At 47.1% G+C, this 111,711-nt stretch overlaps 5 protein-coding genes across 10 annotated transcripts; 2 read left to right on the top strand and 3 right to left on the bottom strand.

Moving 5' to 3' along the window:
• Nucleotides 1-21,010: 21,010 nt before the first annotated feature.
• On the bottom strand, nucleotides 21,011-23,400 carry Eif3f1 (eukaryotic translation initiation factor 3 subunit f1). The gene is made up of 2 exons (XM_077700283.1): nucleotides 22,861-23,400; nucleotides 21,011-21,486 (listed from the first exon to the last, which is right to left on the bottom strand). The coding sequence occupies exons 1-2, from the start codon at nucleotides 23,276-23,278 to the stop codon at nucleotides 21,086-21,088; spliced, it is 819 nt and encodes a 272-aa protein (XP_077556409.1). The 5' UTR covers nucleotides 23,279-23,400; the 3' UTR covers nucleotides 21,011-21,085.
• Nucleotides 23,401-23,535: 135 nt separating this feature from the next.
• Nucleotides 23,536-33,477, top strand: Galt (Galactose-1-phosphate uridylyltransferase). Of its 2 annotated transcripts, XM_077700278.1 has the most exons (10): nucleotides 23,536-23,895; nucleotides 23,998-24,170; nucleotides 24,494-24,569; nucleotides 26,176-26,369; nucleotides 27,500-27,556; nucleotides 28,437-28,559; nucleotides 28,623-28,755; nucleotides 29,229-29,312; nucleotides 29,652-29,806; nucleotides 30,902-33,477. In XM_077700278.1, exons 1-10 carry the CDS (start codon nucleotides 23,877-23,879, stop codon nucleotides 30,974-30,976), a joined length of 1,089 nt encoding a protein of 362 aa, XP_077556404.1. In that variant the 5' UTR covers nucleotides 23,536-23,876; the 3' UTR covers nucleotides 30,977-33,477. The 2 variants fall into 2 exon arrangements, with proteins under 2 accessions (XP_077556404.1, XP_077556403.1); XM_077700277.1 differs by lacking the exon at nucleotides 23,536-23,895 and having other exon boundaries at nucleotides 23,976-24,170.
• LOC144170456 (uncharacterized) lies at nucleotides 33,280-55,176 on the bottom strand. 2 transcript variants are annotated; one of them, XM_077700276.1, is made up of 13 exons: nucleotides 55,043-55,176; nucleotides 53,973-54,124; nucleotides 48,110-48,361; nucleotides 43,106-43,238; nucleotides 40,762-40,826; nucleotides 40,494-40,616; nucleotides 40,253-40,345; nucleotides 40,113-40,160; nucleotides 39,013-39,071; nucleotides 38,777-38,845; nucleotides 36,618-36,702; nucleotides 36,155-36,266; nucleotides 33,280-34,868 (listed from the first exon to the last, which is right to left on the bottom strand). In XM_077700276.1, the coding sequence occupies exons 2-13, from the start codon at nucleotides 54,081-54,083 to the stop codon at nucleotides 34,477-34,479; spliced, it is 1,542 nt and encodes a 513-aa protein (XP_077556402.1). In that variant the 5' UTR covers nucleotides 54,084-54,124; nucleotides 55,043-55,176; the 3' UTR covers nucleotides 33,280-34,476. The 2 variants fall into 2 exon arrangements, with proteins under 2 accessions (XP_077556402.1, XP_077556401.1); XM_077700275.1 differs by lacking the exon at nucleotides 55,043-55,176 and adding an exon at nucleotides 54,738-54,951.
• Nucleotides 55,115-67,003, top strand: LOC144170458 (uncharacterized). Of its 4 annotated transcripts, none has more exons than XM_077700280.1 (10): nucleotides 55,115-55,133; nucleotides 59,251-59,363; nucleotides 59,467-59,635; nucleotides 61,748-61,880; nucleotides 62,315-62,434; nucleotides 62,514-62,625; nucleotides 62,765-62,824; nucleotides 62,930-63,025; nucleotides 63,567-63,662; nucleotides 66,709-67,003. In XM_077700280.1, exons 2-10 carry the CDS (start codon nucleotides 59,301-59,303, stop codon nucleotides 66,889-66,891), a joined length of 1,032 nt encoding a protein of 343 aa, XP_077556406.1. In that variant the 5' UTR covers nucleotides 55,115-55,133; nucleotides 59,251-59,300; the 3' UTR covers nucleotides 66,892-67,003. The 4 variants fall into 4 exon arrangements, with proteins under 4 accessions (XP_077556406.1, XP_077556405.1, XP_077556407.1 ...); XM_077700279.1 differs by lacking the exon at nucleotides 55,115-55,133 and adding an exon at nucleotides 58,942-59,022; XM_077700281.1 differs by lacking the exon at nucleotides 55,115-55,133 and having other exon boundaries at nucleotides 59,035-59,363; nucleotides 62,954-63,025; nucleotides 66,709-66,977.
• On the bottom strand, nucleotides 64,270-89,420 carry LOC144170455 (uncharacterized). The gene is made up of 12 exons (XM_077700274.1): nucleotides 89,121-89,420; nucleotides 88,982-89,021; nucleotides 86,566-86,715; nucleotides 77,215-79,788; nucleotides 76,560-76,684; nucleotides 73,251-73,427; nucleotides 71,883-71,948; nucleotides 71,613-71,704; nucleotides 71,069-71,142; nucleotides 67,565-67,796; nucleotides 65,294-65,396; nucleotides 64,270-64,974 (listed from the first exon to the last, which is right to left on the bottom strand). Exons 1-12 carry the CDS (start codon nucleotides 89,261-89,263, stop codon nucleotides 64,761-64,763), a joined length of 3,990 nt encoding a protein of 1,329 aa, XP_077556400.1. The 5' UTR covers nucleotides 89,264-89,420; the 3' UTR covers nucleotides 64,270-64,760.
• Nucleotides 89,421-111,711: the final 22,291 nt, after the last annotated feature.

Genomic DNA, 111,711 nt, shown 5'->3' with positions numbered 1-111,711 from the left:
AAATGAACGCTGTCTTTCCGCTTTTTCTCTTGTTTCTTTCGCCAAAACTAAACCTGAAGCCTCCCATACAACGGCAAACACGCTCAATTTTGTGCATATATAAACGTGGTCATCTTTTGATACGTTCCAGCGAACATAATTTCTTGTGGCAAACCGTATTTCGTTGAGCTTGATTCTGAACATGTATACTTCCCGCTTAGTACTTTCTATCCCATGATCGTGTCAAGCTATCGAAAGCAGTAAACTACGTGCAAAGCAAGAGTCAAGGAAAACAAACTTGTCAAACCAGGAGTCGGTAACACGCAAAATCCCTTTAGTCAGCTTCTCTGCAGAAAATATATGCCCGTGCAACGGCGGCGTACGTAGAACGTCAGCTTCGCCGCAAAGCTCCGGAGCACTGCAGACAGATTAAACAGCCAAAGCTGGGAAACTCGCGTTCCACTTCCTGCACACAGTGAATAATTTAAAAGCCACGTTCTCGTCGCAATCATTACACTTCGTGGAGAGAAACAGGCTTACTAGACTGAAGCAACGCCAACTTCCGATTCGGCATGAGGTCTGCAGAACGTGAATTACACATTCAAAAGTAACGAAAAGTCGGCTTGAGCGTGTTCTTTCGTTGGAAATTAGAGCTAGACCGAAGGAGAAACGAAATCAGAAGAGGCGCTTCGCAAATGCCATGTGCTGAAGAACACTGCGTGGCCCGACTCAAATAGGAGAGGGTATCTCGGTGCCCGTGCGCGGTTACCGTTGGCGAGCAGCCGCATTCCGCTGGTCGCCTCACTAGTCGCGTAGGGAGGACCCCCCACCACCACCGGAGGGCAACGCAGCTGCTGTTAGGCTGCAAATCACACCCGCCACCTAGAACTTAGCAGCTGAACGCCTTGTTCCCAGCAACGATCCGAAGAGCGTATACCTACCGCTTCAAAGTTGTTCATCCTTGTACGCCGCCGAAGCAAGCAGGCCAGAAGGACTTGAATTTTGCTTCTACTTCGTCTTCTTCTTCGTTAATGTTTACACATGGTATCCCATCCAACACGCACCACGGAGGAAAAGAAGGCGAGTCAAACAAGACCAAGTTGACGTGATCTAGGTCGGCTCAGAAGGCTGACTCACCACAAACAAGGATTGCGCCGAGATACATTGTTGATCCTGCAAAAGGCGTGTGTTCACCCCTTCCTTGATTTGGGCTGTATATTTTTCTCCGGCGTCACAGCTTATAAAGTGCGGCCCCTTTTAAACATAAAACAACGTGTCCTTCGTTTACTTTTTTGGGTCTTGCTGACAATGCACTATAGGGGCATACGTACGATTCAAGTTTCGCCGCGCATATGCAGCGCCGTTTCCTCCCCTGGCGGGCTTTGCTCACATTTCATCGGCGTACACGGGGTACGCTCTTCCGGAGATTCACTTGTCGTACGCATCTTGCTGCTTCGCCGTGATGAAAACTAGCGCGCCTAAGACAAAAAGACAGTTGGGAGCCACAACAGCGTCTTATACACGAATGGAAAGGAGCCCCTCGTGGAGTCCTATGCGTTTCCCGGCAAGTGGTTCGAGACAGACCACGGAGAAGCCTGGGTTAGGGCTGTGCGGCGGACAAAGTGAGTGACCGTTTCTCTGCCTTTCTCCTATGATTCAGTAGCTCAACTGCATTAAATTAACTTGTTTTCTAATAGCTCTGATGGGGCCGTGGCTGCCAAAAAAAGACACACGAATATGCAGCAGGCACTTTGTAAACAACGCAAAGAGCGAGAGCCAGGCCAATCCAGCCTACCTGCCGACTTTGTTTCCCGATGTTTACAAAAGGCGGCGGGTATGCGGTGATAGACACGAGAGCTAAGATGAAGCAGAGAATAGACCACATTTCGCACTGACCTATACGCGCTCAGTCGACGCTCGCGGCCGCGAGCGTCGACGGCCGCGATCGTCGAGCGTCGACGGCCGCGATTGTCGAGTGTCGACGCCGCGGCCGTCGAGAAGCGAATACTGCGGCGCCTGCAGACGAGCACATTTGTGTGCCCTGCAGTAGCAAAGCATTTCGACCCTAAAACAGATGGGCGGTGTCTGCACTGTGGGGAGGTGTCCGACACCTTCCACATGGTGTGGGCATGCCAGAGCGACCCTGCGTTATCCCCCAACCCTTCCCCTACCAGAGAGGCATGGGAGGCAGCCCTGCTCAATTGTTCGGGACTGGAGTCTCAAAGGGCTCTATATAGTTATAGTTATCGTTCGACGGGCGAGAGCAGCGGCCTTGACCAATGGGGTCCCGGAACAGGGACTGCACCTGTGCGAAGGGCCGCAGGCCCTAACTCTTTTTTATTCTTATCAAAAATAAAGTTTCACTCCTCCTCCTCCTCCGTCGAGCGTCGACGCCGCGGCCGCAAGCGTCCCGGCTGCGGCGGCCGCTTTTCTGATGCAGGCGAAAAGCAAAAACACCCGTGTGTTCCATTTTTCGGAGCACGTTAAAGTTCCTCAGGTGGTCAAAATTAATCCTGAACCCTCCACTACGGCGCACCTCGTCGCCTGTGTAGCGTCGGCACGTTAAACCTCATAATCAATCAATCACGAAACCACGGTGAAAAGGGGAGTCGAGCGAATGCATTCCCAATCAAAATACCTGGGAACAGGTCCGCGATGCTCTTGTTCACGTCCCGCTTCGGTTTTTCCGATGGTTTTCTCCACTGCTTGGATCTGGTTGTGCAGGTCTCATCAGTTGCCTCATTCACGTAGGCGCACACAGCCGCGGCATGCTTACAGCTGCCGGTAATTCCCGCCTTGCAAGAGCACGGACCGGAGGATACGGATAGTTTAGTGGGAACCGGCCCACTCGTCGCAGCCAACTCGTCCTAGGAAAACTGGTCATAGGGAAACTGGTCAAAAGGGGCATGTCGTTCTAGGTGATCTCGTACTAGGACAAGTTGCAGCACTGATCTTCTCGCTCTTGGAAATGTCATCTCGCAGTTCCATTTTTGGCACACGTCGAGGAGAAGCGGGGAGGGAGTTAGTGGCTTCTACCCTGATAATTAAACACAGGTTGACCTCGTCAGTGTTCGTGGGGTCCTCTCCTTATGTTTGTTTGTAGGCGGTGGTTGAAATGGTTTCCCAAGTTTTAACACGAGTTAAAATGTCCCTCTGTCCCATTCTCTTTTCCCTTCTTGTTGCAAAAAAAAATGCTCACATTTTTTTACGGGGTAGGAGGCCACCCTTCTTGTCCTGTCTTCAGTTTTGCCGCTTTTGTTATTTTAGTTTTTTTGACCCAGAGATCATATTTTCTTACTTTACTTTATATCTTCGACGGTTCCTTTTTGATGGATATCGCGGAGGGTGCGGGTAGGGGCACCTTACTGGCTTCAACCTGACAGTTTGACCCACGTTGAGCTCTCGTAGTTCCTGTGTTGGCCTCTTGATTGTTCCGGTTTCCGAAATTTGTTCCATAAATTCTGGTTTCTTTTTCTTGCTTTTCTTCCCCTTCCAAGAAATATTTGTGTGTGTGTGGGGGGGGGGGGGGGGGGGGGGGTAGGGGGGCTGTCAACTTTTAAGTCCACTAAAAAAAATAGTGGGACGAGTGAGTGAGTGAGTGCGTAACTTTATTGAGCTCGAGACGGGGGTAAGGGAAGAAGTGAGATGGGAGTCCCCTTCATTCTTCCCCCCTCAGACGGCGGCCAGGAGTCCTTGCTCCCTGGCGGCGTCTTCGGCCATCTGGACGGCCCGGAGTTCAACGCCCGGGTCTGAACTGGGCAGCACGGTCTCCCACTGCTCTGAGGAAGTGATGTCTAGTGCTTGAGGTGTGGTGTTCACTTAAAGGGGGCAGGCCCATAAAATGTGTTCAAGGTCGGCCCTTGCTGAACATAATTTACACTTATTTTCGTATAGACCGGGGTAACAATGACTACGTCACCGGGTTCGGAAAAGTGTAGGACTGAAGTAGACGCCATGCTACTGACTGCCACTTTCCCAAGGTGCGATGAGCTGCGGGATATCTGGCCCTCCCTAATCTGTAATAGTCGATTATCTCCCTATAGGTCACCATGCGGTCCCTACCCCCCGTGCGAAACGATGCCTCAGGTGTTTCTGGGCAGTCTCGGAAGCTCAGACCTCGAGCTGCCTCGTGAGCGTTTTCGTTCCCCGGAAGTGCAGAGTGCGCCGGTGCCCATATAATTTGGACCCCTCGGAGTCTTAATTCTTTGAATCCTCTAAGGATTCCTTGGGCCTCGGGTGAGATCCTTCCCTTTGCGAAGTTTACGATTGCAGATTTGGAATCGCTTATTATGTATTTCGCTCTTGTAGAAGAAAGCGCCAGTGCAATGGCTGCCTCTTCTCCTACCTCCGGAGTGTCCGTGCGGATCGTTGCGGAGGCAATGCAATGGCCCTGCCGATCGACTACTGCCACGGCCATGGCGTTGTGTTCACAGTACTCGGCCGCGTCCACGTAGACCACGTCATCAGATCGTTCGAATCGCTTTTGGAGGGCTTTGGCTCTTTCATTCCTGCGTTGTAGGTTATGCACGGGATGCATATTTCTGGGCAGAGGGGTTGTGTATATACGTGCCCTCTGCTCGCTAAGGATATCCACCTTTTTTCCTTGTTGAGCCGCATAGGTGATTTGAAGCTCTTGTAGAATGTGTCTGCCTGTTGCGGTTTTGGAGAGTCTTTCTAGCTGTGCTATTTTTTGGGCTTCTACAAGCTCGTCTATGGTATTGTGCAGCCCCATCGCTCCAAAGCGTTCATTTGGTGCCGTAATGGGTATACCTAGTGCCTGCTTGTAGGCTCGCTTAATGATGTTATTGATTTTTTTTCTTTCATCGGCCTTTAGTGCCAAGAAGGGCGTCGCGTAGACTATGCGGCTAAGAACAAAAGCCTGCACTAATCTGACGAGGTTACCTTCTTTCATACCATGATGCCGGTTGGCAATTCTGGAGATGAGGCGGACTGTCTGGTGTCCACTCGTTTCGAGAGCCTTTATGGTCTCTGTATAGCAACCATTGGCCTGTATGCGAAGACCAAGGACTCTGGTGCTCTGTACCATGGGAATGGGTCTGCCGTCCGCATATAGCTGGATATTGGCAACATCGCGGTCTCGTTTGCAGCCTCTCCTGGTTGGTCTGCAAATAAGCAATTCAGATTTTTGTGGCGAGCAGCTAAGGCCCTTGGGGGTCACATAAGCCACTACCACGTCTATCGCCTGTTGCAGTTTTTCTTGAATTTCTCCGTCACTGCCACCGGCAACCCATAGTGTGACGTCATCAGCATTTATGCTGTGGTGCAGTCCTTCTATTTTGTTTAGCTGCTGTGGCAGATTAATCATGGCGACATTAAAGAGAAAGGGAGAGAGAACAGACCCTTGCGGCGTCCCTCTGCTACCAATTTTGATCTCGCCAGATTTCAATCCTCCAATAAGTAGTTGTGCAGTCCGCCCCGAGAGGAAATCTTTGACATAGTCATAGACCTTTTTTCCTACCTCAAGCTGGGCGAGGTTGGAGAGCACTGCATCATGTCGCACATTGTCGAAGGCTTTTGTTAGGTCGACGCCTAGTACTGCTCTGGTATCTAGTCGTGAGCACCCGTCTGCATCAATAATTTGGTGCTTAAGTCGGAGCATAATGTCCTGAGTTGATAGCTTTTGTCGGAACCCTATCATGGTGTGGGGATACAGCTCTTTCTCCTCCATGAATTTGTTGAGCCTATTGAGAATGACGTGTTCCAATAGTTTGCCTACACACGAGGTAAGCGATATAGGTCTTAAGTTTTCGAGGTGGAGTTTCTTGCCTGTTTTAGGAATAAAAACAATCCTAGCTGATTTCCATTGGGGTGGTAAGGTTCCCCTTTCCCAGCAGTGGTCCATGTACTTGGAGAGTGCGTCTATTGAGTCGTCGTCCAGATTTCTAAGCATTTTGTTAGTTATTCCATCAGGACCCGGGGCAGACTTGGTACGTAGACAGTGTATGGCATATCGCACTTCTGCTGCAGTGATGGGACGCTCTAGTTCTGGATTTGGTGGTCATTTGTAGGGTGGGAGAGTCTCTGTAGGGTTAGTACCAAGGTAACGGTTTCTGATTTCTTGAATAAACTCGTCGTCTGTGCCCTTGTATTCATGCAGTATTTTATTGAGATTGTGTCTCTGAGTAAGTTTGCTCTTTTCTGGATCTAGCAGGCATCTCAGGATGTTCCACGTTTTCGCGAGTCCCATCTGGAGCTCCATCCCATCGCAAGTAGAGTCCCAGTTCTGACGCGTGAGTTGGTTGGCGTAATCCTCAATATCTCTATTTAGTAAGGCGAGCCACCTGCGAATGCTGCGGTTAAGTTTATGCTTATTAAGGCGTTTTTCAATGCCCGCCTTGGCTTCCCACATGTGTAGTAGCCTAGAGTCTGCTTGATGTATGTTGGCCTCCTCGGGTATAATTTTGGTTGCTGCCTGGACATGTGCATGAATATCTGATGTCCATGCTGCGATGTCCTCTATCACTGCACAAGTCGAATTTTGTTCAGCAGCTCTAATTTGCCGGAAAGTGTCCCAGTCTGTGATTTTGAGACCTGTGGCCCTAGTTGGCGAGGATTGGATGGTAGTTCTTAAAATGCAGTGATCACTCCCTAGGTTTTCTTGAGTGTTCAGCCATGTGACGTTCCGTGTGTTCCTTGTGAATGTAAGATCTGGTGTGGTGTCCACGCTAATACTGTTGCCTTTCCTTGTCGGGTAAGTAGAATCAGTGACAAGGGTGAGGCCCATCTGTTGGGCATCTTGCCAAAGCTGCCGGCCCTTGCTGAGCTCCTTCTTATACCCCCAAGCAGAGTGCGGTGCATTAAAGTCACCCACAATAATAAGTGCCTGTTTTCGGGCTATGTCTAATGTTTTGCGAAAAAGATTTGCAAATCTGTGCTTTTGACGGGGGCTGCTGTACAAGTTAAGCACAAAAAGGCTGCCCTCTGCGCGTTTTTTACCCGATAAAATTTCGACGAGGACGTGGCCTACGGTCGCAATGCCAGTATCGTGTTGAATGGCCGGGATGTTACGTTTCACTAGGGTAGTAACGGTTTTTTTGTATTCACCCGAGTTCAAGTCGTAGTACGATTTATAGCCTGATAATTTAGCCTCGCCTCCCGTTTCCTGGAGAGCGATTAAGTCTGGCGTCTCCGGTTGCTGCTGATTACTTAAAAACTGCTATAAATTTCCCCGTTTTCGTTTGAACCCGCGGCAGTTCCATTGCCAAATGACGTACATATTTGCATTGTTACTCCGGGCCATAGTGTCCGCTGGTGTTATCGTATGTTCTGGCACCTTCCCCCATGTTGGGCCTCGAATAGGGCTTGGATTTGTATGCGCCTACGCCTGGTGTCTGTTGTGCTATTGTTTGGGCGTTTTCAATAGCGAGTACCCTAGTGTTCAAGTTTGCTAATTGCTTGTTCACCGACTCCGCAAATTTGGAGAACATGTCTTGCAGTTTTTCGAGACGAGCATCTATTTTTGTTTCTAGCTCCTCAATAAACTTTTGCGCTGTCGGGTCACCGGGTTCAGTTTCCGCTTTTCGCTTAAGGGGCGGTGCATACGCCCAGGACTCGCACATAACTTCTGCTGCTGCATTAACGGAAACTGGGATTGGCGTTACGGGTTCAGCAATGGGGCGGTTAGGTCGCGCTGCCGGTGGTGGGAGGTTTTTGGCCTTGAGTTGGGCATTCTCTGCTTTAAGCTGTTGGTTTTCTCTGACAACTAACTCAAGCATTTGCTTGATATGCGTTAGCTCTGCTTCAACTGCAGAAGGTAGCCCTGACTTATATTGTGTGTTGTATGGAGCAGTTCGGGAGACCGTGCTGGCCCAGCTCACCTTGCTGTGATCCACCATAGACTTGTCGTTGAGTCTGGAGCGTGAGGCTGAGCACGACTCTCTGCGCTTCGCCTCCCGGTGACGAGACTTGGAACGGGATCTGTGCCGGCCTCCAGTGCTCTCCTTCTCTGCGGCTGGGGGAGGGAGTCGAGGAAACGAACCAGAGCGGCTCCTCTTCTCCGCGATTCTTGCTTCTCGGTGGTGCCCTTCCGGGCCGGCACTGTTGTCGGTGTTGCTCGTGTCCGTGGAGCTGTCCTTGGGTCTCGAACCACGATGCTGTTTCTCCCACTGACGTTGTTTGAGGAGAAAAGGAGTCTTAAACCTTTTACGGCACTTCTTGTCACCAGTCGTGTGGCCTTCACCACAGATTGCGACCGAAGTTAGCCAGCTTGACAGTCATCGTTGGTCAGCAGAGATGAAAACAAAAGATCAAAAACGAAAACCCAAAATGCAGAACCAAATCCCAAAGGTATGCCCAATACGGTGAGCTCACCCAACAACCTAAAAAGAAAAAAAAAATTGTATTAAAAAGACAGAACTGAATGGATTTGATGTCGGCGTAGCGTTGAGCTCGTTCTTCTAAGGGTGTACTGACGACTACTTAGTTTGGTGTCGGTCGAATGCGTAGCTGATCTTGAGGGTTTTGGGCTATTTGGGCTGCTTGAAGAACCGTATCCGCTTGTGCTGCTGGCGTAACTTTGCGAAGATCCAGTTCTCCCGTGGTCGGAGCACTATCTTGATGTCGTCGGGCGGCAGCGGCGTGGCCGGAGGACCACGGCGTGGCGGTTTCTGCAAGCGGCGATTTTACACGGTTGAATTCTTTGCAGGTTCTTGAAGACTTCGGTGTCTGCTGCACAGTCTTCCAATGCTCGTGAAGGAGTTCTTCCGGATTGATGGGCTCACCATCAACGGCGATTGCCTCCATGTTGGTAGCGCTGAGGTGAGGCTCGGCGAGGCAAGGTCGGGCGAGGCCTAGGCGTTAAGCCTAACCCCGGCGTGATCTTCGGTCGATCGGCAATTTCGGCGCGAGAGGTGTAGGGAACCACCAAAGAGGATACTTGGGGTGGTCCTGACGCCTTCCGACGTCTCTGGATGCTGAAGTCAAATGGATGGGCCTGGAGCTCGGTGGAGCTATGGTCCCACCCTAGTGGAGCCCATACGAGGCACGTCCGAACAAATCGAGCGATCGGAGCGCCCCCCTTCTGCTCGCGAAAACGCGCCGCGCGTGAAACCACCCCCACGCTGCACGGGGCGCGGCCGGCCACGGCAGCACGGCGGCGGCTTCGGTCGCGAAGTGGAGCGGGGCGCTCGAGCGACCGCTTCTAACCGCTCTTTAAAATGCCGCTCAAAGAACACACGAAGTTACTTGTGCGGTAAATGGGCTAATAATGTGTGCGAAAACGGTGTTATAAAAAATCATCTGCGCCGCTAGTGAAAGCGCCCATGAAATATCTGCCAGGGTGCTAAGCCTAAACAACTCCGGTGGAGCCAGCCGGCTGTCTCGAGCGCTTCGAAATTGCCGCCATGAGGCGCACGCCTCCGCACTGGCGCAAGTCGTCAGGCTAGGGTGACTAGAATGGGAAGGTGTGATCATGTGTGATGACCGGCCAGGAAAAGATGGCCCCCGTTCGCGTGAATGCCGCGCGGCGGCGCTTTCGTCAGGGGCGCCGTCACCTCGCGCGGCCGTTCTGGCCGTTCTCCGTGCTACACGTCTCTGCCACGACCCGGCGGGGACGCGTTACTGAGCTCTGTAAATTGTAGCTAATACCGCAGTTCCTTAGACAAGGCAAGGCTTGTGTTGCGCTACCGCTAACATGGGGGTTTACGACACGGCTAAATACATCCGAGTTTTAAAGGAGCCATGAAGAGAAAATACAACTTTGTTTAATTTGAAAGAACTAGAATTCAGCATCTCACTCAGCTCCATTACAGCAACAAAGGTGTTTTTTAACGAAACAAAAACAGAAAGTATTTAAAAACTTCAAAATTTTGCGCCACAGTGACGTGTTATGAGCAAGAATGACGTCATACGGGCCAACAATAAAACATAATTTTCAGTGCGTTAACTGCACGTTAGCATTCAAGTGATGCGGTCAAATGGAACTAAAGGCCCCATTATACATGTCCAGTCATGTGTCGTCGCGACAGGTCAGTTAGGCGGCCGCCAATCGCACAAACATGGTTCCGTGACGTCATAGAAAAGTTGCGGGAAATTGGCTAGGGGGTCGCGACTGCTTCACACGTTTTCTTCAATATCTCCGTTATTTTTTCGAAGATTGCGATGATATTGGTATCATTGTTATCGGGGCTAAGCAGTCTTTCTAATAAACCCAACTTGTATTTTGTCTTCATGGCTCCTTTAAGCTGCCAGAAAGCAAGCAGGCGTTTGAGAAATGCCACATTAAAGCCGCTGAGCGGGAGCTTATGTGGGGTACAGGGCTTTTTGCACGGTTTATGTGAAATATTGCTTTTTTTTCCTTCGAGGTGAGCGCTATATTAATTGCTAGGATCACGCGGCATGTTTATTCTTGCCACTCGTATTTTTTTGTTGCTGTTGGTGGTGGTGGTGGGCGTAATTACGTACGGAAGTAGATAACTTCGTTTACACCAGCCAAATCAACATGAAATTGTGGCATACGTTCTAATGCAACGTCCTGGAGTCATTTCATTCCCAATGTAGTTCGAAACCAAACAAAAAGATGCATCATGTTCCTAGCCGAGCAAACTTTATTGCGTGGAGCAGAATGCAGTTCAGTTCTGCTGCTTCTTTCACGTTACGCAAGCCTTTTTTTTTTTTTGTCGTTGATCTCGTTCGTTTTGTCATCAAAATGCAAATAAAAATGAACGATGTGTAACACATAAGCGCTGCTGCTTCAGCTGTGAAGCAGCATTATTTGTAGTAGTTGTACCACGTGCTAGATTTAGTCGTGGTAAAATAGTACATTCAAAACTCGATCTAACGAACAAATTCTGATTACTGCTTTTATGAACCCGAACTAACGAAATAGATTCCCCGCCACCTCCCGATTTAACGAAGAATTTCGAGCAACAGACATAGATCTAATAATGAGAAATTTCGAATGTGTTCGGACAGCACATCACGAAGATGATTGTGCCACGTCAGAAAAGAGAGGCATTTGTATTCACGGAACTTTACGCGATAAATTACTCAACAATCCCGTGGTGCATGGCGTCCTGGCCAGGACGCTTCCCACAATCTTGAAGGGAAATGACGCCATCATCTATGCCAATTCTTCTGGAATTGCGTCGAAGAAAAATAACCTTAAGGACACATATATCCTGCACGAGAAACTGGAGGAAGCCCTGTTTCCGTGGTTCCAGGATATGAAAGCCAAGAACGGTCCGCTCAGCGGGGAGGTGGTACAACATAAAGCGCTGTGTTTCGCGTGACTGCTGGGGTGCGATGACTTCAAGGCAAGCCCCAGCTTGGTTATTATTTTCACCGTGCACTTTTAGTGCGTCGCTTAATTATCGTCAAGCCAGCGCCGCAGCCGCCACAATTACAGTGTCATGGTAGCTGCTGGGATGCGACTCCCTTTAGACATAGAATTTATGAAATCAACTGCTTGTACAATGGCAGTCCTGATTTTACGAAGTTCCCGATTTAACGAAATACCCGGTTTTCGGTGACTGCGTTAGATCGGGTTTTAACTGTATGACATGCTAGAACTACTCATGTCGCGTCAAAGTGCTTTGCGCAAACAGCCCTGAAGCGTCTTGTCGACCTTCGTAATAGCACGCGACCACTTCAAAATCAGGTCTTGACACGCGGGTGCACGAAAGAGGGACACTTTTTCGGAACAAGGTTTGTATCCGAAATCGCACCCTAGCACGAAGCACCATCTCTGAGTTTTTTTTCTTTGAAGTAGAAGGCATATTCGCCACCGCACAGCAGTGCAGTCATACACGAAACATGCAATAATCTGCAGCAAAACACGCAGCGACTAGTCCTACCCGCCGCGGTGGCTCAGTGGCTAAGGCTGAACACAAGGTCGCGGGTTCGATTCCCGGCCGCCGCGGCCGCTTTTCTGATGGCAGCGAAAAGCAAAAACGCCCGTGTGTACGAGATTTCGGCGCACGTTAAAGATCCCCAGGTCGTCAAAATTAATCCGGAGCCCTCCACTACGGCGCGCCTCATCGCCTCCGTTGCGTCGGCGCGTTAAACGCAACAATCAATCAGCGACTAGTCCGCGCCCAGGCGTCACTAAATAACTCCGGCGCGCCACCTGGCCCATCCGTATGCCCCTAAATACCTCGCCCTACAACGTGAGGTTTCAACGGCTGTCAGTGCAAACTTACCTCAGGATGATAGAATCCCCGAGTGGGAGAGCGCAGCCCATTGTTTTGCAACAATCCCTCGAATTCTTGACGCCCTTATAACCTCGGTTCCGCCGCCCTGGTCTTCTGTTTGTTAATTCCATACTACCACAAAATGGCGTTGATTTCTTCTCTATAGAACAGTAGACTGCATACTTTCGAGGAATGCCAAGCTCTTGCATGGCCACGTGTTACAGAGTACCTTACAAAAAAAACCATTGGTTGCCATCCCACCCTGAGAAAGTGAATGTCCAGCAAAGCTGTTGTAAACCGGTATACAAATGGGGATGGAGTCGGATGGTATGAAATGTTTCTCGTCGTCTCGGCGCGCTTGTCGCTTGCGCTCGGCTAGTGTCACTGAATAAGGGTACAGCGTACCGGTACTCTTTTCTCCCATCGTTCCGTGCTGCCGCCATGATCATTGGTGAGTTCGCATTACGCGATATCTGTTCACATTGCCGCGCGCGGTTCATGGGCGCCGCTATTTTGCTGTGCGTTTTAGTCTGGTCAACACTGGTGGGCTTAGCTAGGGATTTATACACTCCCCCAACACCCCCAAACACGCCTCCCCAGGAGGATTTCGACACACCCCAAAAATATTCCACAACCACCCCCCCCCCCCCCCCCCCCCAAAAAAAAAAAAAAATCAAAATTCTGAATAAACCCCTAACTATATAGCTTGTCCTCCCGCTATGCACGCGACGGCGTTGTCCCGAATGCTTCATCAGCAGAAGTGCGTCCAAGGTTGCCGTTTTGCTGCATCTTCGGTAGTGTTGTTAACAAACGACCCGGTCGAAGTTAACGGCGCGGCCATAGATGCGGCAATCTCGCAACCAGGGCCGGATTAACGGGGGGGCTACGGGGGCTGCAGCCCCGGGCCCCCAGCTGTCAGGGGCCCCGATCGATCATATGAAAAAAAAAATATCTTGAGTGTGCTCGCTGCCTGCATTGAAAGTTGAATGTACGAGCTTCGACCCTACCTTCCCACCGAAGCTGACTAACTCTTGACAGGTGGGGAGGAGTGGGGGCCCCTCACGTTATTGTTGACAACCTTCGAGTCCATTTCAATTTAATTTAGTTATTCTACTCCTCTTCGTTGTTTTCCCGAGGTTTATGAGAAGACGTCTTCGACTAAAAGTCGTGGGTACAAGCTTGACCGGGCCTAAGAAGCCACTTAAAAAAGGCCCCGAGCTCGGCTCCAGTCTTTTTCGGCACAGGTCATTTCGGTAGTCTTTTCGGTACACGGACGTCTATAGTACGCGGACGTTTCGGCTCGCGCACGTTTCGGTATAAAAAATGGTCAGACATGCGAATGATGAAGTAATGTCCGAAGAACATTGTAAATTGTGTAAGTCTGAGGGACGCTATATGTAATTATTGACAACTCGAGCACCGCCCTACGGGCTCATACGCAGTTTCTGCCACAAATTTCAATGTATAGCGCAGCGCTTAACAAGGAAGTTCATTGCGATGACGACCCGTTCAATAAAGCTATAGTGGATTAGTTGAATCGCATCAACGTCATTGATATCGATTAGATATTTCTCGCTGAATGGTCAGCGTATATATGGTTATTTAAATGTTCAAAGGTTGTGTAGGCCACTCGCGGGGTCGTTCGGCTTCAGCCCGCGCCTATGTGCTGTAGCCTCTGCAGGCTGTCCGCGCGACTCCAGTCGTAGCGTGAGTCTCTAAGTGCCAATCCGTGTGGACGCAGACGCCGCCGGGCCAGCCCGACCCTAGCGGCTCCCTTCGAGCTGGGGAATCAGCAGGCCTAGGCGGTGTGAAGAGCTCAGGCGTGGAGGCCAAACAAAGCAACAACAACGTCTGTTTCCTTTCGGGATGACGAAAGCTGTGTCCAGTTAAAAACGCATCGTGCATGCGGCCCCTTCAATGCCGTCTTGAAAACGCACCTTCGCCGCGACTCGGGGACGGTAAGCTGTTTGTTCCCGTGGGTGCTTTTCGCTTTGGAATGAGCCGGCGGAAGGCGAGGACCAAAGGGCGGCCCGCACATCTGGTCCCGCTTGAGTGCGGCGGCAGGAGGAGAGGAACCCGCGAAGGAGCGCGGGAAAACAGTGGATGCGGCAGACGTGTGGAGGACTCGAAAACGAGAGGTTCATTCATATTCGCTTCCATCGTAGACCCCGAATCTAGACGAGAAGCTTCAGCGTGTTTCCACTGCCAGTTACGACCCAACAACGACCCGACCGATCGACAGCTAACTACTGACTGCTGGAACTGTTGCGCGGCACCGACGGGAGCAGCAGCGCGGGAGTGAGCAGAGACATTTTATCCCTAATAAACTGTTGTCTGGTGCCATCTCTCGTGCTCACCTCTCACCCTCCAACCCAAAGGGGACCCGTTAATGTGTAACGGCTTGCCGACTGACCATCACAGCTGCGCAACAGGAGTTCATCGCCGCTGAAAGTTCGACGGCCATGCGCAAACCCACGCACGAAGCGAACCACTCCCCAGCCCAAAAAGCGACATTTTTCTGCTTATCGTCTTTGTGCTAATCGTGCTGCGATAGGAAGGTTGCGTTGAGCGACACGTCCGAGCCCCCCCCCCCCCCCCCCCCCCCCCCCCCCCCCCTCCCTCCTCAACCAACGTAAACGTTGCCCCCAACCTCCTTCAAAGGCGGCGCGCGTTCTAACCGCCGCGTGCTTTCTCGTCTGCGCGGGTAACCTACAGGATTTTGGCCGATACGCCGTGGCGGCTAACTGTTTGGCAGATGTCTGTGAGTGACAGCTGCCTGCGCGGACGTTGAGCCCTCCCATATATGCAGGTGGAGAACTTTACAATAGAACTAAAACCTTACAGGCTTAACAAAATATGCTTTTAAGAAAATACTCTTCTGTACCATGGCGTGTGCAGGCCGACACGGCGCTTCCATTAAATGTGAATCGGTGATGCACCGGCAATCAAACCATACTAACGTTTACGCCTTATAAAATCGGTTCTGTAATACTACGTCAAGCCAAGAAATTAGTTTCCGGAAAGCGTAAAATTATGTATAATTTACCACTGGTCAGAGAGCATAACATTGGCTTCGAAAATTTTCGCATATTAAAGCGGAATCATCATCATCATCATCATCATCATCACTGGGGCCCCCAAGGATGCAGTAGCCCCGGGCCCCAAAGTTTCCTAATCCGGCACTGCTCGCAACGCTGATGAACAACAAAAAGGGCCGCCATTGCTGATTTGCGTGCCTCAGTGGTGGTCATACCTTTTGTACTGGCACTACGTTCGGCTTCTCTGGCGGCAAATGTTCTCCCTAGCCTGACGCATGCGCTCGGCGGCCTTGGCGCTTTTGCCCGTGGAGATGAAACCGTTGGGGGGTAGAGGTATATACAGCTTTGCTGTAAAACACCTCCAAGTTTTTCCTGGTGGCGTTGTGACTTCCGCTGATAGTTCCCAATACAAAACTACAGCTGCTGAGGGCATTTGCTCTCGTGACCTAGATTGGAGCTTTTGGTGTGTATTCGCAGAATACACTCCCATCCTTGCGGCAGACCTTCTGGCCATGGCTCTCACCGTAAGGAAAATTCCTAGCTATAGGTTGAATATAATATTTAGAACTGGCTTCGTTTGATGCATATGAAAAATCGACTCATCTAAGTACTTTCCGGCACTTTTTTTCTCATCCCACATCACATGGGCGAGTTGCGTGACGCCTGGGGAAAAAGTGAGGAGGGCGCGTGCGCCTGATATGATGTGCGTTCCTTTAAGACGCACTTCGCGGTCCCTTCCTGAGACGCACTTCGTGCCGCCGACGCAGATGCTCATCATCGCTGCCGTCGAGAGAACCCACGAGCGAGTGCTGCTTCAGCGCATGCTAGCTGCTGCACCCAAATATCGCATTAGGGAGATCCTAATCGCCAGCCAATTTTTCTTCTCACCTCCGAACGTCCGTCCTTCCCAAGCAACCACGGACGTCCGTGGGACGTCCGAAATACAGCCGAACATCCAATGCCCAGTTTGGACGGCCACTGTACGTCCATGTTCGGACGTACAGTGGACATCCAGAAACGGATGTACAAGTCCGAATGACATCCGCCAACGGACGTAAAAGGTTACTATGAAGCATCAAATAATGGCGTAAAGTGAATATAAATGCAAAAACAGAAAAGCTACTGTATACCCTGGCTTGTAGGTGTCAAGTTTCATCTGCATATTTCTAATATTAAGCCTAATTTTTAATTTTTTTTGAAGCCCTTCACCAACTCCAACGACGATTTTTTTGAGGAAGGATATATAATTGAGAACCGCTAATGAAACATGTGAAGCAATTTCACTGTGTCTGTGTATGCCGTCTGCCCGGCAGTGCGTTAGCCTTGCGCGGTGTGTTCGTTGTAAGGCTATTAGCTTCTCGTTATGTGATTCTGAAAATTTTTACTGAACATCCAAAATAGCCAATTTCGGACGTTCGACTGGATGCACGGAAGTGTTAAAACCGGACGTCCCACGGACGTACATGGTACGTCCATCGGCCCTGAAACGGACGTCATACGGACTATAAGAATAGGGTTGCAACTTGCACTCTCCCTACAATTCAGGGCCATCTGTAAGAGGCATGGTGCGAGCGCCCGCATTTTTTCACCTTCCTCTACCGCCCGTCTTCCCCTCAATCCCTTCCCAAGTCCCATTTCGTCTGATCCCGTGACCACCACACATTCTCCCTCTACCCTTCCTCTCATGTTCCTTTGCTGCAATTGCATTCCTCCCTTTTCACTTCATTCCCTTTCGAGTATTTCCCTCTCCGCCCTCTTCCTGCATAATCCTCCGACTCTATTACCTTCACCCTAGATCTATATGTTTCCTACCTCCCATTCTCCGCTTTTTTCACCCATCGCTTACCTAAAAATTCCCAGTTGGTCAGTAACCAACCAGCGAGCAGGCTCGCCAGTCATATTAGTCAGAAGACTGATTCAAGCGACAGGAATGGAAGTCAGAGATTCTTGCGTTAGGAAGCCCAAGAAAAACTGTTATCTTCAAAAAGCCCACTTTATTCACCTTACAATAATGGCTGTGAAATAAAATTTTTGCAACAAATCTTGGTGTGCTGTTCATAAAACACAATACAAAGCTTGCGGTATTGTGAAGAGGGGGTTGCTATGCAATATATTGTACTTCTAATGGCCTGCATATAATTGCTTCTTGGGGAGCATTAGGTTAACGAACACTGAGGTAACAAAAGTTACATGTAGGCAAGTTTCTTCAATAGTATGCCCATTGTCCCATCAGTGAGGCTCCTTTTTTTTGTTCATTCATAGTGTCAGCATACAGCCAAGACAGGACAAGGGATCAGAGTTAGTTGCCATCACGCATTCCTAACCAAGTTTTTTTTTTCGAAAATGAAGTTACGTTGGAAGTGGTGCCTTGTCTGTCATGCTTATTTCTCTGTACGTTTTTTTAATGCTTTTAGCTTCTTTAAGCAACACAGAGGCCCAACCATACTTTCCGAAGAACTGTTTATAGTGAGCATGTAAGCAACTTTTTCAGTATAATTTATTCTACAAACCAACCAAACTTTAAGCTGCTATTCCTTGCAATGTACCCTAAAGGGACACTAGGGGCTTAATGACTTTGTCTTAACTGCAAGATCACACTACTCGAACCTCTCCTGGCTTTTTTTAAATGGCAAACAAGCCATTTTATTTTGAAATAAATGATTTCACCAGACATTTTTCACTTGTTCACTTACTGCTTCCCTCGAAGTTTTACACCACGCAAAAGACCCTGTCACGCAGTATGGACAGAAAACCACCTACAAAGTCATTCAATGCATGGATGGATGTAAAAATGGTGCATTTCTACGAAGGAGGTGCTGCCGTCTAGGAGAAGCAGAAGAAAGTACTAGTGCAATTTCCCAGCAAGGCGGCTGACGGCAAGGATTGTCCTTTAGCTCACTGCGCTAGCAATCTCAAGAGTTTGTCCCTAGTTGTCACTTACAAACAGGTACACTGAAAAAAACAATAGCCCACGCATCCGCGCACATGTGCAGCATTGTACTGAAATCAAAATTGAAACCCACCTCACCAGCAGTAGAAGAAGAACCTGCTTAAAAGAGCCAATGCTGCAACACACATGCTCAGCAGATGTTCTTGCATACATTTTATATTTACATGTACTTACCTTCAAGTTTATTTCAGGATCTTGACGAATTCATAGCGCAAAAAGAACGAGGACAGAGAGAGAACACACAACACAGCGCTAACTTCCAACTAATTTTATTTCACACAAACGTACATGTATGTATCCCCAGCCTACCCGCAATCACTTCCCACTGTCACCGCCAATGCTGACGTGTTGCAGTCATGCGCAGAAACGTTGCCTCCTTATCTGACAAATTCAGTGACGGCACGCTCACACAGGACAACCCCGCTTTACTATTAAAATCTGCCTCTACTATTTCTCTTACTTTTTGTTCCTTGTGTCTCGACCGTATCACACATTGCTCAAACCGTGGCACGCAGCCGCAGTCGTGGCAGTGAACAGACAAATGGCCATCCCTGTATTTGCTGACATTCCGTCTGTGCTCGCCTAACCTGTCGTTAAGACATCGGCCGGTCTGGCCGATATAACGCTTCCCACATGAAAGGGGAACATCATACACCACACCAACTGCGCACTTAACACATGGTTTCCTATGTCCTTTTACACACCCAACCGGTGCTTTACGGAAGGGGTTTGTCAACTTGCAAATTTTGTTCAAATTGTTAGGTGCAGAGAAAACAACCTTTACGTTCATCCGATTGGGAATCTTTTGATACGGTGAGACGTATTGTGCAGATATGGAATTACTGCTACTTTTTTCTTTTCACCCTCCTGTGACCTGCCCTTCCCCTGTTCTAAATTCTTGAGGTTACTCTCAGCTACAGATACGAGAATGGCCGCCGGATACCCAGAAGCGAGCAAGCGCTCCGTTTGCTCTTTGATGCTACTCCCCATGGAATGGTGGCACGATTTTTCAAGAGAATTCTTAAAACACAGGTTAATTATTCCTCTTTTTGTGAGCTTGGAGTGAGCCGAATGAAAAGGTAACAGGCCCTTGTCTGCCCTCGGGTGATATGCCCAACATACATGTCGCTCAGAGAGCGTCAGTTTAATAACAAGGAACTGTAGCACATTGTTGTCCGGAACCTCATGAGTTAACACCAAAGGACTAAAACACTCTCTAAATAGGGCTAAAAGCTTACAAACAGCCGTCGGACAATTGGAAACACTGTTGTTAAAGATTACTAAAAAATCATCAACGTATCTACAAATTTTCACAACATGAACATCATCTAAGCGGTCTGCAAGACACCTGTCCAACTGGGCTAAAAACAGGTTGCTTAAAACGGGAGTCAAACAGGAACCAATACACACTCCCTGCTTTTGAATATAGTATTTCCCATCCCATTCAGCAACAGTTGACTTCAAATAAAACTTTAGTAACTCAAGGAACCCGTCAACTGCGACCAAAGCCGCATTTTGGAAGCGCACCGAGCCAAACCGATCAATGCTTTCTTCAACGCTTTTAAGTAGCTCATTATGTGGCAGCGAATAATATAAATCCTTTATGTCTACTGAGCAGGCCAGAAAACCCTTGTCACTATTTAGCTTCAAAAAATCAACAATTTCTTCAGAATTCCTCACCATGAACGGGTCGTCAATAGCTAAAAGGTTCAGTTTTTCTTGCAGGAACAGTGCCACTGTTTTTTGCCATGTGCCGTTTTCCGAAATTATAACTCTGAACGGGCAATCCACTTTGTGGCTTTTAGCAGTAAACATAACTTCCAGGGAGCCCGACCTCACCTTTTCTATGCTTTTTGCTACACGACTCAGACTTAATCTGTTGCATAATTTGAGACCCTCTAATCTGAGTTTACTAATGGAAACCTTCTTGCGCCGCCACAAAACTGAATTGATAGCATCGAGGGCTTTTTCACAAAAGCACCGGTTGGGTGTGTAAAAGGACATAGGAAACCATGTGTTAAGTGCGCAGTTGGTGTGGTGTATGATGTTCCCCTTTCGTGTGGGAAGCGTTATATCGGCCAGACCGGCCGATGTCTTAACGACAGGTTAGGCGAGCACAGACGGAATGTCAGCAAATACAGGGATGGCCATTTGTCTGTTCACTGCCACGACTGCGGCTGCGTGCCACGGTTTGAGCAATGTGTGATACGGTCGAGACACAAGGAACAAAAAGTAAGAGAAATAGTAGAGGCAGATTTTAATAGTAAAGCGGGGTTGTCCTGTGTGAGCGTGCCGTCACTGAATTTGTCAGATAAGGACGCAACGTTTCTGCGCATGACTGCAACACGTCAGCATTGGCGGTGACAGTGGGAAGTGATTGCGGGTAGGCTGGGGATACATACATGTACGTTTGTGTGAAATAAAATTAGTTGGAAGTTAGCGCTGTGTTGTGTGTTCTCTCTCTGTCCTCGTTCTTTTTGCGCTATGAATTCGTCAAGATCGCCACACCAACTTGCCCAAGAATCCGTACTAGTTAACTTTATTTCAGGGAACTGCTAGACAAGCTCCACCAGTCTCACTTCCCCATTTACAATGAGCGACATCACAGATCGTATGCAGAAAAGCATTTGGGGCAAGAATAACCTGTTTCCAGGCTTTTGGCATCTTCGCATTAACAAGCAACTGCTGTTGCCACGAGTGGTATATTTCATTTCATGTCCCTGTAATCTACCGATAGAGACCAACTTTTTCTGCATTTCAGTAGCCCTTTAATAGCAAGCTATAAGAAAAAAAACTTTCACAAGTACAATGACACCAGTGTGCTATGGTAAGCCCAGCCACAGATTGCCCACAGTGATAGAACGTAAAAAGACAGAACAAACCCAAAGGGCATGGGCCTCATGAAAGAGCAGCTCTGTGCTCATTTGCTTTATTGATTTCGAGAGAGTAAGCGTGGCAGCGTGAGGGACTTAGAGCAGGCTGAGCTTTTCATTGAGTGCCAGCTGGGTCTTGGTGAGCTGCGAGAGGTAGACGACCATGAGCAGGTCCTTCATGTTGCTGTTGAGCATGTTCTGGAACTTGTCGTTCTCCATCTGGGGCACGCTCTGGATGATGTCGAGCAGCATGCGCCCCACCTGGTTGTCCGGCGGCGTCTTCCCCGCCAGCACGTCGTTCACGTAGCCGAGCACCACCTCGAGCATCTCCCGCATCTCGCGGCACGCCCGGCCCACGGCGTCAAAGTCGGCCGTGCACTCGACGCTGCGCTGCTTGCTCTGCTTGGTGCCCTGCGCCAGCTTCAGGCCGATCATCTCCGCGTCGTAGCCGACCACCTCCACCTTGCACGGGGTGAACATGGTGCCCACGTTCTTTCCTGCAGCACGGACAGAGCATGGTTGGACGACAAGCACCGGCTACGCACAACCAGTCCCCTCTTAGTGCACGGTGGCATCCTCACGGCAACTGGGAATCGGTGTCTCAAGCCCCGACGCTCGGTTTTATTCATGGGAAATAGGAAGGTCTGCGCACAGCCAACAAATAGTAAAAGTGGGAAAAACAATTCAGAAGTTTTCATACACGTATTCTCTAGTAAAATGATTTGCTTAATTGCTTGTAGGGTTTAACGCGCCAACACAATGCAGGCAATGAGACGCACCATAGTGGAAGGCTCTGGATTAATTTTGACCACGTGGAGATCTTTAATGTGCGCGAGATCTCGTACACACAGGCGTTATTGTTTTTCGCCTCTCAGAAAAGTGGTTGCCACAACCGGGAATCGAACCCATGTCCTCGTGCTCAGCAGCACAATGCCTTAGCCACTGAGCCACCACGGCAGGTCTCTAGTGAAATGGTGTTTGAGAAGAGATTGTTGCAAGCACTAAAACAATGAAGACAATTAATTCGCCTAGAAACTACAATGAACCATGGCCACCAGTCCTCCAGGCAAAGAAGCAACTCAATAACAGGAAGTATAGAAAATTTCACTCACAGTGGTGCTACTGGAGTTGGAATTCCACATGCCCCTCCGAAATTGTGGTCATCATAAAAGATATGTGTGCGGAATATACTATATGGCCTGAATAAGCTATTAATAAGATGGAAGATCCCACAGATCTACTACATGATTTACCCAACGTCGTTACTCCACTACAAAACCTTGTATAATGCTTCCAGCCTTGCATTGCAGTACTGTTCAGAAGGATATTGAGACCCAACAGCCTTCTTTTTACATGCTACATACGTAGACAAGGGAGGGAAACAACTGCAGTTAGCTAGGGGTTAAATATGAGTATTTAATGTTCTTGAAGCATGGGAAAGAGTAAAGTTACACCCAAAAATAATGTTCGTTTTAGCTCTCCATACCAATATGCTATCATGCGACATTAACAACCTGGAAACATTTACGCATTCGGTCCCTAAAGATGACACAGGACTTTTCGCTATCCACGACGGCAATTGAATAGGCAAAGGGCTCGTACGGTACTAAGCTACAAGAACCAATGGCCATATATGAACCTGTCACTGGAGATGGTTCATCCCAAAGCCCAACAAATGTGCACCCATTAGACTGCTTGTAAACAGCACATAAAACAGGAGGAAAGGCACGCTTGAGTCCCATATTCAATTTAGTGCCTCCTTGATCTGTAGTTGAGTGTAATAAGCTGCCCCTGCCACAGAAACGGTCTGTGTCAACCAGAGAGATAGTGCCAGTATTTGAGGAGTCGACGACCGCAACTTATAACCATACCTGGTACACCGAAAGGCGTGCTCGTGTATGCCTTGATATTGATCTTGCCATCAGCCATCAGAGTGTCCAACGTCAGATGCACGGGGTTCGAGGCCTCCCGGCTGTAGTAGTCGTGAATGAGAACGGAGTGGCTGGTTACGTCAGGCCCGGTCGCATACCAGCCGACGATGACTTCGGATGGGTTCACTTTCTTGTGCAGTTCGAACATGTTCTTGGCGAACTCGAGGTCGACAGCAACTTCGTCCTGGGACTCGTTGTGGGGAACGCAAAAGCAGTTGGTCACTTCTACACCTCCTTTCTCGTACGAGCCGAGCAGAGTGCCGATTACGCGCTCGGCGCCGTCATTTCTCCGCTCGTAGGAGTCGACTATCGAAAACAGGACCACAGGATGCACCTTCACTGTTATGTTTGGAGCCATGATGAACGAATTCACGCCCCGCAACTAGCGAAATGTACTACAAGCTGTCAGAGAAAGCGTTTAACGCTCGCCCGGTTTACCATGCGCCAGCGATGAAAGAATCGTCCAAGATGGCCGACATACAGCGTTGCAAGACTACCCAACTAGAACTGCTAGAACGGCCAAATAATGTGCTGTTTCATTTAGGTTTTATCCTCCCAAAATAGATTTATACAAATTCTGTACGTTTATTTATATACACAATTTAGAGTGGTTTATAATTAAAACATTTTTAAAACTTAATTTACTGGCTTACTGCAGAAAATTGAGTGGACTTTGAGCAGACGACGGGAACAACGCCCTTGACTGCTGAGCGTAGTCTGGTAGCGTGTACAAAAGAGGCGGAAACACCTGTTTCCGGATGAATAACAGCCATCTAATTCGCTCGCAGAGAGTAGACCACCGTGCCTTTTATATACGAGGCATCGCGATAGCGCTTGGAATCAATATATCGTTCTCGACTCGTGCTGATAAGCATTTCCCGCCGCGTCTCCTTAGGGTGCTCCGACCATCAAAATCGCCTTTCCTTTGAGGGCCGTCGCAAACACTTCAACCATAAATGTCGTTCGTGGCCAAACGTAAGGAAATTTACAATAACCCCTTCTTTGGGTCGGCTATTCCTTACAGCGTGTGTGATCGTAGTGATGACAAACCGTTCATGCATCACACTTTCGCCACAGAGCACCCTCACATTCGCTACAACCCCCTCAAGGGCGAGTGGGTTCTGGTGTCTCCACAGAGAACGCTTCGTCCCTGGCAGGGAAAGACTGAAAGCGTGGCCGATACGCCGACGGCTCGCAAGTTGGACCCAAGCAACCCGCTCTGCCCAGGAGCTCGCAGAGCAAATGGCGAGGTGAAGATCCCGTTTTTCACCGAGTGATGCGACTGATGGTATCGATGCGGAAAACTCAGATGGGGAACCAGGCCGGGGGAGAGGAAGATATCAAAGAGGGGAAAGTTGCTGAGCAGTTCCCTTTCCTCCACCCCCCCCCCCTCCCCCGCTGTCCAGGATATAATTAAAAGGAAAGGAAAATGACAATTTTAACCCAGTGGATTCGACCTACACTCTGCGCTATGTATACTGGTGATACTTGTGACGTTTGCGTTTGTAGCCTAATTATTTGTGGTGTAGCGCCTCAAGGACCCTGATTTTCTTTCCGTCTTGTCTAATTCTAGGTCAACCCGATGTACGAGTCTACTTATACGTTCAGAAATGATTTTCCCGCTCTATTAGAAGATGCCCCGAGTCCAGGTAACGAACAATTTTTCTCGCTGCGTTACCCTATCTTGCCATAACATTTAAAGCTTTTGCAGCATGTCCCTGGAAGCACTTTGATTTTTTCGTATCTCCAAGGAGCTTATGCAGTTAAACCTAGATATGACGAATTTGACAAAAATTCGCAATTTTTCGTTACATCCAGGTTTTCGTTACATGCAGGTTTCGAGTTAAGGCTCGCGTAAATGAAACCGGAACGGTACCAAAGTGCTAGACATTGGTGATGGTGAACTCACTTTTAAGGATTTATTTCACAGTGAAAAACTGCGTGATTTGCGCCACCTGCTTTCCTACAGAATTAGTCACTGCATGGCACACCAAAGAAGCAAGTTTACTTACCCCCGTATTCAAAAACGTAACCCAAGTATCATTATCCCTTTTGAGATTCTTAGGTGCCTTAACCCGTTTCAACGTCCAAAATGAAAGGGCGTCTTTTCAGTGGCTATGCTGAAAGGGCGCCTTTTCGCGAACGTGACGCTTTTTCCCCGCGCTCAAAATTGTTGCGAGGGTGCTAGCTGGTACACTGTATACCGGGCGGTGACGTTCTTCTTTCTCGCCGGCAGAGACAGCATTTAAAATTGCGAGCTTGTCTTGAAAAAAGACAAAGCTTTTCGTTTCGTGGCAGCAAAACTCATCACCGACGGACCGACACCAGAGATAGCAGTGGAGACTTGCGACTAGACGCTGACAGGCAGGCCTAATCAACACTGCTCTGTCACTGGAAACGCACGGTAGTTTCCGGTGCGGGTTCAGTTCGCTAAATTAGTTAATTTCTCTAGCTGATTTTTTCAGAAAACGTGCAAGAACAATGCCGCATCAGCGTAGCGAATTCGTTACATCAGGGTTAACCGTCGCACTGCTTTCGTTACATAGAGGTCGCCAGCACATGGGATTCAATGAGGCTGGCAATGGGGAACTGAAAAACTTCGCTAAATCCAGGAATTCGTTACATAGAGGTTTGTTATATCCACGTTTAAATGTATATGTATTGGCCCTTCACAACTATCCGACAGGGCATTATTACACTGTTTCCCTTTGAAAAAGGTGTGCACACTTTCACTACGTATGCCTGTTCCTGACTTGGCAATGCATTTTGCAAAACTGAAGGCAATACAGCAAAGGGAAGTTGACATTCGCCTGTAATACAACCAACAGCCATACGATCGAGCTATCTGCTGATGGCTTTGCAGCATTGGCGCGAAAAAGGGATGTGATTAAGTGGAGTTCTCAGGATGCCAGGTTATACCTTACAGGCTACAGTTTCAGGCGGCTCACACTATGCGTTACTGCAATTGACAACACAAAACGCTGCACTGCTGTGCTGTCGCTTCCACCCCACTGTTAGTGATCATCACAGGACCAGAAAATGGTTCCTGGCTTCATACTCACGCACTTCGTAGCTTCCTCACAAAAAGTTTGGTATTTCATTGTACACGTTAAAATCAGATCTACACAAAAAAAAATGTGTGCTGGTTATGGATGACTGCAGAAATTTGTACATTGACAGCATTCATTTCACTGCATAGTAAGCAAGAAAAGTAACTGACTCCTCCTCCTTTTTCTACCTCTGCGTGTGTGCCAGAACCCCAAGAAGATGAAGGAGAATTTCCCAGTCTCTTCCGTATGGCTGAGGCCAAGGGGACCTGCCGCGTCATGTGCTTCCATCCATGCTCTAACGTGACTCTGCCTCTGATGAGTCAGCCAGAAGTGGAAAAGGTCATCGACGAATGGGCACTGCAGACAGAGCAACTCGGCCAAACTTATGCTTGGGTGCAGGTTGGTGCGCACCATGTGTAGCTGCCATGCATGCATGTATCATAGCAATTTTCTAGCGGAGTTTCTAAATAAGCTAACACAATATCGAATGCAGCTGAGCAGCCATTTGGGCATTCGATTTGAGCAGATTGGTCCAGGCAGATTCGGCTGTTAGTTCCAACAATGCATACAAATGGGGCTGGCTTCCAGTTTGTTGAAATCCAAATGGCTGAGATGTCAAATCTACATTTTTTGCCGGGAATAGCCATATCGTGTAAGCAACAGTAATCATGCAGTCAAAGTATGCTGAATTCAGTGAAAAAAATTCCCCGCATTTCCCCCAGGGGAAGAATGTAAAAGTGCGAATGCACGAGTTGAATTTGCGCGGTTCGGTAATGTTCGCGAAAGAGAGATCACACACACACACACAACTACAAAGAAAGAAAGATGCATTTATTCACAGACACCTATTTGTGTTGTCGTTGTACTTGATTGCTAGAGCGGATCTCAGCTTTGAAATTTCGTGTCAGTACTCCTTTAAGCGGGTGCATTAGCCCTTCTCACGCCCGATTCTTGGCCAATCCCCTACGTGGGTATGTGCCATGTCAGCGGCCAGGCAGCGCGCGCCCATCTCCCCCCGTTGCCAAGGAAGACGAGGAGATTCCTGGCCAATCCCCCACGTGGGTATGTGCCATGTCAGCGGCCAGGCTGCGCGCGCCCATCTCCACGTGCGCGGACATCGCCGGTGGACGCAGGTTCAGGGTCGCTTAAGAAGTGCATTCGCACTTAAAACACAGGCAGCACTGGTTGGGCTAAGCTGACCACCAGTGTTGCTATTTTTTGAGCAACATTCCCGTAAACATATTGCAATAATTTCCTTGTCTGCTGAACAGCTGTCATTGGAGGGAGAAAACCTCATAAATGGTGCAGATTGAAATTCTTGAAAGAAGTCATTGCTTTTATTGTACTACTTGGTCAGTCCACATTGCTCTTGTTAATTCTGAATGCAGCTTATCTGCCCCAATTTTTTTCTATCATAGTGGTGCATGTTCGATTTTATAGCTTTCACAGTTTTCTCAACGCCTGCAGCAACTTTCTCACTGGTGCTCCACTTTGCACAGACGCATTAAATAATTTTGTCTTACTTTTAGGTTTTCGAAAACAAGGGCGACATTATGGGCTGCTCCAATCCCCATCCCCACTGCCAGGTAACATTTTAATTATTAAACATCAGAATTAAGCAACAATCTCTGTATAACTACAACTATAGTCCCAAATCAGAAGATTGCCATAGCAGGCTAACAAATATTCCACGTTTAATGCAAACTGCACTTAACTAGGCTACATAATTAGGGAAAATGAAGATAAAAATGTGACGCCTGGAGGCATTTCTCAAACTTGCCAAATGCCATCAACCAACCTGCCTGCATGGATTGGCTGATATTGTTGAAACAACACCTGCCTTCTTAAATGCAAATATCTGTACAATGAATTCCCTCGAACTAAATTGTTGCGAGGAATACGGCCTGTCTATTTTTTGGAATGAAGCAAAGTTTTCTTCGCAGCCCCTTTAATGCACTCGACTGTGTCTTTGCAACATTGCACAAGCTTTGGCGCTTAAAATCTGGTGGTGTTATAATGTTGTACACATCAGCAGTGATCCTTCAAAACAAATGAAGACAGCAGGGACTAAGCATCGAGATAGTCCACTGATGCAATAACAGCAGCCGTATGCTTAGTGCTTGTAAGTTTGTGCATTGGTTCATGTTTTCAAGAGCAGCAACAACTATTCACACTAGTACTGCCATTTCAATTACATTTTGTTTGAACTTGTGCAGTACATACGGTTATTCAAAGTTGTATACTCGCTGCTCCCAACTACAACAGACTACGGTCTGCTGAAGTTGGCATGTAATGGTGGTCTGAAGATTTGTATCTGTATACAGTACTGCATGAACTGTTATCTCACTCTGTAAATTCCGACTTTGCTGAATTTTCGATGGGTGGTCACATAGTATAAGCAGGCTGCTATTTTATTTCTGCTCATGAAACTGAAACTGTTTAAATGGCTTGCCCTCCTCCACACAGATCTGGGCAAGTTCATTTGTGCCAAATGAACCACAGCTGAAGGACAGGCACCAGAAGGACTACTACAAAAAGACCGGGCGGCCGCTTCTAGTGGACTATGTGGCCCAGGAGCTAGAAAAAAGGGTGAGTGGCCAGGGTGTTATAAATGGATGGCAGGTGCACACTACTCGTCTAATTGTCCCCTAGGAGCGCATTGTGTTGGAGTCGGACCACTGGGTTGCACTGGTGCCTTTCTGGGCAGTCTGGCCGTACGAGACCATGCTCGCACCGAAACGCCACGTCACCAGGCTGTACGAGCTGAATGCGGCTGAGAAGACAGGTGGGTGACAATAGAAAAGTTCACCTGTTTTGTAATGATTCACACTAACAAAAGCAGATGATCGAAATGAGTGTCAGGTTTTTCCACACTAATTAGTTGTGCATTCTGTGATGAGACTAGCTGCTCCAGATAACGAAAGGAAAAGCAAGGCGCCTACAGAGGCACTTCAATGCATTGGAGTGGTTTGCGAGTATTATTAAGACTCAGTCCAGCGACGTTGCATGTGAATGTGGGTTGGGTTCAGGAACCTGAGGACAGACAACAAAACAGTGCCCTATCTAAAGATTTTAAAAATAAAATTAAAAAAAGAAAAGAAAAAGCAGCGCAAGAATGTTTCATCAAGTAATGCAGCTTTAGCTTCTCCTTAATGTCACTTTAAAGTGGTATCTAACAGTGCACTCAACAGTGCTAGGAGAACTATCAACGCAAGGAACTACGTGTACCTTTAATAAGTCTACAATTGAAATTTCCAGATTTGGCAGCTGTCATGAAGAGACTGCTGACGAAATACGACAACCTGTTTGAGACCTCCTTTCCATACTCCATGGGTTGGCATGGTGAGATCTGGTTTACGCAACTTGAGCAGTTTTTGGATCATCCGAATGAGCAGCCTCCCGGGGCTGTCTAGTGCATGAAAAGTATGCCATTTAATGATTGCAAGTACTCTGTGTTAATGAAAGCCAAGTTACGTAGTGGGCCCATCAACGTTGAAAGAGAATGATTTATCCATTGGATAATTCCAGCTACCAGTTGGCAGCCAAAGCGGCATGTTTTGCCTGATACAGCAGTTGACACAAATTTTTCAATGAACTGTATTCCAATCTTCCCTCTATGATACTTGGTATACTTATTTGCTTCTTCTTCTCGAGCACTGTCCCCATGTTCTTTTGTGCCAGGTGCCCCCACTGGCAACCATTTGAAGGAAGACTGTTCACACTGGCAGCTACATGCTGCATATCTGCCGCCCCTGCTTCGATCAGCCACCGTAAAGAAATTTATGGTTGGCTACGAGATGTTGGCTCTGCCACAGAGAGACCTGACACCGGAGCAGGTGAGTGTTTGCAGTTTACATGCTGTACACCCACCCTAAATATTTCTCAAGGGCAAACCACTTAAAATACAGCAGAACAGTTAAAACGTGTGATCCAGGAAAACATATTATATTGTCCAAACACGTGAATACCACAAAGGTTGCAGTCGGACCGAGCTTTTACAACTCAACTTCCACAAAGACGCAATTACTAGGAGCATACCAGCAGGGGTTTGATGTGTATTTCCATGCTTGTTCATGCTTTGTAAATGACAGATTTACCGTACTTGTCTTTAAGGGACACAAATTTTAATGTTTATGACATTGAACAAGGTTAAGCTTTTAGTGCTTAGTGAAAGTTGAAATTGGCAGCTAACACATTTTTATACAGGTTAACGTAGTGCTTCATTTTAAGTGCTGCATAATAAGCCGTTACATGGCACCTAATTGTTTTGTGGAAATGAGAGTATTACTCGTCGCCGAGTTCGTTTCCCAGTTCACTGTGTCGCAATGTTCTTGTACTTTGTTGATAATGAACTGGCACACTGGAACAGCTGCCACTGCCACTCAACTCTCTGCATTTCCACGTGGCCCTGCACATGCCCAGGCTTTGCCTAACAGGGTGCCCTCCTTTAATTTGCGTTGTTTACGAGGCACGCGCTACCGAACAGTAAGAAAAATTTGTGTGCTGCTTTTTTTTTGCCATAGGCATGGCTTTCTAATGATGGTGAGAACACGTGAAAACCACAAAAGTTGCGTCGGACCGAGCTTTTACGACTCAACTTCCACAAAGACGCATTTACTAGGAGCGTTCTCGCTCCCAAATTTTGTCACTGCTAAAGAAAGAACGGATAATGAGCCAAGTATAACAATTTCCTGTGAATGGTTCCTTAATAAAAACAGTATGATGATACACACTTATTTTTGGTTTGTCAGGCATAAAAAATTTGCAAGAGTTGTGGCTGTAACTATTGGCACACAATGTCACAAAGTCGTTTGCGAAGTCTTAACTCAAGGGACATGTAAATGCCAAATGAACCCATGGTGGTGCGGGGGCTATAGTAAGGAGTAAAAAATGTGCAAGTGTGCTGTATGCGCATTATTCTTTCCTTCCAGGCTGCCGAGACCTTGCGGCTTCAACCCGAGGTTCACTACACTACAAAACTCTCCCACTCCAAAGAGTGCAGCTGACGAAGTGTGGCAGCTGTGGAGCTTTTTACGCTAGTCCAGTCTACTGCATCCTACCTTGCTTTATCCACTATTTTTGCAAGATGAACTATTTTGTATTTTTACACTTGTATTTTTACAGACATATACCTATATAATGTCCCCTAAATAAATAAGAGCAAAGCTACAACACAATGCTTCATACTGTGCTAGAGCTTAGCTTTCTCCTACAATTTTCAGCAGGGCACAGAAACAGCTGCACATGGTACTCTGTGCTGGTGCCATTGGCTAGGCAATCTTTATCTGCATGAGTGCCACGCTGCCATTATTCCTCTAAAAGACGAAGAGCGTCACAGTGTGCACTATTCTTTTTGAAGCTTCAAATAAGCTTGCTTTCATTTTAAAGTAATGATTAGATGCTCATTACATAATAGCACACAGGCCTATCCGTACATAAAAGAGAGTTCATGGCCCACAATTACAACAATCGTAGGAGGAGGCCCAAGATGAAGTAAAAATGCAGCAGCATAGATCTGGAACAAGCAGAACATGCATGAATAGCCTTGCCAATCACCTGGGTACAGGTCTTCGATAAGCCGATAGAGCTTGAAAAAAGGGGCTGCACCGAGCTTTGATTAAGCTAAAGCTCAACATTGATGCAACTGCTGGGCAGTTAATAAGGTTTTCAGGAGATTGCACCGAAGCTACGCATAAAATTAAACCAACAAAAATGCTTTAGCGAGCTACATCTCAAGTCTTTTCAGCCCTCAGCTGGCTATACTTATACTCTTCAGCTTGCTTGTGTTACTATCTTGTATAAATTGCCAAGGCAAGATTCCTCACACCATGGCCTAGCAGCACAGCAAAGCCCAACAAACTAAGTAAAGTCAAAGAGCCTTATCATAGTGACTACTTCTCCCAATTCAAAGAATGTTTTGAATTTTAAAGACAACCGTTGGAGATGAATTCAGCCTGTAATTTTTTTATGCCAGGTGGACACCCTTTAAAAACAGTTATTTGGACATTGGTAAAATATCTCTAGGAAGCTACGCTGTACTTCCCTTTACAATTTTTCATTGATGTAATAATTCCACACAGGTTATCCTCAACCTCCTTCATTTCAGTTTTTGCTTGTTCAGAAATATTGTAACCCTTTTCTGGTCTATTGTCAACATGGCCATAGCGGTCCGTTGTCAGGTTCCACCCTTAGGTGTTCAAAGTTAAATTTCATGGTTTTTCTCACTGGGATCTGCTTGCATTCTTTTACCACGAGGTGCTATCTGTTGAGGGATAAATGAACCTTGTTTGTTGAAGTTTACTTCTTTTTGCGCAAGGGTACAGCACAATGTTTGGCACGGGCCTTCTGGATCCCAGAGTTTTCTGCAGCCCCAAAAAACTTACACTCTGCTGTGCTATTGATTCAGATCTACTTGACACAATGGCTTTCTGAGACAATCGGCCTTGTATGAAGCAAATAAAACTGTTTTTCTACCGCAGTGTAGATTATAACCTGCTCTTGTATTTGCTACCTTACTAAATAATGCTTTAAGAAGCTGCTCTAGGCTTTTTTTGACAGACATTATGACAGACATTTTCAGCCTTGTTGTTACTAGGTTTCACTGTACTTGCCATCTTGTACTCAGATCGGAGCTTAGAGACTTAAATTTACCATATTACGTAGAAAACATTTTAGGATACACAGCACAAGAGACTAAGTTGTGCCTCTACTGGTGCAAGCACAAGGACTGATTGGGGGAAAAAAAAAGGGCAAACCTGCCGCAGTGACTAAAGCGGACATTGCGCTATTGGGCCCAAGGACATGGGTTCAATTGCAGCCACAGCAGCAGTTCGCCTGATGGGAGTGAAGAACAAAGACACCTATGTATTGAGATTTCGGCGCCAGGTAAATTAGTTGGCAGTTTTCCACTATGGTCTGCCTCACAGCCCAGGTGTAGCTCCAGCATGTAAAACCCCAGAATTTGAAAATAACAGGCTAGACTTCCCCCGCCAATTCAGAGAAGGCTGACATGGCAACACTGCACCACTATATGCCTAGGTCATAGATCAACGTGCCTAAGCCCGTGGTTTGAAAGTCATTAAGCTACATTCTATTCATGTAGTCATGTTAGATAAAGCATGCTCACATGTAGAGGAGCCATCGGCGACTGTATTTTTCATTGCACCTAAACAACTAGTGAAACTAGCTGCTCAAATGATACTAGCAGTACTGGTGTAATTGATTGGTAACATTATTACACACCTTTAAACAAACACTCACGGGCAATCCTGCTGCCCAACCACCACAGTATAGAAACACAAGGGCACGATTTCTTTCCCAGCAGCTTTTATTTTGAACACCTATATGAAGCCAATGTTCGGTGCCTACGCATGTTCTTCAATCATTCAAGCCAATAAAGTAATTATATAATAGGGCAGCACCCACTCAGAGGAATTGATGAGGAGGGAACAGCGGAGTCCACCACAGAGCAGCAGGGAGTGAAAGAGGGTGTAGAAATGCCAGGCACTCATAAGTGACACACATTCAGCACTACAGCATGTGACGAAAAATACATGTTCCTTGTAAACATATTGCAGGTGTTGTAAAAACACAGTACTCTGCACAGCACAGCTTATTAAAAAGAATGGTACATGCACGAGCTCAACGACAGAGCAACAAACGCGCCACTTGTGAAAACGGCATGGTCCGCAATAGGGAGGGAAGAGGAGAAAGAGCACAAGAGAAAGAATTCTTACAAATTACGAAAAAAAAAGAGCTCTTTGGATCTTAGCAGGCAGACAAAAAAAGAAAAATAGACAAGTCTGTGTTGCTTGACCAAGCAAACAATAGAAGTAATGATACTGCTCTCCCGTACACCTTAAATGAAAAAGAAAAAAAAATGTTTACTAGCAAATCAACTCCATGCTACATGCAACGATAGTTGACCTAGATCACCTTCAAGTTGACTTCTGGAGTCTGTAAAACATGTCGCCCACACAACAAGTTCATCCATTGATATGTGGGCCGAGGGTACATTGAATCATTTGATGTCGCGAGTACACCAAGAGGAAGCATACAAACACACTGAACACAATACAATAATGTCTTCAATCAAACCCGGGCGGGGGGAAAAAAAGAGAGAGAAAGGAATAAAGAATCTTTCGCTGCTGTCAGTCACTCGAGTTCAATGCAAAGCGATGAACCATTGAAGATGTTCGGCCTATCACCCCCGAGAAAATCTCTGCACACCACCGCAGCAGCTATCTTACAGCAAGCTCTCTAAACTGTCAAGTCTGTCCTCCCACTGCTTGAGAGGCAAGATGAAACAGCTCAAACAATATTCGAGGGAAGTAACAAAACAAAAAGCAGTAAAGAGGGACCGGGTAAATGTGGCAGGAATTTCATCCCCATGCCAGTTCTAAATGAGCAGGAGGAAGAGGAGGAGAAAGAGAGTGGACAATGAGAGAATGGAGAGAGAGAGAGAGAGGGAGACGTCGCCAAGGCTCGGACGCCGTCAGTGCCCCAGTCAGGCCTGCCGCTGCATCTGCACCACCACAGGGCTCAGGCCGTGCCGGCTGTTGTTGTGCGAGGACATGGCGCTGTAGTTCCCGAACCGGGCCTTTTTGTCTGGCGGGACGGCGGCAATGGTGGCGGCTGCTGACCGGAGTGCCTCCTCGGCGGGCGAGGCCGCCCAGCGGCGCTTGCCGAGGCCGAAGCCGAAGTCTAAGCCCCAGTTGAGGGCGGGGCCCTTGGCCGTGGACGGGGGCGCCCACTTGGACGCCTGCGAGGACGGCGTGTCCTCACTGTCCGAGGCATCGATGTCCTCCTCGATGTACTGGGCGGCCTTGGCGGCATCAGTGTACTCCTGGTGGAAGCTGGGCGTGGGCTCGGAGGCATACAGCAGCGACCGCGAGCGCCCTGCAAGCCGTTCGGCCAGACCGGTCATTTTGAGGCCTTCACAGCCAACCAGCGACAAGCACTTTGAGGACTTCAAAGAGCACTCGACTGTTCAATTACACCACTCTAACTTTTTTATGAACGATCTACATGCATTCATTTAAACGAGGAAAGCACATGCAAGAGCACTGTTCCCTTTGCACTGCTACTGGTAAGTTTTCACAGTGGAATAGAGAAGATTGTCACTGTACTTAATCGGGCCTTCAAAACCAAATACATGTTTCTGTGTTCTGTCCGTAACAGTCGTACCAGTTTTACTGCAAAGGTCAAGCCAATAATCTAGATGTTAACTTTCTTGCTGGGTCTTTATGACGTCGCATGACACCAACCAAAGCCATCAGTAAGAAACACGACTGTGATTGTAGCAAGGCCTTTAGTTCCATTTGATCATATTGAATGTTAGCGGGTAGTTGGAACAGTTAACTATGTTTTTAAGGTTCCCTCAATAGTCACTACTGACATCAACTGCGTAGAGTAAAATTTCACGTTTTTCCATTGTCCTTGCGCTTTTCAGAACAAAAAGAAAAGAGATGGTACATTGGTGAAAATGGTGCTGAGCGGTTTGCCAAAGGCTGGTGTCTTTTGAAAATAAACAAGTTATCTGGTTGGCAAGGAGTGCTGCCATGAACCTCTGGTTGGTCCCGAGGGGCTTTGAAGGCGTCAAGTATATGGATAGCAGGGTCAATGGGCTACAGTCACTACAGGGACCACTATTTTGAAAATCTTAGTAACCAAGCCTCGGAAGTAAGTTTAAACAGCACAAGTTTCAAGCTGGGCAGCAGAACAACCTCAGTGGCAGGAGGGATAATTACTTGAGTAGAACATTGCCTGTTTGTGCCATCACTGTGAAGACTTATCAGTGGACTAAGCCACCCGCCATCTAAAAGACGCGCCCCAGGATGTCATTACAAAATCAGTTACCATTTGTAGAAGCAGTGGAAACATCAACAACATTTCTTGGGGGAAAAAAATATGTGCAACAAGGATGGTATTCTGCCGGTCCATGGCATCCTTTTCCAGTTCCTCAGAATCGATGCAGTATAGTTTGTTTGTCGGCTACTGATTGGCATACCACTCCAAGCACGGGATATTCGCCAGTCAAGCGGTCAAGCCAGCCACACACCATCATACCTACTCAACAGTGACACTGCAAACCCTCCCTGCTTTAGCCAGCAGAATCATATGCCCAAGAGCTGCACTGAGCAGTCCAAATAAAGAAAGAAGAGTGAGAAAAGTCCAAGGCATGCCTGAAATGGGGGCCAGTTTTTCTGAAGCAGACTTCAATATGAGATCAATGTTGTCCCCAGAGTTTGTGCGCAGGTTGGGGAACAGCAGCAGGGCGAAGGAGAGGAGCAGCACCTGCAAAGGAACAGAAAAAGCAGCACTGAGACAAGCAGCACTTTTCATTCAGCATGACATCTGCACCGACAGCCCTCCCTGCCTCAACACACGTTTGGGGTGCTTCTTGTTGACAACACTGTACTACATTTCTTCTGGTTAGGATAACAAGGCTTCTTCTGACACTGGCCTAGTTTTACATTTATAAACTCAAAACAGGCCACCACACTGCACCTCAACAAGGAGGAAATTGGTAGCACTGTGTTATGTGCAATTTGGTACCCCTAGCAAATGGAAGTGAGACATGATCTGTTCTGCACCGCTGGGGCTTGGACATCCGATACGAAGAGACAATGTGGAGCTCTCGCTTACCATGACACAGGTGCTTGTCTGTGCATTTCGGCCAGAGGAGTTTGCTACCAATGTTTGCAGTCGCTTGAGCTGAAGGAGCAGGGAGCTGAAAAGTGTGGGAACAGTCATAAACAATCAGCACACAAAAGCTAAGGCACTTCGGCAACGCAAATGCTGCACTGCCAATGGCACCAATCAGCACACAAGGTCCAAAGGACATCCAATGCGTTCCGATCCTGTTCTTATTATCTCTCCTCAACTCTTAACCAGCATTAAGACATACAGAGTGAAACTGAGTAACATACACTGCTGTGGATATATTTCTCTGTACTTTTCCATCTTCTGTTTAGCCATCACTTTTCGTCAGCTGCCACATTTGTTAATAACAGCACTGCAACAGCCTTAGGCTACCAACTGCTGTAGTTTACTCCTTGAGAGGCCATAAAGATTGCCCAATACTGTCAAACCCCGCCACAACCAGGTCTTACGGGTTCCCCGCCAGCCGTGCCCAAAAATTAACGAATGAAAATTTTCCACCTTCTCAACAATCATACATTCATTAACATCACTGATGTGCACTGCACTCTGGCATGATTTTACGGTCACAGAAGTTCTTACATACATGATGACAAAAAGTGCAAAGTACAGCGACACTTCAGAACAAAACGGCACCTGCTACTTGCCAGTTCTAGCAGCCAAATCATGTGTATTCGGTGCGCTCAATGCAAGAATCTTCTATGCACGTGGACAAGTAAGGAAACACAACTACTACGCAACTGATCACTGAGTGCCGATTACTTAGCACTGCTGTGCAATAGACCAGCGAGCTCGAACACTTGGCTGTGCTACAGCCAAATAAAAGGAAGAAGCCCGCATATCATGCATGCATTAACAAACTGATTTGCTATTTACCGAACTCAGAACTACTAATTTTCCACAATAAATGTTTTTCGCACCCCACGAATTCTACTGCAGCAGTGCTTGACAGTGTGCCCAGTTTTCTTCCCCAATCACCTTTGCTGCAGTCGGACCTGGACATTCCAATGAGACCACTTCTACGAAATTCTTTTTTAAGTGTGAATGCACTTCTTAAGCGACCCTGAATCACGCGTCCACCGCCGTCCGTCCGTCCGCACCACATACCCACTTAGGGCGATTGGCCAAGAAGAATTCTTTCGCATCACCCGTGCATTCCCACTTCCCCATCGACGACTGCTGCTTCGCCAGGAGCGGAAGTCGGGGCGAGTACTGCGGCGTCTACCTCGTCGGTCACGTCTACGCGAACCTCGTGTCGCACGCCGTGTCCACCTTGCCGGTCAGGGACGAGTCGCCGTACAGTGCCGTCTACACCGACGCGTACTCTGGCGACGGAATCGTGGTCGTCACCCTCTACCTTGTGCCAAACATCTCGCGCGACGACGTCGTCGAATACGTGGACGCGGCGATGGAGAGTGTGGCCAGGCGCGTAAAGCCCTCGGACCCGGTCGTGGTTGTTGGGGACTTTAACGTGGACGTGCGAAAGGGCGGCGAGTGGTTGATGGAATACATGCTCGCCCACCACTCCATGACGTGCCTACCGCTAGAGGCTCCCACCACCATCAACGGCAGCTACATCGACCTGGCCTTTGCGAGGAACTGTCTGATACGCGCGGTCTTGCAACAACTCCTGACCGTACATTTCAGTGACCACAAGGCGGTCATAATGACCGTCAACTACAACGACAACACCAACAAGTGCTGAATAAAGAATACTGTCGTTTCACTTTACTTGCGTGTGTGTGTGATCTCCTCGAACATACACTTTAATTCACCAAGATTTCCAGAGAATGACTAACGGGGTGTGTGAATCCCCACTTGATCACGCGGGGGTGTTAAATGCAACTAACGGGCGAATGCCAACACAGTTCAACATAACTCCCCCTCATAGCATCACCCGTGCATTCGCACTTCCCCATGCTCCCCTTCGGGGAAATGCGGGTGTTTTTGTACACATTGTGCATTATACATATTGAATTATTGATTGCCTAAAACTTTTTCTGCCCCCTTTGATCCCATTACACCTGGGCTGGATTGCACAAGGGGCTTTGCTTTGGATCTACTTTAGATCTAGGAACCACTCTTGGTGCTTTGCAACATTCGTTTAAACAAAAACTACATCAAACAAAAATTTCTGTACTCACCCATTCTGTTTCTCAAGAAGCTCCACTTTCTTTTGGAGTTGCACATTTTGTGCGGTGCAGAGTTTTACTCTGAAATTAAACAAAACAACACTCTGACAATGAATAAACCGCACCCCCAGACACCCCCAATGCGGTCCATTCCTGTCATTACTCGGGCCTTGAGAGCAAAATTTTAGGAACGAGAAGGAAAACCTGAGCTCCTGTTTCAAGCTGCAACCAAATAGCTCACTGCTCACCTGCTTTCTAATCCATCCACATACTCTTTTTTTCTTTTTCTGCTGTCCTGTGCCGATTGCTGTAACAGATGCGAAAGGAAGCACAATCAGCTTTGGACGTGAAGGAGGTTACAAAAACACTACTCATTAAAAGGTGCCCTGGGCATGCATTGTGTTAAAATGTAACCCTTTCGTGACGAGGCTTGGAGTGGTGTATATTAAAGTGAACTCTAAAATGAGCCCCCCCCCCCCCCCCCCCCCTTCTTCCAAACACACACACGCATGTTTTACTTTTAAATGAAACAGGAGCACAATAAGGAAGGAAAATTGCACAGAAAAGATGTAGAAAATTTCTGCTCTCACTATCAACTGAACTGAACCCATTTTTCCCTGAATTATTTAAGGCAAGGGTTTGCAACCTGCGGCCCATGGGGCAGTACAACGCGGCCCCCAGCACCACGTTAGAACACCCTCCCCCTCCCCTAGTCACTTCCTATCTGAAGGCTGACATGGCAGTTTTGACCTCAAATCGGGTTAGACAGGAAACAAAAAAAAAGATCGCCTCCAGTTCGCATTGTGACCAATCTTCACTTGTAAGCTTGCATTTTTTTTTTTTTCGTGTGACCTCTGTGAATAGCTACCTTGTGACGTGTGATGAAAATAATCATGATCTCTATTCCACTTTTGTACATTATTGTCAGTTCGCTGAATTTTTCTCCGCCTACAAAGCCCCACCCCAATCTCCGTGTGGGCGTCATGCAACTCGGCCTCCACATCAAGAGGTTGCCAAACCCTGATTTTATTTAACTATGAATCTGCATGGGCCCCTCTTGCAATTTAAGAGGAAATGACACCAAAATACGACAAATGCAAAGTTGTTTACCATAGTTCACATACAAGGAAATTCATGGTAGTTACAGTTTCGGAAATCCACATATAAAGAGGGGAGGTAAGAAGTGTGTGGAAGTCTTTACAATAGAGCAGCCTGCTCTATTAATAAGTGCCACGACTCGAATATCTTTTATCTCACGTACTAGCTCCCTTCACAATGTTCAGCTGTGGCAGCTACCTGTGGGATAGCCTGCAGTTCACTCCTGTGGGCAAGTGCCCAGACACCTTACCTTGTTCCGAATCTTTCTTCGTATCTTTTTGAGCTCCCTCTCCTCGGCCTGCAATGCACAGACAAACAGGCACACAGCGCTCGCCCGCCGTTCCCCACACCGTAGTGCCCTCGAGGCATCCCTAACTGTTCGCGGCTCACCTTTGTCAGAGGCATCGTTGTGGGAAGAACAATGCCCTCCTTGTGCATGAGCCGCTTCTCTTCCTCGGTCAGGTGTAGCACCTCTTCGGTTTTCTGCAACACACCACACCTGCCCTTCAGGACTTGCGCGCAAACCCCACTCCTAGGTCTCAATGTGCATTACAGAGGGCAGGCTCTCCACACGGGCAACGTCTCTCGTTTTAGTGATGGGGAGGAGCACTCGACAAAGCATTCAAATCACCTTGCTTGACCGGCTCCCAGCGCTGGGGGAACTGTGTGTTGAACTGCACGACGACATTGCAGACGGGCTTCGTGGTGCTTCGGGGCTCACAGGGACTTCCATGATCTCGGGCAAAACAATGTCCTGCAGAGAAGGGGATCTTTAACCACAGTGAACTTATCAAGGCACTAGTTCCGATTCAGTGCCTTGTATTCCTTAGCTCTCTAAAAGGACAACAGCAGCCAAGACGAGAACACTCATGCAAGCGTTGCGGGAAGCCACTACTCACGTCAACAATCACTACAGGCTCGCACTCCTCTTTCACATCAGTCGTAGCAACAATCACATCGGCGGCTGCAAAGAGACAAGGGGGCGCATGGAGTAAAGTTAGTCTTGCGCCAGTGGTAGGCACAGGCTAGCATACCAAGTCGTTTAACTCGGCTGTCAAACATAAGCAAGGCTGCTGTGGTTTTTATAGCTGTACTAGTAGCAAAGAAACAGATGTAACTATTATGAGAAATGGAAAATCGATTGTTGCACTAGGGACATGAAACACCATCCTACATCATCCTGCTGACTGAACTGTACAGGCTGGCTGTCACTTTCTGCTTCTGCCAGTATTTACCGCTGTGTATAAACCATGGTGCAAGAATAGCTTATAGACACCCGCCACCCACTATAACAATGAAGTTCTTGTGGTCTTGACAGTCAAGCGAGAGACACAGGATAGGGACAATTTCGGGGAAAATATCTTCGCTTTTGCCACTGTTTGGAGCTGTTTTTATCTCTGTTCTGTGCTGTAGGAGTGTTTGTCAGAGGGCAAATGTTAACTTTAGGCCTGGCCATCATTGATGAGGTGGGCATGTGTGTGAAACAAATTTTTCCTTGTAAAAAAACATCCATATAAGCTTCTGCTATGAGGACAGCTCACTGAGCAGCTCTCGTGAAAACAGCAGTCGCCAAGTTAATTGCTTTGGAAGGTGGTACCAGCCAACGAACTTGGTGTCCGTGATAGGTTGTTCATTACCACAGCAGATCAGCAAAGACCAGCAGAGTTCAATGCTAAGCCTTTTTGCGCAAATAAGAAGCATTTTCAAAGCAATACTATAGTTCATTCTGCTGCTCCCCATCCACACTGTTTAAATTTTTTTTTACTTCAACTGTGCATGTCTTCTGAATGAGGCTTACAAATTAACGAAATGAAATTGCTATCACCCCCTTTTTTTTTATGACCAAGCCACATCTTTCATGCCCCGGAAAACACACTTTAAGTCTCGTTACACTACTTCCTACCATTCAGTTAATCTTTACAGATGCACAAAACAAAGAGATTAAGTGTGTACAAGTACGCCTGATATTGTCACTGAGTAAGCAAAGCCTAGACATGCCGAACAGACACCCCCTTAACCAGGTATGTTGCAGCACTCATTCCGACCAGCAAGGCTCCACCACAGGTTAAACTTACGATGATATCATTCAGTCCACCAGTCATTATGCGCATTACATTCGGGTACTTACTGAAAGGCAACCAGTGAACTACGCACACCCATAACCTCCCTGCGGAAAAACTTATGGCTAAATGCTCCACATTAGAAAAAGTAGCAGAGCCAGAAGCATATGCGAAAAAGCTTAGACGACGAGCAAACATCCCCGTAAATTATCTAAACCCCTCGGGACAACCTATTACTACAGTCAAACCCGTTTATAGCGAACTGCAATATGCACCGCGATTAGTTCGATATATCCAATAGTTCGATATAGCCGAACCCGCGGGAGTCCACCCACAGCCCCCCCCCCCCCCTTCCCCCCCACCCCCCTCACCAACTCCGCCATCCGCGTATGCAGAAACGAACAGTACGGTAGCCATTACCATACCAAAATAATCCATTTATTTCAAGTAATAAAGCTACTTTCCGCGCTAACTGCCCACGTTACAAAAAAAAAAAAAAAAGCGGCGATTTTTGTTTTCACTTTCGTTTTGGCGGCTTCAACTAGCATAGCATTCTCTACACGAAAAATTGTTCGCACCAGTTCGAGTCCATGTCCTCAAAAATCTAAGAAGCATTGGCGGAGCACATCGACTGCCGAAAGCGCTTTATTATAAGCGTTTGACGGATTGCACTCGCGACATCATCGGGAACGTTGGCGAGCTCTTCCCACAGTTCACCGATGCTGCTGTCTTGGTCCAGACTCGCTGACAGGGCGGGTTCCGTCGCGAGTCCCGCGCGTCAGAAACAGTTACGGAAAGTATTGGGCATCACGTCGCTCCGTGCGAGGCGCAATGTCTCAGTCGCGGCTCTTGCTCCGTGGTTGCGGCCAATCCGCTCAGAGATCATGGATTTCGGCGGCCATTCAGGCGCCCAGAGTTCGATATATCGGATGTGAACTTCGTTATAAGGAATATGCTTCCCATGTATTTCCGTAACTGAATTATTTTTGTTCGATATATAGCATAATTCGCTCTATCTGGGTTCGTTATAGCCGGGTTTGACTGTATTCCCCTTGAGCTTATTAACTGACATTTCCTGCCCCTTTTTTCTAAGAGCGAGTGTGAAGAAGATAAAAGCTGCAGTGTTTCCCCAGCAGCGTATTGGGCACGCACACCTCCTGGGCAGTGTGGCAAAAGTGCTCACCAATGTCGTCCAGGGGCTGTGACGTCGACACACACTCCTCCACCACCGAGACTGGAGACATGCTGCTGTTGTCATACTCTTCCAAACCAACAACATCCACATACAGAGGATCCTCAAAATCCATCGTCTCTTCCTGAAATGCAAACAATATAATGGCTAATTATGACAACTGCTAAAATCGGCAAAAGTTGGGTTGTACAGCTGGCAGCACGCAGTGACTGCCAATGATTTAGCACTAAAAGCAGCACTTTGTCTCTAGGCAGAAGCTTTTCTACCTTAAGTGTGAGTGCAGAGTGCTACTGAAAGCAAATAACAAAGCCTCATTAACACTCAGTTAATAAGGGACAATTTTTCTAATTAAAAGCTTTTTATGCCACAAAAGTGCCTCATTCATACAGGAATTCTCCCAAAATGGTTCAGACGAGTGACAGCCATTTCAGTGCATGCAACTATTACTCCTATTACAGCACTACACCTATGAAAACTGGATTCACACTAAAACCTTTAACTCTTTCGTTACCACGCCTATTCAAATCGATCACCAGTGATCGATGATTTATATTGCCTATTTCGACATGTTGTAGTCGTTTCTCGTACACCTAATGCGGCCAGTAGTTAGTCTAGGCACTGCCCTTTTAGAATCAGTTTAAATTTTCCCGCTCCGGCGACATTGAGATTTTTGGCGGCGTTTTTTGCGAGCTGAGGTGCGCGTGTTTTTGACGAAGGGGGCGTGGCTGCTGCACTTGAGAAAAAAGGATGCCGGTCGTGGTTAGGCTGCATTACCATAATATTTTTTTTGTCAAAAGGCTCCTGGCAAGTCAAATACCAAATAATAAGGTCAGCTTTGTAACCTGACAGCGTTGAGAGGTGATAATTACTTGAAAAATGGCCCCAGCTATTCACTAATGATCTTTGGTTCGGACAAAGGGCAGCTTTATTCTCCCAAAGCTTATTTCTGATGGTCCCCCGCATGTCTAGCAAGTGTGCCTGACATTTTCAACCAGTTTGCAGCAGTTTCGGTTTCGTTTTCGCATTGTAAAATTCATATTTGGCGCTACTACGCAGTTACCCAACTACAAGCTCATTTGCCATGGCGCCTCCGTTGCCCGCTACTGCTCCTCAAAACAAGCGTGCCGCTCGCGCTTGCACTTTATCTACGCCTTGCTTCTGCGATAAGAGCTTCTGCTGAAAGTCAAACGATAACACCAAGTCGTCGGGTATCAGTTCAGACGAGGAGAACGCTTCCAATTGGCCTTGAACACCGCCAGCTGTTCACCGGCCAGTTTCGGTTCCATACGAGGGTATTTCCGGAGGTCTAGTGTCGCTTCTTAGTAGTACTGTTTATTCTGACAAAGTCTCTAACAGCCTTGTATTTGTTTCTTTTCAAAATTGCTAGGTGGCGCTGCAATGTAGTAGGCTCGTAGTGCTGAACTCGCTTCACAGCCCGACGGCGGCTTGGTGAAAGCTTGCTGGGCATGATTCTAGCGCATCGTACCTTATTCCTGCAAGCAGGGCTACCATAGTGAGTCAGAACATGATAATAAACCGCAAATGAAAGTTCTGACTGATGAGCGATCATCAGAACGTCAACAAGCATCCACCAAAGAGTTTGGTTCTCAACTCCAAGCGGATTTTTTCACATCGCTTGCTTGCCTTCAATATTGTGCCAGTCATAATCATTGACAAGGTGTTTTTACATCACGTGGAGGCTAATTTGGGCCTTTAATAATGTCAAACAACCAGATTTCGTCTAGAGAACTACCCAAAATAGCAAAACTTGAAATAGAGGTTGGGCTTCACCACATGGCACGGGCACCACGTGGGCTAACATTTTCTTTTATATCTGACAAATTGTACTGCGCAACTCATTTTTTTTTCTAGGACGGGTTTTTGAAATATCTACCTACAAAATGTATATTCTAAATTTTTTCTACTACAGGTGGTTTATTATACACAACTTACTTTTTTCTTTTTTCTTCGACGCGTGGCCAAAAATTTCGAATTCGATAATTTTTTTCGGAATCATTATTTAGGAAAACATTATTAAAACTGGTGTCGTTGGAAAGCGCGTGGAATAATCTGCATTGTATGTCACTGCAATGTGTGCCTAACCAATATGTATAGCACAAAAAAATGTTTTGTTAGACCCTTCAAAATTGGTCAATTTCCCACGGTAACGAAAGAGTTAAACAGCATAAAGTAATGGAACTTGCAGGAACGCAAGTGTGTGTTTTACTTTTTAAACAGAAAATTCCCACTTCCATCAAATTTTCCCCAAAAAAATTATACAGAAAAAAGCTTAGAGCGAAAATCAAACAGTCTGAAACAAGTAATAGCCATGGCAAATTGAAAGCCACGAAAATTTTACGAAGTGAAATTTTGAACTAACTGATTTCAATTATGTCACTAGCATTTTTAGCAGCTTAGGCTTTTGTAAGAAACAATGTGATAGCTAAGCTTCGTGAAAAATCAGTCAACACCACCAAACTCCCCTGAAAATGCAGCAGTGACCCCCAATCCTCCTGCCGTCACTACACCATGGGTCATATCACCCACCTCTCCCTTTGCATCCTCACCCAATGACCCACACTTCCGGAAACCCACATCGTATGGATCCCGGGGCCTCCATCTCTTTCTGGGAAGGAGGTGGCTCACACCACTGCCTGCGCCTTAAAGGAGTACTGACACGAAATTTTTATGTTACGTTTTTTTCGCTGCTATGCGTGCCTACCAGCCCACTAATCATAGAATTACAGATTAGACGGTCGAGCGCAGCAAAAACATTCATTTACGGCGTCGTTTATTCGTGACAGTTTCGGTTTCGACAAAAAAACGCCGAGCGGCCGCCATGACAGCATGTATGACATGGCGTCACCATTCTTGCCGTATCGCTGCCTCTCTGGACGCGCGCGCGCGCGAGCGCACGCGCGCGCCCAGACCGGCAGAGGTCTTCGCCGTCCCCACAGGCCCGGGCAGCATGACGTCAGTCCCAAAACCATGACGTGTGCACACGCCCGAGCAGCGCGCGCCAACCACAGCCAGCGCGTCGGCTTCGTCACGGGAGCCCCGACGTCGGCAGTTTGGGGCATGTAGCAGATGATGTCACGTCGGCCCGCTCTGGGCTTTCTCGTGCGGGCGAAGATTAAAATGGATTTTAAATATGTTTCGCTGAACGGTTGCTGTTGAAACTTGCTGGGAGATATCTCCTGATGAAAAGGAAGCGTTTTACATAGTTATCTCAGCTTTGAAATTTCGTGTCAGTACTCCTTTAAGCTACCAGGCATTCCCAGAGGGGATGAACCACCCACCACCCTCCTCCCTTTACCCACTTAGGCAATATACTCTGCCACTACCGTCAGTCCCAATGCCTCTAACAACCACCTCATCCCTCCCTTCCCACTGCAGATAAACAGATCTGATGATTGTGTTGTATGTCCAAAGACTGCCAAGCATAAACAGAACATGAACGGATCTGGCATCACCTACAAACACTTTCTATAACCACCGACATCTACACCACATATCTATGACCACCTACTCCCTAAAACTGCACACACTGCAACTCCCCATTAATAACACTCCTATGGTAGTGCCCCCCCCCCATTCAAGGTACGAGCAGTGGTAGCGCGTGCTGCGCAGCGGTCAGCTCAACAAGCAGGCTGCACTGATCAAACGGGCTAGGTCAGCGGTCGTGGCATGTTACCTACCGGAATAGGATGGCCACCCTTGCCCGTTTTCTTTCACCCCCTGCTGTACCCTCCCCCAATATTCAGAGGTAAATATCTACTCTCTCTTCCTCTATCGACAAACAGCAGCCAGAACTCGTGCTTGCTACAGCAGCAACTCCCTACCAAGAGAAACTTTTCAGCTGCATTAGGTGCCTGTATGGTACGCAGCAATACACTAACAGCAGCGGCTGTTATGCAGCATAAAAAGCTGAACGTCACGCCCTGCTTGAGACCAGTTTCTGTCCCTGCCGGCCCCCTCCTGCTATATTACACACTTGATATCAGGCTTGCAGGAGCTAATAAACAATTAAGTTTGGCCCTTTAACATGTTACAATTGTAGTGCGAGGCTGTTGAAGGGAACCTGCAGCACGCTTTGAGCAGTGCAAATAAGCCTCTGCGATGTTTAGATTATACTGCTAGGAATACCTGAGCCAAATATTACATGTACACGTGAAGCGATATGCTCGCAAAACTCTGTGAAAGATGCGGGAAAACCAACTATGCTTTCTTCAATTTTCCTCATTATGTGCCACTTTAATTACACCATTACAGCGGCGGCTGTCCTTCTGCCTTTTGATGGTCAAAGTCGCACTTTATTTCTCACATATCCTGTGATGATCCGCCGGTGTCAGCACTGCACACCAACCCCTTTTATGCCTGAACCAGTACGTACGGCTTTGGCAATCTTTTGTGGTTCGAGTGCACGTGGTGTTGGAGTGACAAACTCAATGCTTCACTTTTAACCAGACCACTTGGCAATAAGTGTTTATTGCTTCAAAAATGCCCTACCAGCCAGAGCGCGTGCTTGGAAGCACGCACCAATACCTGCTTTGTTTCATAACACCCCGGAAATAGATTACTCCACATTGCCGAAAAAAAGAGAAAACTCCCCAGCCAGTGATACCATATCAAGGGCTGCCAAAGAGAATGTCACAAGCCGGAGATTGCCGAGACAATGCACTTTACCCCCAAATGCATTCTAAATAGTCGGTGGTAAGTGCTGCAGGTTCCCTTTAAGTTGGGGTAGGTTTCTTGAAACAGAAAATGACCCTGCCTGCTACACCCTCATCTTTCGCATAGAGTGCTTGCTTGTGTGGAACACTGCGTGGTAGACAAACATCTACTGAACTCGACTCACGACCTTACGTAAACCAACATGCTTTGCTTTGTATTAGGGAGAGGATATAGAACTGGCAATTCCGCAAGAGAACTTGAGGAAAGAAGAAGAACTGTAGCCCCCAACCCCTTCCCCTGTTAACACGGACTCCTCCTCACCTGGTGTCCGTCCAGCGTGGAGAACTCCGAGCTGTCAGAGCCCGGGCGGGTGGGCGACAGCAGGCTGTCCACACTGCCATCGGGAGAGAGGCTGTAGCTGTGCTCCTGCGACGGGGATGGGGGCTGCAGGGAAGAGACCAGGTCTGGCACGGGCTCGGCGGCTGCCGGCTCCTCGTCCTGGAGCGAGGGCAGCGCCGAGTCCCCGATCAGGTACTTGGTCCAAAAGTCAATGCTCTCCGTCTCCAGGTCCGGCTGCGTGCATGGGGAAGGGCAGCAGACTGCTGCACGAAAAGCTCTCCAAAACGTGCGCATTTTACAGCATTCATGACCATTAAAGGGCGCGGACGGGTCTTTGGGGCCCAAAAATGGTCAAAAAATTGTTTCCTGGGAAATGGCATTTGCGGTACCCACGGCCATTTTCCTATCAATCTGCGAATTTCTTCATCATAAAGCACTATATTTTATTGTAAGTAGCATTTTAAAGTGCACTCTACAGCTCAGTTCACGCAGAATTCGATGGTGAAACAGCACTTTTCCAGCAACGCTAAGCTAGCATTTCGCCCTTGGATATCTCGGCACCCAGTGCAGGTACAACTGTTTTTTTTTTGCTTTTGATACCTAAATGTGTGGAGAATACAATGTTGGAAACAAATTTTCAAATGGAGGCTTTGGAAAATTGTTATTGTGCTCAACTAACACCACCTCTGAGCCATTTCTGGCAGAGCGCAGGAGTGCAGTTCAGTGTGTTGTAAAATAACCAAAAATAGCTAAATCAAAACAATTTTTCCCTCGTTGTATTCTGTAGTCATTTGTCTGCCAAGCCATGGGGTAATCACCATTCGGTATGGAGTGGTTATTTTGTAATTGAGACCCAAAAGAATTGCAATTAATCATGCATTATCTCAAGAAATATACGAATTGCAAAAAATATAATTGCAGATTTAAAATAAGCACAATAAACTCCATAATGCTGCACAGTTTCATTAAAATTGGTTAGTAAATAATAAAAAAAAAAGCTCTAAGACCAGTCTGCCCCCTCAAAGGTCAACTGCATTTAAATTTCACCTTGGCCAAATTTACTTTGAACGTACAGTGCGTACCACCAAACCAACTGGTAGCATGACTGGCAGCGCCGTGAAATGCGTGCATAATTAGAAGCGTTTGAAAAAGCACCGTCGCAGGCGAAGCTGCACCTGCCGGTGGATCACGCAAACAGCCTTGAAGTGAAAATGACACTGCGGCCAGCCATGCACTTTTTCCTACGGCAGGAACTACACTTCACTTCCTAGCACCAATGCACTCATCCATTCAAGCTAAATTTAATTTAAGGCAAGTAACTCTGCTTGCTTGAACTGTTCAGCAAGAGGACACCTATCCAGGCAAGCTATCTATGTCTTGCCAGGCAGTTTCCTCGTTTTGCATATCAAGTAAACATGACGTGTACAGTGGACCTACAGTAGACTTAGCAAAGATAAAGATACGCTGCATTAAGCGCAAACCACAAGTTCACGGCTAAAAACAACTTGTGTTACTGTCGAGTTAGTGCAATTCGAACCGTAATGTTTGCCTGTTTGCTGACACTGAACAGTTGTCACATATAAAACAGACTCGTCGATGCAACAAAGCAGCAACCACAAACTTTACCCAAGAACGCTAATTTCCGGCACTGCTCTGAGCCTAGGAAAGCAGAATTACTCACGACCGCATTCAGTCCTCATTCACTCAGCACACATGTGAGCAATACCCCTTAGATAGATGAATTACGTGAACTTCATTAACCATAGAAGTACATTACTGATTCGCATGCATAGAGGCACGCTTGATTTTGGGTGCATATTTTACTGTCATACTCGGGCAAGTGATAAGACTTATTTGTTATACTTTTGTGTCCGAAGAAGCACAGGCTGTGTGCTCCGATCTACGATAGTTTCGCTTCCTAAAGCAACCTATGCTTGCCTCGCACATCTGTACACAACATTTTTTGACCAGCAATGGTATTTACATGCCAGTGTGACTGCATCCGCACTTTAGAAATTGTTCTACGGTTTCGCACTTGTCGTGCTTCAGCAAGGTGCTTACATATTTCTCGCTTGGTTGTGTCATTGATTCAGTGGTCTAGATGAGAGTTCTGAAGCTATTTGCACTGCTTTGCCAATGCGCCTTGGTCACTTGCTCCGTAATTAGAGTTTTGCAGGTTTGTGCACACCCTTCGAAGGCTTCACCAGCTCACTAGCTTCACACAGCAGTGCGACTGTCACGGCATCCTACACTTATTTCCGCAACACTTCGCATTGCTTCTGCATGTGCATTCGGCGCTGTCTTTACCTAAACAGAGCTAATTCTGCAGCATAGATAATGGCTTTGTAGCTACATATAGTGCTTCGGAAAGCACACACCCGGCTCCCTTTGTGTACTGACACCGTTCCTTTAGCGGTGCGGGCTGTTACACTTCTATGTTGAGATGCTTCTATGATACAAGCACCGCTTGGACTTCTGCCTCCCTATGCTGCCTCGGCAGCCTAGATCTCGTTCTGTAGCCCCATGCACCAATTTCGCGTGCTCACCGCTTGCTTGCTTCACGTGCTAGTGTCCTTGTTTCAATGGCCTAGAGTTTTGTACCGCTACCATGTACACTACTTTAGAAAATGCATTTCTTGCTTGCTTTGCATACCTGTTTCAGTGGCCTAGGCTATCCCTTCGCAGCTCTCTGCATGGCTTGGGCGAGGCACTTAATCACTTGCTTTGTAATATGTGCCGGGCCCCTTTTTGGGGCATTCTGATGCTCCATTAATCACTGGCATTGTGTACAGGTGTAGTACTTTTGTTTACGCAGATAATTGCACCCCTGCTTCTGCGATGCTTTGAAAGGCACTCCACTCATTTGATTCATGTACTGGTGTAGTCTCGGCAGTAAAATGTGTTTCAGGGTCTTTGAGCCGCATTACAGCGGGTGCATAGTTTGCATGCTTTGAATATTGGTGGTGGGGTTTCTGCAGCTTAGATTATCATCATATACTATCGGCAGCACCCCGGAAGGCACCTTGCTCATTTGGGTAATGCCCTGGTTCGGTGACCCAGATGATCATATGGGGTTTTCTACCACAGGCTTTGTGTTACACAAACCTTCTAGTTCTGCACTCAGCAAGCGGAGAAGATTTATACGAAAATGTCATGGCGTCACTTCAGCAATGCAGCAGCGTACGTTGACTGCACAGCAAAAGGATGTGGGAGCGTATTGCGCCTTACACTCCCACATATGCTGTTTGTTTGTTTGCTGTGTTGAGATTGCTCGGGAGCCCATGGGCACAATTTTTTTCTTTAATGTTCTACTGACGCACCCCTTTTTCTGCGGATATGATAGGAAGTTGTAATGTGAAATACAAAGTCTGGAAACCTGCATGCCAAAGAAGACTGGTAGTGTTTCAATCGCAAGCAGATAAAACAATGGTTACAGAACAACTAGGTGACAGAAAGGAAGCTCAGAGAATGGTCCCTTTGTTTCAATCATGTGCGGGTAAAACAATGGTTACAAAACAACCGGGTGATGGGAAAAAAGTTCCGTGAGAGGCACCTCACCAGAAGTTTGAGCGCCACTCGCTGAGTGGCCACTTAGAGCATGTGTGTACACCACTCCCGGGTGGTACTCGTCAATTTCCCTAGAGTAGTTCTAGTGTGAATTAGAGTGGTGAGCAAGTTGCTTACACTTTGGCCAAGGCACAGCACTGAGTGTGCAACACATGGGCATCATACGGTGCAAATGTGTACCATGGAAGCAAACATGCCATCACTGGTCATACAAGGTCTTGACATTGGTCAGAAAACCAGTGCCAAGCTTTGTCACTGATTTTAAAATACACTCAAGTGAATTTGTCGAAATCTTATTCACAGTTGCACTGTGCAGGTCGACGTATGCAATGCGTCATTTGAATATTAAGCAGAAGCCTGGAGCCTAAGTTTAATTGTAATTGACAACAGAAGCAAAAAAGCTTCCCTATATAAACGTTTCGTGCAAGCATCATTTCACTTACTGCTTGTGTGCTCTGCACTTGCTGTACTCCTCGCTAGCATCGCTAGGCTATGCCCACTCCAGATCTCCCGACCATGTTGCCAGATTTTATCCTATGAAAGCCTCGACCAACAGCAGCTTCGCTCTATATCGCGAAGTTGCACATCTAGTGTAAAAACGAATTTTTATTTTTAAAAACAGATGTTTAGTTATAATGAAAATCCTGGGCAATCTCCACTATTGTGAAACCTGGTGAGGGGGCGAAGCATGCAGTGTATAAGTGTATTCTTGACGCCTTGGCGTTTTAGCCAACGGAGATGAAACCGTTGTGGGGTATAGGTAAACAGCTTTGCTGTAAAAGTCTCTTGTCTTTGAAGAACGAAGCTCACTAGCGCGAGGCGTAAACAAGTGTCCTGGTGTCTCTTTAGTATGCGCTACAATCTAGCGCAAAACGTAAACGAGTGTCCCGGTGTTTTAGTACTGTGACCACATGAGGCGAACGACGATTACGACGACGGCAGGAGACGCCAACAGCCTCAGCTCCTAACGGGCTTCGCCCCTAAAACATTTTGTGCTGTTCACTATTACCACGCCCATTACCGTAATGACATCGCACCTGTTTGTGATGGGTTTTCACAATATCTAAGCCACCAAAATATTGATTTCCATCCATTGCATGGTTAATATTGACATTTTTGTTCACACACAAATTTTGCCAGTCACACATGCTAAGAATGAGCTAAATTGGACCAGCAAACTTGCTAGCATGTTGTACTAGCTGATGCCACCAACTGGTGGCGAGGATGGTGCGAGGGAAAAGATTATTTTGGAAGTGATTTGGTTATTTAAAGGTGCACATAAATTAGCCGAAAAGACTCAATGTGGCCTGCACAACAGACTTCAATCAAGCAAGGTCATAAGATAATGTTTACAATGCGCGTATCCCTTCAAACGATCCTCCTGCCAAAGTAGCTTGCATTTGAGGGCCTTGTTTATATAATTGGATTGGCTATAGCACTTGGTCGATTTGCAACCAACTAAAAACCAGTTTTCACATGGGGTGCAGCCACCGCTAGTTTGGTATTGTTTTGTTGATGCGCAAAAGGGGAAAAAAGAAGTGTGTGGTGTTCGCTGCTCTTATAGGCAAGAACTGTTTTACATCAAAGTGCAAACCAACCAAGTAAGTGATGTAGCTAATTAACTTCATTACATATCAAACTGTAAAATGTGGTCTCCCTGCAAAATTTGAACATAACTAACAACCCGTTTTACCAGAAGAATTTGTTGAAACGTCCATAAAAACTTAGTAGAGCCAGCGCCACAATGAACGACACTTATGAGAGATGCATACATGACACCGATGCGCATCCCTCCCATCTGCGTCATTCGTCTTCACAGTGGCTCTACGGAAATGTCACACACTTATCCAAGCCTCTGCCCTAGCGATCCTCATAAAGGTGTCCTAATACTAGACACAATGCTTTGTTGGGGTATTAAATAAACAATGCAAGCTAATCCATCTCTGACTGCAAACAGTGCATAGAAGCCTTGAAGTGATATACATGCTGTTTCATCCCTTTCATATTTAGCACTCGAAAATGTTACACGCATTGCCTTATAAACAAGAATAATCGTGGCTTGAGCCACGCATGATGCGCCCTAATGAGAATATATGCAAACAATTGCCCCGGGCTCGCCACGTCAAAAAAATCTCCCGACGCCGGGAAAGACGCAACATTGCATGAAGCCACGTGCACTGAAGGTAAACAGCCGGTAGGGCTTTTCAGCGGCGTTTACAATGGGACACCTGCAAAAACTGTCCACGTTGAAACCAAGTCGAGAATAGAAACTGCTTACCAACAATCCGGAGTCAGGAAGGTCGCTGGTGAAGAGGCCGCCGGCATCCTTGAGGAAGGGGTCCTCCTTCTCAAAGAGGTCAAGAATTCCAAGCGTACTGCCAAACGACATGTCGGCGGCGCTTGTCAACCACGGCTGCGCGAAATCACCACCTAAGCGAAACCAGACGTAACCGAAAGTCACGTTGGTCCCACGAGCAGCGAAACATCGTAAACGCGGAAGCCAAGATTAACACCGGCCCACGTGTTCAGAGCACGGCCATATGGCCTGCAGCACTAATCGCACTACGTACTGAAGTCGACGTCGTAACGCCTGATCGCCGTCCTAGATTAGTTATTCCCTTGCTTCACTAGGTTAACAGATTACAGTGCGAAACCTCGATAACGCAGCGGCCTGGGAACTATCGCTTCGACCCAGGCAGCCGCGTTCGGTAGAGGAAAAAAAAAACAATTGCGAAGAGCGAATCAGCAAAACGGATGCAAACTGGTTGTGACGACAGCCGCATACTACGTCGACCACTACGCGCAAAGCCGGCCCACGCTTGCGGCATATCCGACTAGGACTCCGTGCATCGAATGAGCAACAATCTACTGGCACCGTCATGCATAACACTCGATGGGCGACGCCAGTTTCATGCTACCCAACCTAGTTTGATGCACCGACTACGTTCACTCAAGCGCCCCGTGATCATCGCGACCTTGCAGGAACTACCCTATTCGCAGGGCTAGAAGGGCTGTTTCAGATGTGACGAAGACCAGGGCTTACCGAATCTTGTTCCGCGATTTACAGGCGAGCGGAACGGGCAGCCCGGTCGCGTTTACGTACGATTGTTGAATTCCACACCCGTGCACAATATAACATTTTTGTGTTTACACCAACCGAAGCACCAGTTGGATGAGTCAAGACCCCGAGAAGACGCTCCAGGCAAAATGTGATACCGAATCCAGCGCGTGCAACCGTTAGCGCGTGCAGGACGTGGAGCAGAAGGCACGCGACGACTTCGATAGTTAACAGAACACACAGGCAGCACTTTCTTTTCAAAATGCAAGGAACGTAAATTTTGAAATCACCTGTCAATATACCATTTTTACACCTTTTAGGAGACCTTGCCAACTCAACAAAACGACGTCACGAGCCAACTGCGCCTGCGCAGTGCACTTGGTGCGCTTTTTTTTAATGCAAAAGTTTTACTTTTTCTGAGAGCGGCCATTATAAGATGGCGCCAGAAAGACCCTTGGACACACGGGCTTATCGCGGCCGAGTGGCCTGACTCGCGCGCCGTCCGGCAGTCGGCGCAAGTGGTAAAAAACTATATTTTTAAAATTAAGCTAACACACAATATTATATTTTTAAAATTTTGTTACTTATTAGACTACACATTTTTATTTGTGTAATAAGTTTAATGGCTGTGAATGTAAATTTTTGTGGCTTCCTTGCGCCAAGCCCAAGGTCCAAGCCTGGCCAAGCCGCAAGCGCAAGCCGCCATTTGGCTCTTTCGGCAGTGTTTGTTGGCGTTTCCACGTGCGTTTCTGCAGCCTCGTGCTAACCTCTGTTGTTGAGAAGGAAATGCTTGCGCTTTCTTTGCGACATCGGTTTTGCATCCTGAACGAAAGGTGAGACTTTCTTTTTTAAAGTGCTGGTGTGGCCTATCATATTTACGTTTCTTTGTACTGCAAACGCTGCGAGCACTGCGTAACCTCAGGGAATCGGGCATAGCTAGTGCTGCGTTTTTAGGATAAGCGCTTTGGAAACGCCCCGGAAAGGCTTAATACACCATTTTTTAGCCGGACGTAATGGTACTTTAGGCTGGTTGTGCCGTCTTATCTAGCGCTGAGGGATGCCAGCGGTACGCGCCCGTCGTCGCACCAGAGTCCTTCAGTAAAGCATTGAAGGACTCTGGTCGCACGTAGCGTTTACGTGCCGCAAACGACGGCGGTGTGTTGCGGAAGTGGCCGGCCGGCCAGCGGTCCGTAGGCGAAGCAGGCGTTGTGCGCTGTCGCTGCACTGAATTACGTGAGCCGCAGGCTGCGTTGTATTATACTAGCTAGCCATTGCTAGCTTGGCCAACTGTTACTGCTATTATGTATTATGGCCGTGATGCACTGCAAAGCCGTCCGGGCTAATGTACACGGCAAAGTAGCCGTATCTGCATTAATTTGGCTTATCTGGGCATAACCAGCAGCCGTACACTCATCGTAAGTTTTACACATGGGTGCATACCAAGCTGCCTGCGTACAAAGCGAACCCGCTCGCCGACGCCGATAACGCGCGCTCGTCGCTTCGCTTTGGCGCGTCAGGTACGGTAAAAACGCGTCTTTTGTCGGCAGATAACAGCTGCTCGAGGCGGGGTGAGTGCGCAGTGCATTGAAACCTTCAAATTTGGTCTTCGTTCTACATCGTATATCAATTCCGGTATCGCAGGCATTGCGTAGAACTGTTCCACACTTGCCGTTTTTTCAAGCGTTTGCTCTCTTTTCTCTGGTCATATTTTGACTAGTTTTAATCAACACGTATTGCGAATATTGCACCTATTCAGTCGGAACTGTGTGTTTTCTTGTCATGGCCTTCGGCGGCGGTCAGTAGTACTCAGTACGACGCTCACTGCTGCTTGCCATGGTGCCCACACAGCGCCCAAATATACTTTCGCCGGGTGCCCGTTCTCGGGATGCGTTTCTTTCGCGAGCCCGTGGGGCAACAGGTTTGTTTAACGTTCAGCTCGCTATCGCTCTTCGTCCTGATTTTACAAAAAAAGACAAAGGGATTCAGGCTATGTGAGCAGCGTTATCATTTTTGTTAACCCAAACAATAGCTGAATTGCATTAAGAATGTGCCTAACCAGTGTTGCGAAATTACAACGACCCATATTTTCAGTGTTGCTAATAGCTTGACTGCATGAATGCTGAATAAAATAAGAGAACTTGTGTTTTAAATAGGTGGCATGCACTGGAGGCAATACTTGAATACTAGTTGCAGTGAAATTTACAGACTATTCGCAGATCATCTGTCATTGCAAGCAGTATGTGTACTACATCACCTATCACCTGTGCAGGTCTACAGGTGCCCTCAAGACAGAGCCAACCAGCCAGCTGCATTCGTCATACCAAACATGGTGCACGAACTTCATGGATCCTGCCCTCACAAGACTCACAAAAGTGGCCGTGCCAACTGTTCTCCCAGAGTTATTCAGTTTTACATATTGATGACTGCCTGCAATGCTTCTTGCTGCCTTATTGATGCTTCTGATGGATACCGCAACTGTATCCAAGCTAATGAACCTTGCCATTAGCACCTAAAATCTAACGCAAGTATCGGCACTCAATAACGCGTGACCACTGAATAGACTATCGTTGACTCAAGGAACAAACTGTTTTTTATCGCTGACATGCCTCATCTCATTAAAACCACACAAACAGCGTATACAGTCTCTAAACTCCACTCGCAAATTATTGTTGCTGCTAGTTGTAATATTGTGAAAATAGTACATCCACAAAAAACCCTTTTACATTATGAAGACTGCCAGGGTAAGAGGTCATGCTAAATGTCGTTTGTCACCGTACGTGCTGCCTGTTGTCGGACTGGCCTAGATGAAGAGAACCATGTTGGGACCTACGTTGTCAAATGCTTATGGGATTCTGTAATGTGCCCCCATTGCGTCATACACGAGAAGCATATACTGCTTCCCTGTTTCTTATATTATACTGTTCGTATTGACAGCGGAAGGCATGAATTTGTGTGCCTTAATCGAGCCTGGAACCTGTCGGTTGACTACGTGCACGTACCTAAAATATCCCCGCCTGGACCTTTGCCTTTACTGGGAAGGCGACGCTTTCGGAAGGTAACCAGGCTTCTTGGGAAAATGCACCCTTGCAAGGAACCAATAGGAAGTTGATTTTTTTCCTCTGAACCTTTTGCGCGTGCATCTCCACACAAATGTGATTTCTGTTCAATTACTGCTACTGATTTGAAGTTGCCCCGCGGCAATAGATCTCATTGAGAGTTCATCAAATAAGCGAGGCCATCCAAGCCCAAGTTTTTCCCTTCTTTCACATCCTAACTGGAGAAATTGCCAGACTAAAAAAATTATCTGCGGAGATAGTGGTTGTAAACAGTTGCAAGTATCCCAGTGTCTAGAATATGTTATGGTTGATATTTTTGTATGACTGCAACAGCGCAGACTCTGAGGGTGTCGTAGATACAAGTAAATCTGTGGGGGCTGAGTTTCTGGGTTTTCTGCATTTTCAATTACCGTGGAGAAAAAATCCTTTGTGTGGTTGTGATACCTTTACTTGTGCATTTTTTTTCATCCCTGGAAATGTATTTTCCTCTCACTACTGTGTATTGTCTCTGTTGTGTATTACTCACTGTTTATTATTATATGTGGTTGCAAAGAATGATAATTTGAACTTGTTCCGTTTAGTGCCATGCAATAAATATTTCTTCATTTATGATGTGTCTCTTTTATGTGGCTCGGCAACATGTGTTCACACGACAGAATTCTTAACCAAGTGTGAGTGGTACTGTAAATTGCAATTTCACATTTTCAGAAAAAGTTTTTTTTTTGTAAAAGTGTACGGGCACTGAGCCTGAGAATGATATATTCAAATAAACACTAATTATTGCATGAAAGCGTCAAATACCGTACCGACGCCCGTCGCCGTGAGCAGCGCTTTCCAGTCCTTCAAACTACCCGCCAAAATCGGTGTCCGCGAAACCGAAACCGAAAGTGAACGAAAGTATGGTTAGTAGTTTGGCTCTCCGTCCGCTCGGTGCGCTACACTACAGTACAGTCATTCGGCCGCAGGGCTCTATGGGAGTGTCCACTCTTACCAGTATTTCTTTCTCTATGCCCTTTCTTATTGGCTCTTAGCTATCATGACGACACTAAAAGCCAATCAGAACAGACGTATAAGAAGATGGCAACGAACACGTAGAGCCGAGAATCTTGCTAGCCTCAAAACACGACCGGCTTTATAAAGCCGGTCGTGCCTCAAAATAAACCCGATGAAACATACAAGACACAATATGTATAAATTTTTTGTGTAAACACTTAGTGAGTAAACACATAAAATTTCAACCCGCTAGCTGCCATTTTTTTTTTGTAACTCTGACCTCTTTTTTTCTTTTTGCCCGCGGAATTTGCCGCGGTTTTCGGTTGCACTTCCCTGACTTCCCTTGGTCGACAGCCTCTGTGTGAATAGCTCTGCATTGTGCAAGACCTTTGTGGGGTGTAGTGGATTTTCGGCATAGAAAGCAGGTAGTTGAAGAGTTATTACTGCAGGGAGCCACCTTCGTGGGACCGAAAAACCGAGTCAGCGAGAAGTGGTTACGATGGAGTCCTGTACCGACAAAACCAGCCGTGGCTCGAACGTGACGGACGCCGACGTGCACCAGGTTTGTTCCACGTGAGAAGTGGTATTTACAGAACAGCAGGAAAGCTGAGAACAAGAATGCACCTACAATTGCAGGACTTACACTATGTATGCCTCTGTTTCAGATTAAGAACTGGCTTCACGAAGTGCTCGGCCGGAACGTTACGTTCGAAACGGACGACAAAACAGTTGCCGCCTTGAAAGTGCTAATGCGGATACAGGAAGTGGCAAAAAAGGAGGCGCTCGCAGAGTACCCAGACTCGGAGGAAATGTCGAGGACATCTGTCGCCAAAGGTAATAGAAACGGCTACCTACTGCGGTCGCGCAGCAGTGGCCAAGGCGTTGCGCTGCCGAGCCCAAGAACGCGGGTTCGGTCCCGGCAGCGGTGGCTGCCTTTTAGGTGGAGGCTAAAACGTCTGCGTACAGATTTCGGTGCGCAATAAAGAGCCCCAGGTTGTCAAAATTAATCCGGGGCCCTTCCACTACGGCGCAACTCAGCTTCGGCTCGTTAAACCCCCCAAAATATGACAATAGCAATAATAACCTTTATTTGCGGAAAGGTTGCCCTGGATGGCACGCACGGCTAGACAGAAATGCTGTGGCCTTTCCTTTGGCGCACCTGCTAGCCTGCCACCCTGGGCGGGTGTTGCCAGAACAAATGTCCACGAACATGCACACACTCACCCCGTTCACGCTATGCCACTACGGCTGACGGGCGACACATGCTAGGAGTGCCAACTCAGCCCGGTATTGGGGAAGTGGAGTCCGGAGGGTCGGGGGGGGGGGGGCAGAAAGGAAACTAGATTGCAGATATCTGTCTTGTGTCGGTGACGGAAGTGTGGGCATGTAGGAGCCCTACCTGTCTTGTCTGCTTGCTCAGTTGTGGAAGGGCGCCACAGCTGCAACCCAGACGAGCGCTCGAGTGGCTCAGTGTTGGCGGGTGACCAGCGGCCTCGAGTACGTCGCTAAACAGCCGTTGTGCTGTTGATTATTGCGCAGACCAGTTACGACCAGTAAGATTTCTCTGGCAAGGATTCCGTAAAACGAGTCTACAGGGTAATGAGTTGTAGTAGTTTTTGTGGTTTGATCTGACAGTGATGATTTGTGTTCAAATGTATGACACGCAAGACAACACTGCATGAAAAAGCATAGCTCACAAGCGCAAGAAAAGTGGGTTTTTTTTTTCTTTGCAACGTACAGTTCATTAACCCAAACTTCCACCTGCAGCGCTTTGTACTGCAGAAAAAAGGGGCCACCAAAACGAGTTTGCTTCATGGAAGCGAAAACACCCGTGTATTTGAGATTTCAGCACACGTTAAAGATTCCCGGGTGGTCGAAATTAATTCGGAGCCCTCCACTATGGCGCGCTTCACCGCCTGTGTAACGTTGGTACGTTAAACCCCCATGAGCAATCGAGTTTGCTTGATGCTGCAAAGCAAAGTGCAAGCTGCAAAAAAAATCACACCAAAAAGGAGTTTATTCTATCCAAAATTACACAACAAATATACAGCTATACAACTCTGGTACTTTATTTGGCGCTATAGTATTTGCCATTGAACATCACCTGTGTTACTTGGTGTGAACTGACATTGGATCACACGTGTGTGAAGATGAGGTAGGTAGTGTAGCACAGTACACTGGTCTCAAGCTTAGGTTTGCAACACACCTGGGTCCAAGAGTACACAGACTGTAGGAAATGTGTTCTCGCATTTATTTCCAATGATTTGCAGTCTGTGACTGGAAAGGGCTTTATCCTGTTTCATGTCAATGATAGTGATGCACAAATCGTGATTTTTCATTTCCGGATGAATAAATTGTTCGTTTGGTTAACTTATAATTAGCAAGGTTACATCAGAATTTAACCCGATTGTTTATTCGTGGCAAGGAAGTGTCAGTGACCTGGTTGCAACATTTGTCATTGCTGGGGAAAAGCCTTCTGCTCGCAACTGCAGTTACTGGCTCTGACAGGTACAACTGAGCACCCTTTCCCAACAATCAAACCTTTACTGCCCAAACAAACAACTGTATTGTACAACTGCTCCTGTCATTTTTTTTTTTTTGGTTTCCATTCCCCCCCCTTTCCCAAGTAAACATACACAGTTGTCTCAGTATAAAACAAACCTTACCATGGAGTGCTGCCTTGCAAAACTTGAGTTCAAAGATGCTTGTTTTAACCGCCACTCCCAGCAGAAAAAAAAAAAAAAAGTTTTTCTGAGGAGAACAGTGTGAAGAAGGTGTTTTAAAAAAATGCTTATCTTCAGTTATAACCGTTGACCTAGGGCAGTACACTTTCGTAGCTGCCCTTCTCTTATTAGTATCCACATGAGCATGGATTTAAAAAGTTCCTGATGAATACTTGCTGGCCCCCATGCTTCTTGTGATGTTCTGCATCTCAATTACGAACAGCTGAGAAGCTGGAATCTGGGCTGGAAGCTGGGAACATTCCTCCGGGGAAGCTTCCAAAGGATACCTTTACAGCACTCGAGGCCTTGGCGAAGGCAGGGGCAGCTCTGGGCTGCCAAGACGGCTGTCCCAAGCGGTAAGGAATTTGACGCTAATGTTTCCGCCGAGTAATTGTAGCTGGAACAGCATGCGGTTACGCCTGGCAGGCAGTCGAGTTTTATAAACTGTGGTCGGGAAAGTCAGAAATTGCCCGCCAAAAAAAAAAAAAACCCGAACGTTAAGATCTGAATTTATAGAACTTGGTTTAAGCTGTCTTCCAGGGCCAGGCAAAAGAGAACTTCGGTGGCCTGGATGATGATTTAAGGTGAAGGTTGCCCGTGCCATAAAACAAGACATCTAGTCACCTTCCAGCCAGTGGCAGTGAACGAGATGTGAAGCCTGCACTAGTCTAAATAAAACACTTTAGTGCAAAAATATAAGGGGCATTTTTAATACCCCAACAAAGTGTACCCTGTTGTATTCTCCCCCTTTGGTCAGTTCACATGCTCATTTTGTGCCGCTAATCCACAGAATGGAAGAGAGTGCCGTTTGTCTTGAAAAGAAGCACAAGTCGCTCCTACAGGACAAGCGCCAGCTGAAAAAAGACGTTGCTGCGTTTGAGCAATTCATCGATATGACGACACAGCAGTTGTAAGTGGCTACAGCCTTGCTGCACTGTCTTGATCTAGCGCACCACTAGAGCGCTCTTGACCCTGTCACCTTTTCAAAGGCTACGCGCAAGCGTGCAAGACAAGTGGACAACTCCGGAGGTGGAGAGGAAGGAACTTGATACCATCAAGAAGATGAAGCAGCGGAATAGGGAAAAGCTTGAGAAGATGCAGGTAAAGTACATTGCCGCAGGACTGGGACGAATGGTAGCCAAGTCTAGACTTGTCCGCCTGGTGTGTAGCGGCAGTCCTTGTTGCACGCATTGTGCAAGTGTGATAGCAGGATGCCTCCCGAGATTTGTTCTTCTTCCAGGTGCGGGATAGCATTGTTCCAGACTCACTGGACCCTGCCAGTCTGGTTGCTAAATCTCAGGTACATATTTGGGCAGCAGAACGACCAAATATAGTTTATGGCTACATTGTGGTAATCGCTAGCCCATAGGCAAGGCAGCCAGTGCCACCTCTAAACAGGTTGCAGTGTGTTGCTCATTTCTTACCACAGGAACTGGAAAGGCTGGTGGTAGAGAAGAAGAAGCTTGAAGACAAGCTGGAGCCAATGCAAGACCTCCCGCCGGCAAGTGCCCATGGAATATTTGAGAGAATCTGATATAACTTGGGTTTGGATATACAAAATAACGGGTGCAAAATTCTGCAGGCTCTACTATTACTTGAAGCAAAATATTAATATCGGCGCACCTTGAGCAGTAATGAAATGGTGCCTAGGAGAATGCAGAGGCACATATGCAGGACGACAATAGATTAGCTCCTGCCACTGTAGTGGGGAGACATGCATAGGCTGCCTATTTTCACATTTCTTTGTATTCCAGTGAAGTCAGCTTTCAACAGTGTCTTCAAGTATGGTGCCAAGACACGTGGCTTACATAGCTCAAGTACTTGGCGTTGTAGGATTGTAGGCAGCAGAAATTGAAGGCTGGCATAGGAAGCTGTATTCGAAATTGAGTGGTTTTGCCATAAATGCAGTTTTGGCATGATGCTTGGCCACTTTAAACTGATGGTTTTGTTTTCTGTGCCGGCCAAAAGGTGGCGACTATTCGGATGCAGCATTGCGCTCCATCGTCACGTTTTTTTCTCTGCATTCCCTTTGTTGCTGTCAGGATGTGGAGGTCATGAGGGCCAGGGTTGCCACCGTGAAGAAGGCTATCGCAACACTGAACGACACGCTGGATAAGAAACTGCAAAAGGATCAAGCAGTAAGTGGCAAATGCGACTATGTTCTTAGCAGTGTGCGAGCTCCGTAGAGCGAGGCAAATGCAAACATGGCAGGGCCCCACCGCCTGACAATACCTAGATGCCCTAGGAACTGGGTCATCAGACAAGGCCCTAAATTAATCTGTGCATGTTGGGATCCCCTCAAAAACATCCCACCAGCCAAGGTCACAAAAGCATGAACAGGAAATAGAATATAAACATCCCTGTGCGAAACTAGCCAAGTAATTGCAGCCTTTTGAAAAGATGAAGCAAATAAACTCAACTGCCACTGCCCATACATGAAACCTGTCAGTTAAGATTGTGCAGCATGTGACCTTGTTTTGAAAAATGCAAGCTTTTAAATGTTCTATTGCAACTTATCTTGAGCATCTAATTACCATTATGAACCATGATGCAATGGAGTACGCGTCTGAAAGATAAAACAGCTACAGTATTTCCAGCCCTATTTAGTAATGAGTGCCACGACGGCTTTCTAGAGGTCTGTATGAGCATGCATGTAATATCAAAAGCACAAGTTTTAGTAAGTCAGATGAAGTTCCATTTAATGACATTTCACTGCAATAAATAGACAAAAGAAAGCCATGGAGTTTGGCAGTGTATTCATGGAATTTATTATGTCTTGAAAAGTGGGGATGCAGGCCTCACAAACCAAAAAGATGCGTACTTGCAACACAAAATGTTCCCATATTTTGAAAAATGGGGATGCTGGAGCGAAGGCCCACATAATGGGGAAACAGCTAAATGTGAACTGGCAAATGAATGATTCTGTTACAACATTGAAGCAAATGCAATTTTACACTAACTGCAGGCAGCGAGGTATGTAGTGTGAAAACTCGCTGATTGATGTTGATGTGTAATGGAACATACAGGAAATGAGGAATTTTATATGACAAAGCTATACACAATGAAATTTGTTATGATGATGCTACATAGAGGCAGCATGCAGTGAAAACAAACAGATGGGCGATGGTGTATACAGATGAAAGACACTGACAGATGAGTTCAAGAGTTCGCACCGCTTTGTGTCATAGCGACGTTATGCCTTTGCAGGGTCGAAGCTTGTGGCTTAGGCCCCATGGTTAGTGGTTGGGTTTGTAACCGGTGCACTTAAAAAAAAGCTCTACGGATGAGCGGCACTCGAGGATTACAGCGTCGCTCCACTGTCGGAGTTGTGCAAGGGCTGAGCATTGCTCCTGGCTGATGGCGGTGTAGCGCCTCTTTTCGAGCAGCTTGCGAGATAGGTAGTGCAGCCAGAGGACGTTCGTGTACGGCCTGAAGCTCTTCCAGTCATTCCTGTAACAATCACAGAGAGAATAATCAATTCCTCCGAGTAAGAACATTGGACAATACGTTGCTAAGGAAAGACAGTGGGGCATCATTCCACTGCCCCCAAGTCATGATGTGCCGTGAAGTACGGACAAATTTTGCGTCAAAGCTTAGCATACGTGTACTTTTTATTTTTTAAAAAGACACAATTCCACTTGCCACTTGTGTATCTTCAGTGCTATAATCTCCTGATCAAGAATGTATTAAGGTGAGTAGTGATGGTGCTAACAATATTAGGACATTGCCCCGACAAGAACCCTTGAAAAAGAAGCAAGGTTGAACGTACTGATTATGCTCCCTCATAAGCCTGTAGATATCAAACTGATAGTCGCCGGATCCTTCGAAGAGGTCATCTTCACTTGACACGTCGGTGAACATGACTGCTCCACCTTGAAGGAACAGCGGGCAAAGAACAAAGCAGGCAGTGTTGCGTGTCTTTGCAATCATAAACAGCAAAGATGACCAAGTTGCAGGCAGGCAAGGACAATCGGTGACGCAGAAGTTAGGTACATTTTCACTGATAGGCTTCCACAAAATGTCCGATAACAGCCACGTAATGAAGATGTTTTTCGAAATGCACATACAGTGCAGCTTTGCAGGGGAACTTGGAAACAACGTCAACTGAACCTTGACAGACTAGTTTTACATAGCAGAAGGCACAGCAGCTTGTTTTCAGCGCATATTTATTCTTTCTTTCCTTCCTACTTTGCAGCAGAACAGAGGTGCTGGGGAGGTGTAACACAACTCTGAAGACCACAGAACAACTCTGTCCATTTTACCACTCCTTCCGTCTTCCCATTTACTTTGCAGTAGTACTGTGACTTCCCATATAATCTGCAAGTTTTTTTAAAAAGTGTACATATGGGATGGAGAACTTGGCAGTGGCAATGTTTATTTGAACATGGTTGTGTCAAGCCAGCAGTGACCAAATCCTACACTGGAGCAGTGTTTTGCAGAATAAACATCTTTCGGTGTCTCATTCTTTGCAGTGCTGTGGTCCAAGGTTACATCTGAACAAACAAGTGTACACACTGCTTCTCACTTGACGTGTGCGGCTGGCTACCTTCACAGCAACCTTCTCAATGGGCACACCTTAAAGGAGCACTGACACCAATTTTCGGCGTTAATATTATTGCACAGTTCGCTTCCTTCATTCAACAGAATACCCTGGCTGAAATATGAGCGGCCTGCGACGCGAAGAACATAGTTCCATTGGATCTCAGTTATCGCACCGACGGAGCAGCGCGCGGAGCAGCACTCAGCAAATGGACATCAGTGTGACATCACCCCGTGAAGCCAAAAGAAGTGACGCAACGGCGCTCGTCAAAAACTCGTGACTTCACGCGCGCGGCCCCACGAGCGGCGAGCGGGTGCAACACCCTCTCAAGCGGGCGCCGGTGACGTCCGCACAAAGCGGTGAGGTCAGGCCGGGATTCTGTCATATGCGCCTTCCGGGATGAAAGCGCGGAAATTTGAAACAAACGATTTTCAGGCCGTTCAATGTAATTAACTATCGTGCGCTGAAGTATTTGAAGTGCTGTTTCAGGTTCGCCAGACCATTAGGCATCGATAAAAGCAATAAAAGTGTAACAAAATTTTCGTGTCAGTACTCCTTTAACTACTGTGCACTGTACTTAATTAAGCCAGCTGGCTGTTGCACACATTGCTGCTGCAACTAGCACCTTGCTTTGGTTGTTACAGCTCCCAAGAAGCACCACTATTAGGCGTCCTTCAAGGGCAAGGTCATTTTACTTGCCAAAAGTGAGAGGAACCGAGCGGCATCGGGCATCCTGGAGACACGAGTGTGCGATTGACGTGAACAAAACAAAGTCAAGACACAATTTAATGCAAGGCTTCACCAACCCGGGGTACAAATGTTTTTGAAAACTTGAAGACACCCTGGTGGAATTCATAAAGGGAAAGTGGAACAACCAACGCCCCATTACATCTGAAGTTATGAAGGTCAAGGCATTTTAAATAGCAAATGCGTTCAGCGTTCCGGACTCCCCAGCAGGAGCTGGATAAGCAAGTTTATGAAGCACAAGAGATTTTCGCCACCACAGTTGCATGTCTCAAATAAAACGTTTTCTGCCTGGTAAGTGGTGCTATGTTTTTTTACATCTGCGTCATTATTTTTTTCAAGTTTTCCTCCCTAAACTTGCCTGCACATTACAATTGGGGGAGCATTAGAATAATGCAAGCATGGCAAACTCGAAGCAAACATCGATTTTAGTTGAACATATTTTCAAATCACAATACTATTTGTCTCTCAGCAAACACTGAATAGAGGAGTACTCCACTGAGCCCTTAGAATGACCGACCATTCGCCCACCTGTGATTGAAACCCAGTCATAATTTTTGCCTGGTGAATGAAGTGCTCTGGCAGGCGAAACTGGAAATGAAAGTTCGCCGGCAAACGCTCTGCCTGCGCCATGCACCACTTGGTTGCGGTAATTAAAGGTGTCACGAGAGCAACGTGGAAGCTTCTAGTCAAAGTATTTCACAGGCGCGCCGCATCGAGTTGTTACTATGACCCCGCAGGTTAAGATCAGCTCACCCTTGTGGATCCTGGAAAGCGTGTAGTCGATGAGGGAGACAAAGACCCCAGCGCAGTCCAGCTCAAAGTCCCTTCCGGCCAGCCGGCATGAGACGGAACGCTGGCGGGTGGGTGCCACAAGGATGTTGCCCCAGTGGAGGTCACGGTGCTCAAATTCGAGCGCAGTCTCGGCCACTGCCAGGGCGCAGGCAGCCTGGAGGAAGATGCTCCGAGCCTCAGTGGCAGACTTCACCTGGTGGAGAAAGGGACCAAAGTCGCACGACGCGGCATCACTGATAACTCGTGATGAACAACGAGGAGCTGACACAAATGCCAAACGCTTTCACAACATCCTCCTAGTAAAACTTGCCGCTGGGCTAGTTGGTATATAATATTCGCAATAAAAGCTAGTGCCGGACAGACAACACAAGAGAGACCACTGGGACTGGCGCTACTGCAACTGATTTTATTTTGGAAGCCGTATCTTCGAACATACACAGAGAGCCAAGCATTCGCAGCACGTTTTATTTCATGTACAAAAAAAAAAGTACCACACACAAAATGCCTGTTATCCTTAACTAAAATTCAAACAGCTGAACGGTCCCACTGACGTATCGCTGATACAAAACTTTTGCCTCCAACTTTTTCTCTAAATTGTCTCTGCGCTAAATTCTCTTGTGTTATCTGTCTGCACTAACATTTATTGCAAACACAGCATGTTCACCTGCAGAATGCATTAAACTTGACGGCAAAGTTAGCAAGAAAAACCTACTATGGCACATGAATAGTTCCAAGTATAACAAGATTTGCACACCTCCCTTTAAAGGGGCACTGACACAAAAATTTTGCATGTTGTTTTTTTTTGTTGCGATAAGTAGCTAGTGACCTACTTATAACCTGTAGAAACCTCATTTGCTTCAATGTGCGACGGTTGTTTAATTAGAGGCATTTTCATGCGGCCAGTCGCAGTTTCGGTTTCAGCGAGTGCCGCGAAACGATGGATTTTGTGGATTTTGTGTGAACAAAGCTGAGCACGTGACCGTCGGAGGGATACCACAGAGCAGAGCCGCCGTAGCACTGTCGAATCCGCATCGACGGCAGTTTCTGCGAATGTCCCCACGTACTGATCTCGTGAGGCCCTTAATTAAAAAGCGACCGTGGATGTGACGCAGGCGCTGCGAGTGCAAATGCTACCGCGGCTAAAGAACGACGCGCGACGCTCCAGACGGTGGGTGGCAAGACGCGCTGGGAGCAGCCGGCCGATCTGCCTACAGGTCCGCCTACAGATGTGCTCGGCTTAGCACTGCGGCGGATATTCGAGTGCCGCTCTCGTAAGCGGTGCAGATGACAATTTTTAATGCAACCCGCCATCGCATCATTAACTCCTTTCTCATGTAAGCCACCATGGTCGGGACTTCATGTAAGCCACCATGGTCGGGACTTGGGGACAATTTCGTGCAGCGGTAACAAGCTATCACTCGAGCTACCTGCGCCGGCCTGGGCCTCTTCGCGGCCGTGGCCGCCGCCTGCACAGCGACCGTGCGGCTAGCTCAGTGGGCTTTTCGTGCCTCCAGTGCGTTTTCGCATCCAATGGTAATAAGCAGTAATAGAAACAGAGTGCCTGGAATCGCTGTAGAACTTTGGTCGCGGCCAGCTGCAGCCGACGAGCTGACGAAATCACGGCGCCTCCGCCGCCAACGATCGGGTCGTTCGTTCTCGAGAGCAGAAGCTCCATCCTCCGGCCCTCCGATTGGAGCGGCGAGCCGGCGAAAAACGTCGGCAGTGCGGAAGCGGCAAACACAAACTCGTGACGTGTTGGATGTTGTTTATTTACACAATAACCTCGGGATGTCGATTGCGCGTGGCCCTCTGCTGGCTGCTCGGTTGCGTTTCGCACACTTTAAAATTGATTTTAAATATGTTCTAGGCTGTATTCGCCGCTGATATTTTGCAGATTATGTATATGTGTTCCCACCAATCTATCTCCGAAGTTACCTCGCCTTCAAAATTTTGTGTCAGTGCCCCTTTAACAGACTGATAAAAAAAACAGAGCCAACATTCTTTGTGAACCCCATGCATCCACAGGAGGGCATTGGTTACGGGTGGGCCTTCCCAGGCCAAAACGAGTGGGGCCAGCCAGGTCAGTTTAAGTGCAGAGGACTTTAGGGTGCCACCTTGTCGTCGTAGCTCATTAGCTGTCACGCTGTCTAGCCACTGCCACAATCTGGCTGCGTAGCTAGGTAACGGACCCAAGTAGTGCCCCATGGCGTAGCGGCGTAATGAACCCAAACAGAGGCTTCAAAAAACAAGCGGTTCATATAGTCGTAACAGTTCGAAACTCCGGAACCGCTGGCGCTTGTCATACATCTTCCCTTTGTTTAGCGCAAAGAAAACTGCAGGTACATTTGAGTCAAAATCTGTGTAAATAACCAGCAGCCCCCGCGTCCATTTAATTAAGAATGCCCGTTGTGTTGGTTTCTACAAAAAAAAGTGAAAGAAAAGCGGCCGCCAAAAATGACGCGTTCCAAACTGTGCACTAAGGCTCTGGCATGTGCAAGATGAAAGCAGGCACAAAAAGAACACAACTCTTACTCGTACTGCTCCAAGCAGGGGGCGTGTGAGCACTGTGAAAGCGGGAAATTTGAATTGCATTGGACAAACCTCCGTTCAATTCATCATCAGAGAGTGAGATAGGGAGGTGACCAGCATAAGGGGTGGTAGCAGTGAGCGGATAGCGGCGCCACAGCCCATTATTGCGAATCACTGATCTGCACTTCCGACAGCTTTCACTTTGAGTGGAACGGCTTTTTATTGTTAGACTTTCTTGGCCCCTTCTTCACTTGCTATTACACCTCAAAACTTGCCCCCCGTAGCTCAGACCACTCGCTACTCATCAATTCCCATTCGCCTCATTTGAATTAATTTTTTGCTTCTAATGACCTGTTCTGGATTTCCCTTTTTTTCCCACAATACACTTGATAAATGTCTCAATTTTCTTGTCTAAATAGAAGCAAGTGCTTAGTTGTGCCCAGTGATATTTTTTTAGCCTTTTGTTTTTCATTCCTGAACTGCTTTGTACCGTTTTTTATACTACATGATTTGGGCTCCTGGCCTGCAGTATGTACTTGAAAAATAAAAGCAATAAATTTCACTGCTGAAGTATTAGTTCATACAGCGCACGAAGAATTAGGCTACCTGCTCCTGTCTTAACATCAAACACTGCAAAGGTGCACATCTCAATCAGCCTTTTTGTTATCTCCTTGCGATGCTGTGAAATCGCTTTTTTTTTTTCACTGAATCTCTTCTCTGATTTGGCCCACACATCCTGAACCAGTTTACAGCAACTGCCTGAACTGGATCACGTGTTGAAAAATCTATCAGACCGAAATAGCAAGGCCAAAACATGCCCGTGGCGCCACCAAACAAGAACCTGCCCAGGTTAGTTTTGTTTCCACCACAGACCAAGTGCACCAGAAATGAAGTGAAACACAAGTGCGGGGAAAAAAAAAAAAAAAAAAAACTTGCCCTATAATCTTCAAGGGAAGATCCACCATCAGCAAACTCTAGCATTAGGAACCTTTGGTCCGGCCCAAAGCAATCTGCAAAAGGAGCACAAACAAAGCGTTGTTGAAAACATTTTGGCGAAGGAAATTGAAGGGTGCTTTATTTCAGAAACTACCATGCTGAAACAGCAAACATGCTACCAATTAAGCTAGATCATCACAAGGAAGGAAGGGGACACTACGGAGACTCTCCCAATCTTGCTCAATTGGGCTCACGTGGCACTCGGTGAGAGTGGATGTTCAAGGATGCAGCTTGGGCCTCTCGCAATGGTTTTCTTTGAAGAACCAGCAATAGCTCTGCGACAATATCTATTCAATTTCATTTGTGTTACGCCCATGTGGTCACTTGGAGTGAAACCAGTGGCTCGCGAGCAATTTTGCAGGCACATTTAGTTGCTTCATTTAACACCCGTGATCAACAAATCGATTTAAGCGATAAAACGTGCTCGGGTTACAGGGTGCATCAGTGCAACCACTGTCCGCACACGATTATCTGAGAGCTTTACCTGGCCTGTCATTTTCGCTGCTCTTTTTGGCATCAAATGCGTCCCACTGCTTCATGAGATGTGGGTGATAGCAATCTTGAATGTAGTACAACCTGCAATTGATTGGAAGTAGGTAAGTGCTGAAAGATTCAATGTTTTCAAGCAACTTGCCGGGCGAAAATTGCTGAAACTGCATGCTGCTGTTACTACCTTTCGTGCTTATAATGTTTTGAGCGCATGATACTAAGAGCTGTGCAAAAGGCTGCAATTACAAGTAGTTGAGCCTCGTACCTTTTCACTTCGATGAAGTTCAGGCAGCGGTCAGCTCTCTCCTGCCCGGACAGTGCGCTCAATTCTCTGTGTAGAAAAGAAGGAAGTGACACGAAAGGCTTAGCCGAAGACAGGGAAATGGAAAGGCATCTCTCAGCATTGATGGCGACCGCTCGTTGCAGAAGGAATACTGTAAAAATCTCAAAAATAAACCTTTGGCAGTTTTCAATTTCTCACAGCATGCAAACAATGCTACAGGCAGCATGCATGGCGAAGAGCACAAGTAAATTTTCTTCAATGCTGATCTCCAGTAAGTCCTTGAACATCTTGGATGGTGAGTTTCAATGCACTTCACAAAACAAATGGAAGTGTCCGAAGACATTGTCCACAAACTATCATAACCACTGTTTGTGATGTTTATTTACAGGTGCCCTGTTTCATAGGTTGCCACCTACGAAACCAATAAGTACCACCAACAAGTGCCACAGGCTGAAATTGCAACTGGGTTTCCTTAGTTTCAAAACATTAGTTAATAACGTTTCGTGACAGAACAGCATGAAAGTGGCTCTTCCGTTTGCAACAAATGGGACCCAGCAAAGACTGATTGATTGACTGTAGGGTTTAACGTGCCGGCGCAACGCACGTGAGGCGCGCTGTAGCAGAGGGCTCCGGATTAATTTTGACCACCTGGGGATCTTTAACGTGCGCAGAAATCTCGTACACACGGGCGTTTGTGCTTTTTGCCTCCATCAGAAAAGCGGGTGCCGTGGCCAGGAATCGAACCCGCGTCCTTGTGATCAGCAGCACAATGCCTTAGCCACTGAGCCACCGCGGCGGGTGGCCGAGCAAAAGCGTTTCCCCAGAGAAAATAATTCTGAGAACAATCACAATCACTTGCAGTGCAATAATTTTCAGCATAGGCAGCTGCTGTATACGCCGCAGTTCAATTGCTGAGGGCACACCATTCTCTAAGACTGGCAGCTTTGCCATAAAACCACTTCCAATGTGCTGCTGCTTCCCCAGCAATCAGGTGACTGCAACACACAGTGATGGACGGGTGGTAACTCAAAGCAGCCACAGCACTATTGTCTCAGTGCTTGCACTTTCTTCTCACAGCTTTTTTTTGCCCTTTCTCCCCTTGAACCTCGCATTTCCCCTTTTTGGTCAAATGACAATAATGATTTAGCTTCTACACCATCAACAGTGATTACAACTGATGATGGGGATTCACCGATTAGAGACGACGGGAAGACCCACAGCTCACCATTAATCTTGCAAAAATCTGCTGATCCCACAAAAAGAAAAGAGAGAAAGTATCAACACAGGGAACAAGCTGGGCGTGAACACATGCAGGGAATGCGTGGCGAGGCACGGCGTTCAGGTACATACACAGAAATGATGGCCTCTGGAAGAATCTGCGCTGCCGTCTTCTGCCTCTCTTTATTCACTGTGAGGGAGCCTTCAATGGGCACAATCTTGATGGCGGAGGTTCTTCTCGCCCTGAGGCGTATTCTGTACACTTCCCCGAATGTACCTTCCCCAATCTTCCGGCACGACTTGAGAGCCCTGTTAGAGAAAGAAGACCCACTTAACTCTTGCTTCTTTTATAGTTGCTCTGATCTTAAGGCCACGCGAAAGAATACAAATTAACTCTTCCTCAGCAGTTGCTTACTAGGAACGAAGCTGGCACTGGGAGGTCGCTGTTTGGCCAGTTGACTCGTTAATTTGGCCTTATCAATTCATCCCATTAAGCAAAGCTACGCACTGTGGCAAAGCTGCAAGTGCCACTTTTCTCGAAAAATTTTGTCTCTCTCGTCGTCAGCAGCAGCAAGAGTTGCAGTGCACTCTTTCAATTACATAGATGATGAGCAGGATGACCACCACTGTGATTTGCTGATGCAACTGTTGAGACTGTGCTAAATGATGTCCAGCTTGGCTTTACCATCATCTGATCAGAAATTAATGTGCAGTTTTAGATGCGAAGCAGCTTATGGTCGAGCCTGTTCCCTCCGCCGTTGTGCGGCGTCCACACCCCACTGCGCATGCCTGGCCAGGCACCGCTGACGATGATTGTGGCAGGATGCCCCTAGGGATTGGCCAACCAAAGAATCCATCACGAGATAGCTTCGCGTTCAACCACCATCGTCATCTTCCCGTAGGGGAACCCTGAGTACCACACCCCCACTGCGCTGCCTGGCCAGGCACCACTGATGATGATTGTGGCAGGATGCCGCTAGGGATTGGCCAACTAAAGAATCCATCACAAGATAGCCTCGCGTTGAACCACCGTCGTCATCTTCCCGTAGGGGAACCCTGAGTACCACAACCCCACTGCGCATGCCGGGCCAGGCACCACTGATGATGATTGTGGCAGGATGCCCCTAGGGATTGGCCAACCAAAGAATCCACCACGAGATAGCTTCGCGTTCAACCACCGTCGTCATCTTCCTGTAGGGGAACCCTGAGTACCACACCCCCACTGCGCTGTCTGGACAGGCACCACTGATGATGATTGTGGCAGGATGCCCCTAGGGATTGGCCAACTAAAGAATCCATCACAAGATAGCTTCGCGTTGAACCACCGTCGTCATCTTCCCGTAGGGGAACCCTGAGTACCACACCCCCACTGCGCATGCCTGGCCAGGCACCACTGATGATTATTGTGGCAGGATGCCCCTAGGGATTGGCCAACCAAAGAATCCATCATGAGATAGCTTCACGTTCAACCACCGTCGTCATCTTCCCGTAGGGGAACCCTGAGTACCACACCCCCACTGCGCATGCCTGGCCAGGCACCGCTGACGATGATTGTAGCAGGATGCCCCTAGGGATTGGCCAACCAAAGAATCCATCACGAGATAGCTTCGCGTTCAACCACCGTCGTCATCTTCCCGTAGGGGAACCCTGAGTACGACACCCCCACTGCGCTGCCTGGCCAGGCACCACTGATGATGATTGTGGCAGGATGCCCCTAGGGATTGGCCAACCAAAGAATCCATCACAAGATAGCTTCGCGTTCAACCACCGTCGTCATCTTCCCGTAGGGGAACCCTGAGTACCACACCCCCACTGCGCATGTCTGGCCAGGCACCGCTGATGATGATTGTGGCAGGATGCCCCTAGGGATTGGCCAACCAAAGAATCCATCACAAGATAGCTTCGCGTTCAACCACTGTCGTCATCTTCCCGTAGGGGAACCCTGAGTACCACACCCCCACTGCGTTGCCTGGCCAGGCACCACTGATGATGACTGTGGCAGGATGCCCCTAGGGATTGGCCAACCAAAGAATCCATCACGAGATAGCTTTGCGTTCAACCACCGTCTTCATCTTCCCGTAGGGGAACCCTGAGTACCACACCCCCACTGCGCATGTCTGGCCAGGCACCGCTGACGATGATTGTGGCAGGATACCCCTAGGGATTGGCCAACTAAAGAACCCATCACGAGATAGCTTCGCGTTCAACCATCGTCGTCACCTTCCCGTAGGGGAACCCTGAGTACCACACCCCCACTGCGCATGCCTGGCCAGGCACCGCTGACGATGATTGTGGCAGGATGCCCCTAGGGATTGGCCAACCAAAGAATCCATCACGAGATAGCGTCGTGTTCAACCACCGTCGTCATCTTCCCGTAGGGGAACCCTGAGTAGTATGCGAGGCATTCCTCCTCTCCTCTCTGGGATTGTGCAACGAATGGCAACACCTGCGGCTCCGTGCACGATAATGCGAAGCAGCTTAGGGTTAGAGATGCAACGGTAGCCGCTGCATACTCCGCTGCGGGCGCCACTGTAGCTCCGCAGTATAAATGACGCGCGCGCTCTGCTCCCCTCATTCTCCTCCCACAACGCCGCGATCGAACGGAAAACTAATGGGAACTTGAGTCGACCCCATGGCTGCTTCGCGTACTACTCAGGGTTCCCGTACGGGAAGATGGTGAAATTTTTTTTAAAATTTTTTTCCAGCTGCACAGAACGCGAAAAATACACAGAAAGCACTAGGCTTTATTTAAGCAGGCCAATATGCATTGGCATGCCACCACTCCTACCGAGAGTGTTAAACATGAAGCAGATAATTTTTTTTTTTCATTTTTGGAAGACACTTTTCTCTCTTTCACAAATTGCCACACCTTTTTTGCTAGTACAACATGCCTTTAAATCTTCTAAACACAATGCATGCGGACCACATTGAAGCACAGAATACAGGTGTACATTCATAAATTAAAGAAACGACCGCACCTCCATTTCCACCCTAGTCAAATTCCACCTGAATTTGATTTTCCACTTAATTCAACCAAATTTTAGCAGTTCCACTCGAATCAAATTAACAAGTGCAAACTGGGATATGCACTCCAGATATAAAAAAACAAAAGATGTATAGCCATCACGCTCATTCACATCGGTATTGGATTACCTATACTGCACTCTTGCTCAGTTAAGAAATGAACGCTTTTGATAAGGACAATTTTTCACATATATTCCAAATCATTAACAGTTTGTAGTAATGATTCAAGCAATTTATTTTTTCTCTCTTTTAGACTTCAAAATTGTGAACCTGACCATTTCAAATTTTCTAACTTTTTTGTAAGATGTCTCAAAGTTACAAAGAGAGCACATGCTTTTCAGCAAATACATGATATAGAGAATTAGTAAAGAAATACAACAAGGCATAAAAAATAAAATGTCTGTAAACTCTACATACTTGGAGCCGAGAGCCTGCTCAAACGTCAAGGGTTCTTTCTGATTGCACATTCCCAAGAGGCCTAAGTTGGCATCGAGCAACACTGCTGACGGAATCAAACTTTTTCGGGCCATGGTGAACTGTCCCTGCAAGAAAAACAATGTTCGGCAGCCATGTTGCATCAAGGAGTAAGCACACTTTCACAGCAGTACTGGTGCATATGCTGCAAGCTTCCATCAATTCAGCCAAAAATTAGAACTGATGAGCTTCTTAACCAGACAGACCAGTTCAGTTATGCATGCTCTGCAAAGCAATTTGCAGATTCTGCATGCACTATATGAGGGAGTTGGTTTTTAAACATAATCTCTATTCCCACATATCGGCCACTTCTCGAGTCACAATAAGCGATTAGCAAGCTTTTCCTGCAGAATCCATTTTCAACTTTTTACCCGGCATAGCAGGAGTCTCAAAGATGCGCACTTAACTAAAACTTTTCACGTTTTTTTTTTTTTTTTCCCTCATTCTCACACCTCATGTAAAGCCACGAAAGCTGGCAGTCTGATTTAAAACAGGATGTATATACTATACGGGTCCTGCAGCTTGCAGTAGTTGCAGCTCTCACAAGTACCAGCCCTAACTTTTCCACTAGCACAACATGCATTTGCTTGCCACTCACCTGCTGTTTCATGGTGGCGGTGGTCTGAGGGTCAACTCGAGAAAAGCTGCAGCTAGTGGCTCTTGCGGGCTGTTCAAGTTCCGGGCTCAACTGGGCATCACTCAACAAACGGGTAGCATGCCGTCTTCTCTTGTCAGTCGTGGCTAGAAACATTCCTGGGTCTTTGAATAACCCAGTCGTACCGGCGCACTGCTCGGACCTGCTCACGCTTCGCACCCAGCACTGTTGTATAGGCTGACAACACTCGTTCCTAGAAGAAGAATTTAGACCAGATCGCTTTCTCGGGTTCCTTACGGTGACATTGGTCTCAGCCATCAGAGGATCACCTAATGCCGACGTTGATTTCTCTGTGGCCATCCTGCCCAGCCGTGCTCGTAATCGTGTCCTTCCACCCACGTAAGCATTTTGTGCGCTCTGGGCGCTGAAGACTTCATCCTTGGGTGCTGAAGACTTCAGCTTGGTGTAGTTGGCGGTCGCAGACATCAGTTGGCTGAGCTCTAGGACGAGGCCGTCTGAGCTTGGGGTGTCCACGGTTAAGATTTTTGCCCTTTTACTATCCGAGCACTCTCCAAGACGGAGGTCAAACTGTGTGCGGTTGCCCGGAGATGGAAAGTTGGTGCTGTCCGCTTCGAACACTTGATGGGCTTCGGCAAAACTTACCGATAGTTGTTGGAGTCTGTCTCGCACATCTCCACCAGTGTTGCACTGCCGTTTGCAGTCCGAGGGCAAAAAGGAAGTGACATTGTTCTGTTTGGTTCCCTTTTCATTCCGACCCACTGTGCCCTGACCTGTATTGGCCAGGGGTGTAAGGACAATGCGTGCCTCTTTTAGCAGGAACTTTTTTCGAAGAGCATCTTCCACCGGCAACAATGTTGTGCCTCTACTACCAAATTCAGCAGTTGCTGTAGGTGTACACTGCGGGAAACGCGAGTGAGTACTGCCATTTTTCCATGGTGCATCTGGTGACTGCACTTTTTGTTGGTGCTGGTGGGCTCCTGCCACTCCAAGCTTGTTTTGTGGTCCAGCAGTGCTTCCATGCGGTGCGCTCGTTTGCAGCCTTGAAGGCTGCCTTACATACTTGCACTGCTGTGCATTTGTCACATTGAGAATGTCGACAAGCACAACGCGTGGCTCCTTAAGAGCGACATGCTGCCAGGAAAGCTTTCCACGGTGTTCGAAGCCTTCTTTGCTGGACTCCCAACTCTCACTACCCCTTCCGCCTTTCAGGCCTGAAGTAATGGCCTGCTTGGAACCGGCTCCCGAAGTTGTGGTATGCTTACTTTCAACACCAGGAGTGATCTTTTGGAGCTCAATGTGAAATTCTCTCAACGGGACCGTTTCCCATGGTGCTCTGCCAGGCACCTTGGTGTGCTCTGTCCGCAGTGCAGGCTCCATTGCACGGGGTGTTTCGCGCTTGCTTGGGTGGCTCTGGTTTGTACGGCAATGCTTCCTTGGGCTTTCAAGCTCAAAACAACCCAAACTCTCGGCATTTCGCAGGGACATGCTGCGGTGGCTCTTGTTCAGGATGTTCTCAAACTGTGACGTGCCAGACAGCTTTCGTTTCAGGTTCGCCCTCACCCCGTGCAATGTAGTTCCACGTGCCCTGTCCTCGGGCAGCAGTGAATCTGGTGCCAGAAGAGAGTTTGTGACATCTGCGAGCGGTGCCAGTGGAGTTTGTGTTGCGCAGTCGAGAAACCATGCCCTTCTGGCCTGCGCTCCCTGCATCCGCGCGTGCGAGACTGGTGTGCTCACCAAGAACGGCGACCAGTTTGCCGCTATAACTGCAGGTGTGGAACTCCATGGTGACCGGCTGCCTTTTGCGGGCCCTTCCTTTGCTTCAAAGCTCAGCCTGGCCTTTTTGTCTTCTCCATCGTGACGGCTGTGTTGAGAGCCCCTTTTCTTCTTTCTAGTGGTCACCCAGTCTGTCTCCTTCACTGGGAAGATGAAGGAGGAAGCAGAGCTGTCGCTGAAATGGACACTTCGACGTCTAGGCCCTTCGCTCCTTTTAGGCGTGATTGGGCTGACCTTACCGAGACTCCTGTGCTCCAAATTTGTGTCTGATGGGGACAGTTTTACACGGCAATCGGCACGAGACACGGGAGTGCTGGCTTCAGGGCGTCGGATGTCGCTCAAACTCAGCTTGAAGCAGTTTGTACCAGCTAGGTCATGCCAGTCTTCATCCCTGTCCAAATTCGGAGACCTAACCAGAAGGGACTCCGCCGATGTTGCCGGGTCTTCGGTGCATTTTAATGGCCCCTTTGATGAATGCTGCGCTGATGATGCTTGCCGATTTGAATGCCGTTTGTTAAAGGTGAATGAGTTCATGGTGTCCTGAAGACAGCGCCTTTGGATCTCGCATGATGATGTGGAACTAGCAGTGCTGCCGCTCCATGTGGATGTGCTACCACGCCTCAGCTTTTTGTTTCTCAATAAACTTGGCGAGGGTTTTTTGTTCACTTGCCGCCTTTTGGTTTTCAAGGATAGCTTAGTCAGTGGTCTCCTGCCATTCGGCTTTCTTGTTACGGCTTTTCTGTTTGCACGGCCTTTTGCCTCCCTGCACGGCTTCACATTTTCCTGCAGAAAGCCGGGGCACAGAACACAAGACTCAGTGAAGTGTCTTCTGGCTGGCGTAGGAAGATGCAAAGCTGAGCACACTGCAACACTTCTGAGAGTAGCACTTGATGATGTGCATGGCCCCTTCCCCAAACAAATACTCAAGCTTGCAGGGAAAGTTTGCTTAGGCTGATAGATTTGAGGCCTCAAAGGAAGCAAAAGCGCTTAGCAATATAGTTGCGCTCATAAAAAAAAAAGGCATCTGACATAACTTCCGCTTGTCTAAATGTTATCGGCTTTAGCCTAAAGGTGTACAATTCAAGGGGGGGAATTTTTATGAGCGAAATTGTTTCAATTTGTGCACAATTAGTACCATGCCTTACCCACATTCCCATAAAATGCTCAGAAACCATTTTCTGCTTCCACACTGGCATGCTTGTTAAAGTAAAAATGTCGCCCTTATTTCTTAAAGGGACACTGAAGTGGTATGTAAACACTGTGGGATTACTTGTAGTCTGGAGTCCCTAGGCCATGTTTCGACCACTCTCGGTGTGCTCACGCAACTTAGTTTAGTAGAAAAATCAATTTGAAAGTGCTGCCCTCCTCTCTCCATCCTCTTTGCCAGTTTCCTATGACGTTTCGTATGACACTCACTCTTGGCTTGACTTGACTTGGCTTGGCTTGGCTTGACTGCACTACTGCGGCGGGTCAGCGAGCTTGGAGGCTCGCTGACCCTCCAAGCTCGGACAGAGTCAGTTCGCCAACTGCCGGCGGGTTGTCGCAATTAGTTCGCTCAGTTGAAGCCAACGTTTTTAGATTAGATTGGTTGAAACTAAGCCACAACAGGATTTGTGCCTGAAGAATGTGCCTTTTGTATGTAACTTTGTATTCTGAATCAAGCTTAATCTATGAAGTCAAAGTGGCTCCACACAAGTGCACATGCGACGCTTTGCTGACTGGTACGCTAGTAGCAAATGTAAGGCTAATTAAACGCAGGAGAAGAGTCAGCGAAATTAATATAGCTACTAAAGAATTAAAATCAATCGAAACTTGCAAGACGTAAAACCAAGGTGTGGGTAGCACGTTTTGCACTGGATGAACAAGCATAGCGGTAAGCAGCACGACCGCACATTTGCGATCGCTTTTCTCCCTAGGGAATGCAATCGCTATAGATAAGATCTTCATGGGAACTTGGGGGACACTTGCTGCACAAGCGTTATTCAAGAAATAGTCATCTAAGCTGCTTGGAATGCTTAAACTAAAAAGAAATAAACAGGCTACCCAATATATACTTTACATTTTCGTCCCGCACAGCACTGTGGCTATAGCCGAGTAGTCTCATGCTCTGGGTGCACTGTTTTGCAATTCGGAAGTTCGAATTCGTGATAGCGCATGGTGTTTTTTTTTTTTTTTTCACTTGGGTAATGTTTTTGATACTGAAAAAAAAAAGAAAAAAAAGGAAGAATTTCCTGAATTTTTGCAGCCGCCCCTCTCCATAGGGGCGATTTCCCGTGCAAGCCGAGTGAACTTCCCAAGCGTTGTAGTCCCACACAAGGGCCGAGCGCCAGGCCGGGGAGTAACTTGTACCTATTTTACCGGTAGGTGCCCGGCGCCACCAAGGCACACGAATGCACATGGTGGCTTCCATAGTGGTGGACGCTCGACTCACAACCGCCTGTGGCAGGACATGCCGCCAGACTCTCACCCCTGGCAATGGCGCAACGCGGCATGATGGCCGGGGGCCCCGCCAGATGGACAAAGGTGACGGGCCCCTCGCAAGGGTAAAGGCAGCTTTTCAGGTGTGGATGCCCCTTTCAAGGGCCCGCACTCAACCAGGGACGCCTGTACCCGTTAAAATACCGGTGGGTGTCCGGCAGTACCAGGATTCGATCCCTGTACCTCCCACACACGAGGCGAGTGCTGTACCTCTGAGCCACCGCTGAGCACCATTTTGTGCTCAAACCTTCATTTCTCTGCGAGCGAGTTGGCAGAATGCGTGCAGACTGACACTGACATGCTGGCGGGTTTTGTTAGCTTGGTGTGTACATAAGCACCGACTGCTTACAGGCACAGTGCGGCATAAGTTGCCTCTCGGCCTGGTGCAAACACGCCTGTTACAACGAAGGGACGAGCCAGGAAAGCTCCAAAAAAAGGGGGGGGGGGGGGGGGGGGGGGGCAAAACGCCTTGCATTTGAGCATCTCCGGTTACGTGGAGGGCGTTCAGTCACTGCGCACACCTCTGCTAGTGACCGTTATGATTCTAAACGGTGCTGGCAGGTTTATCCAATGCATGTTACAGCCGACAACATGGCAGAAGCATGGTATACCGATTACTGAGATATCAAGAATGCCCGGCCAACGATGATGTCAGATGCCAAGCATGTTGTTTCACAGAACCAAAACCAAAACTGTTTCGATTCCAATTTTGGACATCGTCCAATCGCATTGCATCTTGAATACTGCTGTTAGCTGTCACTGCTGTTAGTGTCACTGCTGTTAGCTGCTGCAGCCACTGCAAATGTCGCATGGTATTTTTTCTTCTTTCAGGCTTTGTAAATTAAACACTGCTTTGTCGACTGGATAAACGATGAGAAGTGTGTTTATGTGAGCCAGTCTATGCAAATCAAACAAAAACAGAAGTTTGACAAACTCACTTCAGTGTCCCTTTAACAGTTATAATTTGATGCCTAACCTTGTGTCACTCCAAGCTGAGCACCTCAAGCTGAATCATGGCAAATCACCCTCAAAGGGGTGAGACAGCTGAAACAAATTTGGGAGCAATTTCTGGAGCAGCAATATCCCGACTATGGAGCAGAGGAGCCTTAATTTGGAACTGTTAACAACATTTAATATGTCATATTAGGAGCCTCAAAAATCAAATTTGTAGCAACTCGGGGGAAAGGTACACCTATTAGTCCGTTAGGAGTACAAACAACACTGAAACAATTTTTGGAGAAGGCTTTTTTTAGCAGCGTATCATAGAAAGATTTTTTTTAACAGAGTATCATAAGGTACAAACTCCACTACCTTATAAACTTCTAAAATTTGACTGAGGCTGTAAGCATACAAAACATAGAGGGCCGTTAAAAATATCAAATTAAAAAATGCTGGAATCGTGAAGTGTTGTTATGATCATTTGAATGCTAAAATTATTATTTCTGTAATCCAAACTGCACTGTACGAATGAGTGCAGAGAAAAGTGAGTTGACAGTCGTTGCGCCCCTCTAGCCCTCTCATTTCAATCCCCGAAATGCATGTTCACCACAATCGTAATTTGCTGCGTTTAACTATTACTAGCCTGCAATAGTAACCAGTTTCGCTATCAGGCGCTGCCCGAATGTTTCGCAGCAATGTAGCCTGCGTCACAACTTTTGGCGTGTCGTTCATTCCATTCCCACGGCTCGCAAGCTTGCTGTCAAACAAAGCAATAACTCAGCGTTCTATAACACTACAATGTGTCCAAAATTTCACAACGCAAACCCTGATTAAAGGCACATGCACCGCGTTTCACACTCAAAGATGAACGATGGTGAAGTCGCGGGTACCACATTGTTTTTGATGAACCCCGTCTTTCGAGCCGCGCAACTTCCTGTAATCTGGCACACGTTCTCCAGCATTATCGCCGCGATAACCTCACTGTTTGGTACTGCAACAGAACGACTAAATGGAAGCCCCCCTACCATATAACCTAAACCAGGGAAAAGATTGCCGAAGCGCATTAAACGCCTGAACTACACAGCGATCAATGAGGCCATTTTAGCGAACCTGGCCAGACAGCCTATCGAGCTCTAGAAGCTATCGTTTCCTTTGTTTCACCATCTGTCTTTTTCTTCCATTTGTGTGTTTGGGAGAGATGATAAAAAAAAATTTAAGTCGTTCCACTCAATGTGAAAGCTGTCAGAAGTGCAGAGCAGTGATTCGCCATAATGGGTGGCGGCGCCGTTATCCGCTCACTGCCACCACCCATCACACTCTTCGCCACCCTGTCTCACTCTTCTCTAGATGAATGGAACGGAGGTTTGTCTAGTGCAATTCAAATTTCCCGCCTTCGCAGCGCTCACTTGCCCCCTGCCTGAAACTGCGCCAGCGGGAATTTTTTTCTTGCGCGGCTGGAGCCTTTCTGCATCATTTCGAATGCGCCAGTTTCTTCTTGCGCGGCTGGAGCCTTTCTGCGGCATTTTGAATGCACCATTTTTTTCTTGTACGGCCACTTTTTTCGCTTAAAAACCAACTCAACGAGCGTTCCTAACTAAATGAACGTGGGGGCTCCAGTTATTACAGATTTTGCCTCAAACGTACCTGCAGTTTTCTTTGCCCTAAATAACAGGGAGATGTATTAGAAACGCCAGCGGTTCATGAGGTTTGAACGGTTATGATTATTTAAACCGCGTGATTTTTTAATCCTCAGCCTGACTCCCTGACCCCGGTACAGAAGGCTCTACTTGGGTCCATTATCTCGCTGCACCGCCTGATTCCGGCAGTCGCTTGACATTGACCGTTAGCAACCTACGACGACAAGGCGAGCCCCTAAAGTGCTCTGCACTTAAAGGACGACCAGAATGCATCAGCGCAGGGCTTCGCCAATCTACCCATATATCAAGATAGTGGCACCCGGTGGTGTCGTAGAGTGCTCCAAAAATAGCCTTTTTTTGTTTTGTCAACACACACAAATAGTTTGTCACCTCATTTGACATAAGTATTTTTCTACGACACTTTGCAACTGCTTTCGACAAGGAAATTTTGGAAACGCACAGAATCTGAAACGTGCAATCCGGAAATGCGACTCGAAAAAACAATCTTTGGAACACGTTTCTTTATTGATTGATCAACTGAACCACTAGAAACAACGTCATCTTGGGGCGGCTTGGAAAATCATGCAGTCAAGCCGGCATTTTTTCCCAATGAAACTGACATAAGTGTCCAAGTCCTTGCTTTCAAGCTGTTTTGGAGCAGTTTGGTGCAATTTTCGCAATTTTTATTCTTTTGGAGCAGCTTGGCGCATCAAACAAATTTGTATCAAAACTGTGCAGCTGTTTCACCCCTGCCCTCAACGTGTGTTAGTACCACTAAGCATGTTGGTGAAGAACAAGCCCAGGAAACAGTCAGTGTAAGAGGTCACTAGTTGTGTCGCGTGAAAGGCCAACTGCATTCAAATTTCACCTCGGCCAAATTTACTTTGATCATACAGTAGGTACCAGTAAACCAACTGGTTGCATGACTGGTAGCCCCGTGAAAGGTGTGGTTAATTAAATAGAAGTGTTTAAAATAGCTCCGTCGCAGGCAACGCTGCAGCTGCCACCGGTGGATCGTGCAAGCTGCCATGAAGCAGAAGTGACACTGCGGCCGGCTAGGAGAATCGGCCGAGCTCCACTGGCCGTGCTTCTCCTGGGGCTGCGGGGAGAGCGAAGCATAGCACGCAGGTTCGCTCCAGCCGGCCTACCATGTGTGACCGCTCACTCGCTGGCTGGGCTGGCTGGAGGGTCACCTCGGCGGCCTGGCCGTAATGGACGCGCTCTTCTCAATTTCGGTTTTACAATCTCTGATTTTTGATGGTCGTTTGTGCCGGGGATACACGTGTTTCAGCTGTCATACTTTGTATCTTGCAGTATTTTTAGGCAGACTATGCGAAAATAACGTGTTCAAGAAGAAATTTTGAATGCAGTTGGCCTTGAAAGACTTAAATTAAAGGCAGCTGTTTTGATTGATTGAAGGGTTTTAACGCGCCGACGCAACGCAGGCAATGAGGCGCGCCGTAGTGGAGGACTCCGGATTAATTTTGACCACCTGGGGATCTTTAACGTGCGCCGAAATCTCATACACACGGGCGTTTTCGCTTTTCGCCTCCATCAGAAAAGCGGCCGCCGCGGCCGGGAATCAAACCCGCGACCTTGTGCTCAGCAAAAAGGCAGCTGTTTTGCAACACTCCTTGCAACAAGAGTGCATAACTTGTTAAAAATTATTACTGGCCCAAGATGTCTTACCAGGTGTGCTCTACCAACTAAACCAACCCTCAGATGTCTCCCCTCCCATCAAGGGGATGTAGGAGACACAAGAGAATTTTCCACACTATTCAAGAAAGTGCATTCCACAAAGCATTCCTACCATGGAAGAAACGTGCATTTAGTGAATTATGTCACTACTTAAAAAGAGTCAATGCTCAAAATTACACTTAAAAAGCATGAGTTTTCTTTTTACCATGAAACTACAGCTTTCCTTTTTGTTCCTCCTCAGCAGTACCCCTACCCATCATAGCTGCTTAGCATCATTTACCCATCATTACCCATCATTTAGCACCACATAGGGTGCTAAATAACATGGCACATTGATTGACTTAAAAAACTCTTACTGTGCTGCAAGCATGTATGCATTTTGTAACTTCAAGAGAACATGTTACTGGGCGTGTTGGTTGAGGTCTACAAACATACTGAGAGGCGCAAATACACAACACACAAGAAAGAAGACACGGACAAGCGCTACACTTTCAACAGTTTGATAGCAACGACTGCAACGTACATTTATACACACATCCCGACATACGCAATAGAGATGCCCACAATGTCAGCGCAAGCTGAGGGGCGGTTTTTTGATAAATTCTTGCGCTGACATTGTGGGCATCTCTATTGCGCATGTCGGGATGTGTGTATAAATGTACGTTGCGGTCATTGCTATTAAACTGTTGGAAGGGAAGTGCCTGTCCGTGTCTTCTTTCTTGTGTATTGTGTATTTGCGCCACTCAGTATGTTTGTAGATGCATTTTGCAGCTCACAAACAGAAAAAACGACAACTAAATTGGCTCACCATTCTTTTGCGGGTGTTGCAGTTTCGTTGCCGGCCTTTGCGTTGAACGCGGTTGACCTTGCCAGGCGGAGACAAGGACACATCGCTGGAGTCATCAGAACCCTGCTTGGGGGTGATGTCAAACAGGCCACTATCATGCTCACACCTCCCCTAGAACATATAAAGAAAAAAAAAAAAACCCTTGCAGTGTAAGACCAGTGACAGATAGCACAGTGTCAACAAAAGGTGTTCAGCACTATGAAACAAGTTTGCTAGTGAAGCAGTTAGTCACAAAGTAATCAATCAATCAAGAGAGCACTTGTTTTTGAAAAGCATCTTTGAGGCACCCAAAGCAATGAGACCTTCAGTATATGCCTTGAGCCCACAAATGGATTTCCCAGCACTCGTGCATTGCCCCTACCCATGCTTAATCAATCACCCATGTGGTATGCGCAGCATGCGCATGAGCAGGATCTGGAGAAATTTTAGTTTCCTGACACCAGATGGCATGACCATCCAGACCTAGCTGACAACGGCTTGCATTTGCTATTGCAACCCATAGAACAGCACCATTTACAGGTGGTAAGGTTTATCTGTGTGTGAGTGCTGTGAAGCCCCTCCCCCCCAAAAAATTGGCAGCATGAATGTGATGTAAGGAAGAGTATGCTCATGATCATACATGATAATGACAATGGTAAAGGCGTGAAAGTGTCATATACTTTGTGATCTGAGACAGGAAGAACCAAACCAGATAACGAGTAAAAATGCAACTACGTGAGCATGTTTTCCAAGGATTATGTCAGACACAGTGGAATGCAATGAGTGTAGAGCTTTAGAAAATGCTTGCGTCTTTCTGTGCTGTATTCTCTACATTTAACCACCACAGTGAGTAACTTGGCACCCCATTCTGCAAACTACACCATTTTGCGCACCGTACTGATTTGCAAAAATAACTGAAACTGAGGACACAGAGTGGAACTTTAAGAAAACCATGAGCAGTGTTCCAGTGTTCGTACAGAATATTAGGCTATTCTGTTCCAGCCATGCAAAGTGAAACTTGCACTTGCTGCCTGACATCTTGTCAAAGTAAAAATGTAGGCCTGGTGCACAACACAAACTTCAGAGTGGCGCACAACTGACCGTCAACAATACTACTTACATTAGGAAATTGGATTACTGCTATATTGGTTTGGATTAATGCCCACATTAGTTGCCAGACGACGCAGGCATTGTCAGGTTTAAAACCAGAATTTGCCCATGTTGCCCTTCAGTCAACAAAACTTGTTTCTGTACGTGGACATTCCCCAATGAAAGTGCCTTTGAAATCAGCGTGACTTGTGGAAATGCGTGGTTCATTTGTTTTAATAAAACAAGGACCACGGGATTTTAAAGGGTTACAAGGAGCTCGCTGGTATTCAAGGAGCTTCAAGGGCCTTTGAAGTAATGATCCCAAAATCTAAGATATTGAAGGAGCGAACCCTGAAGAAGACTTTGCCCCCTTGCACTCAGGAAGGTCTCTGAGCTCCCAGCCTGCTCGACAAACAGGGGAACCGTCAACCGGTGTTGGTCAAGGCACTAAATGCCACCTTTCGCAGTTCCTTCCCTTCACCTTTGTACTCATCACCACCGATGAAGAGAGAAAGAACTGAACTAAAATCAAGTGATAAGGCTCGTCATCCACAGTCACCAAGATTTCTCAAGGAGCTCCATGCAGGGGCCTGCTCTGATGAAAACAGAAATGAATGGTAACAAAGAGTGACAGCAGTGAACAGGTGCCAGGTTCTTCTGTGTTGCATGTACAAGTAATTGATAGTTTTCAACAAAGGCTTTGTTTGTCTTCCTGGTGTCTCTCTCTCTCTGTCTCTCTTTTATGAACAGCTGCTTTCTGGCTCTTGGAATCTCCTGAAATCAAGGTTCTAAAATACTTTTGCCCCTTTAGCGTGGCCCCAAGTGGTCCTGAGAGGTATTGTTTCGAGTTACGTCCACACAAATCAGTTGCCTCTTTTAGAAGTAGATAGGCGACATCGTTCTCTAGAGTAGATAAATACTTTTCCCTTTTCTTATTCCATCAAAACTACAGCGAGAATGTCGAAGTAGTTCGTCCCCGTAAATAAGTGATGACAACTTCGAGCTAGGCGATGATTTTGCTTAGATGTTCTTTAACTTGTGTCTCAATAAATATTTGAAAATAATTGGCGAGGTTAGGTATTTCTGTACGATCGTTGTCAAAACTTCCTATACAGAGTGATGGTGATGACATATCGAAGTATCCGATATCCTTCGACTAGGACATATCCCAGTTCAGACACGGCAGATATCATTAACATTCAACAAGTGCGCGCGCTTTGAACGTGAGTGAACACGAGTGAGCGAAAATAACAGAGGATAATAAGGTAGGCCTTTTTCCAGTTTTCTGTCATACATTGCCCGCACTTACCAGCCGGTTCCGTTGTCGCGGTGGCTTTGACGTCGGCTGGCTGTCAAGAATAAAATAAATACAAATAAGTTAGAGAGCACAGTATATTCGCTTACGCATCGCCCTACGTTTTACACGTTACGTAGATAAACATCGTTACCATATGCTGTCAAAAAGTATTTCAGAGCGATTTCTTCGTGGTGAACGAAGCACAACAACCTCGGGACTCCAATCGCGCTTGCTGTTTGAAGCTTCTAAAATGCTCGTTTTGAATTTTCTACCATACGTCTTCAACAGCTTCATTGTTGTCGCAACCTTTTTTGGCTGGGCTAGACATCAGCGTAGCTTGTGAGCAAACATAATATTGGATAGGGCCCTAGGCATCTAACACAGCAACATTTGCAAATTTGAACAAATGCGCAACGGCTCGCAACGGTGTTTACGTTGGATTAGATTGGATCGCTTTGGATTTAGGAAACATCGAAACTTCGCTACAAATACGCTTCAAACCCTCTTTCGTCCAAGCTTTCCTTACATATCATTAGATTAGTATTAGTAGTAACAGTAGCAATTTTATTGCAAAAAAATCAACAATCCCGTTCCCTCCGGAAACAGGGACGTACGCGGCGCGAGGCACGCGAAGCAGTGACAAGTGACAACGGAAAGGACCAAATTTGAAACGCAATGACCGCAAAACGAAAACGAAAACACTTCTGCCAATATCAAGACGCAAGGAACGAAATCAAAATGCAATAGCAGACGACGCTCAATGCGCCAAGCTGGAAGTGAAAGTTCGTTGCTTCATGCAATTTTTTGATGCCTGCATGCAGTTTCGCGCATCGGAGAATATATCGCAGCTAAATGCTCCCACAAAGCCGGTGTGTGCAACCGATCTAGGAATGCTGCGGCGCGGCACTGGCCTTGAGCAGTTGACGAAACGGCGTCGACGTCGTGCACACTGTGGTGCACAAGCGAAAGACAAAGTTGGGGGATGTCTTCTAAGATTTACCTCAGAACAGGAATTGTGATGGACGACGCTTCCGTAACTTCATTACCTACGGCTGAAACGTGTTAAATTTCACAGAAATGCTCTTACTACAGCATATCGGAATCGTTGACAGAATAAATACCGCCTGATAGTAGAACGTTATTGCTTGTCGTGGAGAAGCATTGCTTTACAAGAATTGCAATGGTTGCTGGCTAGTTGGTAAATGCTTTTTTCAAAAACCAATTCCTGCCTGGCTGAAGGACGCGCGAGACAGGAGGGTGCCCGAAACCTGTACTAAGCTTCACAACTGAATGCTGCGGTCGGTTTACAAGCTGCCACCTACGCTTGAAAAAGCATGCACACCTTCGCCTAACGACGATTAGGGTTTATCGCAAAGCTCTATCGTATGGGTTTCCTTGGTTGCCTTCTGGATTTAAACTTTGACTAGTTGAGCGTCGAATTTGACCAGCACGCAGTTTGGTCTTTTGATCGCAGCGTCTTTGACTGTGGCCATTTCCCATTCGATTTCGCACGAAGAAAGCTTCGCTTACAACCATCGTAATCATTAGACGGAGGGCTAGATGATTTTGCTGTTTAATTTTGAACTTCCATGCCCCCCTCTCCAAATCTAAACTTTGCCCAGCGTCTCGGAAATGTGTCTGTGCTGGAGGACTCGGGCTGATGCACTCATATTTGAGGCAACTAAGCGCGCGTTTTAGGTGTCTTCACCAGGCATTACACGATTTTTAGGCACTCTGTTAAAAATATTTAAAGGAGTACTGACACGAAATTTTTATGTTACGTTTTTTTCGCTGCTATGCGTGCCTACCAGCCCACTAATCATAGAATGACAGATTAGACGGTCGAGCGCAGCGTAAACATTCATTTACGGCGTCGTTTATTCGTGCCAGTTTCGGTTTCGACTGAAAAACGCCGAGCGGCCGCCATGACAGCATGTATAACATAACGTCACCATTCTTGCCGTATCGCTGCCTCTCTGGAAGCGCGCGCGAGCGAGCGCACGCGCGCGCCCAGACCGGCCGAGGTTTTCGCCGTCCCCACAGCCCCGGGCAGCATGACGTCAGTCCCAAAACCATGACGTGTACACACGCCCGAGCAGCGCGCGTCAACCACAGCCAGCGCGTCGGCTTCGTCACGGGAGCCCCGACGTCGGCAGTTTGGGGCACGTAGCAGATGATGTCACGTCGGCCCGCTCTGGGCTTTCTCGTGCGGGCGAAGATTAAAATGGATTTTAAATATGTTTCGCTGAACGGTTGCTGTTGAAACTTGCTGGGAGATATCCCCTGATAAAAAGGAAGCGTTTTACATAGTTATCTCAGCTTTGAAATTTCGTGTCAGTACTCCTTTAAGCATTAAAAAATAAAACAAACAAATATAAACGCCAAAGTGTTTTAAGCGTTCCTTGCAAGTAAGACAACACCGTTTACAACAAGAAACTCCGAAATACAAAGGTATGCACAAATGCTTGCGGAGTTGTTAACTAACTATGACTGACTGACTGCAACGGCTTACTTGCACGAATGCTTTGCTCTGTGGACAGCCAATGCACTCCCCATTTGTACAAGTGCGGCACGCACACACACAGATGGCTGGCACCGCATCTTTTCAAAGTGCTACGAGTTGTGCCGTGCCTCCGCAAGATGGCGCCACGGGTCCCGCGACCGAGAGAAGAAGCAGTGAAACATCCCCCTCGCGAGGGGCACGATCAAATGCAGAGCATTTCCGGGGGCGCACGACGTTAAGTAGTTTGCGTTACGTTAATGTTGTTGCACTTGTGGCAACTGCTGACGAGAGAGCGCTCGTGAGCAGTAATTTGAATGAGTCAACGATATAAGGCGCGTTCGTAGCGCCCCATTCTGTGTCGGCTTTGTGGCGCAGTGGGTAGAGCACCATGTACATTGCGTTCCGCCCGCAGGGTCGAGGGATCGAAACCGGGCGCCGGATAGTATTTTTTTTTATATAGTAGGGACAACGACGATGCGGACTACGGACGTCAACGCGGGTGACATCGTGAGTTACTGAAATGCTCTGCATTTAAAACCATCGATTGACCGAAAGAAAACCATTTTATTTTTCTGAGATTAACCGAACGCAAATGTTTACGTTATTGTAGATCATTCTTCTGCGGTTATCGGGAACGTTTATGTTCTTGCGCGCTCTTCCCTGACGGGGAAGTTATGAGTTAGTTATTGGCTGTTAGCTCGAACTTCGCGTTCACCCCTATTTACGGGGAGAGAGGTAATAATTATGATTAATGATTATAATCTATAAGCTCCAACAAGGACACAGCCAACTCTGTAATACGTGGATAAGCTTGGCTTTGCCACAAGGCGCTTCGGCGTATGCCACCAGTGCTCAAGTCAGCCGGGTGGACCACGAAACAACCCGAACGCGTTTTGCCTGTCTCAAAATCCCACTCTCAAAATAAACTGGCTATTTCCCCTCGTGTTCAAAATGATGGTCAAGTTGTCCCCTCGAACTCCTCCCTCTCCTCAGCGAAAACGAAGGTTGTGTCGGCTTTTGTTGCCGCCAAGACGAACAAAGGGGCTGTGGCTGCCGTGGGGCGCAGCGCGTACAGTGCGTGCGCGGAGACGTACAATAGCCCCGTTTACATTAGCCCCGTATACATGGACCCGACGAGGGAGGGTCGAGTCGACTGTCGGGTTCAGCTACCTCGACCCCTCACGTGTATATATGGGCTCCATTCAAAGAGTCGAGACGAGGGGGCCGGGAGATTGCCGGAGAGGGAGCTACCGTACTTTTACGATTCTAGCGTGCACCTTCTTTTGCTAAAAACTAGCCTTAAAATTTGTGTGCGCGTTACAATCGGGCTCAAAACCGAAACAGGTTCCAAATCGGCCAGCAACATTGCACTAGGCACGAGGTCCTCCCACACTCCAACTCAATCTAATAAAAAAATCCGTCAATATCACATGAGTGAATTTCGGCGCACTTATTCCTGAATGACATACCTAGGTCAGCTGTTACACATTTTTCTACCATTGCAATTACCCCGTCACACGTAGAATTATGAAGGGCAAGACACTTGAAATCGCAAACACCTTCAATGTTTCCCACTATAGCTTTATTCCCTGCAGGAGCTGGATAAGCAAGTTTACGGAGCACAATTTATGTTTGGCTGCCAACGTTGTACGCGCAAAATAAGATCTCCTTCTTCTAGGTAAGTAGTGTCATGTATTTTACCTCTGCGCGGTAAAGCCGACGTCCAATTATGTTTTCGGATTTTCCTGCGCGAAACTACCCGCGCGGTACAATCGGTGGCGCGTTATAATCATGCAAATACGGTATTCAGCTTTCCACGGCCCGCCGACTCAGCTCGACGAGCGCGTCAACCCACCCCCTGCCTGCGAGTCGACCGGACTCGCCCCGACGGCTTTTCGAAATTCACTCACGTGATATTGACTGATTGTTTTATTGGATTGAGTTGGAGTTTGGGAAGACCTCGTGCCTATGGCAAAGTTGCTGGCCGATTTGGAACCTGTTTCGGTTTTGAGCCCGATCGTAACTCGCACACAAATTTTAAGACTAGCTTTTAGCAAAAGAAGGTGCGCGCTAGAATCGTAAAAATACGGTAGCTCCTTCTCCGGCAATCCCCCGGCCCCCTCGCCTCGACTCTTTGAATGGAGCTCATATATACGCGGGAGGGGTCGAGGTAGCTGAACCCGCCAGTCGACTCGACCCTCCCTCGTCGGGTCCATAGCCCCGTGTACATGGACGCCACGGGGGCGGGTTGAGTTGAGTGGCGGGTTCAGCTTACCTCGACGCGTCCGAGTTTATATGAACCCCGTCCAAAGAATCGAGGTGAGGGGAGCGGCGGGGTTCCCGGAAAAGGGGCTACCGTATTTTCACGATTCTAACGCGCACCCTCTTTTGCTAAAAGGTAGCTTAATATTTGTGCGCGTTACAATCGGGCTCAAAACCGAAATAGGCCTCTAGACGGCCAGCAGCATTGCCATGCGCAACGGACACGAAGTACCCGGTAAATCCAACTCAATCCAATAAAAACAATCCGCCAACACCACGTGAGTGAATTTCGGCGCAATGATTCCTCAATGACATGCCGCATACCTTGGTCAGCTGGTGCACATTTTTTGTGCTTCTGCATGTAGCCCCTAACGCTTAGAATTATGAAGATCAAGGCACTTGAAATCGCAAGCAGCTTCAGTGTTCCTTCCCCGCTATAACTTTATTTCCAGCAGCAGCTGCATAAGCAACCTTGTGAAGCACAATAGGCCTTATGCAAAAGTGCTGCCCTCTGTCGCAGCCGAATCGAACCCTCGCCTCGACGCCATGTTTAAGGATAGCGGCGGTCGGGAATACGTGTGCTACAAGGTGCTGCGCGTGCGTGTTATCGCTTCTTGGTGACTCGCTGCACGTCTCGTGCTGTGTTGTCGCACGTAATGAATGGTGTGTGGACTTGTCTGCGTTGCCCCGGTTCCCGTCCGGCTTCGCGGAGACATATTACGCGTCCAAAACGCAATCGCAACGGCACCAGGAGCGCAGTTACAAGTTCGCCACCGAATCGTACGTTTGCCTGCCGACGATGAAGACGAAACGGTGCGCCGGGTAGGTACTCTTGGTTTGTTGTTATTTGTATGTGCTTTTGAGTTTGCGCAGAAGTTCTTTAATGGTGCCTAGAATGAATTACATTCTAAAGCTTACCGAGCCATCAATGGTGCCGCGCGCAAATCGAAGTTTTGAAAAATCAGTCGCTCGGGCAGCCCCAAACGCGTGTTCTGTTTCACTTCTTGTGCGTTTCTTATTTTATGCAATAAATATTTGGCTCACGGCTCTTGTTTGTTCAAGTAGCGCTGGGGTATCGGGTTTTGCAACAAACAGTGCGGTAAATCGTCCTTATGAAAGCGAAAATACATTGACGAATGCTCGCTCTTCCGCGATTCAACTTTGCGCTTGTTTTTGTAACAGCAATCCTGGGTCGCTCGCAAAAAAAAAAATCCCGTTTTTAAGAAATCAAATACGATAGGTTCACCTAAGGAAGGTAGCAAAGAAATACTTGATAAAATGAGAGGGTACAACGGTGGTACACCCCAGAGAACAATGTCTACGAAACAGCTACCCCCTCCTCCCCTTCGTTCTACCTCCTCAATTATGCACTGAAAATGCTCAATAATCATTTATTGCGCTAATTGCAGAACTAAGGCATACAATAAATGCACCTAAACTGCGTCTTTTTCCATGTATCTTTTTTCGTTAGAAGGGCATCTTCTTTTGCGCAGCGTTTTTTTTTTTTTTTTTTGCGTGTGCTTTTGGCCAGATAATCGTCATTCATGGCAAGAAAAATCGCGGATCAAGCGATGGTTCGTGTTCGACACGGAGTTCGTTCACGCGACCACTCGAACTCATTTTGCCCTGCATTTGGTGTGAACGCAGAATGCTTACATCGCGTGCAAACTTCTCTTCGTTGTGAGAATGTAAAAAACGGAATCTTTCAAACAGTACATAAATTACGTCCGGACATGAACTGTAGCAGCGGCGTTCGCCTTGAATTCGCAAAGCATGTAAACACAGCGGTTGCATCCTCTATGTTCAAGCCAGTTGACACTCCTGCCTTCCGAGGGATCAAATAATTTCAAACACCGGACCAGCAAGCACGAACGCTAATTTATCAGTATTACACGCACGAGCGCTGGCCGTTCCATTCAGCATTCGCTGTAATTCTTTTTATAGCTTCGATCGCGTTCGCGCCGATCACCGAAGTAGTAGTCCGCAATCGCCGCTGCGTTAGCGCGAGGTCGCGTTCGCGCCGATCACCGAAGTAGTATAGTCCGCAATCGCCGCTGCGTTAGCGCGAGGTCGCGTTCGCGCCGATCACCGAAGTAGTATAGTCCGCAATCGCCGCTGCGTTAGCGCGAGATAATTCTGGCATATTGAGACAAGCAGGCAGTTCTTTGGTAACCCCTTTCATATCACACGGACATAATTTGTTGTTGTCATTGTTACATGAACGAATTTTACACGGATACGATTCGCTGCGCGCGCGACACGCACGCGCGGCGCGCACACACGCGCGCGCGACACGCAATAAACATTAATACTTTGACTTCTGGCATTCTTACCTTTGCCCCTTGAGCATCCTTGTTCCCACTTTGTGTGCAACATGGCACACAACAGTATGTAGGCATCCTGGACGACAGGAAACGATAGACGCCGGGAACTCGCTGCAGTTCGATGCTCCGCTTTCCAGTTGAGCCCTTGAACATGGCGGTCGCGCTCGCGGTGGCCGCGAGAGGGCAGCAGATTTTGCATAAGGCCTATTCATTTTTGGCTTCCAGAGCTGCATACGCCAAATAAAATCTCCCTCTTCCAGGTACGTGGTGTCATGTCTTTTCCATCTGCGCAGTACCGTCAGTGTCATTTTTTTTTTTTCAAATTTTCCTGCGCGAACTTATCCGCGCGTTACGATTGGGGGCGCGTTAGAACCGCGCAAATACGGTATTCTGCGCCCCGCGGCCCGCCGACTCAGCCCGACGAGCGAGCCAACCCACCCCCTGCCTCCGAGTTGACTGGACTCGTCGACGGCTCTCTGACCCACCCCGTCCGCTTATACAAGGGGTGTCGAGTCCAAAAAACCTATTTATATCGACTCAACGCGCCCTCGTCGGGTCAATGTAAACGGGGCTCATGTATCCGGGGCTAATGAGTGCCCCCCTGCTAACTGGTAGAGGGGGGGGGGGGGGGGGCACTTTCACTGATAAGGCGTCCCTGCCGTTCGCTCCATCTAAAGCCGCGGAAACACCGGAAACACAGGCGTCAAAGAGGGCCGTACAGATGAAGTACAAAAGCGACGAAATAATTACCAACAATAGCCCAGTTAACATTGACCCGACGAGGGCGCGTTGAGTCGAAATAAACAGGTTTTCTGAACTCGACACCCCCATGTATCCGCTCTTTCCAACCCCTACAGGTGGCGCTGCGGAAAACGGCCGGTACAGGAAGAACTATGCGCAGGCTGCGGAAATGAGCCAGAAACCATGCCCCTGTTCTGTGACCATGCGACATAAACGGAGTGCAAAAGTACCATAGCAAAAGTATCCGTCCAGTCTTCAGTAATGGAGCCATCCAGCTTCCGGAAGCCCTTGGCTTTAAGGTTAGCGGAAAAGTGAATTAGACAGCAGTAGAGGTTGTGGGATTTTGCAGGGGCTAAAGTAGATTGGTTTACTTTCCCCTGCAATAGCAAAACCGGAGACGAGAGACACTAATCAGTCTTTGTCTTCTCGTTTCGCCCCGCTAGCAAGCTATCTCCCACCCCGCGGCGCGCGCTGTGCCGCGCCAGCCGCGGCGGGCCGTGGCTCACCGGAACAAAGGAAGCGACAAGTGTTTTCGCTCATTGACATTTATTACAGGATAATAAACATTCAAAGAGCATGCAGGCTAGCTGGTTGACAGCGAGGATCTAGTTCCTCGCCCGGGCAATTTAAGGGAATCGAGAGGTTCGACTCACCGCGACAACAGTCATCTCCGGGGGCGCCTCAGCGCGCTCGCGTTTGCCTCGCTGGGACGCCGATGGCAGCCATTGTCGCCCTCCTTTTTGCCCGATCCTCGAAGGAAGGAGGTCGCTAGGCACGCCGCACGTCCTCTCACCTCGCTTCCCGAGCTCCCCTTCCCCCCTCCCCTCCTCCCCTTCCCCCCGAGCTCCCCTTCCCCCCTTCCGCGCTCGCCGGCTTCTTCAAGACACTCCTACGGCGAGGAGGTAGATCCCCCTCGCCGACGTCTTGCCGAGCAAGTTCCCGCGAGGAGCAAGCGGCGTGGCGAAGCCGAACCAAAGGGAACGCGCTAAGGTCGCGTTCCCACAAGGTTAGTAAAAGAAGGTTAGAATTTTGGTGGGAAAAGAGCAGAGAACAATCTGGGAAGACATGTGAACAAAGAAGTCACAGTCACTCAGACTGGCACAAAAATTTCGTAAAGGTATTTTCTTTTTATTTTGATATTATTATTATTTATTTATTTTGTTTGTAATTTTTGGCGAGGTGATTGCACAGCGGCGTTGCGACTACATTTCGGTCTTCTTTCTTTTTTAAGCTATAAAATTTAGTGCTTCATTTTTTGGGAGGGAGGGAGGGAGAGAGAAACACGCTTTGAAGCTTGTGCAGCCCCATTTTTGTTCAAAGGTCTGTGCTGTCTAACTGCACTGCTTCGGTGATGTGAGCTCCGAGTGGGACTGAGAATTTTTTCGATTTAAAGGCCAACTGCACTCAAAATTTCGACTTCTTGAAAACCCTATTTCCGTATAGTCTGCTTAAAAAGAAAGCAACATGCAAAATACAACAGCTGAAATACGCACGTGGACGCCGCAAGCGGCCAGCAAAAATCGGCGATTTTGAAACCGAAACCGAGGAGAGCGCGGCCATTGCAGTGACGTTGCAGCCGTCCAGCGAGCGGCCGGACGGTCACCAGTTCGGGAGAATGTCTGCGCGCAAGCTCTACGCGCGCACGGGGCAGCAGAGCTCGACCGGTTCTCCCGCTGCGTGGCTGGCCAGAGGAAAAAGCCACCGTAGGCTGGAACGTCACAGGCGCGTCACGGCTGTTTACGCGATCCGCCGGCAGGTGCAGAGTGGTCTGCGGCGGAGCCTTTTTAAACGCTTCTGACTGATTAACGAGGCGTTTCACGGGGCTACCACTTGTGTCTCAGCTTATTTGGGGGTACTTACTACGCATTAAAAACAAATTTGGCCGAGGTGAAATTTGAGTGCAGTTGGCCTTTAAGGGGTATTTCTTTTGAGTCCGACAAGTCGGATCCAACATGTCGGGTCCGACTTGTCGGTCCGACACGCGAGTTCGTGTAGGGCGGCCGTTTTCTTTTGCGTTCGGGAGCAGGACCCCGACAGCAGTGTCGGGCCAAACACGTCACTTGAATCGAATATTGTGATTGGTTCGTCCGACCTTATAGTACTTTTTGTTTACGCTCAAACAGCTATTGTGGTCATTTGAGAAAATTTGAGTTTATTTCCCTCAGCATGGCGCGAATGTTGATCTCACTAGACTTAATCAGCCTGCAGCCGTAACATCTATGTAGACGCAAGCGCATTGGAGAGCTTCCCATAAACCAGTGCATGCCCGGCGATGCTGCAGCTTGGCTCGGGCAGGGTCACTCTGGCTTGGATTATGAAGCGGCGACGGCGCAAAATCTTCCCGTTTTTCCGAATCTCATGCGGCAAGACTGTTCTTTGAAGCATAATCGCTCTCCCAGCAATGTAACATGCGTCCACGTACGTAGCAGCGCTCTATGATTACGCAGAAACAAGCTCTCGACCGTTCAGCGCATCGCATTCTGATACGGTGCGCACGGGCTGTCTATTTGCGTCGTTGCGGCAAATGTTAGCGCTTCTTTCGTCAATTGCAATGAGCACTGGTATTTTAAATTCTGCGACGCAGGGTACAAAATTTTGGTATGGAATATCGGCAGCATAGAGAGAGAGAGAGAGAGAGAGAGAGAGAGAGCTGTCAGTCCTAGAAAACTGTCAGTCCGGGCACATCAGTCAGTCACTCCACTCCGGGCTACAGCGGCTGCGTGAGGCCGGTCGTCTCCAGGTAATGGAGCAGATGGGCGAAGGAGACACTTGAAATTCCCCAAGGAACGGCAAACAGCGGCGAAGAAACGAGCGAAACAACAAGTGAAGCCACACTATTCCACAAGCGGATGTAAAGTTATGATTTTTTTTGCTCGGCTTTTGGAAGAAGATACTGGTTCGCATAGATCTTGTTCGTAAAAGGCTGCAAGATTCAAAAATGGTTCTTTCATGAGGCTGCCTTAAACATAAAAGTTCTCAGAGATCACTTTCATCACGAAAGGGAAACTGTAGTGAGTGAGTCACTCGATGAATGGCATGGTCTCTGTGACGCGTGGGATGTCGATGTTGAAAGGCGTTCAAAAAAAAAGTCAGATGCCTGGTGAAAAGCCGAAAGGAGGAATGTTAACGGCTAAACACGGAATAGAGATGGTCACGAAATCCACACTCGACCGTCTTCATTCTGCAATCGACGAGAATTTTAGTCGCCTGCATGATACTGATGCCAAGTTTGGCTTTCTCCTGGGCATGAACAAGCCGTGCTACGGCGACGACAAGAATTCATTTAATTTCATTTCACTTTATTTCTAATTCCAACATTATAGTTCGACAAAACTGCTTGGGCCCAAAGCCGAAGGCTATCCAATGTTGCGATACAAGGCATTGTAACGGGACACAGAATACAAGACGAGAAAACATTTCGAATATCTACAAGAAGATAGGGCATTGTACAAACATATGTTCACACACTCAAACTTGGGTAGGATAATATAAAAATGCAATTTTTACACACAGATAAAAAAGGCAATATATAATAACAACTAGGCTGTAAACTTTCGCTGAACGTAGTGATATTAGTAGAGAAGTGTTTAACGATTTTGTTACTATTTCGGGACTGACTGCTAGTCAGAGATTCATTAAGGAGGGCAAGGAAATGTTTCTTAATTTTAAGGGGAAAGTTAACAGCAGGTTTTATGTCCTGGGACAAACTGTTCCACACTTTGGTACTGATGAAGTGCAGTCGTCGTCCTCCAAATACGTTATTTTTGGGAGGTAAGTTGAAGTTAGCAGCAACTGAATTCCTAAATGAATTGTGCTGCTGTCCTAACAGAATGAACTAAAAATAAGTAGCTACACCTTTGGCGAGTTTTACCGTACCGACATTGACGCGCACGAACTCTAAAAAAAAGATTTTCGATTGGCGACTGCTGCTTTCCGGCCGGTTGACACAGAAAGTGTCAAGATCTCAAGAACTTCTGCAATTTATCGTACAGTATCGTATTTCCCAACCGTCGCGTCTTCATTCAGATATAGCATTGCACTTTCTCTCACTGCCTGCGAGAGGTCCTTCAGCAAGCTGAAATTGATACTTCCCTATTTGAGGGCCACAATGGGACAGGGCAGACTTTCTGAACTCTCTCTTCCGAGCGTTGAAGAGTAGAAACTAAAAAACGAACTTTGATGACATTATAGAACAGTCTGCTTCATTCAAAGCACGGAAAGGGCTGCTACAGATTTTACGGAGTGTCTAGTGTATAGCATTCACATATTGGTGTTATTAAAAACAAAATGATGTAAATAAAGCGTTTCAAATTTACAGAACGCGTTTTTCTTGGAAACTTGCTGACGATGAGCATCAGCACTCGCGTCACAAGCGGCAGTGATATGCGACCAGGAGACAACAGGGAATGCCGGGATGAGTTTTTTAACGGATCATTAGCATTAATATAAACATGTGGGCATAGTATGCAGATATGAAGTTTGCAATGATTAATTTTGAGCAACATATTTCATGGTCCTATTCGTGTCAAGCGAGACGAGAACCGGTGACCGACAAGGTCCATTTCTTCTTCCACTTTTTCGAACCTTGTGGACTCCTGGCGTATGGTGCGATGCATACATATGCTAAGACGGCTATAGTCCACTGTTAGGAACAATCAATAAAAATCACTCATTCGCTTTCCCAAAACAGCCAGATTGCTATGACAATCAATCAATCAATCAATCAATCAATCAATCAATCAATCAATCAATCAATCAATCAATCAATCAATTTATTTTCAGTGCCCATATCCGGAACGACGGTGATGTGCTGGTACACTAACAAACATAAAAACAAACAAAATGACATGATATACATACAACACACTAATAGAAGCACAAAGAACGGTAATAACAATGATATCACACTCTATGGACGGAAGAGTTAGCCACAAATAATGTACTACAGTCGAACACGGATATATCGAACTCCAAGGGGATCGCAAAAAAATTCGATATATCGATAATTCGATATATAAAATACGCCTACCTGAAGATTATCTGACAAATCCGCACATCACTGAGAGTTTTCTGAAGTCCTGGAAAACGGTAGTTTACCGTTTGAACTCTCCAATCACGGAAACTCCGAACCGCAGCATGATGACCACCGCCCTTTATTTCTCATTGAAATGTCTGAGCTTTGCTTGTTTTTTCTTCTGCGTCGTAAAGGTTGCCAAATTGTCTTCAAGATTACAAACACGCACAAATGAGAAAATCAACGCTGTACACTGCACCACAACCGAGGCGAATAGCGCTGACGGAACCTCGGCTGCAGTAGGCGGTTGGGAACATTGTCAGGCACTGAGTGCCGTTATGTTCAGTATCCGAACCGAACACCTCCCCCATCTAGAGGCGTGCAACGAAGTGGCTTTGCACCCGACACTTTCCGGAATAGCCGGGGCGGGTTGTGCTGCGTTCGCCTTTACGTCAACGTTGATGCGTGCATCGCCCTCAAAACTACTGCGAGGAATTCCGAACACCTTTTTCAACCAGCATCTTTTCAGCAGCCTGCGCCCGACGAATTCCCGCCTTCGTTGCTCCGAAATGAATGCCTTGGACAAAACAAACATACAACGCCGCATCGGTCCCCCTGCACGAGCCACCAAACAGCTCAATCACAAAAAAAGAGTGCCTCCGGTCAATTTCTTTTGCTCCTTTATGTCCTTTCGCCCCAACCACTATCCGCGTTCTAGCTATCATGGAGCTGCCCCTCGTGTATAGCGTGAAAACAGCTGTTGAAGGCCATCGAAGCGAAATAATGCCGCGGACGCCGCATCTGTCTCACCAAGCCAGGCAGCTCCTGCGATGAGTCAACATTATCATCAACTCCACCCCTTCAGAGGAAGCAAACTTTCAGGGGCACCTTCGGCGCGGAATTCGATATATCGAATTTGCCCGTGATCAGGAGTTCGATACACGCGCACAACAGCCCTATACGTTTGCATGTAATTTTCAAGGGGATGTTTGCACTGTTCGATATAGACAATATTTCGATATATCCGTGTTCGATATATCCGTGTTCAACTGTAGTTAAAGGAACATACATCCAATTAGAAGATAGTGAGGTAATGATAAAAGCTATACACGGGGTGCATGCCACCGCGTCAAATTCGGCCATGAACTTGCCCTTTCTAATGCAGGCTTTCCTCCTGTGGGCGACAACCTCGCCCGCATCCGCAGACAGCACCGCTATGTTCCTGGACTACGAAATCGACGAGCTGCCCTGCCAGCTTCCGGCCCTTTTTGGCACAGACCAAAAAGAGGCCTTACTACCGCCGTTTCCAGTCCTAAATCAGTTCCTCACCTGGCATCCCGGAACAGCTATCTGCGTGGGTTCATAGTCGTGTCTTCGACTCTTCATAAGCAGCCGCCTGTCACGGACCAGTTGGGGCACGCCAATTCGGCCATGAACTGTTAGTCTTTTGCCTCACGCAGAGTGTTGCCGTTCAAATGATGCATTTCTGTTCGCGGTGTCGTGCCCCTCTGACACCATTGACGCTTGCCGTAGTTTGCTGTCCCAGCAGTTATCTTTGTACTGTGTTAAGTCTCAACTTACCTTTCTTTTGCTAATCCTTTCTGGTGACGTGGAGCTCAACCCAGGTCCCGAAGCTCTCGCTCCAACCGTTGAATCAAACGCAAGTAGAATAGCGCAGTTGGAACTCATACAAAATATTTTGAAAGACGAGCTGGCCGCAATTCGCACAGCACAATCGAGCATCGAAGGTATGGTCGCCAGTATTTCCTGTCGTGCTGACGCTTTAGACAAAATAATCGGTACTTCTCCATCTCCTGATGGCAGTACTAGCACCAAAGCTACCACAACCGTTCAGAAACTATCATGTGAAATCAAAGCTATTGCTGACAAATGTGACGATTCCGAAAACCGCCTTCGACGATGCAAGTTGCTTTTTTCCGGAATCCCGGACGTGAAGAAGGAAAACTGGCCCCAGTCGGAAACAAGCGTAGTTTCTTTCTGTTCCGAGAAGCTCGGTGTATTCATCGCGCTACAGAGATTGAAAGAGCCCATAGAATAGGCCGTTACCAGGAAGATAAGAATCGCCCAATTATCGTCAAGCTAGGCCGTTTTAAAGACAAATCCAAAATTCTGTCCGCTGGTCCTAAACTGAAAGGCACAGATTTTTCGATCCGTGAAGACTACTCTGCACGTGTCCGCCTTGCCCACAGAAAACTTTACGAGTTCGGCCAAGAAACAAAAGCTGATTTCAAAATACGTTTTGATAAGCTAAGCATAGGAGACAAAAATATATATATGAAGCGGTATCTGATTCCGTGGTCGAACAGAAACCATAGCAGCCACGGCTGGCTTCCAAACTTCCCGCCACAACGACCTTATTTGTACGCAAAGACCGCACCCCTACTTACGATTCCGCATCAGTTTTACTTGCGAACGTCCGTTATTGGACGATATCGTCCAAAGTTCAAATCGTCCAACTTCTCTGGATCGTCCAACTCCCTGGATCTTTCGCGAATAATAGCACGCCTTTGTTTATTTCACAAACTGTATTTCAATTTTGCTTACTTACATGGCTCCCTGCTTCTTCCACCAATTCGAACTTCGCGCTGTCTCTAATTCTTTGAGTGTCCAAAATTTAAAAGGTTCAACTAACGCTTTCAACAAATCTTTTCTTCCGTTAACAATTGAGGATTGGAATCTGCTTCCAAATGCAATAGCGAATGAGCGTAATACTCTAAAGTTTAAAACCTTACTCGAAACTCATTTGACAACCGCACCGTCGTAATTTCTATGTGTAACCAGTTGCTTTTTTTTACATTTTTATGCCACTTTGAATCGTGCTATTAGTTGTATAACGAGTTCTCTCATTATTACTGTCCTGTAGTTCCAATTCTTGAATTGTATCCGACTTTATGTTCTTGGCCTGCAATTGCCTTTGTGTATGCTTGTTCGACCCCTCCCCTTATGCAATACCCCGTCAGGGGCCCTTAAGGGTAAATAAATGATGATGATGATGATGATGAAACGAGAAGTTGAATAAAATGCACTAAAGAGCAAACAAAGGAAGGTGGCATAGCAAGATTATGTGAACGGAGTAAGACATATACTGTTAGCACTAAAAGCACTACTCAGCCCTGCACGAAACTGGGCCAGGGAGCCATTAAAAACACCCAATTTGTCCCCAAGAAAGTTGTACAGGCTTTGCAGTCGGTAGATATGCGAGTGACTACTACTAGTTGCACCAGTATGGAATGGATAGCGCGATCGCGTGCACTTCTGGGGAACTCGGAGCATAAGCTGGGACAGAAGTTCTGGGCAGGAAATGACTCCGTGTAATAGCTTGTGCAGAAAAAGAAGATCAGCTCGATCACGCCTAGAACTCAAGGGAATAAGCTTAGGTGGCTGATGTTGACTAGAGGACGAAACAGAACTGCGTCCTAGCCGGTGTTTATATATTAACAGGAATTTTTTCTTCACTCGTTCAAGATACTGGTGGTTGGACTGGCAGGTTCCATTCCAAACGACAGATGAGTATTCTAATTGGGGGAGGCAAACTCATGAGTAAAGCTTTAAAAAATTAACAGGAGAAGTGAAATCTCCTGTAAACCTGCACACTGCACCCAGAGAGTGGAGGGCCCGCCCGACCATGTGTCATATGGGGAGTGAAGCTGAGGGAACTGTCGAACAGCACTCCAAGGTCTCTAACCTCGGAAACTTTTGACAGACGAGCATTATTAAGCGTGTAAGAGAATTGGAAGGGATGTGTTTTCCGGCTATAGGTGATAATTTTGGTTTTATTAGAGTTAAGAATTAATCCCTGCTCAGCACACCAGCGCGCGAAACATGAGATGTCAGTTTAAGGGCGAGGCAGTCCTCTAGGCAATTGATTATTTTGTAAACCTTGATATCGTCAGCATACAAAAGGAAAAACGAGCTCTTAATAGAGGTAGATACGTTTTTAATGAAAAGAGAGAACAGAAGATAATAATCAATCAATCAATCAATCAATCAATCAATCAATCATGTTTATTTACGTGCCCAGGAACAGCCAGAGGCCTGAGTGCTGGCGCACGGGTAGTTACATGAAAAAAAAAATACACAAAATACAAGAAACATATAGCAAGAAACAAACAAGCGACAAGACACACACAAATTGAAGTAGTGAAAATGACAGAAATAAAGCACAGGCGGAGCCTGGGTACAGGTAAAAAATAAAAAAAGATGCCTATGTTGCTCTACCCGTCGTAAAGGCCACACGACAGGCAGAGCAACAAAGTTTGACAGTAATACAACAAAAACAACGGCAAGAGTGTAGAGACAAATGAAAAAACGAACAAATGACAGTAAACAGTTTCAAAAATAGGCAACTATTAGTTGGATAGACACAAACGCAGAGAAATCAAATTCCAGAAAAAAAAGAACGACAGACATATCATAGGTGTTTAACATACTGTATTCAACAGCGTTGTACGGTAAACTGTAAAGGATTTCTGAAAGATGTCAAGGCGTTCAAAGAAGCGGTTGTAACAATTCTGTATTCTGCGCACAGGAGAATGATTGGAGTTGCGCGCAGCGGTCAAGAACGGGCGATGCGACCTGGTGGGCCTTTGTGGTACACTAAACTCTAAACAGTTAAGCAGGTCTGCGCAAGAAAGGTCACCATGAACAATTTTGTGAAGAAATGTAAGGTCTGCACGCATACGTCTGCAGTTCAAGGAAGGGATGGAAGGGACTATGGATAAGTCAGAATCAGGATGAAAACTGTGATTGTGATGACGGTGCTTAAATATGGATAAAAACTTCTTCTGCACACGTTCTATTAATTCACTACTAGATTTGGAGATGCCGTTCCAGGCAACAGAAGCATATTCTAACTGTGGTATACATATTGCTTTGTATAGCATTAGAAATGGATCTGGAGAAGAGAATTCCTTTGTAATCCGACACACATTTCCAAGGCTTCGGAGTGCTCGCCGGGTGATGAGCCTAATATGAGGAGAAAAAGAGAGGGTACTGTCGAAAAGCACCCCTAGGTCCCTAATCTCCTCAACCCTTTGCAGAGGAGCTCCCTCAATACTGTAGGAAAACAGCAGACGGTGGGTTTTCCGGCTGTAGGTGACAACCTTTGTTTTAGTGGGGTTTAAAATTAGGCAGTTTTTCCTGCACCAGACCGATAATTCCGACACATCCCTCTGCAAGGCACAGCAGTCCTGAACACCGCTAATGTGCCTAAATAGTTTGACATCATCAGCATAAAGAAGAAAAGAAGAGTTTGTTAACACTGTTGAAACATCATTGATAAAGACAGAATGTTGCAGGGTAAACACTAGACTTTTTGTAGTTAACATCTACATAAAAGGACCGGTCAAGGAGATAGTTGGACAACAAGGCAACAAGGCTTGCGTCTACACCGGACTTAGCAAGCTTGTTAATTAATAACTGATGGTTCACCACATCAAACGCCTTACTGAGGGTCAAAATAAATAACGTCCAACTGGCCGTTTTCACAAACTGCAGCCGAAGCCTGTGTCATAAAGCTTGCAAGATTTGTGACCGTCGATCGACCCGAGAAAAAGCCGTGCTGATTTGGTATCACAACGTTCTTGACGCAGGCAGCAAGAACTTTGTGCAGAGCTGACTCAAAGAGTTTTGAGGCGACACAAAGGAGTGAGATCGGGCGATAGTTAGAAACGGACGACTTATCACCAGACTTAAATATTGGAAAAATTCGAGCGATCTTCCATGCACGAGGAAATTTACCTAAAAGTAAGCAGTTATTATAAATGGAAGTTAAGACAGGCACAAAAATGTTCCCATAAGCCTTCATGAGGGCTGCTGGAATTCCATCTGCACCACAGGAAAATGATGGTTTCATCCGTTGAAGGCTATCATTGACAATTTTTTCATCGAACCTAAGTGTGTTAAAATTAGAGTTATTAAACGATAGGCGTTCGTCGTTGCCATCTGGCAGTTGAAAGACAGAATGAAAGTACTGAGCAAAACTGGTGGCGACATCCTCAACCTCTTCACCATCGGAATTAAGCAGGCTAACGTGTTCTTTAGACGCCTTAGAACGGCCGCGTACATACCTCCAGAATTCAGCCGGTTTCTGAGACGCAGCAGCCTCTAACGATTCTATATAGAGCTGGTGGTCACGCCGGTAGAGGATTTTACAAAGTGAGCGATACCGACTAAACTCCGCTTTCCACTTGTCAAGCCCAGAACGCTTGGCCTTTTTGTGGGCGCTATCCTTAAGTTTAAGCGAACTTCGAAGTTCTTTAGAAAACCAGTGGGGAAATTTGGAAGGAACAGGCTTATAACAGGGAATATACTTTTCCATGCCACTTCTGACTATTTCGGTAAAACGTTGAACCTGTTCGTCAACATCATTGACATCCAAAACACTAGACCATTCAGCAGATGAATAAAAGCGATACAGCCCAGCATAATCTCCACGCTTGAAAGCATATCGCGGGACTGAACAATTGTCAACACCGCCAGAGCGATGCTGGGTCGCGACCGAGACAGAGACAATAAGAGGGGGGTGAAACTTGTCGGGGTGCACAAGGGATATTTCGGAGGCACACACTTGTACGTTTTTTAAGTTTGAGAAGCACACATCTAGAACATTACCACAAGAGTTTTCTATGCGGCAAAACTGCTGCATGGAGGTGAACGACTGAAAATCTAACAGCATGCTGCATTTCTGCGCTGCATAATGGTTTTTGTGCTCAAAGGAAAGACTGTTCCAGCGAATACCTGGGGTGTTGAAGTCTCCAAGTATGATGAGCTTATGGTTGGAGTGTGCATTTGAGACATTTTCTATGGATGTGAGTGTTCGATTAAATTCAGAAGGTAATACATCCGGGGATATATAGAATGCACCGATGAGTAGCTTCTCGCCCTTCGTGAGGCCTACCTCAAGCCAGACTGATTCGTCTAGGGTCTCGAGGTCAGCACGCCGCATGCACTGCACTGAATGATCAACGGCAACGAGGACCCCGCCACCTTTTTGTTTAGGTCCAGTTAATTTTCTGTCGCTTCTAAAGATTTGATAGTTAGAAGGGAAATAGTCGGAAGACGAGATATCATCGGAAAGCCAGGTTTCAGTAATGACAACAGCAGAAAATTTAGAGCATACAATATTTCTAATAAATTCAGAGGACTAATAATAATAATAATAATAATAATAATAATAATCACACCCTAATCATGAGGGGCGCGAAAATATGGGTCTAGGTCTTTTCGGTAGAGGGCGGTTCGGTACAGGGCGTTTCGGTACGGTCTTTTCGGTACACGGACAATTCGGGACACGGGCGTTTCTGGACACGGGTGTTTCGGGACACGGGTGTTTCGGGACACGGGTGTTTCAGTACAGGACATTTCGGTACAGGGCGGTTCGGCCTAGAATATAGTGCCTAGAATAGCGATGCGAACCGGTTGGTTCGGAGAGCCCTATGGAGAGAGAGAGAGAGAGAGAGAGAGAGAGAGAGAGAGAGAGAGAGAGAGAGAGAGAGAGAGAGAGAGAGAGAGAGAGAGAGAGAGAGAGAGAAAATGTTATTTGCCCTTTAGGCTAAGGCCTCCTCATTCCAGGAGAGCCGTCGCGGCGAGTCCAGTCGACCCGGAGGCAGGGGGTGGGTTGGCTCCTTTGTCGGGCTGAGTCGACGGGCCGCGGGGAGCAGAATACCGTATTTGCGCTGTTCTAACGCGCCCCCCATCGTAACGCGCGGGTAAGTTCGCGAAGGAAAATAAAAAAAAATAATTTGACACTGACGGTACTGCGCAGATGAAAAAGACATGACACCACGGGGTGGGGATCCGGACAGTTTATCGAACACCGTTTTATCGAACGCCGTTTTATCGAAGTCGTTTTATCGAACGCCGTTTTATCGAACGCCGTTTTATCGACGGACGTTTTATCGAAGCCGTTTTATCGAAAGTGTTTTTCTCGGCCTTTTCGAGTAACAGAATTTGCGATACGTTTTTTTAATTTCCTCCTCGCTATGTAATTTGCAAATCTTGTCTCCACAGCAGGCCTATTTAAAAACATTTATAGTCTGTCTTCTAGTTGACTTTTATTTCCTGCGTGTTTTTTTGTTTATTTTTGTGATGCGCGAAATATGTCACCAGAATTTTTTGCTGTGTTCATTGCGCAACTGGTACTGCCATAACGAATCTCCTTGTGTCTCTATCCCCTCTGATCCGAAGCATATCACGGCATTGTGGCGTATTGATTAAAATGCCTCGATATGCTTCGTACATTTTTGTATAAACCGCTTTTGTGTCGACACATAATCTAATTATTTCGCCGCGTATGTTGTACATAAGTAAAGCACTTCTTGGCGCTTGAGGGTCCAATGTCAAAAACCTAACTGGAACGCTAGCAAAAGTCTCTCCCGATTTCTGCATTCCTAATTCTTAATGGGATCTCAGTTCAGTTGCTAAGAGGTTACTAAGCCTTGTACTACTGTTCTCGCTGCCTTGCATGAACTAACGAGAAAAACGTGAGGTACAAAATTGTCACCGTACTGCAGGTTGGTTCGTTTTCATCTCCCTCTGGTTGCACCCCAGCATGTCTGCTGGGGTGCATGCTCTTGCCTTTTTATCATAAGGCATAAAAACAGTAAGATCAAAATAGTAAACACCGAAAATGAAGAAATCATGAAGGTCTACTCAAAATACAGCGTCGTGACCCGATTACCTCTAAATAAAAATGGAAAAATTAAAAAAATGAGAACGAGCAATACTATGGCCCGTGCGATTATACCTGAACAAGGCACACAAAAAACCAACAAAATGCGCTGCCTGGTCGGGCGTGTTCCTCCAAGGCCACCACGAAAACGTAAGGTTGGTGAATCAAAAGAGGGGCGAAGAGTGTTGACGCAAAAGTAGAAAATTATACGAAATCCTGTATTTTTTTATTTGAGCATGATTAACAAAAAACGTAAATTGTGGTGGGATGGGCAATTGTCCAGCTGTACTAGCTTACGAGTTTCCCTAGTGCGAGATGACCTCTGACGACTTGTCCTACTTGACGAGTTCACCTATGACGAGTTGGCTGTGACAGGTTCCCTTGTGACGATTCTCCTAGACTCCACCACCTCTGTTGGGGTCTCACTATCACTGTCGGAACCCCCTTGTTCCAGTCACATAGCACTAATCTTTCAGAAGTTCTTGGCCCAACATTTCTCCAGATGCAAACAGTGTGACCCCAAGGTCCGAGTAGGAGTCGCGGGTAAACCACGTGACTAGAACAATTGTGGGGTACAAGACTCTGGATCACGTAATGATGAACCATGGCGCAAGGGATATATTTTTCAACACTAACCTAAACACGCCGATACACATCTAAGGAATATTGCGCACGGGGTTCGGGTTGGTACTATTGGGGCAAATTCTGTAATATAAACAAGGGGGTCATACATGCTTGAGTGAAATCAATAAAGACTCAAAAAATAAAAATAATTTAATAAAACAAAGGTTATCGAAAGCACTGTAAAGGCGCGTCAACATATATAGATAGGTTTTTTATGTAATGCACGGCAGAGACAATGTAGGAGGAAGGTTACTGCAGGTTAGGTTAATGCGATGGCCAGTTAAACAAAATAAACCCCGAAATTTACAATGCAAGCCGCAAAACCGCACTTTCGATAAAACGGACGTAGGTGGTTCGATAAAACGGCATTCGATAAAACGGCGTTCGATAAAACGGGCATTTTTTCGATAAAACGGCGTTCGATAAAACGGCGTTCGATAAACTGTCTGGGAACCCACGGGGTGTAGGCCCGTTCGTCACATGGCGTTTGGTCATAGGCCGATTCGTAATAGGCCGTTTGGTCACAGGATCATTCGTCATAGGCCGGTTCGTAATAGGCCGTTTGGTCACATAGGATCATTC

This window comes from Haemaphysalis longicornis, unplaced genomic scaffold (genome assembly GCF_048455015.1).
Source record: "Haemaphysalis longicornis isolate Haplotype H1 unplaced genomic scaffold, Haemaphysalis longicornis Haplotype H1 scaffold_2, whole genome shotgun sequence".
NCBI lineage: Eukaryota > Metazoa > Arthropoda > Arachnida > Ixodida > Ixodidae > Haemaphysalis > Haemaphysalis longicornis.
This window is presented reverse-complemented; position numbering and strand designations above follow the sequence as displayed.

What these genes read in the sequence shown, in the direction of transcription:
- Eif3f1 (XM_077700283.1), bottom strand. Translation starts at nt 23,278, where the DNA reads ATGGCTCCAAACATAACAGTGAAGGTGCATCCTGTGGTCCTGTTTTCG. An exon ending in CACGCCTTTCGGTGTACCAG is followed by an intron (nt 21,487 to 22,860) that starts GTATGGTTATAA and finishes TCCGTGCTGCAG; the next exon opens with GAAAGAACGTGGGCACCATG.
- Galt (XM_077700277.1), top strand. Translation starts at nt 23,976, where the DNA reads ATGCATCACACTTTCGCCACAGAGCACCCTCACATTCGCTACAACCCC. An exon ending in ATCCCCATCCCCACTGCCAG is followed by an intron (nt 27,557 to 28,436) that starts GTAACATTTTAA and finishes TCCTCCACACAG; the next exon opens with ATCTGGGCAAGTTCATTTGT. An exon ending in CCCAGGAGCTAGAAAAAAGG is followed by an intron (nt 28,560 to 28,622) that starts GTGAGTGGCCAG and finishes ATTGTCCCCTAG; the next exon opens with GAGCGCATTGTGTTGGAGTC.
- LOC144170456 (XM_077700276.1), bottom strand. Translation starts at nt 54,083, where the DNA reads ATGTCGTTTGGCAGTACGCTTGGAATTCTTGACCTCTTTGAGAAGGAG. An exon ending in CTTCTTGAGAAACAGAATGG is followed by an intron (nt 36,703 to 38,776) that starts GTGAGTACAGAA and finishes CACACTTTTCAG; the next exon opens with CTCCCTGCTCCTTCAGCTCA. An exon ending in AAAACTGGCCCCCATTTCAG is followed by an intron (nt 34,869 to 36,154) that starts GCATGCCTTGGA and finishes AACGGCTTGCAG; the next exon opens with GGCGCTCGCGGTCGCTGCTG.
- LOC144170458 (XM_077700280.1), top strand. Translation starts at nt 59,301, where the DNA reads ATGGAGTCCTGTACCGACAAAACCAGCCGTGGCTCGAACGTGACGGAC. An exon ending in CAAGACGGCTGTCCCAAGCG is followed by an intron (nt 61,881 to 62,314) that starts GTAAGGAATTTG and finishes GCTAATCCACAG; the next exon opens with AATGGAAGAGAGTGCCGTTT. An exon ending in GATATGACGACACAGCAGTT is followed by an intron (nt 62,435 to 62,513) that starts GTAAGTGGCTAC and finishes ACCTTTTCAAAG; the next exon opens with GCTACGCGCAAGCGTGCAAG.
- LOC144170455 (XM_077700274.1), bottom strand. Translation starts at nt 89,263, where the DNA reads ATGAAGCTGTTGAAGACGTATGGTAGAAAATTCAAAACGAGCATTTTA. An exon ending in CCGCCACCATGAAACAGCAG is followed by an intron (nt 76,685 to 77,214) that starts GTGAGTGGCAAG and finishes TTTTTCTTGCAG; the next exon opens with GGACAGTTCACCATGGCCCG. An exon ending in CCAGAGGCCATCATTTCTGT is followed by an intron (nt 71,949 to 73,250) that starts GTATGTACCTGA and finishes TTTTCTACACAG; the next exon opens with AGAATTGAGCGCACTGTCCG.